General features: G+C 29.2%; 9 protein-coding genes across 15 annotated transcripts; 4 read left to right on the top strand and 5 right to left on the bottom strand.

Annotated features, from left to right (window-relative positions):
* The first annotated feature begins 24184 nt into the window (after window positions 1–24184).
* On the top strand, window positions 24185–50687 carry LOC132938512 (protein patched). 3 transcript variants are annotated; one of them, XM_061005391.1, is made up of 19 exons: window positions 24185–24474; window positions 41088–41280; window positions 41342–41549; window positions 41616–41685; window positions 41745–41842; window positions 41919–42036; window positions 42116–42208; window positions 44948–45069; window positions 45150–45297; window positions 45393–45530; window positions 45591–45749; window positions 45846–45941; window positions 46005–46412; window positions 46489–46930; window positions 47001–47737; window positions 47809–47948; window positions 48012–48111; window positions 48174–48476; window positions 48957–50687. In XM_061005391.1, exons 1-19 carry the CDS (start codon window positions 24400–24402, stop codon window positions 49236–49238), a joined length of 3930 nt encoding a protein of 1309 aa, XP_060861374.1. In that variant the 5' UTR covers window positions 24185–24399; the 3' UTR covers window positions 49239–50687. The 3 variants fall into 3 exon arrangements, with proteins under 3 accessions (XP_060861374.1, XP_060861373.1, XP_060861372.1); XM_061005390.1 differs by lacking the exon at window positions 24185–24474 and adding an exon at window positions 36221–36986 and having other exon boundaries at window positions 48960–50687; XM_061005389.1 differs by lacking the exon at window positions 24185–24474 and adding an exon at window positions 36225–36986 and having other exon boundaries at window positions 48957–50686.
* A 2103-nt stretch (window positions 50688–52790) lies between these two features.
* LOC132938754 (NADH dehydrogenase [ubiquinone] 1 beta subcomplex subunit 4) lies at window positions 52791–53626 on the bottom strand. The gene is made up of 3 exons (XM_061005774.1): window positions 53355–53626; window positions 53150–53293; window positions 52791–53074 (listed from the first exon to the last, which is right to left on the bottom strand). Exons 1-3 carry the CDS (start codon window positions 53496–53498, stop codon window positions 53006–53008), a joined length of 357 nt encoding a protein of 118 aa, XP_060861757.1. The 5' UTR covers window positions 53499–53626; the 3' UTR covers window positions 52791–53005.
* A 2348-nt stretch (window positions 53627–55974) lies between these two features.
* On the bottom strand, window positions 55975–57016 carry LOC132938694 (succinate dehydrogenase assembly factor 2-B, mitochondrial-like). The gene is made up of 2 exons (XM_061005680.1): window positions 56808–57016; window positions 55975–56708 (listed from the first exon to the last, which is right to left on the bottom strand). The coding sequence occupies exons 1-2, from the start codon at window positions 56847–56849 to the stop codon at window positions 56370–56372; spliced, it is 381 nt and encodes a 126-aa protein (XP_060861663.1). The 5' UTR covers window positions 56850–57016; the 3' UTR covers window positions 55975–56369.
* Window positions 57017–58487: 1471 nt separating this feature from the next.
* LOC132939200 (probable ribosome biogenesis protein RLP24) lies at window positions 58488–61917 on the bottom strand. 2 transcript variants are annotated; one of them, XM_061006258.1, is made up of 5 exons: window positions 61562–61917; window positions 61346–61505; window positions 61078–61264; window positions 60783–60932; window positions 58488–58662 (listed from the first exon to the last, which is right to left on the bottom strand). In XM_061006258.1, exons 2-5 carry the CDS (start codon window positions 61424–61426, stop codon window positions 58535–58537), a joined length of 546 nt encoding a protein of 181 aa, XP_060862241.1. In that variant the 5' UTR covers window positions 61427–61505; window positions 61562–61917; the 3' UTR covers window positions 58488–58534. The 2 variants fall into 2 exon arrangements, with proteins under 2 accessions (XP_060862241.1, XP_060862240.1); XM_061006257.1 differs by having other exon boundaries at window positions 61346–61910.
* Window positions 61918–62168: 251 nt separating this feature from the next.
* On the top strand, window positions 62169–66776 carry LOC132939199 (uncharacterized). Its single transcript, XM_061006256.1, has 4 exons — window positions 62169–62578; window positions 62657–63157; window positions 63754–63899; window positions 63998–66776. The coding sequence occupies exons 1-4, from the start codon at window positions 62471–62473 to the stop codon at window positions 64143–64145; spliced, it is 903 nt and encodes a 300-aa protein (XP_060862239.1). The 5' UTR covers window positions 62169–62470; the 3' UTR covers window positions 64146–66776.
* Window positions 66777–70278: 3502 nt separating this feature from the next.
* Window positions 70279–72947, bottom strand: LOC132939714 (putative methyltransferase C9orf114 homolog). Its single transcript, XM_061007044.1, has 3 exons — window positions 72450–72947; window positions 72152–72384; window positions 70279–70884 (listed from the first exon to the last, which is right to left on the bottom strand). Exons 1-3 carry the CDS (start codon window positions 72813–72815, stop codon window positions 70332–70334), a joined length of 1152 nt encoding a protein of 383 aa, XP_060863027.1. The 5' UTR covers window positions 72816–72947; the 3' UTR covers window positions 70279–70331.
* Window positions 72948–77088: 4141 nt separating this feature from the next.
* LOC132937848 (ubiquitin-conjugating enzyme E2 G2) lies at window positions 77089–79663 on the top strand. Of its 2 annotated transcripts, none has more exons than XM_061004415.1 (5): window positions 77089–77404; window positions 77487–77568; window positions 77918–78036; window positions 79026–79181; window positions 79253–79663. In XM_061004415.1, the coding sequence occupies exons 1-5, from the start codon at window positions 77362–77364 to the stop codon at window positions 79375–79377; spliced, it is 525 nt and encodes a 174-aa protein (XP_060860398.1). In that variant the 5' UTR covers window positions 77089–77361; the 3' UTR covers window positions 79378–79663. The 2 variants fall into 2 exon arrangements, with proteins under 2 accessions (XP_060860398.1, XP_060860400.1); XM_061004417.1 differs by having other exon boundaries at window positions 77108–77404; window positions 79041–79181.
* Window positions 79664–79786: 123 nt separating this feature from the next.
* LOC132937845 (uncharacterized) lies at window positions 79787–85363 on the bottom strand. Of its 2 annotated transcripts, none has more exons than XM_061004411.1 (8): window positions 85078–85363; window positions 84813–84979; window positions 83008–83348; window positions 82618–82920; window positions 81977–82556; window positions 81742–81910; window positions 81485–81683; window positions 79787–81380 (listed from the first exon to the last, which is right to left on the bottom strand). In XM_061004411.1, the coding sequence occupies exons 2-8, from the start codon at window positions 84933–84935 to the stop codon at window positions 81203–81205; spliced, it is 1893 nt and encodes a 630-aa protein (XP_060860394.1). In that variant the 5' UTR covers window positions 84936–84979; window positions 85078–85363; the 3' UTR covers window positions 79787–81202. The 2 variants fall into 2 exon arrangements, with proteins under 2 accessions (XP_060860394.1, XP_060860395.1); XM_061004412.1 differs by having other exon boundaries at window positions 84813–85000.
* Window positions 85364–85536: 173 nt separating this feature from the next.
* Window positions 85537–96614, top strand: LOC132937847 (GDP-mannose 4,6 dehydratase). 2 transcript variants are annotated; one of them, XM_061004413.1, is made up of 7 exons: window positions 85537–86080; window positions 86141–86383; window positions 86441–86633; window positions 86749–86981; window positions 87375–87590; window positions 95319–95387; window positions 95489–96614. In XM_061004413.1, exons 1-7 carry the CDS (start codon window positions 86012–86014, stop codon window positions 95549–95551), a joined length of 1086 nt encoding a protein of 361 aa, XP_060860396.1. In that variant the 5' UTR covers window positions 85537–86011; the 3' UTR covers window positions 95552–96614. The 2 variants fall into 2 exon arrangements, with proteins under 2 accessions (XP_060860396.1, XP_060860397.1); XM_061004414.1 differs by having other exon boundaries at window positions 85537–86075.
* The last annotated feature ends 47565 nt before the right edge of the window (window positions 96615–144179 follow it).

Raw genomic sequence — 144179 nt, forward strand, 5'->3', positions numbered from 1 at the left:
TTCAAATCTTGAAAAAATACGGAAAAATCACGAAATTTTGCAAATTATTTTGAGTTAGAAATTCATAAAAAATTTTCTTTTTAAATCTAAGATTTTAAAATGTAATATAAGATTACTCATAAGTTTGTCTACCTTTATCAAAAAAAAAATGTCTAGAAGAAACTTAAATTAAATTTTTATGAGCGTCTGAAATTTATATTTATACAACATTTGATATTTACTCGATTTCTCATGTAACAATTTTCTTATTTTATTGTAATTAAAAAACGAATGACTGTAGATATTTGAAAATTTCACTGAATGTTTATATTAGCATTTTCTATACACCATAAAATGTTGAAAATATTTTGACTCTTTTTGAGCTGTTTACGGACATTGTCAGTTTTCAATTTTTTTAGTTTTTTTTTCTATAAATATCAATAAATTTTTATTTGTTGGGTAAAAAAGCGTGAAAATTTGATATAAGGCTCCTGATATATCGTTCTAATAGCAGTTGAAAAATATTAAAAATACATAGGCACAATTTTTTTTTATAAGCATTTAAAGTTAAAATTTTGACAACATTTATCAAATTTATAATTTATTAATTATTTTGTGGTTAAAAATGTATAAAATGTTTAACTTTTATGGCTAAAGATTGAAAATTTAAAACAAGGCTCCGAGTAAATAGGTTATATATAAATTACTTTATTCACAATAATATCATCAAATATACTTGGTAAAATCATAGGCTGACTGACCGTTTTCGCTCAGAATCGTTTTTCTTATACAATGATATTATATCATTGAATTCAAATTTAACACCATCCATTACAGTGACCCACTTGTAACCTACTGTACAGCAGAGCGACATCCACTTATCCACCTTTTTTAATATTTATATATGTTAACATGCAGGCTGTTATATTTTAGATTCCAAGCAGAGCGACGAATGTATTGATTGTCCAATGATGTGTGTTTTTTTAGATTCTGAGCGTACAATGAATGTATTGATTTTACAATGATGTGTGTTTTTTTTAAAAATTTTTTTTTTTGTCTGTCATCACTTTTTATGTGAACTTTCTGCAACAGTATCTTTTCTGATAGGAAAGTAAATCTAATTAGGGGGGTCAAAAGACTCAAAAGTAAAAATTTTCCAGTAGTTTTCATAAACGCCTCAAAATATATTGTTTCAAAGACAGATGAAAAATATTAAAAATCCAGTCTCAATTTTTTTTTATAAGCAATCAAAGTTTAAATATTGACAAAATACGTAAAATTCACAAAAATGTGCAAATTATTTAGAAATTCATAAAAAATTTTATTTTTAAATCTAAGATTTTATCAAAAAAAAAATGTTTACAAGTAAATCAAATTAAATTTTTATGTGCGTTTGAAATTCATATTTTTCTAAGGTTGGATATTCACTCGATTTCTCATCATGTAGCCATTTTGTCATTTTATTGGAATTCAAAATCGAATAACTATAGATACATGAAAATTTCACTGAATGTTTATATTTTCATTTTATATAGGTATACACCATACAATTTTGAAAATATTTTGACTCTTTTTGAGCTGTTAACGGACATTGTCGGTTTTAAATTTTTTAGTTTTTTTTTCTATAAATGTCAATAAAATTTTATTTGTTGGGTAAAAATCGTGACAATTTTATACAAGGCTCCATACAATATCAGTTGAAAAATATTAAAAATACATAGAGCACAGTTTTTTTTTATAAGCATTTAAAGTTGACAATTTAAAATTTAATAATTATTTTGTAGTTAAAAATTTATAAAATGTTCAACTTTTATAGCTAAAGATTGAAAATTTAAAACAAGGCTCCACGTAAATAGGTTATATAATATAAATTACTTTATTCACAATTATATCATTAACTACGGGCTACGCGTATACTTAGTAATATCATTGCTGACTGACCGTATTCGCTCAAAATCGTTTTTCTTTTACAATATGATATTATATCATTGAATTAAAATTTAACACCATTCATTACAGTGACCCATTTGTAACCTACTGTACAGCAGAGCGACACCCTGTACTTGCCCACCTTTATTATTTTATTTATTTTTTCTTTTGTGTCTGTCATCACCGTTTGGGGCAGTAAAACTGTTTCGATTTTCTTCAACAGTATCTTATTTGATGGGAAAGTGAATCTAATTGGTGCATTCAGGAGGTCAAAATTTAAAATTCCCAATAGTTTTCAAAAACGTTGTAAAAAAACTACATAAAAATTAAGAAAAAACGGGAATTTTTACGCAAAATCGGTTTTTGACAAAATGTCAATGTGTTGTCACTGTGCCGTTACAATATTACGAAGCATTATTATTTTTAATTTTATTCAACGATATTGAAAACACAGACAACTATTATTAATTTACAATAAAAATGTATGTTTATGTATTAAAAAAAAAAAATTAGGAACACTGTTTAAACTTTAAACCGTAAGTACCTATAAGTATTATGACACTACCTAATTGTTCCAGGCTCGTCCAGAAATCGAAGTCTGAGCACAGCCGTGTCTAAAATATAGGTAACACACTCATATCGATCACCAGTATTGTAAAATAACTTTTTAAAAGTATCCAAGTACTGTACAGATACAGATACTTATTTTGAAAATAATTTAAAATACGTATTTGAATATAGTCAGCCAAAAAAGTATTTATAGATACTTTCAAATTTTAGATTCTGAGTGAAGCGATGAATGTATTGATTTTACAATGATGTGTGTTTTTTTTTATTTTTTTTATTTTTTATTGTTGTGTGTCTGTCATCACCTTTTAGAACAGTAAAAGTGCTTGGATTTTCTTCAATAGTAACTTTTCTGATAGGAAAGTGAATCTAGTTGGTACTTCGGGGGGTCAAAAGTAAAAATTTCGAGAGACAATCGACAAGCGACGTGAAAAACAAAAGAAAAATTAAGGAAAAACGGGAATTTTTACGCAAAATCTGTTTTCGAGAAAATCGATTTTGGTTTTTGGTGTAACTCTAAAACAAATGACCGTAGGGACATGAAATTTTGACTGAATGTTTATATTAGCATTTTCTATACACCATAAAATTTACAAAATATTTTGACTCTTTTTGAGCTGTTTACAGCCATTGTCAGTTTTCAATTTTTTTAGTTTTTTTTTCTATAAATATCAATAAAATTTTATCTGTTGAGTAAAAAAGCTTGAAAATTTAATAGAATGCTCCTAGGTTATTGTTTCAAAGGCAGATGAAAAAAATTAAAAATCCTTAGTCACAGTTTTTATTTATAAGCATTTAAAGTTCAAATTTTGACAAAATACGGAAAAATTACGAAAATTAGCAAATTATTTTGAGTTGAGAATTCATAAAAATTTTTCTTTTTAAATCTAAGATTTGAAAATGTAATACAAGATTATCTATATGTTTGTCTACCTTTATCAAAAAAATAATGTCTACAAGAAGCTTAAATTAAATTTTTATGAGCGTCTGAAATTTATATTTTTACAACATTTGATATTTACTTGATTTCTCATGTAACAATTTTCTTATTTTATTGTAATTAAAAAACGAATGACTGTAGATACTTGAAAATTTCACTGAATGTTTATATTAGCATTTTCTATACACCATAAAATGTTGAAAATATTTTGACTCTTTTTGAGCTGTTTACGGACATAAGGCTGCTGATATATCGTTCTAATAGCAGTTGAAAAATATTAAAAATACATAGGCACAATTTTTTTTTATAAGCATTTAAAGTTCAAATTTTGACAACATTTATCAAATTTATAATTTATTAATTATTATGTGGTTAAAAATTTATAAATTTTTTACGTTTATGGCTAAGGATTGAAAATTTAAAACAAAGCTCCACGTAAATAGGTTATATATAAATTACTTTATTCACAATAATATCATCAAATATACTTGGTAAAATCATAGGCTGACTGACCGTTTTCGCTCAGAATCGTTTTTCTTATACAATGATATTATATCATTGAATTCAAATTTAACACCATCCATTACAGTGACCCACTTGTAACCTACTGTACAGCAGAGCGACATCCACTTATCCACCTTTTTTACTTTATAAATCAACTGAACCGATTTTCAAGTATTACGTTAATTGTATATACTATATATAGCATATATTTTACACAGTGGAATTTTAAAATTATCAACCGTTTTCTTTGTTTACAGTACCTAATTGATTTTATAATTCACAGTAAAAATAATATATTATTGTATATATTTACAATTTTTATTTTTATTTTACGTAATAATAAAATTAAAATAGAAAATATATAGGTACTAAGTACCTTGAAGTACTATTAAAAGGATTTGAATACTTTTACTCAAGTACTTTACAACATTGTCTATCACGAATGGTAACCAATAATAAATAAATAGGTACTAATTTCTACTAATTAATTCTCCTATAACCAATAGCAACAATTTATAAACAAATATGTCCACCGTACATTTTAAAATCACCATTTAAGCACCTCCCCGGGTTTGACCAAGAAGGGTGAAAGATACTTTACGACCTATTCTTTACCTTCCAAATATATAAGAAGAATTTCATTATAATCGGTCAAGCCGTTTTGGAAGAGTTCGAACTTCGAACACTAACATCGTGAAACGAGATTTTTATATATTATTAAATTAGATAATACAAGCTGTATCTTTATGTAATATGTCTTAATTCTATTTTATTTTGTGCGATGTTACTTAAATCGCCTCGATGTTAAGTTAGGCATAGTCATTTGGACAAACTATTAAAAATAACCATTATACCTAGGTGTCCAAATTGTACCTACCTATGAACATCTCTTTTTTTTTATAAATATTGTTTACGATGACAGGATTTTTAGTATAGCTAGCTGCTAACATCGAAGTTTTAACCGCATGATATAATAGTAACTTACTGCTTTAGTGCCCTGTGGGCTCAGAATCAAAAAGTTCCATCTCAAAATATCAAATTGTCCTGCAGCGGCTGCAGGAGAACAACTTTATGCTTCAAACTGTTATGATATATTCTATTGTAATAAATGGTTTTTAATTAATGTCAAATTTAGAAAAAAATTAATAACAAAATTGTTCTACGTTAAGTTTTGTAATTTGCGTTACCGAAAAGTTCTATATAATATAGGTCACTACAAATTTGTAAATTATGTTGATTTAGAATCTTTATAGGCATACACATGAATACATGTATCGATGTACCTACCTATTTTATTATTTATATTATAGTTATTAGTTACCTATTTCGTTTTTTAATTTATAGTTAATTATAATTGCTTTTAAATTTATTATTATAGTGTTGACTCATAAATTATATGCACCCATAATATACGATAATACTTCACAGTACGGAGTGTCTACATCATAAGTTATATTATTTAATTATTATCATGTACCTACAATAGTTACTAACTACTACTAGCAACACATATAAATGTATAATAAAGATAGAATATATCTCAGTGAAACGGCCTTTATTGTAGTATTATTAAATGCAGTTTTATTTATAATAAAATTTAGTTATAGCCTATAGGTACTAATTACATACCTACTTTATATAACCTCATTTCAGACTGTACGTTATTTTATGGTATTATTCTTGCTTCATTCAAATAAAAATTAAATATTACGATTTAAATTTCCGTTCGCTCACAAATAAAATTCCATACACTCGTAAAATGTACAATGTCTTTTTAACGAGGTTATTTCAAACGTGGGTGGTCGTTCGTTTCACTTAGGCAGCGTTAAATCAAGTTCTACCAAATATTTCCATTGCACAGGTACCCATTTCCCTGAAATTCAATACCAAGACTGTCACTTTAACATTTCACACGATTTCATGTATATATAATATATTATATATCTACGATCTGCCATATGAACACAGATACACCGATGGTTTATACATGTAGGTACATATAATAACATAATATTTTACAGATTTCAATCTCATAATTTTTTTATTTTAGTTTTTAAAAGATAATTATTTAAGATATGGTATTATTTACACGTTATACATTTTATTTATATATTATATACTAGCTAATCCCGCGCACCTCGTGGCCCGTAAAAAATGACAACTCTTAAAAAAATTATGATTGTTCAACTCTTTTTGCATGGGTGTAACTCGCTGCAGTAAGTGCAACTCAGACACCCTGGTAGGCAATGTGCGAAAATTCGATTCAATGTAAGCTTGTACCTGATCTGTCCGGTTAACCAATGGCAACCAATAATAAATAAATACTATTTCTATTAATTATTTCTCCTATAACCAATATCAACCATTTATAAACAAAAATTTCCATCGAAAATTTCGAAATCCCTATTTGAGCACCTCCCCGGGCTTCTATTGGTCGTAGCGTGATGTTATATATAGCCTATACCTACAGCCTTCCTCGATAAATGGACTATTGACAATTCAAAACAAAAAATTTTCAATTCGAACCAGTAATTTATGAGATTAGCGCGTTCAAACAAACAAACAAACAAACTCTTTAGGTTCATCATATATTGTATAGATTTAGTCATTTAGATATAGATTATAGTTACTTGAAGTTTGGAATACATGATGTGTAATAATAAAATTAGATTACAATATTACATCACTAATAGTATTATTATTCATCGCTTCAAATCGTAAATCATTACCCATTATTCATTGTTCTCTATAATATTATACATATCATAATATAATATGTGTAATTAAAATTTATTATTTATTTTTACGACTTATCATATTATAATATACAACTGTATAATAACTAAATTATATAATTCCATCCAATATTTTCTTTTTTTTATTTTATTTTTTCTTTCATCTTTTATATTAATATATTATAGTAATAATATACTCTAACATTCCAATTGTAAAATTCCATACTATTATTTTTAATCTCATGATGAAAACTTATATGTACTATTTTCGATATTGTAAGCCAATAATCTTAGTAGTTGCGGCTCTCATAATAAAAAAAACAACTGTACCATCTATATACCTAGATATACCTATGGTAGGTACCAAAGTATACATAAATTGGTATATTACTAATTACTATGAAGTGTATTTACAAATTACCCTTGTATTGTAGTTATGTAGTTGTAGGTATAGGTATCTATACTACACACAATTTGTAATTAAGTATCGTATTTTATTATTATTATTTTCAGTTATCACACAGCAGCCGTAGAGTAGTGAGTAGTAGTGGTGGGTTTAGTTGTGATTTATGTGTTTTTTGTGATTTTCTCATTGAATTATATATTTATGTAATACAATTTGTGTCGTTTTGCCATTATTTTGTATATTTTGCATCTATAGTTTTAAATTTTTCGATTTAAATAGGATTTACCTACCTACTCTATTATTATTATTACATTGTATACTACATTGACGGCATTTAAAATATGATCAATAAAAGTGTAAAGGTTTATTACACTCACGCGTAGCATGATTATTTTTATAGTTTATTCTGAATTCTGACGAGTATAATGAACTATGATGATAATTAATAAATGATAAACAGTAAACACACATTGACCGTAGGTATTAGAAACAATTGGCAGATTACACGGAGATGGATCAGGATTTAATTGAAAAAGAGGTTCTTGATAATAATTGTTAAACATAATATAGCTCACAGGGAATTATTATATACCATATATATAGTGTACTATCACTAACCAGTCTTCACTTTCGAACCTGTTTATTTTGGTCTTCCCGAGGGGAGGGAAAGTCTACGGACAAAGCTATAATAGCTTATACACATTTAATATTTAAATAAAAATGATTGCTCATGAGGTATAATAATTGCAAGACATTAAAATATAATCACACATTTGCATTTTTTAATGTCATCGTAAATTCCATTCTGTCATAGACGGCACATATTATGTATAGTTAGAGTCCACTGCACACCCGCCGAAGTCCGTTTGGATAAATAATCATAATCTTAGAATTCATCGTGACACACGTACATCAGCATTTCATGTAACTTACGTGTACAGTTGGTTGTGTTCACGCGATGCATCGGGCGCTCAACTAAGATACTACTTTTTGTCAAAAAACATCTTGCATGAGTGGATATCAGCAATAAAAAAATGCGTGGATTTCTAGTTTGTAGGGGCGAATGGGCGTTATGACGTTGAATTTCCCAAGGTCACACATGTCAGTGTCAAATTTTAACGACATTTTCCAGGATATTAATATTTGTGTGCACCCTTCAATATATTAAGTAGTATTACCTAAAAGTTATTGTATTATTATACATTTATAACGATATAAACTAATAAACAACTGCGAAATCCGAAACCTAGTAGTCACGTCATAGTCAATAGTCAATACACCGTCGTGTGAAAATTCACCGGAAACGTAAATAACGATATTACCAGTGACTACTTTCTTTCATAATATTATTATAATATAGTCAGTGATATGAGCTAGTATATAATATTATTATGACCCATATTGTGTACTGCGAACCGACGGGAATATCGGCCGATTCGGGCGAACATGTCCCTGTCAGCCGCATATACCCATTATAATACATATATATATATTAATTAAAAAACGGAGAGTGGTGCTCGACGGCGTCCGTCGGTGGTGCCGCGTTACGGCGGCGGCAGTGGCGGCGGCGGCGGCGTTGTCGAGGAGGATAGCGTACCTATCGTGCGGCGGCAGTTGCGACGACGCGGAGTGCGGGCCGGAGGATCGGCGGCCGGGGCCACCCACGGTGGCACCGGTCCCGTGCCACACAAGTAGACGACACGGAGGACCACACACGCGCGCGCGAGAGCTGGTGGCGCGCGCGCGGGCCTTCGCTATCCAACGACGATGCGTAGTCCCGCGTGCGTGTGCGGCGGTACCCTACTCTTCCGTACGCCGCACAACCGACCCATCGCCGCCGCCGCCATCCCAACGGCTGACGAATAACGTAGTACGCACACACGCACACGTACAACTGACAACTGTTGTAGGATATCGTACACGTATTATATCTGTATAATAATAATTATTACGCTCGTGGTGTATAATAATAATATATATGTGTGTAACTCGACTAAACGTCGACGACGCCAACTTAATCGTCCATTATTAATATATGTTCAAATGTAAAATAATAATAATTGTTCGTTATGACTTATGAGCGTGGAATACTTTATTTTTTTTCCGTTCCACGTGATATTATAATATACGCGTGATAATATTAAAACGTACGCACGGGGCATAGACTCGTCGCCGACGACGGTCCATGTTCCGTGGTCTATGATGGTCTACCACCGTCGCGGTCGCGGTCGTCTCGTATTGTAATAATATGATATCGTATATTGTAATATATTACAATATTGTTTACATGGATGTGTGGTTGGCTGCGAGATGATCGGCCGTCATAAAAATGTGGCTGTACTCACGCTCGTCAAGACGTACGCGAGTTACGTACCCTCTACCTATATAATATTATTATTATTATCATGTTCAATACCGAGAACCGTGCTGCGCGTGAATACAGTAAATAACGATGGCGTGCGATTCGACGTGTGCGTGTGCGTATGCATGGCGCGTCATTAGTGGCCCATTATACGCCGCCGGACCTCGCGGGTGAATTAATCGAAGTCGCTGTCGCACACAACATAATAATAATAATATTATCATTATGCTCACACAGACGTGTCCGTCGCGCGGGTCGCTTTGCCGCGTGCGTCCAGTCCACACGGCGACGGGTTGCACATGCAACGCGCATAACTAATTCATAATTTTAATATAATGATGTGTAATAAACGCATGTGGAATATAATGTTGTCGATTGTAATTTGATTTTTTTCTCGTCGTAAGTATAATATTATAGTTGTTGTGAACCGTCGACGTTGTCGTATAGATCTTTCCGCCGAGTGTATATAATAATAATATACCATAATATGCACGTTTGATTTCGGGGTTTTATTTGCTATATTACAATATTATGTACAATATTGCGAACACACTGTTGTAATGTTAAACCAGTTGGGTCCCCGGAAAGCAAACATTTTCCTTACCGTTTAAACAGACTTAGGACGAAGGGGTTCGCGTACTTTTGTGATATTTGTATAGTACCTACCCAATAATCCGTAAACTTTTTCCATCGGTCGTCGTCTGGTTGAATACGTCTGATTACCTAACTTCGTCTGGTGGTAAGAATGGATGTCCAATAAATTGTTTTAGGTAATCCCCTATAACATTGAACTCTTTTTTTTTTATAACCATTGCTTAACCCTAAATTCAGTAAAAATCCGAAATCCATTCTTATATTCGGACATCATATTATATTACGATAAGATAAATAATTGTATACCGATTCAATTCGGACAAAATTTTTTATTCCCCCGGACGGCCAATTCGTACGCAATTTAGAACTGTAATTATTTTTGGATCCAGCCATATTATAACACCTGTTATGTAGGTATCATCTAAATGTATACAATATACTTGCAACTTGCCCGTATTATTTTAAAAGTATGTTATTATTTTGTATAAAATATAACACAACGCGGCAATTATGATTTTTGTAATCATCTACAACATGAGGTGTATGCTGCTTTAAATATATATTTTTTTTTTTAAATGAAAAAAGACATGTGAAAGACAATAGTTACGGGTAAGTGGTAACAACAATTAAACGGGGAAGGTAGCTGATTTGAGGTCTTAAAAGTTAAAACACTTTATTGTATTATAATTATTAATTTATAATATTTTCATTTACATAAACATTAGTTAGGTACCTAAATATTACTCTTGATAGTTGATATTATTTCCTTGCCAGTATAATAATATAAATAACATGACAAATAGATGGATGGCCTACGAGACGGAAGGTTGCCGAACAAGGTGGCTAGGTCAGATCAATATTTTAGGACTGACAAATAGAAAAACTGTATTAAATATACTTTCAGGTTCGGAACAGAGACTATACACAGGTATTTATAATGTATCCATTTAGGAATATTCAATGGCGGAAATAACATGGTATATTGTCGATTGTAAAAATATTCTAAGCGACAGCCGAGACTCGTGATGGTTTCATATAAACGGTCAACTATATTGAAATAGAAATTGTAAATAGTAATTTTACATTAAAGGATTTATCTGGATAAATAGTCCGTTCAAGTTAAGAAAAACAAGTATAATATTATGTCCTACTTATAGTCCATTCTCTATATGACTATATATATATATATATATATATGTAAGCCTACTGAAAAAATCGTTTTTTGCTTGAATTTTAAATTTAAGTTTCTATATTATTCTATAATATTATAACTAGAGTAAACACATACCAATATACCATACATGTATTGATATAATATAATATAATATAATACTATTAATCGTAATATGTATATTGTATGAATTATATATACCTATTACCTACACTATAAAAGTTTCAAGTTATGACCATCAAATTATCAAAAATGTATTTTTTCAAAAATATACATTTGAATATAAATTATAATATAGGTAGTTTATATCATGCAAAAATATTCTAAATAACTGTGGTGCTTGAGGAGTGCCGAGTGGATACTATTATAGAGTTCGATTAGTTAACGAGAATTTTAATTTAGTATAGGTATACTGCTATTTCCTTGTCGACAGTCGTTAATAATTAAACAAATTAGTCCAACTAAATGAGTATTTTTGGACTAATATACATTCTTGAAATATTTAGAACTGTTCGACTAAAAAACCATAATTTTTGAATCATTTTTCAACAGAATATGATATTCATCATAAGCCATTTATAACAAACCAGTATTTTAATATCCTAATTTAACATAAAAACAATTAATTACTCGAGAATAGTCGAGGAAAAAAACAGGTTATCTCTTCTATACGATTTAATTTCTTTTAATTATTAGTATTTACATTTACTATAAAACGCATTAAGGCAATAAGGCGTGTACCTATATTTTTTCTCAGCTACCTCGCATGTTTATAAGTATATATTTCAAATAAAATAAAGATAAAATTTCTAAATAAATCATAATAGGTATTTTGATTATCACGCAGTTTTTATAGGTGGCATCTTCAGTAAGATGGTATTGATATTTAATATCTATTATTTTCATTTTTCAACCATGTACAGACCATGACAAACGCATACCTCTACGTAAAATGTGTGAATGATAAATTGATAACTCTGTAACGCACGAGAAGTAATTTAACTGATATATAAAATTACTTGCTCGCTTTAAATAACTTTAAAATACTTTTGAACTGTATTATTAAATAACTATAACATAATCGGCTTTCTAAAGATAACCCCATTACTCAACACTCATATCACATTGGTATCTACTTATTGTATTTTTGAAATATTTAATCTTCGGTGTGACTTTTATTTCTTTATGTACCTAGGTATGCAAGATTTCGAACGAATGCATGCAACATAATATATGCTTATAGTAATATGGTTTATACTACTTTGTAGGTACTATTTATCGTACTCGTTCATCGTTGAGTGGGTTAGTGATTACACTATTATAATAGGTATATAAATATCCATGGACTATAGGAGCTAGAATTATTTGTTTAATTTTTTTAAACTATAAATTTACTAACTGCCATAATATGTCATTTTAATAATAAGTAATAGTTTGGAGTGTGTATATTTATTATTTTATATTGGTCAATCCTATAGTGTATGTTTAGTGTATAATATATAATATTTATTAATTATATATATAAGGTGTAACGAATGTTACAACCTATTAATTAATTAATCAAATTTATTTTTCTATCGCTTTTCTTAAATTGTTCGAATACGAACGGCTCAGGCTTCAGATAAAAAATAATTTAGACTTAAATAATTAAATAAAACAATACTGTTTCAGGTATTGGGTATTATGTTTCAGCTATTAGGTACAAATAAGTAGATTTTTATACAAACTTATAGAATGATAATGGCATTTTGCTTTAAGTCTTACTATATTAATATCGTATAATAAACCATTAGAGATCCAGCGTATATTCTACAATAGGTACCTATCCATCATCATTCTAAAATCAATTCATCATAATTTTCATAAATTACATATTTTAATACCCCGTGGCGTTCAGACCATACGTTCGGCACATGACATTATTCGGTATTGAAAAAAAAAGACAAATAAGAATAATAAAAAATAAAAACTAAAAAAAAATATAATAATACAAGAGTATATACTCACAATCAGTTTCATTTACGACGATTCGGTTGGATAGAAGAAACTAGTCTTAACGCCGTCTTTAAGTGAAATGATCGACCACCCACGTTCAAAAGTGTATGCGCATGGTATAAGGTTCAGGAGACATATTAAGGAAGTGAAATATGTTGAATACTTTCTCTCTCTCTCTCTCTCTATCTCTCTCTTTCTCCATCTTTCACTACGTAATAATTAGTGTGTACAGTGGAAATCCATAGTCATAGTCATCAATGTCGTATATTGTCCAACATCCCCAGAGTCTATTACATTTAGTATTTACTTGAGCGTATGGCGTATAATATATGATAAACACATGCGGCGTATAATATTAGTGACTTGGCGCGGCGCGTTGGCTGCTACCAGTCGCGCAATGCGACTGAGAGTAAGTAACGCCCGCTGCTACTAGTTCCCGGATGGGTGACCACCCAGATTCGTAGTAGTAAAAACCTTGTCCCTCATACACGTGTTTGCTTACCTACCGCAACAACAATAACAACACGTTACAGTACCAATCTTACCAACCACAGTTCATAACCCCTACAACAGCTAATGGCCATAGTCACTAGGGTTAAGTTCAAAATAAAAAAATAAAAATATTAAGATCACTCAGAAACATAGTTTTCTAATGGATGCGTACGAATATTGTATTCGTATATATATAATTTTTACCTTGTATGGTTTACCTATATGGTATTGGTAAATCAGTTCCTATATATGTAGTATGTACCTATACATACATACAGTGTGATTCACCAAGCATACTCACCCTAATTATTTCCTTTAATAATGAATTTATTCAAATTCTGATTTTTGGAATTTTTAAATATATTTATAGACAATTTTTCAATTTTCAACTTCTGTTTTTCAAATAAGAACCCCTCTATTTTACTGTAAATTATTTAGTGGATATTTATTTTTCAAATTTTTATGTACCTAGTTCAAAATTTGATTGAGTAGTTTCTTAGTTATTAAAATGTTAGTACTAAGGATAATACCTAATCCTTAAAAATGGTTTTACAAAAATATAAAATAGACGTAATATTGGAACTAGTATTTATTATACTTGGGCCATTTTTACAAATTGTTAATGTTGATTGTCGATAGATTAATATTAAAGACTAACATTTTCAAATTATCATAGCGCCCATAACTTATAAAGTATAAACCCATTACCATGGTCCATGGACCTTTTATCCTTGGAGCACAAAGTTAAATAACTCAAAACTAATCGTGCGTATTTTGATTCTGATACGTTAAATCTTTCAGAAAAATTATACACCAAACAATTTACAGTTGAAAGGGAGGGTCCTCATTTGAAAAAAAGAAGTTTGTATCACAGCACACTCCTTAAGCAGTTTCAAAAATCTCTAGAATTTAAAAATATAGTCTAAAAAAAGGGGTGAGCATGATTGGAGAATCACCTTGTATGTATATATTGTGTTATAGAAGACCGCGAGGTATTTACATATTATACCTAAATTTGTAAGAACTAAGAACTATAGTTTATAAGAACCCTTCGACATGAAGGTGTGGTACATAATATACTAAATTATTAGTTCTCTCTTTGTAGTTAACCATTGACTGATTCAAATGTTCATCCTTACTTGGGTATATCTTTTTTTAAATTTTCAAACTGATTACGTTTCATATTATTTTTAAAGCTTTTAGAATAAATTATTCGTGGCAATTCCGTGGTAGCTATACTTAGCCACTTAGGTGTGGTTATTCATTTTTAGGTGGTATATATATATATATATATATTTATATACATCATCACCATGGATGTGTGATGTAAAGTTTTTGTGAGCAGAGTAGACCAACATTTTGAAGGGTTACCCCAGTGTCATGCGTGCTCAGCTCATCAAAAGTATTAAATACTTATCAGCTTATAACTAATTAACTATTCGATATTCGATTATAACAAACGAAAATAATATTCTGTTAAATAATACGAAAGAAAAAATGTATGTTGTATTTAGTTAAAAAAAGTAATAAACTTTGTTAATTATAACGATAAAAAAATTTTAAAAACATATTATTTTCAACCATGTTGTTTTAACGTCATGACTTTAAATTATGTAAAAAAATAATTCAAAAATTTAAATGTTTTTTGAACAAATTTGGTTAAAAGACCAAGTAGATATATATAATACATTTTAAAACTAATTCAAAAAACTAAAAACTTGAAAAACGGTATAATACTTAATAGTTAATGCCTAGTAATATTATGGTATCTCTCTATATATAATAATATTTACTATATTATGTTAAACATATCGTAGGGGTATGGTATGCATTTTGAGACTTCTATAAATTGACTAAACTACCTAAAATATAATACATATAACTGTCTCATTTCATCATTAATGCCGCACACAAAAAAAAAACATTTAAAAACATAAATGGGTTGTATAATAGAGTTGATTTTAACGTGAACACTACAGTATTTATTTATGGCTTCATACATAATTATGGTTATACGCTTATATATTTTATGACATGTATAGCATAAAATGACTATTAATTACCAAACTTATTTCATGACTTGTATTAATATTAATTATTATGTCATATACTTTTAAACCGAAATAACATTTGTTAGAACGATACAATGGATATACAACTAAAAAAAATATATGCTATATATTATTACGGCATGTACGTAAAACGTACATAATTTATTTATATTATACCTAAATTCAACTTTATATTCTACAATATAAACCAATTTTACAATTTCAGAACCAGAAGAAAAACTTGTTTTTATATTGGAAAAATATTTTTTTACTGTTTAAATCATTTTATTTTTGGTAGTAAATAGTAATTCATTGAGTAAAAATATTTAGTGATTTTTGAATGTCAAAACTCGGGCCTTAATGCATAGTTTACTACTCAGTTATTCAAATCATATATTATCATGATTCATGAGTCATAACAACATAATATATAGGGTACAGACTATAGGTGTATATATTTATTGGTGTGAATGTGTAATTATTAGCTCTATTGATTGTTTATGATAAAAAATATAGATCATATTATAAAATATGTTATGTTGTTAAATAATAACAATGAATTGTACCTAATACCTACTGTTGTATTGAATAAATTGAATAAACTATAACTGTACACTGTACAGTCGTCACTCGTCATTCTGTACTTATACAATTTTGGAATTTCCACCAATAATCTAATATAGGTATTACATTACATTATAATATCAAGAATCGCAATTTTATCAATTTTGTCAATCTTGCAATTTATTTTCTTTTAGATTGATGTATAATGTATATAATAAAAATTATATTAATATAATTGAACACCTCACACCTGTTCATTTAGTAGATTATTCAACTGTTTTAAATTGAACTATTTTGATCTGTGTGTATATATAATGTATATTATACAGATACTATAAAGTGCGATTGGTATACCTACGCGTATACTAAACAGACAATGGTACATACACTTAAACAAATTGCTATTTCATCGATATAGAACAATACTCCGGGTGACCTTTACAGGAATCCTGGCCCGTCGTTCTGTTTGTTGTTATTATTATTATTATCATTATTTAATTGATTAATCACCATTGTATAACGGATCCATATATACCGTTTTTGAAAAGTATTGTTGTTGGGTGTGCATAATATATACAGCGAAGGCCAAGTATTTTAATAACGATTTAAAGTTGCAAATAAAGATACGTGGCACTGAAAGACAAAATGGTGGAAAAGAAGAATAAGAAAATAAACATGGATCGAACGTCAAAATTGTCTGGCTATTTGTACATAAAATACCATTGTGATAACTGATAGCATCGTTTTGTCCTCGAACTTTATTATGCTGTTTTCCATGCAGATGGCTCGGAACAATTGACATGTTTGTTTATGCAAAGCCATTCGGCATTCGATCGTCTTTTACGAGGGAATACCAACGGTCAACGAATATATTACTATTAAATGCTCGGTATTTGCCGGCGATTTCTAGAAAATGTACACAACCTGAAAGCTTGATTCGAGTTTATGTGTACACATAAGTACTATTTGTATATTATGCGTATTATTTTTACATTGGTTTCGTGTACAATGAAACCCAATATCCTTTCAAAAAAAAAAATATGTAAATAATTATTATAAAACTGTCTGACTTTTTTGTAGTCATCGAAACTTATAGTAGGTACATGTAGAGGACTACATAGATTTAACATTTAAAACTCCTCTACGTAATATTTATTTGTAATGTTTTCGTATGGACGTATCCACGTTATATCTATATACCAATCTAAATCCTAAAATATTCCATAAACACACGAAGCACCTCCCAAGTAGCAATACATTATTCAACAGATGTAATATCGAAGAAACAATATTTCTAAGTATTAAAATGCTATGATGCGCGTCGGTGAATAATGTTTTATCAAGTGTCAGCGGTCCTTGCGACATTCCGACAACCGTCATCGTCATGACAATTAATTGTTGACGGTAAAAACAGGGACTAAATCCGGCTAATTATGATTGCATCAATATCAATCGACCAAATACGTTCCATATGACGGAAAAAAGTTGAAATCAGGCAAACCTCAAAAATGCCTAGGAAAAACTTCTTGGGAAAAATGTCATAATATTTCGACTTTTTCTCGACTTTATTTCAACTTTATCTAGTTGGGATCAACGTGGCATTATTTGGGCAAACCCGAAGCAACGATACATGTAAATATTTTACAATAGGTAAGTACCAAGTTTTTTTTAATATTACATAAAAATAACTACTAAATAAATATTATTGTACAAATATAGGTACCTACATTGTATTATATTCGTGGAAGTATTATAATGTAAATTTTAAAAATTAAAAAAATAAATCATAAAGAAATTCCCAAATTAATTAATTTCGAATAAATGTATCAAATAATCATATACGATATAAAATACAACAAAAATATGTTTTTGAGGTAATCTATTATATCTTATATTACCATTATTATTTATTTATTTATCGGAAACATGGATATTTTATTTATTTGTAGGTTTCTATTTGCACATTAGATATTTGGATCCATGTCATTATGAACTACAAAAAAATATTTTAACGAACTTTGAATACTCGATGTTCTCAATGGTATTTCGTTGTTATAGGCACATTTTGCTGACTAATTAATGTCACTTCCGTGCATTAAAATACCTGGTTTCTGATATAAATAATGATAAATAACAATAATAAAATCGTACGATTTTAATAATAATTCTTCACTACGGTTTTCCCTAAGCGATGTTGGTCACAATCAGTGGCAGATTTTCAAATTTTTGCTGGGGAGGGGAGGTCCTAAAAAATAATATGTATTCTAAATGTATTATTTTTATTTTTATAAAATTAATTAATTAATTATATATGTATATATTAATGCCTGGGGGGTCTAGACCCCCTGGACCACCCCGTAAATCCGCCACTGGTCACAATTAGGTTTGTCTGGACAAAAGTCAAAATAGTATTTTATAACAATCATATTATTATTTGATTTTGATTTTTTTCCCCTAAGTTGTAACACATGTAACATAATATATTATATAGTTAAAATGTATTAAACAATGCAAAACAAATCATTAAACCTAATACAGTAGTCACTCGATAATTCAAAATTCAGGGAAACGAGTTTAAAAATTCGATTTATATAATATAACCTCTATAGATGTTTTCGATTTACCGAGTGTTCGAATAATCGAAGGAAAGCAAATTAATTTTAATTAAAGAGAGGTAAAAAATTGCATGTATATATTACATTTATTTTGGGACCCACGTTGTGACTAACTACGTTTTATTAGATTTCAACAACGGTTTACCCATTTCAGAGGTTTATTTTGGTAAAATAATACGATCAAAGTTTAGATTAGGTAGGTAAGGTACGATAACATTTATAAACTTCTATAATATTTAACCACTGTCGTTATTAGTTTCATTACGAGTACGTCAAATAGATTGTACACAATCTTTATATGTACATTGTACATACATAATATGAACTTACATATAATCGCGTTTAAGGAAATTCGAATTATAAAGGTTCGTGAATCGTGGAAAAAATTTCGAATCGTGGAGTGTGTCACGCCGCCAGACATTTCGAATTAAAGATGGGACCGGAATACATGTATTTTCTTCTAATTATAGAGGTTTTCTCAGGGGTGAGTCCCGAGACTCAGCATTTAGTTCGATTTATGGAGTTTTTCGAACTATCGAGGTTCGAATTATCGAGTGACTACTGTATTATTATAATTTACATATTTTCTAGTACTTATAGTAGTTATATAATATATAACATAGACACATAGTAGGTATATTAGTAGATTTATTAAAGTACTTATTTAATAACAACCAAGAAGAATAATTAAATAATTCAATTTTTTATTGTGTAGAAAACGAAGTTTGTTTTATGGATGACTTTTATATGCATTTACAAATATATTGCATTAGGGTATATTTGTCAAATTCATTTTATGAAGCTAATATTTTGCTCTTATAGCAGTTTAAGTAAACGTATTAGATGGCCAGATAGCCAATAGACTTTATTATTTATATACATTTTCCTTAACGTACAACCGTTAGGTTGGTTTGACTTTGAAAACAGCCTATTCATTTAACAGCTTTAGATTTTTGTGTACCAGCAACTATTGAGAACTATGAAAGCTATAATTTGCAGTGGTGCCCGTTGCATTTTGTACTGCTAGAGCGATATGATGATATCTTTATCTTTCTATCTTTGGACATTCGCTTACAGTGAGTGGGGACCGTCCATATCCAAGATCGAACCGGTAACTGTGTATGTCGGTGTATTTCACTCAGCCATCCCGTGTAATGATTATTAGTAGGTACTTTATATAAACATCTGAAATTCTAAAAAAAAGTAGTAATGATCTTAATGAAAAAGTTGAAAAATTAAATTTAAGTATTGAAATTATTATAATATAGGTTGTATTTTTACGTTTATTACTTATACAATCTAACAATCTATATTAACTTGTTTTGCATATTTTTCTTCTTATATATACAAAACCATGTTAAACACTTAGCTCATTACGTACAACTTTTATAGGTTTTAAAACAATATTATATTTTAACAAAGCATGTTTTTCATTTTGCCAAGACGACAAATTCGATATAATAATAAACCATGTTTGAGTTGGATATTCATACCTATACGCTATATCGTAAATGCCATTTTATAGGAATTCCGTTGATAGAAATCTGAATGGATCTTTTGACATTAATCGCAAAGATTTGTAAACGAATTTATGACGGTTTAGAATTCCCCGTCTATATATTGCAGTATCGTATTCCTTATATATTTTTAGTAATATAAACACGTGTACCTATTCAATACAATTAATATTCATTATTCATTTATATTAAGTGTAAGGATATATACGTATAATATTATAATGGTTGAATCATGATTGGATAATGGATTAAAAATAAATTTTTTTTTTTTGTATAAGTACCTATAAACTTTATTATAGGTACCTACCACCTACATACTATACGTTATACGTATGAAATTACCATAAATTGAAATATTTAAATCACAACTTCATAACTTACAATCATATTATCTATCTATAGATTTAAACTTCAAGGAAAATTTTAAAGTTAAAAATCTTGTATAAATTTATAATATTATTGAAATAATATATATCATATACATCAATATTTTGAATTGGGTACCTAAGGGTACTAAAAAATTATAAAACAATTTTTTTAATTAATTTAACCCATAGACAGTTGTTATACATTTCAAAAATACCATAAATTGTTTATATGCATCCCCAAAATAATTAACCCCCTATAAAATAGGTATGATTGAGGGTGATGAATTGCGGAATCTAAATTTATTTTTAAAACTCTAACATATCGTATAATTAAATGCGTATATCAACAATACAAAAAATAGTATGAATATATGATTATTTATTTAACGTAAGCCATTTATATTATGATATTTATGGATTGTATATTTGTATACAATGAGTATATCTTAAGTAGTTAGTGAGTGTGAGTTATATTAAATAAATCAATTATCATCCCTTATAATGTAAGTGTAAATGTGTAATCATGATAATTTCTCTAATTTATTTTTTCAACGAATTTCCATATTTTCTACATAAATATTTCCTGTGTAAAATGTATATATAGTTCGTTACACGAAATTATTCATAATTTTGTTGTAACCTTGCTATTAGCTACATACTTTTAAGAAATATTATTTTGATACACGAATACAATTTTTTTAATGGTGAAGGATTTATTGGTTTTATTGGTACCTATAGGATACAATTTTTGATTTTATATATTTTTGGATTGTTGTAATTTTTAACGGCTGGTATTTTACTGAGTCAGTACATACCGACCAAAAATTACTGATAAAGTAATAAGTTATCGCGTAAAAAAGTATCAAAAACAATTACCTGCAGAACAAATATTTTGTCCTCAACAAATCACAATGTAGGTACAGAATGGAAGTACAGACATAAAATTATAATGAATTTTTTTTTGCCAAAAACTTTGCATTTAAATAATAAATAATATTTATACAAGTTAATATTGGCGTACTATAAAACTATAAAACTAGAATAATGCAATGGTGTGAATATGTTCGTGATTTTCATAGTTAAAATTAGTCTAAATACTTTGAAAATTGCACTATGTATAGTGGATATTAATAATATACTCAATGCTGAACATTTTCATGTAATAATTTGGTTTATTTTTTTAATCAATTAATAATTGAAAAAACTGCGCGAAATATTTATACTATATAGTTTGCAATTGATTGCGGAAAAATCATTATTATCTTCGTCAACATTTGAACTCTTAAGAAAAGAATAATGATTATGCATTTTCGATATTTTTAATCTGACATTCTGACAGCTATATAAGTTTCTGAGTGGAGCAAGGAATGTAGTATAAGTAAAGTTTTACGATTGTGCGAGTTTGTTTTTGTGTCTTTATTCGCGTTTAGGAGCAGACAATTTAGTCTAATTTTTAACATATTAAGACCTGAGGGTGATCTAAAAGTCTTAATTTGATATAATTGGTACCTAAGGAGATTAAAAATAGGAACTTCAAATCATTAATTTTCTTTATAATTGAGAAAAACTGCGGGAAAAATATAATATTTACTCAATACTAGTTTTTGACAAAATTGATTTTATTTTTATATCTATAGGTAAAAAAAAAAACAAAATAGATTTTATAGGAAACTGATATACTTGCAGTATAAAATATATTCCCTTTTCGGCAAGTTTTTCTCAATTATTAATTACATAAAACTTTACACCATCACTTATTGATTCCTATACACAATAAAATTTTCAAAATATTTAGACTAATACATTTTAAGTTATTGTTTATTTATCCAATTATTCCACGAACATAACGACACCATTGCATTCTATATGGTACACCAGTATTGACTTACCTACCTTATAAGCTGAATACAATGTTTTTATCAACCTACGCATTGTTTCATAAGTATATCCTGCATAACGTTTTTCACTTAAAATTGGTACTTATTAATTATTACGATGTATTTAGTTACAAAATGTATACTCCTGCACAGTCCACAGTATATGGTGTACGTAGTACATGCTGTTTTAAAACTAAAAATATATCACTACAATTTATAATACTCTTAACACACGCTAAGCCTTAGCCCTTAGCTGTTCTATGTAATAATTATGATATATACCGATATATATATAGGTAGGTATATATGTAGGTATGTATCGTATATCTATATTATCTATTTATTTATCATCGACTATCGTATTGCATCTGTACACTACCGCTAACTAATCAGATTATAACGATAATTTTTAAGACCAATATCGTAACAGTTATTTTAAAAACTGACGTCATAATGCACCTGACCCACAGCATTTTGGGAAAAGTATAGAAGTCTGAAATAGCAGATCTGAAAGTTGAAACTTCCTAGTTTTTCCGTTTATAATATACCTATACACATTGGAATAAAGTAACACGCAAACAAATAAATTAAGAAAATGTCTTAATATTTAATCTTCCATTGCAAAATGAAAATGTCACCTTACTTTAAAAAGAAGGGACGAAATAATAATCATCCGAGTCAAAATAAGAGATACGATAGTACAGTCCACTCCTTCCTCATCACCAAAGAACCAGCCCCTACAAGCGACACATCGCACATGCAAGGAAAACCTTATCCAATTAATCACATTGTGACTAAATCCCAAAATAAACCGTAACACGGAGAAATATCTGTACTATCTCAGTCTCATCCCAACACGTACTTTACGAAGAAAACACGAGAGCAATATATTTATTTTTCCATAATATAAATTCTTTAGTCAAAAATTGTAAATAATTTAATAATTTAATTTCGTTTTATCTTTAACATAATATATATTTAATCTTAAAGTAGGCTAATAACCATCGCTTTTGAATCCCATATAATATATAAACGGATAATTTTTTTTTTTTTTTTTTTTTATTTATTTGAAGAAATCTACAATCTATACATGCTTTTTGTATAATAAGTAGGTTTGATATATGAAAGGTAAAATATGGTATGAGTGGTTAGATTAGGGAAGATACCCAGTGGTAACACCCTGTAAACGGATAATTAAAAATAAAAATAAATACCTATGTATCATTTATAGGTAGAGGTATGCCTATACTTAACGAAGTATATGAGTACTGACCAAATAATATAATTTCAACTAAAGCTTTGTCGTTGTATACGATATAATATACAAACTATAACTGTAACTTCTTGTATATTGTATAGGTAACCTGTACAGGCACAATCTCGTGTACGGTGTACCTATAAAATATATTACATTTGAAATATCCATAACGATAGGGTGTGTTGGCCGATACAGCCGGTTGGCGCGCTGCGAGTCCCGCGCAACCGGCCGGTGAACGCGGAGCGAACCGCGGCGCGCGCGTATACACGTATCATCGTCGTCGCGGACTCGCGTTTCCGCCCGCCGACCGCTGGACACTGGTGCAGTGGCGCGCCGGTACAGTACAAGTGTGACAATTGGCCATGGAGCATATTTTGCGCCAAACGTACGACTGTTGTCCGACCTATGCGCCACGTGACGTGTGTACATCCAATACATCTGTGCCGTCGTAGTAATAACCGCGTATACCGGAGACATGTTACCCGCCGAACACTACAAGCAACTACTGCAGCAGACCACGACGGGCTCCAAGAAGCACCCAACAGAACAGGTACACCTATATAATACCTATATGTGCATGCCGACTCACGAACCACGCTCGCCCCCCCCCCCCCCATGGGGCCCGTTTTTATCTCGAATTTTATTTCGAATTCTGATATTTGGATGAATTTTGAAATGCACATAGGTGGGCACCTACTCAAAGACGGCATGATTTCAATTTCGTACAACTCGAGGAACGCGACCTGTACAGCGATACAATCTTTTTTTATATTTAATTATTTAGTAGATGATTTTTTTGAAAATATTGATAAAATACCATAGCCCACAACCTATATGTTGTCCTCCGCCCGCTTGTCAGTGTATAATAGTAGTTAGCAATCTAGTTTATTATTTAAATCTGTATGTACCTACTTATTCAATCTTCAAACCGGTAGTTCCTCAGGTATTGCAATTTTTATACCAACGATAATCGTACAGTAGTCCTCAAAAATAGCTGTAAAAATATAAAATATAATATATTTTATTATACTATGACCATGCTTACAAATTGTAAATATTGATGGCTAAATATTAATTACTAAAATATGGTCTTTAGGTATATTTAAGTATTCCAAAATTTAGATATTTAATAACTGCATTATTGAAGGGAAAAAGGGAGTGAAGGTGCTGGTAAATCCCCCTGTATAATAATTTTACGAATTTTGAAATTCAACTTAGTCTTGTTGACTATTATATAAATCTGCTGAGCTTAAAGGTAATATTGTATGGATATAATATGTAAACGTAACCGACTTTCTTACGCTGTACCAGCCGCGTGACTGCGCGAGAACATACCTATTTATACACATAATGCTCAACAGACAGTAAGCTAAAAGTGTAGAAAATAAAACTAAATTTTAATATTCGAAAATTCACGAATTCGGCTCTTTTAGGTTGACGTTAGGTAGGCACCGTATGTATTTATAATTTTATTAACGTTGTCCAATATAAGAAATATACTAAAAAATATAAGAATGTACGATGTGATATTACTGTATGATGCTTATTACTGTATGATCTATGAACCTGCCTAAATAATGTATAAGCAACGTGTATTAATCTATATAGAGTTTAAACTATAGCTGCTACAGACTATATAGAATACACTTATTATAGCTATACAATGTATACCTATTATAGGTAGCTAGTAGCCAGTATAGGTACATAATATTTAAACCCATAATAATATTGACTAGGTACTGTAACGTCGTAACTGGGTGTACTTAATGCGAAGGTTAATGTATACAACATCGGTTGGTTTAAAATTGAAATATAATAATATACTATTTAATAAATAATAATAGTTTGTATATCATTCGCTATACGTCACTTTTATAATATGTCATAAATAACTTACTAAATATTTAAGTTCGACTCGTCTAATCTGCAGTAGAATGAAAATCATTATTTTTCTAAATCATTTGAATATTACCTACTTTCAGAAGTAATAATATTATCTAGTCAATGAAAGATTTTTTTTTAATATTTTAATATTTTAAAGCGATTTATGAGCATTTTAAAATAGTGAGTTAGATTGTAAGAATGGTTATACAAATATACTATAAGAATACCTATTTATGTTATTCGGTTGATATATATATATTATATATATATAGTTTACTATGTATGCTTGTTAACGTTATTTGTATTATAATATCTATAAAAGTATAAACTGCAGTTAATAATTTTTCAACGGATTCACGTAACCGTTGTGGAGGGCGGAGGTCACGTTACTATAATTAATAATAAAGATTACCTATATGTATTATGTAGTTATTTTTACAATTTCTCTATATTTCTCCAGGAAATTGCTAAATAACAATAAAAACCGTATGATAATATTGCTTAGCATAAAACATGTCAAAACAAATACATTTAAACTAGTGTCGTATGCAAAAATATAATAATTTGAGATCATTTTCATCATTTTTGAGACCTTTAAATAATTTTGTAAACTATTATGGTTTCTATTTTATTCTTGAATTTCTGTCTGTGTTTGTTCACCCGCCCTTTTATAAATAATTCGTCGTTATAGACTATATATATAGCTAGTTCTACCGTTGGATTTTAGTTGTATTTTAAAATCACTAAAAATCTAGTAGATATATAATATTAACTATAAATTCATAATAAATCATAGAAAAATGCGTATTTTTGATTGTAAAATGCATTGTTATTTCGACTATTTCGTGGATTTAATAATTTAAATATAATAAGGATACGAAGTCGTTAATAAGATCAACATACCTAAATAAATATTTTAAATTTCTACAGAAAAGTTGGGTTAGATCATTTTTTTTATCCAAGTGAAATTACTGTGATATTAGTAAATGTAATAAAAAAATAATATTACACTAATAAGTAATAAATCGTTTTTATTTCTTTTAAATAGACTTGAATATTGAATATTTTTCGTTGGTATTTTTATAATGTTTGTCCAAGATATACAAATTAAAAACTCATTGGACGTGAGTTGTGCTTTGCCACGCCCAACAGATATAGGTACCTATATAGCTACCGTGTACAGCCGATTAGTATAATACACTTTAGACGGGTTTTACACATAAAATATATTGAGCTACCGTGCGCAGTGTAGATAAATTATTGTGTAAAACAAATATCGGATGATAACCTATGATAATATACGTATAATACCGTGCGAGTATTGCGGCTAATATAACGTCGTGTGGTAAAAATACAACCCAACAAATTATATTTTATATTATAAGTGTGTAAAATACTATTAAAGCTACATGCGGTACCAATGTATACCACACACGAATTATTATAATATTATTATATTGATGTTATTGCCGCCGTCGTCACCAACATTACTTACACTGTATAAAAATATAATATATTATACCTACATATACGACGGCAAGTTGTCCTGTTTTTTATTAATTAAAAACGAATTGTTTATGTTTTCGTTTTATCAGTCCGCTTTTATATAATATAATTTTATGTCTTTTTGTGAAACCGAAAATCTACATAATACTGTAACATGATGCCCGTATGATATTATGTATTTTGTGTATATTATTGAAAAAGATTTAATAATATAATTATAATTTATAATTCATGTATATGTCGTTTATGCTGCGAGTTAGAGTGGTTCACGGCAGGAGGAGGGGCGTGGACGGGGACTCTCGTTCTTACAGAGAGGGGAGGAAATGTAAATAAACATCGGCGCCACTAGCTGTAATATATTGAGGATATAAGAACAGCAGCTACCAGAAGAAACCTATATACACGCGCTCGTTTATCGGACAGAGACCACACACGTGGAACACCCTCGTTTACATTATGTTATGTATATATATATGTATGTATGATGCGTGTATAGAGCTATCTCTATTGACCACCCATCCGCCACTTGTGGCGATCCACAACGCCTCTTTGCAATATCTTCTTTTGCCTGCATTATTACTAAATGTCTACATTCATTTGTACAAATGTTATAGGTACCTACATCTTTTATTTAGTATTTTTCAATAATAGGTATGATAGTTTGATCGTTGTGCAAAATTACCTGTATAGGTAGGTATCTATACCGGATAAATTTTCAGTTCCTATTCTTATAATCTTACAGAATTATTGCTTACGACCTGCACCTTGTATATATAGGAAGCCTAAATAATGCCAATTTATTATGGACTTAAACTGAACAAACAACTATAATATACAGTACTAGTAAAGATATTATGCTTTCAATTCCTGTATGTATATAGGATCGTATTATAATATTATTTATTATTATTTGTGTACCCATATAGAATTTGGATCTCTTCATGCGTATTGGAAGAAAATATATGAAATAGTATAATATTTAAATAACTATATATGACAACACGTCTTTACTCTGTACTTAATACGTAATACGTAAGTATCTAAGCGATGATAGAAAAAAATGTATAGAAGCTAGGTAATTAATAACCACTATAAGCATCAATCAAATATCAAATTATATGGCTATCATTTGATACCGCGGGATGTCCGTGTTTATTTAATCAATGGTATAAATTATAATATAATAATGTATACTATTTAAATCCATTGGACTATATTAATATAATGCATTATCATTATATTATATTATACTAATATATATATATATATATTATGACGTGTTTATTTATAATACATGTATAGTGCATACCTATTGCATACGAATACCTATTGTATATCGTTTTTCCACTTTACCGATTAATTTTATAATAATATCACAATCGTTCCCTAAAAAGTATTTTGCAAGAATACGTTATTTAAGTGATTTAGCTTCACTATGTTGTAGCATCAATGTTTTTCTAATTTTAGTCAGGACTCAGCCACTCGGAAGTGGGAAGTAGAGAAGAGGGGAGGTTACACATTGTATGTCAATGTAAATACCAATTTTTTGATGAGGCATTTATAAATAATTTTATTATTTTTCAATCACATTTCACCCGTAAATTAACGATTTCTCATCGAAAGATTATCTTATTTTGTTGAAATTCAAAAACAAATAACCGTAAATACTTGCCATTTTTACCAAATGTTTATAATATCATTTTTTATACACCATATAATTTTCAAAATATTTAGACTATTTTTGAGCAATTTATAGACGTAAGAAAATTTTGATTATTTTTTTCTATAAATATCGATAAAAACAATTACTGTGTTAAGCTGTTTAACAATTTAATACAAGATTCCTCATAAGCATTTAAAGTTCAAATTTCGACAAAACTCGTAAAAAGCGCGAATGCACATTTGCAAATTATATTATTGTAGTTGAAAATTTATAAAATGTTAAATTTTTATAGCTAAAGATTGGAAATGTATAAGAAGGTTTCTCATAAGTAGTTCGTACTGTAACCAAAATATATAAAACAGTATATAAACACTGTTTTTTTATAGACATATTTTAATTTAAAATGTGGAAGGAATTAGATATTTTAACAAAAAATAACGATTCTAGTAATTTTGTTGCAATTTAAAAATATTATTCGTGGGTTTAAACTTAGAATTTTTAAAGCACCTATATAAGTATTAAGTATATTATTATATTTTATACACATGCAATAACATTTTCGAATGCAATTTATTTGGCAAAAATGTATTCAACCTAAATATGTTACTAATGTCTAATAATAGAATTAATTACTTTAATAACAATAATATCATACAAATGTATAAAATATACTTTGTAATATAGGCTGATGACCGTCTTTATCCACACATTGATCACCGTTTTACTTATATATTTATTTAAAAAAAAATGTGAGTGAAGCCTAGTTCTACAGCCAGTATAATAGTACCTATATAAATATATAATAATATAATATACAATATACATACAAACCTATATAGGTAGTTTTAACTTATATAATAATATAATATATATTATAATTTATAATTTTAGGTCAAGGACGGATACAGGGGAGCTAGGGACCCAGCCCTCTCCAGACTTATTATTTCTCCAATTTTCATAGGGAAATTTACATAAACATATGTATAAATAATTGACCATTTGGGAACTATGATTGTTTTTTACGTATTTCAACGAATAAACAATAATTGTAATTTATCATTGCTAATAATTAGTAATCATATAAAATATAAAATGTCATCATTTTAAAAGGTCATTGTAGTTTTATATGGCTTATGTATTGAAGGGTTTTTCATATCATATTATATTGATATATCATGTGATCATCTATTATATTAAACATATTTTTAAAAACTGGCCTTAAAGAAGTAGGTATTCATATAAATTCTGAAAATGATGAGCCATAAATGTCTGAAACTCCCGTAGCTCTAATCCGTATGGCTGTATGAATCTTATTTCAATAAATTCTTTTTCTATTTAGGTACCTAATACTTCATAATTTTGCCAAAATATGGTGATAATCGGCAACCAAAATTTAAAAAATCTATATAACTTCACTGGTCCACATAATCACAATAAAGTTGTTTTTCTTATTTATTGTACTTTATCATGTACCAGTGGTAACACTAAGTTCAAACCTGCAAGACCTGAGTGATAAACGAATCACAAGAGAGAATATTATACAGATTCGTGAGAAATTAACTTCATGTCTTATAACTACATTTGATTACAATCATGCCACACTGAAGTAAGAAATATCTAAGAAATATGAGAAAACCCATAAACTTAATCTCTATTCTTTAATCTCGCATATTCAATTTCACGTTTAAAAAAGGTATATATTTCATAGGTACAATAATGTTTGTGATTTTTCAGTCTGCCGACTTTTAATCTAATAAGTAATAACTCATGTTTTCGTCGTTTAAAGGTTAAACAGTAAACACGTACCTATCTTAGTTTACAATGTTTTTAAATTATTTTTATGTTCTAATATTATATACCTACTTTAATTTTAGTTTAAATTTGAATAATATTCGAGACAATGAGTAATAAAAGAATGTTCATTTAATATTATTGAACATTATCGTTATTGGCATTATAAGTCATATTTTGGCCGACTACACGACGTTCTATGTAGTTATGTACAGCCCATGTATAGTGTATACTTACATAATTACTTAACTAATTGTATAATAGCCAAAAGGTACGTTATAATATCTATTATTTAAAAACGATTCTATTTCAATATTAATTCATTAGTTCATAGCAATTCAACTAATACAAGTTTCACAACCCACTAAAATGCATCAGTAGAAAACGAATTGCGTATTGAAGAAATATAATATATTATAATAGATTAACAAACTAGTTATATACGATCAAAATTAAAAACTAAATCAATTATATAAATATAAAATTATAACACGTTGTTTTAATTCCGGTAATAATTAATAGCTCATGATCCAATAAGCTACCAGGTAATAATGAAAGAAACACTAATAGTTTAATTATTCCTAAAGAAATTATTTTTTTTGCTGATGGGGTCTATCAACGGTACCTAATTTATTCAGATACATCCGCCGTGTTTGCCCACGGAATTTGTAGATACCTACCCATATAATCTGTAGAATATACATAGACATATTAGAATACGATATCATTATTTTTACTCCTACTGCATAGTTTATACCTCTATCTGTCCTGCCTATGAATTCTACCAAATATACCAATGGCTTTCAATTATAGCCATGGACGCATTGCGCACGTTTAATAATACGTAGGTAGGTAGATACTGTATTATTTTCCATTATTACAGTAAAAAACGTGTCCGCTTTCAGGTCACCGGTCAGCATATGTATACTGTATATAGATATTAAATGTAATATGATATTGTGGATATATGTATAATACATCAAACAGGACGCATACCCACAAATACAATTTGACGTTATTATACTTATTATAATATACTATGTTTATTATCGTAAACATAATATAATCGATGGTCGATGGTACCAATAGTTTAGCAATAATTTCTAATTATAAGTAGAAATATGACCATTGTCCACTGTTTTTATTATTTAATTTATTGAATGCGTTCAGTTGACAGTTGCACGTCTATTTTATAACTAAAGTAATTACTGACGTTTGAAACTTGGAAACAATTACCGCATCGAGTAAAAATAATGGTTAATGCGTACTAAAAGGCGCTATGGAACCAAGGGTTATCAATTTATCATCATGGATAACGATGACTGCTTCTCGCAGATGGTACATGTATAGCAAAAACAATGTTATACATAAGTTTGCTTTGCGTGGTGTAGGTGGTAGGTCACTGGCATGGAAACGAAACAATTTTATAAAATTCATCTGTTTTGCGTGTATTATACGTCTTTCGAACCCTTCTACTACGTATATTTATTGGAACGTTTTCTGCAGAAGGGTTCAAGGGAATAAACCCAAAGATTTCCATAGAATCCATTACATATCTACTATAATATATATTATGTCGTGTATTATACACGTTGTACGTCGTGTATATAGTTCCCATTCGCCGTCCACATAAACAACAAATTCTAAACGACGTCTGAGGGTGTGGGCCACCACGCTAGCTGACGCTGCAGCAGCAGTTGTGCGTGTATTATATGGGTGTACGACAGATGTGAAGTAGCGTTTATTATATTATATTATATTATATTTGGCGTCGCCGACGTTGATAATATTATATGGTCCGGTCGGGTAGTTCGATGACGACGGCGACACGGTTCCCGCCCCCGCTTCCCCGGGCAAACCCTCTCAAAGACAACCACTGCAGTATATAAAATAATATATATATTATATACGCACGCACAAACTCACACACATATACATTATATATATATATATAATATATAGGTACACATATTATACTTAGTACCAATATATTTTATAAAATATATAAGTCTGTTCGTGTACTATATATATATACGGCGGAGACCGCTGCCGTCGCAGCATCCGTGCGTCCGGTCCTAATGACTGGAAACGGACAATCACAAATTACCGTATATAATATACTATATATATATATATTATATGCACCGTATTTATATGCTGACAATGAATGACGGCGGCGACGAAGACACGACCATGTATATATATATATATATATAGTGTTGTATATTATACGCGTATGTATTTGTATGTGTAAGAGAGTGAAATTGTGTGTATGTGTGTGATGGTTGAGGCAAGGAAAATTCAAGAATTTATATCGGCGGCGGCGGCGGCGTCCGACGTCAAAAGCGGTACATTTGACACGGTCCGTTGGCCTCGCACACGTACGACCAAGGCGGCCGCGGTGACTGCACACACACACACACACACACACACACACACACACACACACACACACACACACACACAGACGTAGCCTACACGAGCGTTGATGCGATGCTCGGAGGATATTGGATAGAGTACAACATAATATATAATATAATAATATTTCATTAATGTCCGTGGGGAGTTTTCGAAATTTTGAGTATCGATCACGTGGTGTAAAATATTATTCCTTTTTGTCATCGTATTTATTTATTTGACACGATGCATATTATTTTATCGAAAAAAATGCGCCGTTTCCATAGTCCGGAGTGATAGTTCGACTGCATATAATATTAATATGTTTATGATTATTGAATATATATACATATTATGCAAATGCAAGACGCGAGTATATAACTAGTTAACATATATCATTATATAATATAAACCTAGTACACGATTACTTTGAGCATATACGTGCCATGCACCAATGATAGTAAAAGTGTAAAACATGTGTTTGTAATTTATGAAAATAAGCTCTAGACCTATATATATATAAAGGTACGTAAGAATTAAGGAAAATAGTGTTGTTCTATTAAACGCAAAGTGTCTAAGTAGATAATGTTATACCAACAATATCCTGTATATAGGATAATATATTTATATATTTAGCAATACAATAAAAATGGCTCAGTATATATTGGAGGAAGTTCGAGAGGATTATAATATTATAAGCTGGAATATAAGCTGGACTGTCAAAATATTGTAAGTGTATTACATGGAAATTTTATATAATAGCTGTTTGTGCTAATGTATATGGATATTATTGAGAAATTAGAATATAAAAACTCGTTTTGATAATATTTACATACAATATACTTGAATATATTATTAAACTGTCATACGGCACCACAACAGTCAACGTAGTACAAACTAAAGACACACCTAGTACGGTGTTTTAGACAACTTAAAATTACAACATGCCACAGCAGATACCTCGAACTGTTTGCATTTAATTTAATTTGTTTCGTATTATTATGTGGTATGTTTTTAGTTTCATCAAGCAATAATAAGCGCCATTTGGATGGTATGTATTTGGTGTTCGTGTTCCCCCTAAGGCAGATACCTAAACATTTTAATTGACGATATACATTTTTAGTGTCACGTACCATGGTACCAATTACACTCACTAACCATCGTATATATATATTATATTATACGTATAAAGATGTAAATTGTTTGTCTTATACTCTTACAGTTCAAATCATCACTGCGCATAGTTGTTTTGGTTATTAAAACTTAAAAACTTAAAAGTGTATTAGTTTTATATACATATCTTTTAATTATTAAAATTATTATTTAGGGTAATTATAGTTTTATACTATACTATATAGCCTATGATTATTAAAATATTTAATGAGCACAGTATATTACAATAATATACTGCAGTATAATATATTAATATAGCATTATAATTGAAGTAAATATGAACAAAAACACAATATATCGGTTAGAAATTCTCGTCTTGCTTCTTATTTTATAATTTATACTAGATATGGACAAATTAAATTTGTTTATATTTGGTTTTAATTTATCGTTGTACAGCGCTATATGTAAATGGTTTTTTGTTTTAAAATCCATTAATCTAATGGTGTAGCTGAACCTTAAGGTTTAGCCTTAAGCCTTAAGGTTTTATTGTTTTAAGCATCTTAAAGTAAATTAAAATATGCGCGCCCATTGGTGTTTGTTTTCGGGAGCCATGATCAAGTCGTCAGTTGAGGGGTTATACCTCTCTCCTTAAATTTATTCTGCACCTAGGGGCAGTTGACCTCCCTACGTCCCCTCGCCTACACAACTATTCCAATTTTATTACAAAAATCGTGCAGACAGATTGGTCGTTTCTGTATTTCAAAATTTCAAACAACGCAGATAAAATCAGCTATCCATAACAGTATCTTTAGCATAATATTACATAAATAGGTACATGTTGTTTATTGCAACAGTAATTGTTGGGTGGGAGAGACACTTGACGACTTGAGTGCATGTCATCATGACGTGCGCTCGACATATATTTGTTGGCGCTGTTTTGATAAAAATAAATACAAATTTATTTAGGTATACTACGTTTTTCTACACAACTGGTAGCTGCGCAGTGCGCATATAGTATTGTACTTTATAGTTTATAATATAAAGCCAGGTTCACCGCTACTCGCTAGGTACGTCGTCAGTCGTGTCGAGTCCCAAAGTTTGGTACGCAAACTCTGGACATTTCCCGTTAGAGTGTTAGACTAATGGTTAGCGAATGATACCATGGTTACAAGTTTACAACAGTCAATCGGGATACGATATAAAATATAAGGCACACGACTCGGCAGTAGACGACGCGTAGCTGCGTGAACCCGGCTTTAAGGACTAGTATGGGTAGCTGGAGGTACTTTTATGTTAGGTATGCTATTGTAACTCTAAAATAGCTGTACAACGATTTAGGACAGACAAAAAATTCGTATTTATTTATTCTGTAATACCATGCATGAAGCGCACGTTCGTATAATATTATAATTTTAATTATTTAATAATAATAATGATTATTATTATTATAACATCGCTTGACCGGAGACTGCAGGAGAGCCGTTTATCATTCGGGCGGCCGCGCGCGCGGAAGTCGTGTTTTCGTACGCACGGCGGCATTGGTCGACTAAAATTGCCGGAGGTGACTAAAATTGCGTTTGGCGGCAGATGAGGCTGCGGCGGTCCACAGAGGAAAAGCGAGGGCGCGCGCCTTCGATTGTATTCATTATCGCCGTGTGTGCAGCAGCAGCGGCAGCTTGCTATGCAGCTGCCACTTGCGACGTTGTGTCGTCGTCACACCAGCACGGTAATGTCCGCCGCGTACCGTGCCGGCACTGTTACGACGGCCCCGACCGCCACTACAACCGAGACTACGGGCTACAATATTCCGTATTATTCTATACGTACGTTATAATATTGTGCGCACGATGCCGCCAACCATGAGTTATAACCACGGCCACAATATTGCCGGGTAGTGGGAGAAATTCGGCCATCTGCCGCCGGCCCACCGCGCCGCCGTCGCCGCAGACCCGAGACCGAGACCACCGTGCCGGGCCCACTCGTCGGCGGCGCTGTAGAAACGGTCTCAAGAAACCTTCTCCCATTCCGATCCGACCGCCGCGCCGAACGCAGCTCTCCACATTCCGCCGCGCGCCTACGGCCGCTGTTCGCCGTTCTTTCGCCGTAGTCTGTGTGCGTGTGTTATGCCTAACGTGTGCGTGGTGCTCGTCCGCGTAAAATGTAATATACCGTCGAAAATGTTATAAATATATAATACAATATAATATAATATAATATGTTATAGGTGGTAGGCACGTGTAAATATTGCATGCACCGAGTTCCGCCACGGTTTATTCAGTAATTTAATTTTTTTATTCGACTCTCGGTACATCGGATTGCGTTTTAAAATCGAGTATTATATCGCGTAGTGTTATTTTCACTCGAAATGAAACACCGTGATCGTCCGGCCAGTAATACGACATAATATACCTATTGTTTATACATATAGATACATATTATACCGCACAATACACGACGTTACCTAGGTAGGTACAACTAGGTATCTAGGTACCTACCCCATAGTTACTACTCGTCGCTTCCCGGCCTCAAAATCGTTTACCCCGAAACGGTTTTTCATGACGAACAAACGCGAATCGTTATTATTTCCCAATGAGGATACATTCGATTAGAAGTGATGCAGTGGAGATATGTCCGACAAAGTTTCAGTGGACTTGTACGTGAGGCCCACGTTTCAAGATGCACAGGTCGCACGTAGAGAAATCGAAAAGGTACGTTCGAATCTTTGTGGTTTTCTTATTTTTTAATCAACGGTTGCGATGAACACCTCAAAGTAATAAAACTACCGATGCAGGCGCACTTACAAACTATATATTGATATATTATATACAACCGTAAACGGATTCTGATATCGAGACAGGTCCCGCTGAAATGTCGGTACAAAGATTATTTTTGAAGATTCTGTAATTTAATAATATTGTTATCAGCGTTAAGTTCGCCCGCGGGCACCGGGCTCGCTCGATCCGACCGACCTTGTTGCCGGGCCAATGATCTCCAAGTCTCGACTTGGTGGCTTCAATAATATTCTTGTTATCAGTACCTGGCACGGAATCGCCGTTCGTTCATGTCGTGGGTACGCTCGTGAAATGTGAAAATCGCATAAAACTTAATATTATACTCAGTGTCAGTAGGTATACGTAAAATCGTCAGCCGTGTCGAATTTCCACGGCCAATGTTTGTGAACAAAGCAGTATTTCCGACGTCGCATGATTACGCTGCAGTCGTTGATGTTATTTTCATTACCTTGTCATTCGATGTTATTTTAGACGTAAAAAATAATTGTAATGGTGAAAAAAAACACGTAAACGCCCGAATTTGATCGTCGAGTTACGCACGTACGTAAAACTATGACGTGAACCATTAGTAATAATAAATAATAATTAATAACCAAATTCGGAAATAATTCCGTATCGTTTAATTTCTCGGAATTCCCTCGGTTTAATGCCCTGTTAAATTCTTTCTAAAGCTCTAAAGGGCAAAGGCCATGTGGTGTATAGTAGGTATACCGCTAAACACAATTCGAGATCCAATCTATACGAGTTACAGACCTCCCAAAGTGTACCTACTGCCTACAATTATATTCGACTACTAATCCCGCTGGGTTTTGTGTGAGGTTTCGTGTGTCTACCCTTTTGAAATTGAATAAAAAATTTTAAAATTGCCCGGAACCATCTATTATGTCGACTATTTGTATCCTTTTGTGTTGGAAATGTGCCGGTACATTAAACATATTTAATACCATATTACACATTTATACCTTATAATATATCTTTTGAAACGTTCAAATACTTCGACATATGTTTACCGCAGGTTTACCGGTAGGTATACCGAATCGCTGAAGAGGCCTACAATAAACCGTCTCTATAGAAAGATAAAATATATTATTATCCATAGGGACTGTTAAATTGTTTCATATTTATTCGGCCCTTTGTTTGGCCTACCCACGGCAAAGGCAGTGTCGTCTCACCTACTACTACGACTACCCACATCTGTTATAAATTTGAAATAATGATAAATCATCAGTCATCACGTTCGACAACGATTCTAAGTAGATACACTAAGTAATGTTTAATTGGGCGTTGTAAAATCTTAGAAATATCTTAAATATATTGTGAATAGATAATAGTTAGAGTCACCTACTTAATACGGTATTCTTCTTCATTAATAAATAATAAGCCAAGTCTTTAAACAAAATACAAAAAGTTAGGTACACGTTTTATTACGAATAAAACACCATTTAAATAATATCGTTAATAATAATAATAATTATGTATAAAAACCGGTGTTTCGTAAAAATATTAAAGATTTTTAGATTTGTATTGCTAGAATATCCTCATAGGTACCTATAATTATCATCTGCCGGTATTCAATTGTTTTTTTTTTTTTATAGAGGCAAATACTACAGTAAATATCTACATTATACGTACTTAAAATGAACATTACAATGTCACATATAGGCTAGGCGTGAGACAGGGTGGGCAGCGGCTTCCCCGCCTAGATTTGCGACGTGCAGTGTGTCAAATTTTAATAACTCTCGTGGACTAAGATTCCAGAAATTATCTATCCTAAAAATGTATTATTCGCCTCTCCAGCCACGAAGGTCTGCATCATGACGTCATAATACAACTTATATAGAGTCATATACACTTATATTTGGTGGTGAACGGTGATGGTATATTGGTATTACACTATTGGATATTAACGTCGGGTTGCATAAACTATCACTAAACATTTAAAAAATAAATAGAGTGAGCTATAGCTATAGTGGTCTCTTAAACATGATTTAGTGACCTATACGATTGGTCCGTTAAATTTAAGTGTGGCATTAAATTAATTGTTTTTTTTATGCAACCCTGTAAAAAAGTGTTTATACATGTTAAGGACTGATTTATAAATTTTAGCTTTTTTGATAAATCTTGATATTGGATCCAACCGGCGACCTAACTATCTAAGCGGGCGGCGACGCTGTAGCATAATATATATTATTGTCGTCAGGTGGAGAAAGCGATGATGTAAAAAATGACAATATGACCCGTACATAAGAGCGAATGGGGCGTTGTTTAGGGGAGATTTTTATTCTTCTGTTCTGCGATTCCTTATGCGTGGAAATTATCATATTTTTGTATACACATCGCACGGTACATCTTTTGTAGGAGACTGTACGGGCCCCTGAACATAACGCGTAAATAGCAGGGGTGGTAGAGGTGGTTTTGTGCATTCGTCGGATAAATGTTATTCGTGACATTTTTATTCGTATCTCAGTGACAGCGTGTGCCGTGTGTTATTAATAGTAAAAATGTTGGTATGAAAGTATAGTCCTGACAGTTATAGCATTAGGGAGGTCCTTTTGCATGGCAATTTTTTCACTATAGGTATTTGGAATCAAAGATGCTAATTATACCTATAGGTATAGGCAGGAAATAACCTTACTTTATATTATTTTAATTCTACAATTATGTTTATAAAATACTAAAATAATAACTTTAAGGTTATCAAAAAATTGTCCCAAATATAATACAAAATATTTTACTTTCAGGCGCTTTCAGCGCAATGAAACTAAATGATCCTCCACCGAGTCCACCGTGGTTGTTTTCCATATGGTTGCTGTTTTTTGTCGTGTTTCTGGTAAAACATATTGCTCATTAGAAAAAAAATACCATATCTATTAGGTACTTACGTTTTTTTATTATCGTTATACTTTTTTAATTCCTTATAGTTTCAAGTTTCCATATAGATAAGAAAAGGACAGTAAACATACAAAATTTGAATCCATGCTATTTTAATTATAGGATAATACATAATATAATTAATAAATAATAAATAATAATATAATTTTTATGTCGCTTAGTATAATTTGACATTGGAATGTTGTAATATATACTTTTAAACTCGTTTGTTAATATAAGTAGTACATAATGGTATAGGTAATACCAGTACGACAAACTAAACTATATAGGGCATAGGTTACAGAATTAATTATTATCATATCGAAAAAAATATTACTACAATTAGGTGATCGTCGCTGTTAGAAATATTTCAAAATGTATTGTACTCTATTAATCAAAATTATATTATTTCAATTTTTTTTAATAACCCATTAAATGTGGATTACAAACGTGCCTATATACTATACAGGTAATAACCGCTTTAAAAATAGTTATATGCGCTCAAATTGTAATGATATAAGTATAGTTGTAATAATGTATAAGTATCTAGCCTTTAAAACAATAAGGTTAATGTAGTTACTATTTTTTGACCCAAATCCTAAGTGTTCGGCATATGTTTTTAAAACAGTCATTATATTACACACAATACACTGTACTGGGGCGGCCTATTGCTACCAGGAAGATTATATGTTGCAACCAGTCTCCTTTTCCCTCTGATTGAGGTGTCTGGGTGGTCCTCATGATTTCACACAACACAATGTTGTCCCTATGTATATGGATATATTCCGTGTGTGCATGGTGTGTGTGTGTGTGTATGTGTGCGTATACACGAGCGTTGAGGAAGTAACATCCAGCTGGCACATTGCTCCCACTGATCTTGAAACAGGGGTTCTCATATTTTACTTAAACGCTAATATTATGTAGGTACTATAATATCGTATGTTTTTCTCTTACCTAATATACCTGTTTAAATGTTGTTTTATCTTATATGCGACTACCACTGACAAGCGTTAATGATTTTATATATTATATCCAATACAGTTTTGAATTTTGATAGCTATTATTAACATTAAAATCGGAAATTTAAACACTTTAAACATTTAAATATATATATATATATACATAACACTAGATGTGTGGTTTCAGGGCAAAGCTTCGGGACGTTTGTGCGCTGTGCGATTTAGAGCTTGGGAGCAAAAGTGCCTGGAGCGATTGGGTAGGTCAATCCATCGCAAGACTCATGTATTCTTTCTCCCACTGTTGTTGGGCCTCGGAGTTCTGTTGGCTGGATTCAAAGCCTTCGACAGGAACTCTCAATTTGATCAGCTATGGGTTGAGTGTAAGTTATTTTAGTTATTTGTTACGTAGGGTGTACTCAAAATAATTGTGAATTTATACAGCGGGAGGCCGTCTGGAAACGGAATTGCGTTACTCAGAATCGGCGCTTGGCGAAACGGAAAGCGTCGTACATTTGTTGGTCACACAGACAGCCAAAGAGGCTACTTCTCCGGAAGTGCCTCAACAGCGGCTTCTTCATAGAAAAGCGTTACTCGCTCACCTGCAGCTCCTTAAAGCCGCTTCTCATGTCACGGTCAACCTTTTTGACGTGTAAGTCACCTGATCTTATTTCTATTGATTTTTTTACAAATAATAATTGTCTTTCTTGTTAAACAGGACATGGAGTCTCAAAGACATTTGCTTGTCACCGAGCCCACCAGATTTTGAAGTCCACTATATAGATACTGTAATTTTTTTTGTCCATTATTAAAAAATGAATTTACTAACAAGTTTTAATTTTTCTAGATATTTGAAAATATGATGCCTTGTGAAATAATTACTCCTTTAGATTGTTTTTGGGAAGGTTCCAAACTTTTGGGTCCAGAAAATCCTATAACAGTCCCGTAAGTAGCAAGTTTGAATTTACTTCTAACAATCAATGTATTATTATACTTAACTTATGATTTTTATTTTAATTAGTGGTATTGGAAATGGTATTAAATGGACTAATTTAAATCCTCAAAGTTTAATGAAATCTATTAGAGCCATGGGAGACACAAATTTTCCATTTGATATGTTAGAAACGTACATGAAACGAGTAAGTAAAAGAAGAGATAGAATTAGAATATTTATGGTGTAAAATATTTTTTGTATCGACGTTAATAATTTAACTTTAGGCAGGAATCAATTCGGGTTACCAAGATAAACCATGCTTAGATCCGGAAGATCCCGACTGTCCAGAAACAGCACCGAACAAGAAATCAAAAAAAGTGAGTTTTTCAATTATTTAATAGCAAATACCTCTCGAAGTAAATGTAGTAAAATATTAGTCAAAAAATTACCTTGGTACCCAACCTTGTAACTATTAATATATAATTGTATCGTTAAATCAACCTGTTGGACTGGTACAAGTGTTAGGTGTACCTATTGGCATGTAATCTGCATTTCACGTGCAAATAATTTTAAATTAAAGGCTAAAAATTGTCATTTAAGTATATTATGTATTATTTACAAATACTTTTGTACTTACAAGCAATGTTACGTAAATATCATGATAAATTAATTAAATAAAAAAAAAAATAAATGCATTTAAATTACAGCCTACAAATATTTATAGCCGTAAATAGGAAATAAGCGTGGTATAATAAAGTATAAACACTAATAACAAAAAGTGTTTGGGGCTCATCGCTTATTTTTATATTGTATTTATATATTTATCTATTTGTATCGTGAAAAAATAAACGGGAGTTTTTTCTTATCAGATTTAATTTTCTGGGTCAAACACATTTTTAAAAGGAAAAGTTAGTGAACTTCACTTGCTCGAAACATCTATAGATTTGTTAATTGCGTGTTATTTGTCTTCTTTCTTCTTGTTAATCGTTAGTCGTATATTAGGTAGGGAATCTAGCCAATATGTAACATTTAGGCCCCCCGGACAACATATATAACTTATTTGCATAACAAAGACCTCTTGGGAGGCATTGTGTTCGCCGGAGCCTATTCATGTCTTGTCATAGCCAAACACACACACACACACACACACACAACCAGACTCACTCGCTCACTCGTTCTCCCCCTCCACTTTCTTTTTCATCGGTGCTCGGGGTAATTGAAGTCGGTATACCAGTGAACTCGAGGACCACACACGCAACTCTGGAGCTATCATTCTTGGTCGGTGATGCCTTCATTATGGTTATAAGGTAATAGGCCTTGGGCTATACACAATACACACTGCACAGCACCCAAGCATTCCTTCGCATAAAAAAACACCGATATCACCTTACTTTTGATTTTTATTACAGCATTCTTTTCACATGTCTTACCTGCATAATAAATTAAAATACTCTGTGCTAAAATCGAAGAAAATAGTTGGTAAATTTCAAAGAGTACTCGATGGCGTATTCTAACACGTACAAGCATACAATTACTACAATACTATACCTAGTAACTGCATATAATTATTTGTCGATTAAAAAAACTAAAAAAAAAATAGAATATTAACATCGGAATTTGGTAATTAAATGATTTAATGTGCTAAGTAGTATTATATGGATGGATTTTGGACGTATAGCCTACACGCTGTTTGAGGTGGTCTCAATGTTGGTGGGCTAATTTGTTAAAAACACAATTTTTTTCTCCACGACACATTCACATTGCACGCGGAATCGCAATAATAAATCTCAATAATATTTTGTATTTTATTTTTGGCATTTGTGTGCTGTGTAAATGGCAACTCAGCGCCGGTTTACTTCATGGGAGGTCCCCATCTCTTTCAGAGAGTGTATCGTGTATCTGTGTGTGTGTGTTAGTGCATTGAAACCCGAACACTGAACAGCTTCATCCTTGCGTCTTTATATTTTTTGATAATATGTTCTTAGAATGCCGATCCCCATCCGTAACACTAGCTCATGACTTTACCTGATCATAATTTAACGGCTTCGCCCCCTCCCGATCATTGCGTGCAGAAAAAAATCAAAAATCGTCCTCGCGTTCACCTGCTGCTTAAGTCACATTCTTGGAGAGCCTATATTACACCATATTATATTCTTGGATAAGACCTCATGTGAATGGGGAATATCACAAAGCAATATTTCACATTGTAAGTTAGAAGATTGAGTTACACGCCAATGTCCAATTTCAATAATAATGCATCGTTGGATACACGCATTCAAATATTGCAATCACTATAGGTACTACCGTGGTTAACCATAATATGATACATTTTGCAATTGTTACTATTTGAAAAAATGTCGGTAGTCTTTTTGTTCGCCTTTTTGGTTTCGTCTGTTATTTAAGTCTTTTATCATTTCAAATTCTCGGTAAATAATTTTACACTCACCCTACTCTATATTATAATTTAATATTTATTTATACCATACATGTTAAAAAAAGATTCCCATCAAGTTGTATTTTATAATACAATTATCATTCAATAACAAATATTACGGAAGTACGTAACTTTTCACTGTAAGATTTATTATTTTTTTTTTAGAACATTGGTTTGAAATTAAAATTATAACTATAATCATCAAGATTCAATTTTAATCTTAAACAAAGTATATTCTCCTTATTTCAAGGTGCACCGTCATGGCGTCATACTGTGTATTATATAATATTATACTTAGCTTAGGCATATTGTGTTACTGAGATACTGTTAATTTATCCAACCGCATTAGATAAGTGTACTAGAGAGTATCTAGTTAGTCTACACGTACCAGCATCTCAAAAAAAAAATTTAATCGGTACTCATATTCATCAAGCATGTAATATAATTAGTACAGTATTATTCTAACAAGGCGTGTATTACGAAAGGGGACAAGATCAACGCCCACATTTCCTGTACCCACATCCTTGTTGTAAATGATAACTATATTATTTTCCCAAGTAGGTAACAAAAGTCCTAAACAGTGTTGTATTATTGTAGGGGTAAAATATTAAAAAATATTATAATTATATTTTTAATTTAATAGATTGTGTTTTAAAATCAAAACAAATTTACACTTTTACAGATCCCTGACATTGGAGCAGAATTGGCCAATGGTTGTCATGGATTTGCTAGTAAATATATGCACTGGCCTAAAGAGTTACTGTTGGGTGGTATTACTCAAAATAAAACAGGATACATCCAAAAGTAATTTTTATTGTGCTTGGCATATTTATTTTATTGTTTTAATATTTACGTTTTTTTTTATATTAAATAAAATATTTTAGTGCCGAAGCATTGCAGTCAGTGTTCCAACTAATGGGTGAAAAGGAGTTGTATGAATTTTGGTTACAAAGCTACAAAGTATTGCATTTTTCATGGGATCAAGAGAAGGCTGCTTTGGTCCTCAAAATGTGGCAAAAGAAATTTAATGAGGTTAGCATATTATATTGTAACTATTAACTATTAACTAATATTATATAATTTTTGTTACATTTTTAACCGATTGTAAATATGTTTTATGATTGTAGGAAGTTAAAAGAGCGCTTAAAACCGCGGCAATGGTTCCATACGATTTTCATACATTTTCAACAATGTTACTAAAAGACTTACTTAACCAATTCAATTTTTTGGACCCTAAATTTATTTATATTGGATGCGCATTAATGGTAATTTTCTAATAATTTTAAAGAAACCAGAACAATTTTAACGAGATGTATTTTTTTTAGCTACTATATGTTTCGTTTATGCAAATAAATTTATTCGACCCTGTCAGGTCTCAAGCTATCATTGGACTGTTTAGTCTCCTGCTAATACTGTTATCGATTGCATCTGGTATTGCTTTTTGTTGTCTTATTGGAATTCAAATACATTCTGCTACTATAGCTGTAAGTCTAAGATTTTTTTTTTTATTTTCAGTATTTATGTATAGTATGTACATTTTAAAGAATTATACATAATATATATTAACTTATAACTTATAGGTTGTTATTTCAATTTCAACGGCATTGGGAGTAAACAATATGTTTTTGTTGATGTTCAGTTATGAGCGAGTGTCAAGTCATGGATTTGATCCAGCTGTAAGTTATTTACTTTTAAAAGTAAATAAAAAATATTTTTCTAATATGTTTGATTTTATTTAGACTCAAAAATACAGTTGTCACTTGGGTAAAAAACAAGTAGGAATGGTGTTGAAATCTACAGGAACAAATATACTTATGACATCTTTCATCACCATAGCAATTTTTATTACTGCTGCTGTTGTGCCAATTCCTGCATTGCGAGCATTTTGCTTGCAGGTTGCTATATTGGCAATGTTTATTTTGATTACTACACTTTTTGGTGTTACATCTCTTATTAGCTTTGATGTGCGCAGAAGAAGAAGTGCAAGAATTGATATATTTTGTTGTTTTCCATCTGAAGACTTACGATGGCCATGTTTCAACAATAATAATAACTCTCTTGGAACAGCAAGTACAATTGATGGACAAATGCGTCAATTTACTGAAAAATCAGATTCGTCAACTCCAGCATCTTCAAATTTATTACTGGTTAGTTACTAAAGTACTTAATTGTGTTTATATTTATTAATTATTATTCTGTGATTTTTTTTCTATTTTACATCAGAAAGAATTTAAAGACCCAAATTCAGATTGTGAAGACACTCCAATGAGAAAACCAACATATTTTTATAACTGGAAGCCTAAAGACATTGCTCAAAAATATGTCCAGTATTTGACAACTGGGGCATGTCGTATACGTGTCATCTTGTTATTTATTGCGGTGTTGGGAATTAGTGTATGGGGAATCACCAGAATTCAAGCAGGACTGACATTGCCCGAAATGGTTCCCAATGGTACTAATGAGCAAAAGTTTCTTGGAACATATGGTCAGATGTTCGGATTTTATAACATGCATGCAGTGACACGAGGTGATTTTGAGTATCCAACTAATCAAAGATTATTGTATGAATATCACGATGCATTCATGCGGGTTCCTAACATATTAAAAAATGATAATGGTGGCTTACCTCAGATGTGGCTTACATTATTCAAAGAGTGGCTGTTAGGTAATTTATACTATTAGTAATTTTATCTCAAGGTGTAAGAATGTTGTATTTAATATAATTTATTCTATAGGATTACAAAAAGCATTTGATAAAGACTGGGCAAAGAAATGCATTGGTCAAGAAGGATGGGAAACATGTGCATCTGAAAATGGTATTCTCGGTTATAAGTTACTTGTGCAAACTGGCAACAGTGATAATCCAATTGATAAATCATTGGCAATGAATGCCAGGCTGGTCAATGAGAATGGCATCATTAATGAAGAAACATTTTATAACCTATTGACTGCATGGGTATCTAATGATATACTAGCATATGGTGCATCTCAAGCCAACATCCGACCAGAACCTCGTCGTTGGACGCACGTAGCCAACGATTATGATTTACAGATTGTAAAATCATCGCCAATAATTTATGCTCAAATGCCATTCTACGCTAGTTATTTGTACGAAACATCTATAATAACAAAATTCATATCTACAGTACGTGGCATATGCAAACATTTTGACGAGCGTGGACTGCCCAACTATCCATCAGGCATCCCTTTTGTTTACTGGGAACAATATCAAGAACTCAATCAGTATTTATGCTTATCCATGTCATTTGCATTTTTTTTTTTGTTTTTAATCTGCGGTTTGTTCCTATGCAATATCCGAGCCGCCCTTATAACATTATTTATGTCTGCAACACAAGTCATTCAAGTTTTGGGTTTTATGGGTTTTGCTTACATAAAATTTAGTGCCATACCTGTTGTGTTAGTAATTGGTACTGTAGGTACTGGAGCAACGTTCACTATACACCTTTGCTTGGTAAGTTCAACAAAATAAGTTTAGTAAAAATAAGTTTTATTATTAATCACATGTTTTTTTTTATCCAACAGAGTTTTGTCACATGTATAGGTGATAAAAATAGACGAATACATCTATCTGTAGATCATATGTCTAAAATAATCCTTCAATCTGGAGTTACATTAGTTATCGCTGTCATAATGCTTGTTTTCCAAAATAACTATGTATCAAGGTAAAATGTGAATTATATTTATTGCGAATGAATAATATTTAATGTTTTAATATTTAATTGCAGGTCATACTTTCTCATACTAATTTCTAATACAGTATTTGGGTTGTTTAATGGCCTCGTATGTTTACCAGTATTCTTGTCTATATATGGACCACCACCAGAGGTTTGTTTACTTAAATAATAAGACATTTTAATAATTATTAATTATTCAAACATTTTACACAGATAAAGCCGTTGAAGTATACTGACCGCATAAGCACACCATCACCAGAACCAATTAAAAAGCGTGCTCGTTATACCAGCATTAGGCAATCGGTACCTCCACCACCATCCAATCGAACTCATCATCATCAACAGCAGAATCGTCACAGACATCATCACCAACAACACCAGGGAAATAATAGTTTGTCTCGACCACATGGTGGTCTACACTATATTCCTAGAGATGGATCATTGTCCACCATTGCTGAAGAATCTGGTTCCTATCATTCCGCATCTATACCTCATGTGGAAACAACCAAGTCACAAGTAAGTTCAGAAGATTCACAAATTTTAAATCCTACATATAAAAATATTCCCTAGTGATCTGTGATATTATATGTAATATTATGTATTGACAAACAATATTTTACATTTACCGGGAAAAATATAATTTTGGCATTGCTTATAATATTAGATGCTGTTGCAACCAGGTTGCAAGTCATTAAACCCTAAAGAGTATATACATCGCGTTAAATTTTTTTAAATTTACTATCTATACTCGAGTTCAATCCCCCCTATAAATGTTAAACAAAAAAATGTTTTCACTTTTATACTATAACTTTTAATTTGTAATTTATATTGGTTACAATTTATGAATTATAATTTATAACTCTCAAAATAATTTTCTGTATTTGTGCCTGTCTATACTTTATATATTTTGTGGAAATAAAGACAATATTTTCTTAAATAAAATCATCAAACATTAATTGAGAATTAATACAATATTTATTTCATACTTTTGTTTAGCAGTCATTATCAATATCACCATCCCTATCAAGCCAATCAGACTATAGTACAGACAGTGGGTCCGAAATTGATGCACCACAACGAACTCAATCTGTACCTACAGGATCGACTCAGACTTCTGCGCCAACCAGGTGCATAGTAACAGCCAAATTTGAACTTGAGCTCGATGGTAATATGATGAGCGCAGCTGCACAACCATGTGTGCATACATCGTCATCCAAACATCATCACAACAATCGTCAACCAAAAAGGCATAAACGCCATCATAATACTCGGTACTGATATAATAGTGCAATTTGTATTGTTTTTTATTTTAATTTTAACAAATTGATTAATTATTTTTGTTAGTTAAAACGCTCAATTCATTGTATATTTTAGATATTTTTATAATGACAATTATAATTTGACTTCCAAAGTTAGTTATGTGATTGGGTAGCTCTCTTTGTAAGCTTAAAAGACTGATGAATAATGAGTTTAGTCTTAATTAAGACTTATTGTTGAATAACTTGACTTTTTACGTTTTTTTAACTAAAATTGTTTTGTATGGTTTAATTATTATATAATGTGTAGTTGTTAAGTTAAGTGAATGAAGAAAATCCTTCACCATCCCTACACCTTAGAAAAAATACTGATCCGATTTAATTGTGTACCCCCTAGTACATTGTAATTGCAACACGATGCTCGGTTCAAATTGTATTTTGTTAAGATTTAAATAATTCTAGTCAACTTAATAAAAATTGCATTATTTATTTTGTTTTAAAAAATAAGTTAATGATACTATCAACAAAAACAACAATTTACAATTTATTATTATGACTACAAAAAATATACTATTTACACTATTTTTTTCTGTTTTCAATATATATATATATATAAAATATATTATATTATATATGTACAAATTGTTCCTAATCGTTTTTATTGCATCATCTGTTGATTAAGAATACATATAGATTACTAATATTTGTATACATTCCTCGCATGATATTTTATACAATTAATTTAAATGTACAATAACAATAATTGTGTTATGATTTGTAAAACGATATTGATCAGTTGACTGATGTACATTAATAATTAATCCTAGATAATACATAAAAATATCATTCTTAATGAAATGATTATTTTGAAATCACACAATTCATATAGGTATACGTTACTTTTATGTATAATAATAATATGAATAGTGCATGATTATATTATGCATATGTAATTCAATTTACAGTACAAAATGCTTGTAGACAATATTCTAAAATAATTTTTGTACCTTATTTTTGGATTTTATTTATTTATTTATTTAATTTTTTTTTTGTATAATATGTATAGTATGAAATTAATTTATTTTTGTATTTATTTTAAATGTAAAAATATTGTAAAAATGAAATTAGTTTATAAAATATAACCAAAGGTTTATTTATAATGCGTTTTAATTTAATAATATATTTTAAATGTATAATAATCACATCGTGTATGCCATTCACTTATGAGTGACAATAACTGACAACTAACTAGGTATACACAAATCTGTGAATGTTTTCAACTCAACATTTCCTTAAAACCGTACAGGTGGCTTCGATAATTCACAACCATTGGTCTGTTTTTCCGGTTAGGTTAGTTTATAAGTACATTTGAAAATGTTGTACATTTTTTTTTTAAATCAAATAATTATTTACTATTAATAATGTAAAAAATTATTTATGCGTGGTTTGTAATTATTGATTATTATTAATCATCATTATAATCTGTTTCAGCAATAATTTCCAGTTTAATAATTCTATTAAATACTTGATTGTCACATATAATACGTGGCACTGTCCACTCTCTAGAACTGGGTCATATATTATCATCCCTAAAAAAAATTGCAAAAAATTTATTATTTATTATTAGGTAGATAACAAGGCAACCACTGTTTTATAAAATGAGTACTATGTACGATTACATGAATGATAAAAACACCTAATTTTAGAAAGCAAAATTCTTTCAAAATGTAAGTTTAAATTACATTTAGTAATGTTACATTACTATTGTATTTACTCGTTTGGATTGCATTGCGGAATTATGAATAGTTGTTCTTAACTGTTAACTTGTTCTTAACTTGTTCCATACTGAATTACCTATGTCCTTTTTGTGTTTTTCAATTACTATGAACAAGAACATACAATATGCAATCTTCTTTAAACTCTAATCCTAAACTATTTTAGAATTTTTTTAGTCAAAAAAAAATCAAACTCATCCTTTCCAAACACAATATCTTATAACAATAGTTTAATAAGTGGTGGTAAAGGTATTGTCAATTGTTTTGCTAGTTATTTTTCAAGTGTATATGTAGATAATTTAATCACGCCAACATCTACAAATCAATTATCGTCCACTATCTCAAATAGTTTATAGTTGATATTAACCTACATTCATATACACTGAGCATTACCGACGTTCTGAATGAATTTGATATCATTAATAATAAAACAAGTCCAAGTCCAGATATGATATCTAATTGTTTCTTTATAGAATGCAAATTTGTTTTGGCTGTTCCGTTATTACTTTTATTTAATTTATCTCTTTCTTAAGGTTACTTTCCTTCAGACTGGAAAATTAGCCATGTTATACCAATCAAAAAAGGAAATGAATTGTCTAATATATTTAATTATCGGCCAATTTCCTTGATTTCTATTAATCCTAAAATATTTGAATCCTAAGTATCAAAAAAAAATTTATCCAATACTTGCACCAGTAGTAAATGATGATCAACATGGATTTATAAAGTGAAAATCAACAACGACTAATTTATTAATTATTCAAACATTTATTCTTGTTGCTTTTGCCAGGTTGACGTAATATATATATTGATTTTTCTAAAGCTTTCGATAAAGTAAATCATTCCCTTCTCTTTGAAAAACTTCAGTCTATTGGAATTTGTGATCCAATTTTATCATGGCTTATTTCATATGTCACTGATAGAAAACAGATTGTTACTTGTTCAAAACTTCATTTCGGAACCATACAATATTCCATCTGGCGTTCCACAAGGTTCTCATTTAGCTCCATTGTTTTTTATATTATTTATTAATGATTTACATTTTAATGACTCTGAAAAACTACTATTTGCTTATGATTTGAAATTATTTCGAGGAATAAAGTCATCCACAGATTCTGCATTGTTACAGAACGACTTAAATCGCTTATCAATTTGGTGTAAAAAAAACAAATTAAGTAACGCTAAATGTCGATAAATGTAAAGTAATGACTTTATCCAGGTCTCGTAATTCAGTTATTCATAATTATTATTTAGATAGTGTTAAAAACCTATATATTTTAATGACAGGTATTTGTAATTAAGTGTACCTATTTCAGAGTTTAGGTAATATTCATATAACTTTCATGTTAATAACAGCTAGGAAGTAATATAATATTTATATTATTTGTTTAATATGTGCTATTTGTTTTTGACAAAAATTAATTCTACCAATTATATTACTAATAGACGAATAAATTAGCTACTAATATCAATAAAAATAAATATATCAAAAAATATCCTTAAAAATATAGGGCGACAGACAGCCTCTGCTAGAATTGTTTTTTATATACAGTTGTACATACGTGCTTTATCATTGAAATTAAATTATACACATCATCTATTATAGTGACCTACTCAACTATAGAGTACCGAGGTATACTCAAAACCAGCTATTCAGTAGAAGGAAGTTCCTCATCCTTATTTTTACAACTAATTGTCATACTTGTTGTTAAACAAAGAACTGCTAAGAGAGTCATTTAATTGTATTCATAATACATGCATATTTAATAAATAATTTATTAAAATAATTATTACTATAGTTATTTTTCTATATATTATTTTATTGAACTCAATTTGAAGAACTATTTCTAACATTATTATCATAACAGACATTAAAAAAGAATATATAATAGAAGTTGAAATCCAATTTTTGTGTTAATTATTTATTACAGGCATTTCTATTTTAATAAATCTATACAACAATGGTAATGTGACCAAAATAACACTAAAAATGTTCATATAAATGTAAATCTTGTTAGGCGAATTTGAATCCTCTGTCCTTGTAAGATACTTCTCCAGTACGAATTAAATTTTCTCGACGGTCCTTTTATGGAAAATAATTTTTTTTAAATATTTTTATTAAAACTAATAATAACTAAAAATCTAAATTAATACATACACGTTCTTTCTTTATGAAATAAGTCAGACTAAAATATGGTATTACTATCATTAGTACACCTAAAAGTGAAGTCTTGGGTGTAGGCCTGAAAAATTCATGTTGCGTTGCTTTCAGAGACATATATCTTTGAATACCGACATCAAACTAGAAACAAATAATTATACTATATTAATAATAATTTAAGAAGTATTGTATGGATACATACCAGGGTTCCACCTTCCATTTTTATGTTTCGGTATGGATTCGATGTATGTTTTATATATTCTAGAGAGATAGCCTTTCGTAATTCATTTTTTTTCCGAATTAATTCGGGATCGGTTATAGTTTTGTAAGGAGCCCCGTGGGCCATTTCAAATTTCCTAACTTTACGTCCAAAAAATATCAATTGTTTTTATAGAAACTATAAAAAAGGCAAAAATTGAATATACTAAAGTTGATGAAAAAATAAAATTCTATTCTTTAATCAGTTGTAGACTTTTTTTTTTTATCAAATCACCTTTAAAATTGGAACACTGTGACCAACATTGTGAATAGAACATTTCTAAACGTTGAAATTGTAATGAGATTATGTAAACATTTTGAAATTTAAACTATTTAAGCGGGAAATTATATTTAATATGTATTGATATATAATTTATTAATATATTTATATATTATGTTCATAATCATTTCATACGCTTTTCAAGTTACTACGTAAAATAAAGAAATACAGTATACGCTCTACTTTTTTTTAATTTCCACTCACAAAAACTTATGATGAGGACCGATATATTACATATTCAAGTTTTTTGACAGAATGAAAAATTTTTTATCGACAACAATTTAAAACAACTATTAAAACTTGATATTGTTTTATGCCTATAATTTATAAATAGCTCAAAAAGAATCACAATATTTCGGAAATTTTATAGTGCATAAGAATTTCTATTACAAATATTCTGTGAAACTGATGCATCTATAACATAATAAATTATACTATAGGTACTGTAGGTACTTTCATATTACAACTTGAATTTATTATTTGCTTGGATAATAAAAACATTTTAGCAACCTAATGATGAAATTACTTGCGTTGTGACAGCCATTAATATCGTGCAAATTTTAATTTTAGCCATGCAAAGTCATACTAAACATTGGTGCAAACATTTTCCAATATTTCGAAATGGGCCGTGCTGTCGCAACGTAAGTCAATAGATAATTCATGCTGGAACCCAGCGCCGGATTTGGAAGAAATTACTTACCGGGCTATCCGCCTAGACCGGCCCAAATCACTGATTCAAAATTTCTTCAAGCCGGCCCAACTCTTTCGAATTTTCAACGGCCCACCGGGTTTTGTCCGGTAGCCCGCCCGGCTCAATCCGGGCCTGCTGGGACCAAATAATAGTTCATATTACTAACAGCATAGACCTAAAGGTTAAGTAATTTTTCTTAATATTTTGATACATGAAAATCGAATTTGGGGCGAGTAGTTTATAAGTTATAAGTATTTAAAGTTAGGATGAGCGGAGTGGAGTGGTACGGGGTTGCCCCGCGAAATGTTTGTCCACTTCTCCGCTCATTAAATCAAGCCGATCAAACTTAAAAAATTATAAGGATTAAATATTTAAATATTTTAAAAATATCATTTATTAATAAAAACGTTGTTTTATAAGCGACTTGAAACTATGTAAAAAAATCTACTTTTTGAAATAATAAGTGTTGTTTGATAAAAGAATCACCCGGTATAGGTTATTTATAGGTCTATGATTAATTGTATAATAAATGTATTTTTTTGGCAAAAATTAATTCAACTTATGATATTTCTTAATACTAATATTTAAATTAATTTATTATTATAATTGAAATAGAAATATTTCATAGGATATTCTTAGTAATATAAGCTGACTATCTTAGCTCAAAATTCCTTTTCACATTATAATGATATATCAATTAATTCAAATTTAACACATAAATAAATGTGACGAAATACACTCTACACCTACTGTACAGCAGAGCAATGCCCTACTTTAGTCTTTACTTTTTGATCATGGCTCTAAAACCAAAATTGATTGACTGAATTAAAACCATGGATTGGTAATCCAGCAACTTTAATTTTATAATACTTATTACTACAAAATAAAATACATAATTTTGCTTGCATAAATTGGCTCATGGTTACCTATAAATGTATTTAAGTTTTATATTTTGGAACTAGCCATCTGGGAACAAATCATATGAATTCAAACTTTAGTGAATTACCCAAAACTAAAGCATTTTTGAGGTATGGATGAGCATGCACAGACCGGGATTTCGGGAAGCTAGCCTACAATATTTTTGGGCCCTCTAACAAGACATGAACATATTTAATCAGCGGTATATAATAACCATAATAGTACCAAGTTCTATATTCCCTTGGATCCAATATCTATTCTAAGATAATTGCAATGTTTATTTATTATTTGTACTTTTGTAGTCAATAACATCTATATAGCTGTTAATTACATAATAAGTATTTCCACACAAATTAAAAATCTTTTATGTTTTATTATTTTTTTTATCACGAAACATGATATATTATTTATTTACCACATATAAAAAAAAATACATTTTATTTTAGTAACACAACATGTTGAAATACAAGACTCCTAAGCTCTGGGACTTAAATTTTATGGCCGTAATTAAAAAATGCCAGGGGTGTCAGGCACACCAGGAACCGAGGTGTGCACGCCTATGGATGCCAAGTACTATAATAGTATTTATGAAGTTACTACATCCACAGTAATTAGCAGTTCAGTACACAGGATTACAGGAAAAATGTGTCAATTAAGAAAAAATAAGTAACAAGATTTTAAGATCTAAAACACATTGTACTGAAACAATTATTTGGTTAACAAAATAAATTATAATAACAAATTTTAAAGAATAGTCTAGGTATATAATAAAAAAATATACATTTTTGTTGATTGCATCGTCAACCTTCAAGACAAATTATTAATACTCGTAGTAAATAATAAGTATACGTTACAATATTACATTATATAGTTTTTTTTGATATAGTTATCTGGTAATCGCTCAAGGAAAAACCAATGTAATTTATAATTGAATTACAAGATATTAGTCAAAAGCATAGGCAAAACTTATTATTTACTTGTTTCTAATTCAACAAAATATCCTATCACAATTGGAATACTATCAAATGAATAGGTAATAATATTAATATATAATATTTATACTACTTAAATTATGATCTTTTTTGTACGTGGTTTTTCAAAAGCTTCAATATGTCATTGTCGAATTCTTGTGGCGCTGGTTTAGATCCAATAGACCAAGCATATAAGTCCCATTCGTCAAATTTACTGTTAATCAATGCATCATACTTTTGTAACTGTTCACAGTTGAATGTTTTTAAATATTTGTCTGCAAATGTAGTAAAGATTATACAATTTTCTAATATTCCCCTTTTTCTAGATTGATATATGAGGCGGCTTCTCATCAAATCTAGTTCAGAATCTGAAGATATTTTAGTATCACCAGTTTGGGCATAACAGCGGTTCTTGATACCCATTAAAGGAGAATTTCTCTGTAAATATAAAATAAATAATTGTTTTTATTCTAAACATTTAGTTTAATGTTTTTGTATTCATAAAATGTGAATTATCAATTGAATCAGTATACTAACCATCAAGGAATATCTATAAAAATAAACAGTTCTTTTTAGCATGTTGATTGATATTTGAGTTTTTTAAATTAATCTCAATCGTTTAATTGTTCGTCGATTTTTCTAATAATTTAGTTTATTTTTGGTGTATATTTTGTAGTAGCGACGCAGCTTACAGCCTTACGCAATAAACTGAAATTATTGTTTTCCGTCTATGATATGCTTATCTGAACTCTGAAGGTGGCATAATCACAGAATAACTTTTTAATTCTGTGGCAAATTATATGATATCGCTTATCAATATGAATTATGATTATCACGGGCCACGGCCGTCTAACCCATAATTGAGTTACTCTATGATCTAACCACTTAAAATATGGAGTACAAGTATGGAAATATGGAATAGTTCTATTCTGATCCAAGAATATTAGGTAGCTGTCGCGGTGACGTATCACCTAGATCCCCAGTGGTTACCTTGTTGTTAAAATTTAAAATATACGTGTCGACGTATCGTACAGTATTCATAGCATTGGTATTGCCATTGAGGCAAATAGAGGGGGTTTGGGGGAACTTAGTCCCCCCAGTTAAAGATCTAGTAATTAGTATAAATTTTTACATTCTGTGGTACTAAGCAATATGGCCTATGGGGAGGGGAGCTTGAGTTCCCCCCCCAAAAAAAAAAATTTGCGCCTATGGGTATTGCATTTTGATATACAAAATACAGATAATGAAAACGCACAATGCAAGAAGGCACACGATCATTAAAAACAGGACACAACCTTCCATCTTCTCGATTTGTTATTTAAAACCATAGACCTCTATTAACTTAAGTATTATTTTAGTTGATAGGTCTATGCGTAATGTGTAAAATCACGATTTCCTATGGTTACCCTATATGGTAACCTTATAATATCTAGGCTATCTACCACGATGTAGAGAATCTTGGTGAATAAAAATGTAGGATTATATCTTAATCTGTGCTTGGTATATTGCCCTAGTATTATCACTGAACAATTATAGATATCCGTTCACCATCACCGCTATCACCACAGAACAAGTTTACAAGAAAATGCCTTTCCCAGTATTTTGAATTTTGAAACAACTCTTCAAAATTTGTTTTTGAATATTAAGAATTTAAAAATGTCAATAATATTGAAAAATGTAAGAACAAAGATTTTATAAATTACATGATGAATTCAAATGTTTTCATCATTAATTAGATAAATAGGTTAGTAGCTAATACAATTGGCAAAATATTGATACTTTTGACTCTGTCTTTGCCAACTATCAATCAAAAAACAATAATTAGTAATTTATCATTGCAAATAATATTCATTGTGTTTATTTTTGAAACACAGAACAGCCATGTGTTATTATATCAAAAATAAAAAAAATACGTGTATGGAGTGCCCCTTGTCTAGTTTGCCTATACCATGGGATATAGTATGGAACTGAGAATATCCTTCTTGCTTGTGATTGTTCTTGATAGTACATAACAGGCATAAACACTAGATCCAACTAACCAAGAATCTTTTGGGACACTGTGGCTGTTTCGTTAGATGGATTTAGAATGTACTGTTTTATGTCAGACTTGAAAAAAGCTACTCTGATCAGGTTTAAGCTGATTAGTAGTTAGTGGTAAAAAAAACACTCCTGAAAAGTGCCTCTTAGCCATCAGATACAAAACACATATTAAAAGAATATTATAAAGATTCATATTATATTACAATTAAACAGTTATAAATATTTTAAATTTTTATGTAAGATAGTTTACTATGATCAATATTATTCTCGTCTTCTGCACTAATCATTTCTACATCATTTTCTTGTTCTTCTTCGAGTAGTTTTTCTTCAGTTAACAAACGTTGTTTCAGTCCTGAAATAAACAAATCATTTTTAATATTACATTATTATTGTTCAATTACACATCTACATTAGAAAGATTATTATAGTTCCTCCAACACATTGAACTAAATGTACAATAATACATATTATCATTGATTATAAATACAATAGATTGCTCACTGGCCGGTTTTTTGGTGACACAAAATATTTACTTCCGGTAGATGGCGAGGCTATGTGACTACTAGCGATTACAATGTTAACCCAAGATTCCTAATACAGGCAGCCGTGTTAATGTGTTATTGGGGGCGGGCTTGTGGTTAGTAATGTCGGGTAACGTTGTAATCGCTAGTAGTTACGTCGCCTCACCATCTACCGGGAGTAAATAATTTGTCCCACCAAAAAACCGGCCAGTGAGCTACTATAGTAGTTATAATCAATGTTATTATATTATTATGCTAATTTTTTAGTTATCTAAAATTAAATAAAAATGATAAGTTAGAAGTAAAAATTTAATGTTTTTTGAGTGATCCAAACAATTTTCTTATAGTAAATACTCTAATCCAAATATAATAAAAAATAAATAGAACATAAAAGAATAAAAATATTTTTTATTTTTGGCAAAACTACCTTTGTTTAGATAAGATTCTTATGCTTCAAATATTTAACTGGTGATTAATACTAAATAAAATAGAAATAAATCAGAAGATTATGGCATCTTTTATCCTGCTTATTTATATGATATGCAGTAAAGCTTATTGAGTTTAGGGTTTTATAAGAAGAAATTGTCTCAAATTCACAGTAATTATATAATAATTATCATTTTTTAGGGGTCATAACAATATAATACGCATCATAGGTGTTAAATAACATGCATTGATGAATCCATTAGTTGTTGCTATTGGTAATAATACAGTTTGATATTTAATCACTGCCATTGGTAACCTAATCCATTATTTATAAATGACAGTGATGCAAAACAATAGTCAACTCCCTAGAATAGACAAATCTAGGAAAAAAAACCCTAAAGCTATAACTACCTAACTGTTGAATATAGCTATCAAAAAAACAATAATTAATAATAATTAGAAAATATAAAATTTGAATGATAATAAATTATTATATTATTATATAATATCGATAAATAAAAGGTAGGCACATATTATATTATATGATATTGCTGTATAAATATTTATTTGTAAGTACCCTTTAGTAATAATAATTAATAGTACAGTAAGTAGAATCTCAATTTGGCAAATATATCAGAGAAGTTTATTAAACTAATATAATGTTTTAAATGAGTTAATATTTTCAAAATTAAACATATTCCTGTTTATAAATTCTAACATATGTGATTTTTTAACATAAGCATTTAATGTAAAATACTACAGTTATCAATTTTATAATTATAAGAAATAACATTGCAATTATTTATATTTAGTGGAATGTAATTTTGACGACTCTAAGTAACAAATTCGTCTAGATTTTACTGTAAAATTAAAGTATCAGTTGAATACTTTTAATAGTCAAACATATTTAAATATATAATATTTATTTATTATAATATAATTTTGATGTCTGATCGAAAATTATATAACATCATAGGCGCAAATAGGGGGGACTTTAGGTGCTAAGCCCCCCAAACATTTCTTATATTTTGTTTTAAGCTTATTCAATATTATCAAAGTAAGGTCCCCCTCCCAAATCCTATTTGCGCTTATTCTAATCATATACAAAATCGATCTATTCATGAAAAATTGTCTATTTCATGAAGTGGAAACGGTAAATAATTTACTGTATCCACAAAAACTCTTACACAGTAATTTAATACATAAATATATAAGTTATGTTAAATTTAAAAAATAAAATAAGAAAGATTGTACGCTCAGCAAATCATGTTAGTTTAAAAATTGACGTGAATTGACCTCTTATAAAATTTAAAGGTAAGATTATTATCTAGGTAATATCGTGGGCTTTTTATTATATTTTGATTTTAAAGTGAGTTATGAGTATTTTATGATGTACAATTTTATATAAGTATTTGGTTTGGGGATTTTTATTCCATTTACCGAATAGACATATTGTGCATGTCAATATACATAATATCCGAGAGTGAAATTTATTTTAAACGATTGTTATTTGTTTTTATATTACCTGCAGCAGGTGATCTAATCAGTGACATATCTCTTTGGACTTCTCTGATATCTCTATGCTGTTCAACTTCACGTCCTTTACGTAATCGTTGCATTACATAGGTAGATTGGCGCTTCTTTTGAATTTCAGTGACTTTTTTAATTGCTTCCACTACACAAACAAATATTATTATATTAAATTATACACAAAATTTGTTCATTGTACAACAAACACAATTTAATAAATATATATATCTGTTATTTATAAACTATAGTTAGGGAATTCATAACTCTGTATAATATTGTAGTTTACATACTCGACATTTGCCAAAACTCTCTGTCATATTTCATAGGTATGTTACGTCTTTTTTCAATTTCAAATGATGGATCAACAGCTAATTCTTTACCAACAGCCTTGCGATATGCTTTAGTCCATCGTACACGCCTTGGGTTCTTCTTCTTTTGGAATGCTCTGTGACATTTCGAGCGACAAAATTTAAATACCTAAATCATAATCAAGACGTGAATAATTGTGTTTTAATAGAGTACGAAATTAAAATTATATATTTTATAAATCCGACGTACTTTACAATCATTTCTTACGAAATGCATTCCATGTCCTGGGTATATTTTGGACGAACAAAAATAGCAAGTGTCAATACGCATTATATCGTTATATGAAGTTGATTTAAATTATTAATATGTCCGACGTGAATCTATGAATTACACACTACACAGGACAGAACTACAGAAGGTAGTTTAGTTAGAGAACTTAATGTTTATTAATTGTTTAATACCTACTTCAATGTTAGTGCAAAATTGAAAATATAATGCGTGAATGCCGACAGTCGACATCGACATGTGCATGAAGCTTGATTGCTTGAAGAGTGATAACTGATAAGTGATAACCACTAACCAATTATTAACCACTCGTCAGTCGTCACATGACCACAATGTGTCATGACAAATAGGTATGTCAGCAACTCGTGAATACTGAATCGTGATACGCTGCGTATCATACGCATGTATGTGACGTAGCATTTCTCCAACTTGTTGAGCGTTACAGTGGTGGTAGATATATTTTCTATGAACATGATCTATATCACCGTGGGCATGATCACCAAAACACCAATTTTCCCCAGACTTTGCAGAAATAGTAAAGTAACAGTAAAGTTCAGTTAAAGTTAACCGACTGATAATAGATTTTATTACCGGCAGAATTCAAAAAGTGTCGAATAACTTTTATTAACCGAACATTGTAACTTGTAAGAACTTTACTGCCCTATAATAATAAATAGTAGTGGAAATAACATTTTTATCCATGATATTATTTTTTCTTTTAAGTCTGGAGAAATAAATGCATGCAGTAATCTAGCGTCATGGCATCATCCGATCATGTCTGTTTAGTGTTTTTTACTTTTTTATGAACGTGAAGCACTCGTTGTTTACCTAGTCATGGTTTCCCTTTCCCGGTCCCTACGACCCTAACATAGATAAGTATATTGTATAATATAACAGACCCTAGTGCCCCACCTCATCATCTAAGACTGTGCTTCAAATTGCAATGCTTATTGCTTTGTGACTAGTTTGTGCTTATTTTTTTTTTCATAATTTTGCTTTGAGTAATTGAGTATTAAAATAAAAAAATATAATATATAATATATTGCTAGTTACTAGTACGAGATGCCTTTCATATAATACATTATAAAAATGGTTAAGTATTGTTTTGTACCAAAGTGTACTACTGGTAACACTCAGTATGTCAAACAACAAAAAGCAAGTGGGTTAAGAAATAAAAGTTTATTTAAACCACCCAAAGTAAGAAATAAAAATAATTTTATGTTATTTATGAAAAAACATTTTCCTATTTAAATGTTTGTTACACATTTTATCTAGAATTCAGAGCTTTTTGCAAAATGGGCTAAAGCTATACCCCGAAAAGATAAGGTTCTCTCAGAAAATTCTTATGTATGTGAATTGCATTTTGAAGAGAATGATGTTCTAATATATGACGAGACTACTTTATTGGATGGAACAGTCAATATAATAAAAAGAATTAGACCTTTATTAAGAACAGGAGCAGTTCCATGTATATTTCCTAACCAACCATTAAATTCAACAAAACATAACAATAAGAGAAAACCTCCTACAGAAAGGTTATTCATTGAAAAAAATAAATCTAAACTAATTCCAGCACGTTCTGATACGAGTGAAATGCAATGCTCTGAAAAAACCAACCAACAATTTTCTTTTCAGTATTTAAAAGAAAACCTTAATCAATTAGAAAAACCTGATAGTCAATGGATGTTTGAATTAAAAGATGATGAAGTAGAGCTTGTGAGATGGAATCGTGGATCTTCAAAAAGAATAACAATTTCAAATGACTTAATAGTAAAAGTAATCAATTATTTAGTCAAAAATAAAGTTAAAAAAACTTTTATGCACATATCTGCAGGGGTGTATTGGAGCGTATATGGCTTATATTCATAACAATATTTTTAAAAAAAATTTGTACACATGAAAAAAATATTAATTTTATAAGTATATGGCAATGAATATATTATTTTATTATTTGTATTTTTTCTTTGTAAATTCTATTTGGTTACTCTGTAGTCTGTACCATCCCTACACCGCTCGAGTACCATATAATGTAATCATACATATAGAGGTCTTTGAAATACTTCGACTGCTGAAAATATTTTCAGTGGATAGTGGATACAGTTATATTTATATTATAAGACAAGTTACGATAAGTATGGATAATTTGTAAATTATTCGTGTTTTTTTATATTGTTAGAGAACTAAAGAGTAAGTTACAAAAGTATGTTTTTTAATTGATTTTCTAGCACAAGGGAAAACATTTTTGATATATATTTTAGGAAAATATAGCTTTTACTCAAAATATTATTTACCAATACATCCCTGCAAATCTAAAATGTTATTCCATATTAAATTCATATTATTCTAATTCTATATTCATTAAATGTTGACAGATTTTTTTTAGTGGTATTGAAATTTTATTTGATCACATTATTAATACAATTTTATTGAGCATGAATGAAACAAATAAGTTATTGAAATATATACATTCTTTAATAGAATGTAAAGGAATAATGACAACAGAAAATAACATTACCAGGTAAAAAATGTGATGTATAAAATTTATTGTTTTTCTAATTTACATATAGAAATAATATTAGTTGTTAAATAACGTATCTTACCTATATATGTTTCTAGACGGTCTATTACATGCAAGGGTTATGTTGAAATACGTCTAGGGCAACGTGGACCCAAGAGTAATTATTGTTTTGACTGCAGGGTAGCTCGAAAACAAATGGCTGATAGTTTGAGGAAAAAAGTATTCAAACTTGAAAATAATATTTAAGAAAAATTTTCCGACCTTAGAAATAAGGTCAGTTATACTCCATTCAGTTCATCTTGGCCATTGACGACCGTTACGATTACTATCTTATAATGTAAAGTAATACCAACTGTGTTGGTAACTGTGACGTCAGTCGATGGCCAAGATGAACTGGATGGGTTATATAATATAATTTAATATTATTAACACTACTTAAAATAATCTAATATGAGTTTTTAAATACAAATTAAAAGGTTTATATTATAATTAGGGCTAGGAATATAATACTCAAAGAAAAATTTTATGCCCAACAATTTAAAATAATGTACCTATAAAATGCATTTAATTTTTTTTTATTTTAAACTAGTTTTTAACTAAAATATTTTTAAATTAAATTATTTAAAAATTTGCAAAGATTGAACAATTTCTAACCTTGTATATTGAGTATGGTTAATTTTTAAAAAGGACTTATTACCATTTAATTTTCCATCGCCACTCGTAATCTCGATTTTTACTAATATTCGATCGGGTAAAACCCTTGTAAGCCAGTTACAAAGGTACTTTTTTAAAAAATCTGATTTTAGTATTATATGCCATAAAATGCTTTTAAAACAAAAAAAAATAAACAATGCACAGTGCAATGAAATCCCAGTCCTAATTATAATATACAATATAAGAACCAAATTCAACAAATAATACAAGTATAATGAAGAATACATTTTTAATTTTCAAATAATTATAAACTCTTCTATTATTATTAAAAATATGTTTTTGCCATACACCATTATGTTACTTAGCTACTAATTACTACATAGCACATACTTAGATAATTATATATTAGATTCATATTAATTGTAACATTTAATTTTAAAATTGTAATTTCAGAATTATTTTTATACATTGTTTCAATCATTACAGAATATTTTTATAATATCAAAAACCTTTTAGATTTTAATTGTGTATACTATTTTGTCAATTTGTTATAATAAATGTTTAGAATATATCTAATAATATAATTTATATATTATACTTATAGTAATAAATATTAATTGTATTAATTATAAATTATAGTCAATATCTACTTAGGTCCACGGCTGTTAGTCAAAAATATTAACTCTGCAAACTTGGGAAAATAATTTGAATAACCAAAATTAGCATAGGTAAATAATCTTTATTAGGCATATTACACTATACAGGATGATTTTTTAAGCATGCTCATCCTATTGTTATGCTTAAGTTATACATATTCTGAATTTTGGAATTTTTAAATACATGTAGAGACCATATTTTTGAATACTTGAATTTTTTTGTACCACTTAAAGATGATCCTGTGACAATACAAACTTCTTTTTTCAAATAGGAACCCCCCTTTTCACTTTTAATTATTCAGCAGATATTTTTTTGAGAATTTTGGTATATCTAAATTAAAACGGGAAAAATCTTCTTGAAAACTGACAATGTCCGTAAACAGCTCAAAGTGTCAACATTTTATGGTAAATAGTAAATGAAAATATAAACATTCAGTCAAATTGTCATGCATCTACAATGGTTTGTTTTTGATTTACAACAAAATAAGAAAACCGCTACATGGGAAATCGGGTAAATATCCAATGTTGTAAAAATATATAATTTCAAACGCTCATAAAAATTTAATTTGATTTTCTTGTAGATATTATTTTTTTGATAAAGATAGACATACTTATTAAGAATTTTGTATTACATTTTAAAATCTTAGATTTAAAAAGAAAAATTTTTATGAATTTCTAACCCACAATAATTTGCTAATTTTCGTGTTTTTCCCCGTATTTTGTCAATATTTGAACTTTAAATGCTTATAAAAAAAAACTGCGACTAAGGCAAGACCGGCTCAAGGGAAAATAGTGGACTAGGCAAAATCAAATTTTGCCGCCTTTAACAATAGAATATTATCAGTATTTTAAAAATGCCGCCCTCTTACTAATGTGCAGCTTAAGTGCCGCCCTATGACGCATGGGCCTATGTCGCCTACTCCTTGAGCCGGGCCTGGACTAAGGATTATTAATATTTTTCAAACGTCATTGTAACAATATAGTAGGAGTTTTGTATGAAATTTTCAAACTTTTTCATCCAACAATTAAAGTTTTATTGACATTCATTGAAAAAAAAATGGAAACTGAGTTTATTCGTAAACAGCTCAAAACATAATCAAAATATTTTAAAAATTTTTTCATGTATAGAAAAGGCTAACTTAAACATTCAGTGAAAATGTCATGTATTTACGATCATTTGTTTTAGAGTTACACCAAAAGCCAAAAACCGATTTTGCGTAAAAAAACATTTTTCCTTCATTTTTATTATGTTTTTCCGGGTGCTTTTGAAAGCTATTGGGAATTTAAAATTTTGACCTCCCATAAGTACTAAAACTAGATTCACTTTCCCATCGAACAAGATACTGAAGTTGAAAATCGAAGCATTATTTCGACTACTAATCGTTGACACAGACACAAAAATAAAAAATAAAAAAACACATCATTGTAAAATCAATATATTCATCATTCAACTCAGAATATCAAATTTCAAAAAAAAAATGTAATGTTTTTAATTTAAATACTATTTTTAATACTAATTACTATTATTGTTTAACCCTTTCAGTCCCAAATTAAATTTTTTTCATTTAAAATTAAAATAATTATTTTAACAATTATAATAATAAAATAATAAACACATAAGTGCTTTAATAATATTTTAATAGTTTCATCAATTTTGAGATCAAACAAAAAAATTCAATACGTTTTAGATTCTGAACGGAGTGATGAATTGTATTGATTTTACATCGATGTGCAGGGGCGGACTGGCAGGGCGGGTAAGTGGCCATACTCACCCAGGCCCTCTAAAAATTTTATGTTCGGGCCTCGAGTTATATATTTGTTATTTTTAAAAAATTTTCAATTCCACACCGTAATTATTACCGTGAAAACAAAGAATACAATATTACAATACTATTTACAAAAATAAAACAACTGGAACAGTCCAACTGCGAAGGCTATAAAAGTTATTTTAGATTCATTTTTGGAATTTGGGTTAGGATTAGGGTTAAACCCCTTTCAGTCCCAAATTAATTTTTTTGCTTTTTTCTTGAATAAGTGTTCCGGAACTTCTACCAATACTATCTAACGTGTATCATAATAAATAAATTGAAAAATTATTAAAAATCACTCTGTTCAGAATTTAAAATGTATTGAATTTTTTTGTTTGATCTCATAATTGATTAAAATATTATTAAAGCACTTTTGTGTTTATTATTTTATTATTATTATTGTAGTTGAAATAATTATTTTAATTTGAAATATATAAACTATTATGTATAAATGGTACGATTAGAACATCAAAAATAGGAGAGATAAGTGGCAGCAGTGGCGCACACTCAAAAATAAACAGAGGTAGCATATTGAATGGAAAAATACCACCCACCCACCAAGTCACTTTCAAAAACAGACCCGCGAGGACTTCGCCCCCACACCCCCTTAAGTAGAATTGTATATACGGAACCTTGTTATATTTCGTTTACCTTTCGTTTTATTTAAGTTCAACTTTTTTTTACCACATGAACACAACAAGTCTAAACCAATATTTGAAATTTGAATTCGACATTTTGTAGGAAATCAAAAATATTATAATTGTGCACTATGCCACTATAATAATTAATAATGAAAAACAATAGCTCACAACACTATAACACAGTGAATTGTGATTTGTAATGACTAATAACGTAGCTGTGCTAGCTGTGTGAATGGCAAATTGTACGTTCTGTGTATGGCATAATATGTCATCGTCCCATCGATATACGAAATACAAAATTATTATTGTGAATTACATATAAATCCAGTTTAAATCCAAATTTCATAGCCAGGGCTGTCTGTATACCTGTATATTCTATAGTATACACTATCCGTGTATTTTTAGAATAATAGGTCGATCGTCGCTACACGATGATTCGGACTTACAGAGCTTATGGTGCTTAAGGCGGCGGAAGGCCTATAATATACGCCGCACGTCATTATCGTTTATAATCAGAAGTCAGAACGGTGATGGAAGATGCTCGTATTATGAATTTACAATGTATTATGTTGTTCGTCGAAAATAGAAATATAATCCAGACATTTACACGATTACACGAATCATTGATTTAATAATTAATTTATATATTATAAAATTAATATTTAAAATATTTTATAACATAATTTTGATAAATCGTTCATCTTTATACATTAGCACAAAGCCTCAAACAAATTATTTTATTATTAAATATTCCGACGTATTCGCACTGTATAATAGGAATGCCTATCCCGAATACCGATTTGATTGTATTCTGTAACACCGTGAAGGCGTGAAAACATGCGCAGGACCGGCTCAAACAAAAATAGTGAACCAGGCAAAATTAAATGTTGCCGCCCCTAACAATATAATATTATCAGTGTTTTGAAAATGCCGCCCTAGCTATGTCGCCTACCCCTTGAGCCGGGGCTGAACACGCGAATCTATTCTGTGATGTTATAGATAATAAAATACTCATTAGTATTTAGTCAGTTATACCTACTTACCTCTTATTAGCTTTTAGTTTGATGGCTATAGCATATATATTATATAATAGTTTATTTTCAATATTTTTATACATAGAAGAATTGTTACTTTGTGGATATTTTGGGGGCATGGGGACACCCACCCACCCACAATAAAAATCAGGGGTATCAGCTGCTACCCTTGAACCCTCCAGTGTGCGCCACTGAACTGGCAGATTTCAACTTAACCTAAGTGGCGGGAGAATACTTTTTTAGCGGGCGTCAACTAAACCTGTACTGTAATAACTATTGATCACAATATAAATAATTTGTAAAAATGATCCAAGTATAATGAATACTACATCTAATTTTACATATACCTTATATTTTTGAAATCCATGTTTTATAATTATTATCCTTAGTACAAACATTTTAATACCCAGAAACTACTTATTAGAATGTTAATTTAGTATTTAGTAGTGAATAAGTAAGCCTGTTATGATGGCCAAAGTGTCAGACTAACAAATAACATAAATGTGTCAAAAAAATTGATACAGTTTATCTGTTATAATAATAATAATTATGACATCCTTATTTTGCCATTATAAAAATATTCAAAATTACTATATCACACATTATCTTAAGATTTTAACGCACTGTTGATGTTACGTGGTTCCATGACCAACCCCTGAAGACAAAACTAAAGTATATAGTGGCTTCATATGCTAATAAGTTATACTATATTTAGCTACAAGATAAGAAAAATTGTTGGTTGTTGTTAAATTTGACATCTTTTCTTGAGAAAGAAGTAGCTAATTAGTGATCTTATACCCTTTATTCCGTGACATTTTACCATGATATCGTAGCAGTGGTGTACACAGATATTTTCAATGGGAGGGGTTGTATTAAAAATATTTTATTTATACAGGTGTAACAGGAAGACCAGATAAATTAAATAACTTTTGTACTGATCAATATTTTTAAATTTACTTTTTATATAATATGTAATTTATTGACGTTAAAGCTACATAATACATAATATACAATTTTTTATTTTTTAATACTGAAAATAAAAATATTAAAATATGAATCAATTTTTTTTAAATTTCAAAAATAGCCAATTTGTCAATCTGGTTTTTAGAAAACTTTTGATTGTAAAAACATTTATCTAAGTCAAGTAGTTAAAAAATGGTTATAAAATATTTTAAAAAAGTTTTTACATTTTGAATTCAAAATGATTTTTTTACAACTGGATTAACTTAGTTTAACAAAAATAGTAAGATTTAAAAAAAATTGTTTGAATTTTTCAAAAAAATTTACAACAGATTTTAAATTTTAAATTTTCAGTATTAAAAAATAAAAATGTTATATTATACAAGTAGCGTAAGTGTAAATAAATTATATATATAAAAAAAACTAAAAATATTGATTAAAACGAAAGTTATTTCATTTTTCAGGTCTTCCTGTTATAATCTGTATATATGAAAATGTTTTTTAAATTTTATTTATTTTTATAAATCTATACATATAATAAAAAAATACCAATGGAGTAACCCCCCCTATGTTGTAGCACTGTATTATTAAACATTACAATTAGTTATAAGTACTTTAAAAGAATGTAAAGAAAACCATACATTTATTAAAAGTTTATAAAATCAAATTAAATAAACATTTATGAAAGTTTCATTTTTGAACGTAATTCTGCTAATGTAATAAAAACAGCTTCTTCAGTTCTAATAGTTCTAGAACCTTGGTTTGGACATGTATTTAAATAAACGTTGAATAAAGTAGATGGATTTTCTTCATCAATGCTTTGATCAGCTTCTAATGCAGCTTCAAGTCCATGAACTCCTCCAAAACATATCAATGCATGCTTAAAACTACCAAGTTGAGTATGATCTGTTTGATCAATATCAACACCTTTATCAGATGTACCAATTTTTAAATCATATCCTCCAGGATACGGGCACTTGGTAAATACTTCATTTATTGATTCAGCATTCCTTACTGTGTAACCCCAGTAAATACCAGATTCATTTTTGGGTGTACTTGGGGCTACAACAATACCTTTTTGACGTTTAGAATCATCTGAATTTGGAATTAGTTTAACAGTAACTCGTACATACGGTTGAAGACATTTATCAACTAGCACATGTTTTCTAAGACCAACATCGACATTACAGCCTTTACCTTTTTTTGGTGGAAGTGTTGACACCACACCTTCTCTGAAAATTAAAATAACAATACTTTTAATATTCCTTTTAAAATATATAATAATTATTTACAGAAATATGTAGGAAGTAAAAGTTTGTCTAGTAAAAATTTCAGATTAAATAAAATTGAACTTATGATTTTTTAAGAAAATATCAACAAATTAACTTATTCTAAAATAACGTAGGTAAACTATTTATAAAATGATATGACTGATTATGATTGTATTTTAGCTATTGTGCTTTTTAGCTACATTTTAGCACTCATTAGTTAAATTAATATCGAAAAATGTCTGTAAAAAATAAATCTGTTTATACATTTTTAGTTATTTTGGTTACAGTATGAATTATTTATGAGAATTCTTATTTTAAATATTCAATCCTTAGCTATACAAATTGACCATTTTATAATTTTTTAATTACAATAAATTTGAAAATTGTTGGTATTTTGATGAATGTTGTCAAAATTTGAACTTAAAATACTTATAACAAAAATTTGTGCCTATGGATCTTGAATATTTATCAACTGCCATTATAACAACTAATAAGGAACCTTGTATTAAATAGTCAAGCTTTTTGGCCCAATGAATACAATTTTATTGACATTATTATAGAGTAAAAATCTAAAAAAATGAAAATGTCTATTAATAACTTAAAACGAATCAAAATATTTTGAAAGTTTTATCATGTATAGAAAATGGTAAAATAAACATTTGATGAATATTTCAAATATCTACGTTATTGAACAACGACAATCGTTGAATTGTTAATTTATGGGTAAATATCCAATGTCTAACTTCAAAAGTTCATAAAAAATTAATTTGACTTTCCGGTAAACTTTTTTTGTTTAAAACCTAAGGGGAATCTTGTATTATATTTTTAAAACTTAGTTATAAATATAACATTTTTTTATTAATTTTTAACTCGAAATAATTTGCCAATTTTCGTGAACTTATGAATTTTGTCAACTTCAGACTTAACTTTAACTTTTTAACACAATAATGCTCAGCCTCGCATTTTAGCACTGTTATTTTTCTAAATATTCAAATATTGAATTGGCATTAAAATTATCTTATTTAATAGTCTACTAAGTTGGCCGATAGTTATCTATGATTTGGAGTGTAATTCATAATAATTGATGAAATGAAATCTACACAAATTGGTGGATTTGGTTTATTTTTAACATTTGATAGCTTTAATTTTTAAATTTACTAACAGAACTATATACCTAGGCTTACATTATTTATAGAATACCTATTAATTATTATTAAACAAAACATACCGAAATGGGACATTGTCTTCTTGTCTAAAATGATGTGGTGCATCTAGCGGATTCAATACTCCAGTGTATTTTAAAAAGTTGTGAATTGGAAATAATATTCTTCTCAAATATTGAGGGCATTCCAAGTATTGTAAGATTATTGCCAATTGTTTACAAGTTTTTGAACCACCTTCGGTTTTCTTGTTGGATATCATCACATTAGTCTGTTCGCCCACATCATCAAAAACTACGATCTAATAAAAAATAACAAGTAAGAAAATGTTTAACGATAAATTAATAAAAATTCAATGAAACAAACCTCATCAATTTTGTAAATACACGCAGCTCTTGCAATTTGTCCAGCCAGGTATGTTCTGAATTCTGGAGACTGCGCATTATCTAAAATGGACCCTGGCACGGCTATGGTGACAGTAGGCAACTGTCTTACTTTTGAAGGTTTAACTTTGTCACTGATTTCAATGGTTTTAGAAGTATCAATACTATCGTCTATTTTTACCTTTACTTTTTCCGGATCTGTTTTTTTAATTTTAATTTCATGCTCAGTTTCTAAACCTTCATTTATTTCGACAACTTCTGGAAGTTTTTTTTTTTTTTTACTCTTTTCCACATTTTTGGTTTTACGCTTTTTATTATTATCATTGTTTTCAATTTCAAACGATGCCATTTCAAGTCTTCAAAATTTCTTCAACCAAACTTGGTATAAACATTAAGCAAATTAATTTTATGTATTTGGATTTTGGAGACTCGGGAGTTGTTTCAAATGATTGACGATCGTCACGTGTTATTCTTATCAATACAACATACCGTGGAGCTGCTCATGGTATCACACACGGTCTTATATAAGACCGTGGTATCACAGAATATTCTGTGATATCATCAGCTATTTATCTATTCTGTGATATCATGGTGGAGACTGGAGACTATTATACCACAGAATATATGAAATATATTCTGTGATTATACAGTGTATCTTATGTCATTGCACGCGGGGTTTTTTTTAACGATTATAGATCGGTTAGTAATTTCGGAAAAAATTAAAAGACACGTTTCTTTATTTTTAACATGCAATTTTTTTATACTAATATCAAAATGTTGTATACACACAGGTGTACCAATAGCAAAATCAACTTTATTTTTTCAAATGGTTATCACTATATTTTTTAATGGATTCTGGCAAGGTGTATTTATTAAATAAATTTATTTTATATAATAATTTTAATATTATTATTTATTAAATAAATACACCATGGGATTCTGGTAAAGCTTTTTTTTCTGAAAATTTTTGTACTCATATCATTAATTTCGGTAAGCTAGTTTCTAGACTATGGTCCTCTAAACTTAAGTAAAATATGCATTAATACTTTTAATCGAAATATTTGGTATAGGTTTAATTTACAAGAACTAAATATTTTTTTCTTATAACTATCTTTTATACACTTAAATTAATAATCTAACTATGGTATGCTCCAAAAAAAGGCTGTTGGCAAACATTAAAATCATTAAAATCACCAAAATCAGTACAAATTATTAATTAATTAAATTAATTTATTAATTATAATTACTTTAAATTTTTTTCTTCACAGCTCAATATTTTACTATACCATAAATGTGGATTCATAAATGTGTAGTTGACATTATTACATTAATATGTCTTATGTATGGGGGTTAAAAAAAATGTTGTAAAGAAAAAAATGCAATGTTTTTTTGGTGCTCCTCTCGTAGTGGTATAAACTTGAAATTTGAACCAAACTATCTGTGTGTCCGACTTTATTATTCTTGATAATATTGGTCAGGTTGGTTTAATTAGTATTTAGTTACAACAATTTTCTCTTGTTGCGCCAGTAAGGTATACCTTGGGAACAAAATAAATTATATTTATCCACGATTTAGATTCTCTCCAAAATTGAAAAAAATTATTAGTTGTATTTGATATCATATTTTATTATTTAATTTGACGATTATTAATATTAGGAAATTAGCATACTTGCCAATTTGCCATATTTATAATGTTATATATTACATCAATGAGCTTGGTCATTGTAGGTATGTAATTTTATTTTGTATAGTCCCTAGTCCCGTTGAAATTAAAATTAGTAGATACTTAATGCCTAATGGTTCAATTATCGATTCCTGCAGCATACAATTTTCAATAAGCCTTCCGATAAATAAATGTATTGTATGAAATTGGTAACTGGTTGAAATGTTCGCAAATATTATTTTCTAAAAAATGATTTGGATTTTTTTAAATAGGTTAAAAGGCTAATAACCGCCTCCCACGAAAGCCACGTCACAGCCAGTGAAATGATCCAAAACCATTTAATTATGATCAGCTTGTGGGCAAACAGATGGAAAATCAAATTAAACGAAACTAAATCTGTTCAAGTAACTTTTTCACTACGTAATCTCGATTCTCCACCTGTTACGTTAAACAATATAACAATTTCTAAGGCAAACGATGTTAAATACCTTGGGCTAACTCTCGACAAACGCTTAACCTGGAGCCCACACATAAAATTTAAACGTAAAACTGTTAACTCTAGACTTCATATCCTCAGACCACTCTTAAAATCCAAACTTTCCCTTTCCAATAAACTTACTATATACAAATCAATAATTCGACCAGCTTGGACATATGGTATCCAGTTATGGGGCTTTGCAAAGCCCTCTAACACCAACACGCTTCAAGCTTTTCAATCTATCTGCCCACGATTAAAAATATCTTCTCCTTGGTATTTCACAAACAATAATCTTCACAAAGACCTAAAAATTCCTTCACTCAATCAATTAGCAAAAGCCCATTACTCTAAATTTCACTCCAACTTAAACTCTCACAGTAATCCATTAATAAAGAAACTTTCTTCCCCCTCACTTCCTGGCAATGTAATTAAAAGACTCAAAAAACAGTGGCCTAGAGACCTACTAAAATAAAAAAAAAAAAAACTACGACATCTAAAATGTACTCGGTCGGGTGGCGCTGCTGAGTGCCTGCCCACAAATGTTAAATTCTGCTACTTTATATTATATTAAATATCCTATTTGCTCATTGTACATAATGTTGTATAGATTGTAAATTACTTAAATGAATAAATAAAAAAAAAAAGGTTAAAAGGACAAAATCATTCATCATTCTAAAGAAGAGATTATTAAAAAATATGCTATTATATAACCTTCATTTTCAATAGTCGTGTAGGAACTTTTAATCGCGCGACTCATTTCGGTACCTACGTTCTTTTCATGCAGGCGGCCGTAGGAGTTTGATCTCCTTATTCTTGGTCTATATGCTGTATACATATTTTATGTTAATTTTATTTTCAATATGAAAACAATTCTGGGACGTAAATGTTCAGTTATTTTGTTTTCTATAGTTTTATTTTGCGTCATTGCTTATTTTATTTTTCTGTAAAATTCAATTTATGGATTACTAACGTTCGGTTTATTTATTTTCTGGAAAATTATGTTTTCCCAAATATACCATCATAAACCATGCAGTCTAACTGAATCCCGGAAAAAAATAAAAAAATATTAATTAATTAAGAAATTCAAAAAAATATTAAGAGGAAGGTATCAAATATTAATAGTACCAAAAATTGCAAATTAATTTTTGTATTTCCAATAATATGGTTTATTGGTTTATTGGCTTGAGAGTAAAAATACCTATATTATCAATATTGTAGAAGAGGAGTTAATCTGTGCCTGTTTAAAAGTAAATTTTCGAATTTTAATTGCCTACTTAACTTAATAATTCAAATTCGAAAATTAAAATATCACAAGTTGTAGAGGTAATTATCGGACATTGAAAATAAAATATCAACTCATACATTTCATACTTCGATTCAACTTCGACTATCATTAATTAATTTTTTTTAGACTATTATAACTAAATGCACGTCAAATGATTTATAAAATATTTTTTATAGGAATGGGAACGAAGCATTAATGTTAATGTATCACGGACTGTGGAATGTATGAATTGACAATATTGTCAATTTGACTTATTAGCTTTTTTGTATAGGTTTGCAGTGTTACTGGTGATTTAACTACATAGGTGATTGTTCGGCTGTATGCATAGATAATACATATTATCTATGGGTATATGACATAAGCGCCAAAGGTACAAAAATGGCATATCATTTGCGCTAAAATGTTTAGGTCATAACTCATAAGCGCCAATCTAAAATTATATAATAATAATAAGATTAATATTTTATATAAGTATAGAGGTAGTTAATTAAAAATGTCGATCTTATAAAAATTTGCCAATAAATATAATAGATATTAATAAATTATAATTTTAATAAATTATAATTTTAATAAATAGGTTGATTTTTTTGATATAAATTGTTAAAATATAATAGGTATCCATAAAATACTCGTAAATATAGTTTGAATAATCAGTTGATTTTTTCGATCTTATAAAAAATTCTCAATAATAAATTGTTCTGATAGACTTAAACCGTGGATACAACTCTTTCTTTTCTTATCTCATTTTGGCGCTTATGTCTTCCACCGGATTGTTCTATGGATTAAATGCTCTGTCAAAGAGAACACGTTAAAGCGGTAAATGGCTCGTCGGCGTCGTGTTTTCACGTGCCTTTTGGTAATAATAATTTGATTTGGATTTCTGGTTTTCAGTGATAATTAATTAATAGCCAACAGGCATATTTAAAATTTTTAAAATAGTTCTTTTTTTCTGTTCTGTTTTTTTCGTTGGTCTTTTTTACCGATTACCAGTCTAACCTGAACGTAATCGCAACGTAAATATTTGATTTCATGGTAGTCATGGTATCGATGTATAATTGTGTTGGTTGACGTATACTTCGTGACGTAAACAATATTTAAAACTCATATTTTGGTAAGCCAATCAAAGAGTATTTTACACTAAACGACATGAACACGACACGACGAGTAGCAAAGTTGTTGAACTCCCGTGAACTCCTCTAAAGAACTATCACTGAAAATAATATGATTATATGACTCGTTCTAAGGTTATATTGGTTATATCATCAACATTTAACCATCAATACGCACTATCAATTTTACTGTTATCAAAATTGGCCCAAGTGGCAAATAATACTGTGTTATAAAATTATTTATTATTTTACATTTATACCCATTCACTTCATTGCTACCCAATTCTTCTGTATTTGTTTTCTGATTATTAAGACGTTTCTATTTTATACATCCAATTACAGTTTATCAAATTGTTTGCAATGGCTGGGTCTGCTCTAAGACGACTTATGGCTGAATACAAACGTATGTAAATACTTTATTTGTGTAATAAAAATATAGATTACACAAATTTCAATCAAAACTTGTAATATGATTTATTCTGTAGAGCTGACATTAAATCCTCCGGAAGGAATCATTGCCGGGCCAACCACTGAAGAAAATTACTTTGAGTGGGAAGCTTTAATCACGTAAGTTATAATAATGTCATAGTGTATTAAACAGTACATTCGCAATGTATAAATACCTTAGATCATATACTATGGATGGAGCCACACCGTATTAAATCAATACAAAAAAATGTTGCTGATATCAGCGAATTAGGTGGTTGATTAGCGCATGCGTAACATGACTTCTCACATATTTATCCACAGATACCTATTGTACCTATGAATAATTATGCGAGGAGAGTTGCATTGCGCTTGTGCACATCGATCACCCAATTTGGTGACTCGTTGCTATATCGGCAACAAAATCATACGCTGTGGCTCCATCCATAGTATATGATCTAAGATAAATACTATTTTTTTTTATGAGTAGAGGACCAGAAGGGACATGTTTTGAAGGTGGTGTTTTTCCAGCAAAACTTATATTTCCATCTGATTACCCATTGAGTCCACCAAAAATGAGTTTTACTTGTGATATGTTTCATCCTAACAGTGAGTACAATTTGTGGTGTATGATAATTGTTAATATTGGTCCATTACAAAATTGTGATCCATTTTAAAACATTTCAGTGAATATTTTTAAATATAGTCGGTACTAGTCTAGTATATTATTCATAATATTTTGTTCAGAAATAAAAACAATTTATGGGTAGTTCATGTAAACATTGTTTTGTTCAATTTTAATTCATCTTTTAAAAATATAATTTATATTCCGGGTACTGTTATGTAATATGTTATTGAAATTACTTATCTTCGTAGTTGTAGTCTATAATATATTATATATTGTGCCTGTTATTGAAATCATATTATTATTACATAATATTATACAGCTTACTCAATCATGTTTACATAATAATACATATTATTTAACAAGCTCTACTACTTTTTTATTATGTTTTGGTACCTACCTGTTGCAATAATGATATTTTTATAACAATTTGAAGGATATATTTTTGATTTGTAAAATAAAGTAGAACCTGTTCAGTGGGGCCCATTATTTTTTCGAAGAAATAAACAACTATAAATAAAAAAAAAAACAATAATACTATTAGAAATTTAAGTTTTTAAATTCCGGTTCGAAATACGACAGTGCAGAAATAAAATTGCTTGTAATTCTTCCAAATAAAAAAAAAGTACCATGGTTGAGATGATTAATGCCAGTATAATATTAATTGAAGTTTTTATTAATTGTTTTCTGTATGTTAGAATTATTAATAATTATTTTATTCAAGTGTTTTAACAGTCTTTATTCTTTATTGCTCTCCTTAATGCTTCATTCTACAAATACTTAAATATGCCATAACTTTTTATTAAATAATACCAGCCAGTTAACTAGATAAAAAAATTAATGAATGTAAAAACTCAAATATTTTCAAAAAGAATAATGCTTACAAATAGATTAGCTCTTTACATTGTAATCTGTTAATAGGATACTACTAATAAAATTATAATTATTACTTTGTAATAGTAATACCATGTAGATTTTAAATTTTCAGTTTATTCAGATGGGCGTGTATGTATTTCAATTCTCCATGCACCTGGGGATGACCCTATGGGTTACGAATCCAGTAATGAAAGATGGAGCCCTGTACAGAGTGTTGAAAAAATTCTTTTGTCTGTTATTAGTATGCTTGCCGGTAATTACGAATAAATTGTTAGTATTCAACTGTTATTTAATTAAGTATTAATTTAAATTTTTCTTGTTCAGAGCCAAATGACGAGAGTGGCGCAAATGTTGATGCCGCTAAAATGTGGCGCGAAGATCGTGAAGGATTTAATAAAGTAGCTGAAACATTGGTCAGGAAAACTTTAGGGATACCAACAAGTAAATAAGTTCAGGTAGGTAAAATAATTTAATCGAAATATTTGGCTAGCAAAGAGCAATGATATTTGAATAACCACATGTATCTGTCATACTATATTACTAAAAGCTAATAAAAAAAAAAAAACATGTACATACACTATTAAGTTAAATTTTGAAATATAAGTTATGTATTTTATATTTTATACATATTTATGTGTTAATTAATACTGGATTTTTATTTTAAATTTGGTTCAGTCTTTGAATGTTTACGTAGGGTGGCAACAGAATAAATAAAAGCATTTGTAGTTTATGAAATGGGTTATTGTTTTGTTACAAATCCTCTAGACTTCTTATATCCTTTACCTTGTCACAGTTTCTACAAGTAAAAATTTTGTTTGTAACAAAATAAAAAAAAACAAACAAATAATTTAACTGGCTAATACATATTTAGTTTTTATTTTTCTTATTTTATTAAAATCATCAAACAAAATTCAATATTATATATAATATTATCTACAAGTCGTGTATTTCACACAATGAGTCTTTGACTTATGCTTAATGCTGAGCTAAAAAAGATTTACGTAGTCAAACATTTATACATTAATTATTAAAATAGAGTTAACTCTAAAATCACAATTAGTTACTTAAAAATAGGTAACAAAAAAAAAAAAAATAATAAAAAAATACAACACTAAATAGATAATAGAAATGATAATATTAATTGTTTTCTGTTTTACATTTATTCTTAAATATTAAAAATATCATTTAAAATGTGAAGAAATAGTTATAATTTTTATGGTATTTGAAATAAACTTTTCAGTTTTGTTTTTGTACTGAAAGCGATGCATGTATCATAGTATTTTAATGATTTTGTAAGAACTAGTTAAGAATAAACAAACTCATTAAAAATTATTAAATATTATATGTGAATTAAAATTAAAATGTTATAAACTGTTAACTATTTTTATTCTCATTTTGGTTTTTTAAATGTTTGTTAAAATTTAATATTAATTCATCCACTGTCAACAAATAAAAGTTATAATTAAATAAACCAAGATTTTTACAATGCATCAACTTTTGTATGTTATAATTGTTTTTTCACACAATGTATTGAATCATTTATTCTGAGTATGATGTGTACACAAACATTTATCAATACAATTACAGTTAAAGAAAGATATAAATGTTATATTGTTCAATGACTTAACTATTTTTATTGCTAAATATATAATGAGTGAATACAATAATTGATACACATTTTTATATTTTTTAACAATATACAATTTTTCCTCATCATTTTAGATAGTAATTATTCAATTTAAATGTTTAATCTTCAAATTAAATTGATTAACTAGTAAATAAATGACAAAGTTAATACTACATTAAGTACAGGATATCATTACAAAATCAATACAATGTTAGTGGCCCTAAGTATAAAAATAAATAATCATACATTATAAACTCAACTAAAAGTCTCTATAACAGGATCAAACTAATCTGGTGTAAAGAATTCCAGATTAAAAAATAAATAAATCACGGTTGAACATTAATTTAAGCTCTTAATTATGCTTTCACATTATTAAATATTATATAATAATAGTTATTTTATTTGTATAATAAAAATGTAGTTATTATATATTGTTTCATGACATAATTATATAATAATTTGTAACTCTAAATAGTTGAATTGTCAAATTACTTAACAACAGTTACTGTATATGAAATAATATGAATACACATAGTTATGATTGTTTTAATAGTTTAATTTTTAAATATGTCTTGCTAAAAGTTAATGTATTTGAAGAAAATATTTATTTATTAATAACATAAATTTCTAATGAGGAATCAGTAAATTTAAGGTGGTGTAAATGATATTAGATGTACAGCTGGAGTAGGAGTCGTTGATTGGCTACTATCAGAGCTGCCCAGTTGTTCACAATAATAATGTGGCGTATTTAAATAATCAATCAGTCGTCTGGGTAATGGCAATTTGTGGATCAAATCTCGACGCACTGTCTTCAAAATGACAAACCTGATGACATAAAAATATTTTTTTAACATTAATAACTCCTTATACAAAGTAAACTTATATTTTTTGTTTATGTATTGCTCGAATAACATTAATTAATAATTTACCTGGCCATGTGTTGTAAGCTTTGGACTTGTTTGAATCGAGAGACAGGATGAAGTAACTGTACTCTCATTGGTCCAAGAATTGGACGTCTATGCAAAAAGAACAGATACCTCCCGCTACGAGAATGTTCTACGGCATTTTCAACAAATTCAACAATAGTGTGACTTTTAAATTTTGTACAGCTACCAAAACTAAAATTTCCTAAATCAAAAATTAAATGTGAAAATTGTTTTATTTTTGATTTTATTTTTATTTTTACCTTGATCGTGCTCGATTCTGACATGTCGAACAAAACCATTCAACTTAAATGTCAAAGAAAATATATAATGATCATCACTACTGTCACGTACAATAAACGATCCATCGGGTTCATTTGACAGTATTTTTTCAGCAGCTTCTCCTGATGTTGGACCCCAATACCATCCATACTAAAATTATTTCAATATACATAAAATACAATTCATGATTTATATTATAATTTTAGAAAATCTTACGTCTTTCACTTTTTCAATGCTAGTGGCAAAATCCATACTGGTCTCACGTTCGTATGTATCTCTGGGCCCATCATCAGGCACTGGTGGAAGTGCACGCTTTTCAAATGTTGTCTCTTTAGTTACATCTACAAGAACAACAGTGTCTGTTGGGTTCAATCCAGGATCCAAGTCTGTTGATGTACTTTTACGTGATCGAAAAATATTACAAAAAGTTTGCTTTAAACTAAAAGAAAAGTTGGATTTTGTTGATGAAATAAATGGAGAAGAACAAAAAATTTTTCTCGTTGAATGACTAGAACTATGACCACCAATATCTTCTGGAGTACTACTCTCCTTGGCTTTCTTATGTTTGATATTCACCATAAATGATTTTTTTCTGATTTTGCATTTAGATGATGATACTTTGCTAACACAGTTTTCTTTGTTGTGATCATTTTGAACATCATTGCATTTTGATACATTTGCAACTTCAGGTTTGCTACACTCACCTGTATTGCTATAAATATTGTGAAGAATTGTTCGTACATCTTTTACAGTCATGTGTATGGGCTCTTGAACATTGATACATTTTTCCCCTGGTCTGAGTTAGAAAACAATTATTAAAATAAAATAATATAAAATGTTAGCATTGTAATGCTTACTTTTTACTAAGTGGTACGGAATGGCACTGATCACGAAATTTTCTCTTTTTTCTCAACGGTCGTCGAAAAGCGACATTAAACGGGGAACTATCGATTGGTAATGTATACGTATCACTATTAAGAGCATCATGTGAAACCGCAGAAGATATAAAATTAGAATCATCAGAAGAAACTACATTAAATAAGGAGTTATGAGATGATGAAATAGTTGATAACAAAGAATTGTTTGATCCATTTGGTAAGCGATAATTAGTCTTCCAATAAATGCCTAAATTATGATACAGTTTTTGTTGTTTAAAGTGCCTAAAACATAAAAAAATATAAATTATTATCTCAAATAATATTATGCATTATGCATGTAATTTACGACACACATATACTTATTATTACCTAGTATCATGCAATGGATCTAAGTGTTTCAGAGAGTCATTAATCAACGACTTTATAAAACCATCAGCATATTGTTCAACACGAATCATACATTCATTAGTGTAGACAGGAGAACAGATGTGCCTACATTGATTGTCTTTAAATTCAAACGGAGGAGAGTAAACATTAAAAGAATTGCACGGAGAGTCTTGAAACTCAACAGGAGGCTGAATTGGATTCTCTGATTTTTGAACAATAGGACATTTCTTCAATGTGTTGAACTGTTGTGTGTATGATGTATCAGAATCGTCGATTAGAGAATCCTCTTGACTTAATGATAATTCATCATCACATTCTTTAAACTATAAATTTAAAAAAAAAATCAAATTCAAGATAGTAAAAATAATATAAGTAATTGTACACTAAATATTGAACATAAATATTTAGATATTTGATAATTCCATTGAAAATACTAAAATTCTGTTTGTAGTTAAAAAAAATATAAACAGTATAAACTAACCTTAATGTTACCAATTAATTATAGGTACACATTTATTTAAAAGTTGTGAAATTCATTCAAATATTTTCTACTGTTGATGATTTAAAAAAGATTAATTAATAATTTAATCATATATAATACCTGCTATAGTTAGAATATGTACAATAATTCCATAAAAGCAAATAATAAGTCAACTTAAAAATTAGAAATTATTTAAAATAAATAATGCATAGTATTTTTTGAACACAAAATTGTTACATACCTATATTTTATCAATCACAATATTTAAAAATCACTAAAAGTCTAATTACTAATAACAAAAACTTCAAGTTTAATAATATTATACATTAACAATAATTTTTTTTTTTTTACATTATTAATTTAATTATACAAACTGTAAATTGTTTTTTTTACAATAAGTACAAGCGCTGTGGGAGTTGATGGGTTGGAGGCTTGAAAGAAGAATCCATCCAGTGATGGAACTTCTTGACAGATTTGTACATTACCAATAATAGGTATATTGTTATTATTACTAATAATAAATATACTAATATTAATTTTGGATATTATTCAAAGTATTTACTATATATTAAGGGATATTGAGAAAATATACTAGAATCATAACTTATAGGATTGATGATCATGCAAAATATGGTAAGAAAACAGCAAACTTAGTAGAATTTTAAATAATGTAATAAAACTACGTAAAAATATGAAGTAGGTGATATATGATACAAAATACAAATATCAAAACATATTAATGTCAATGAATATCATCTAGCAGATATAGTTTTAATCAATTTTTGAATTAAATTTGTTATAAGTTGTTGTGCAAAAATAATATAGAAATCTCTATAGAAATCACTTAAATTTATTTATAGGTCATATCTTAGATACATGTTATCAAATCACCAAAGATTAATTTATATTTAATCATTTAAATGTTAGCTGTTGCTTTAATACCAAGATGGTTATATTAAGGGTTATATTTATATCTTTGTTTGTGTATCCCTTAATTATATAACTACTGTAGTAAAATACTAAAATTATCATAATGATTATATGTTTCAAAATAATTTGAAGTGTTTTGTGTTAATGTAAATAATAGTTTAAACAATATTGAACATAATATAAATTACACTAACTATTATAATGAAAGTAACAAATTTAATTTGATGATAATATTTTACAAAAGAAAAAAGAACAATTTCACTTACGGTGGTTGACAAGTAATGAAACGAAACGTTAATAGTTGTATACAATGAATAAGTGTATCTACACAACATTACTTAATGACTATATTATAAATAGGCATGTAAAAACTTACTTTGAATTGTGGTGAATGCTTGTTAGAACTACTACTGGCGGAACTGTTTGAAAACGAACCGTTGACCAAAAGACCGCTGTCGTCTTCACTGAGCAAGAGCACATCAGATGTTGGCGAATCCATCCCATATTAAAATTCAGCAGGAAATCAGTCATGCCGCTAACAACCTAACGAAAGACAAGACGCATCTTAAAGAGTAGGTTCAACTTGATAAATGGATCGATTATTGTTTGCAAACAATTAATCAATAACGTTTAATAATTACATTTGGCGGTGGAGCCAAACTGTTGTCCACATATTGGTACCGATTTCTCTAGCACGCTAATATTGAATAAGGCAGCGAAGAGTTTCACAGTGTTCTGAATTTCGACTACTATTTAAACACAACTGCAATTTAAATATTTAAAAGTATTGTGATTAAAAGCTAAATTTCAAGACTCGAAGAAAGGAAATATTTTCTATTATTATTTATTCCGAAATAAAAGCTTATCAAAATAACACGGGACTTTGGAGTTGTAGTTAAACAACACAACTGAACTGAACAGTGGTTCTCATTTTTCAAAATTTTTATTTCCAGCGGCCTTATCAGTGTCCTTTGTAAATTATGTATCTTTAGATATAGATAAGTATCCTCATGATGACTATAAAAAAAATGATGAAACGACGATCTCTGTAGTTGTATTCGGCATTCGTCATGAATCATGATAGTATCCATATTATAAATAATCATCGCGATCACAAATCACAATTATTCACGACATCAGTACATTTCCTAATATTTAATAAGAATAATAATTTATAATATTAATATTTAATTCTGTATTAACTATTAATTATTATTATTTATTGTTATTTGTTTGTATTTTGCTATCTGTTACTAAATATGATACTAAATAACATGTTAATCGACTATACAATTTAAACAACGTGTACCAATCATAAATTATTTTAATTGCCGCAAACTTACATTAAATTAACCTATTACAGGATGTCTGGGTTATAAATTACTAACTGTAGTTGAGAGTTTTTATCCATTTTAAATTACTATGGTAGAGAGTATTCAGACAAATTGAAACGTTCCTTGATTAACAATAATTTAAAAAAAAAAAGATATTTTCCTATTTTAAATTAGCTTAAAGAAATTAGTGTACTTATTGGTTTGTTTAAGTTGAATTTAAGCTTGACAATATTTAGTTGATATGGAAGGCCTTAACAATGGTTTAAATAGTTGTAGAAAAGTAGCATTAATCACAGGAATCACTGGTCAGGTACATTAATTAAACATACCTACATCTAATGTTCATATTAAATTATAAATTTAATTGTAGGATGGATCATACCTAGCTGAGTTGTTGCTAGATAAAGGATATGAAGTTCATGGTATTATTCGGCGTTCGAGCACATTCAACACGGGTCGCATTGAACATCTCTACTTAGATCCTAAATCACATATGGAAGGTAAAATGAAACTTCATTATGGTGACATGACCGACAGTAGTTGTCTAGTGAGAATTATAGGAATAGTGAAACCTACTGAAGTGTATAATTTAGCAGCTCAAAGTCATGTTAAGGTAGGCTGTTTTAAGAATTATCTTGTGATTTTCATTGCATAAATAATTTTGTCTTAGGTTTCATTTGAACTAAGTGAATATACAGCTGAAGTAGATGGAGTTGGAACTCTCAGGTTACTAGACGCCATTAGAGCATGTCAACTAGAAAACAGTGTACGTTTTTATCAAGCTTCTACATCAGAGTTGTATGGAAAAGTTGTTGAAATACCTCAAAAAGAAACTACTCCATTTTACCCTAGATCTCCTTATGGTATTATTTTATATTAATGGCAATGTTTTCATACTAAAATTATATTTGGGTTTATTTACTTGCAAAATTTGATTTCTGGTTTTTAACTATAGTTAATTGTATTTAAAATGTTTAGCATGTGCCAAATTATATGCTTATTGGATTGTGACAAACTATCGAGAAGCATATAATATGTATGCTTGCAATGGAATTCTGTTCAACCATGAGAGTCCAAGGAGAGGGGAAAACTTTGTTACTAGAAAAATTACCAGATCGGTAGCAAAAATAGCACTTGGTTCATTGGATTGTATACAACTAGGAAACTTAGACTCTAAACGTGACTGGGGTCATGCCAAAGATTATGTTGAAGTAAGATATTTATCTTTTTTAATGAAACTACACTCTATTTCAAAGAAGTTGACCTACTCATACAATGAATACTGGTTGGCGGCGTGCAGCCTTTTCCATATACATGGCAGCAGCCGTTGAAAACGAGGAGTTACGTCAGTTGCCGACCACCGGTGACCAATCACAGAGTGCCTGGCATTGCTCGAGGGGGTTCAACTGTTCCAATAGCTCAGTATACATGCGTGGAAGTGGGTCAACTTATTTGGAACAGAGTATTGTCATCAGCGGTCTACAGCCACTAGGTGTAGATTCAAAAAATGTGTTTTACATATTAGTTGTTTTAAAAATTAATTTTATATTTTCATAGTGTAAAAAAGGTAACTAATATCTGATAAATTAATTTTTATTTTTAAGGCAATGTGGTTAATGTTACAACAGAATGTACCTCAAGATTTTGTGATTGCTACTGGTGAAATGCACAGTATTAGAGAGTTTGTAGAAAAATCATTCAAGCACATTGGTAAAACAATTATTTGGGAAGGAACAGGGTTGAACGAAGTGGGAAAAGAAGAATCTACCAATGTCATACGTGTGAAAGTGAATGCTAAATATTTTCGTCCGACCGAAGTTGTAAGTAGACTATTTTAATATTTTTATCTTATTTTAGTATGACATATCATAAATTACATTTAATTTAAATAAGGGATTAAAAAGGCTTAAAATTAATTAGTATCATCAGGAATTACCATAAAATGATCTTGCATCATACATCAGTAGAAGTCAAACATGGAACCTATTATATATCAGTAGTTTTGATCACTTATTTATTATTATTATTATATTTTTAAACTTATTTCTTGGAATTCTTCAATTATAGAATAAGTTTAAAATTAATGAAAGTTATACTAACTATAGTAAAGAGATATGAGGCCAAAACATTTGTATAAATATTTTTTACTACATAAAATTTAAAATGTTCACATATAACTGACAAAAGTGATACTGACTTAAAATGTACTGTTTAGAAATGTATACTTTTGATCATAAAAAGTAATAATAATTTTTAATAATATATTTGTGGGGGACAGAGTGGCTGATCAGATTAAGGCGTCGGTTGTGACGCACACCGGCGCCGGTTCAAACCTCAGTTCACGGGTGGCATTTTTCTTTGGGTAAGTCACGGTGTCAGGAGAGAAGTGCCACTCGGGCATGGCATATACCCACGGATGCCCACTAAAAAATCTGCCAAAACTACACACACGTGTTTACACCTACAGCTCCCTCTCCCACAGTTTAAAACCACCCAATGGCCTAAGTTGTCGCGGGTTAACTAAGAAAAAAAAAAATATATTTGTATATCATAGCTGATATTATGGTCTCAATTTAATACAACTATGATGATGGGGTGGATTGATAGAGATTTGATTATATTTGGTTTTTATAAAAATGATGATTTAATGGTTTTATTGTAATGTAGTATCAATCTCATAATTTACTTTAATAGGTAGGTTGGTACCTATTTATTTATTTTGGTATTTCATATGCCTCATACTATTTTTTATGATAGTTATATATCCAGGGGCACCTGCAAAAAATCAGCTAAGTGGGTGCCAAATTAAATGCATGTTATATATTTACATAGTCGCATATTTACATTATTATATCCATGTAATTGACATAACTCCAAATGTAATGCAAAAAAAATGTATAATACTATAAATTATAATACAATTTTAAACATATGTATTATTAATAATATTGTATGAATTATGAATCAAATAGTAATGATAAATATCTGATATTTAGTCCAAAATAATTTATAACATCGGTTTTTTATTTTTCAAAAATTATTGAATCGTCAAATTTATTTTTATGAATGCGAATTACCCATGTTTTGTGTATTTGGATCATATGATTTTCTTAGCCATATTTAATACCAAGTTATTGCTTCTTCTTCAAAATTATCAAGAAGAGGTCCATATAAGTTATTGTTAGATTTAACTACTTCACTGAAATCTTCAATATTCATTTTTATTATTTTTTTTTGGTGTAAATTAAATAATGAAAATGATTTTAAATTGTTATCAGAGAATCTATCACTAATTGACATTATTATGGAATCTAAGTAGGGAATAAATAAAGATTGTCTAAAAAAGTCATTAATATTATTACTTGGATAATTATCTTTGTTGTGTTTGTCTGATAGCTCTCCGTGGTATTTGTAACTCTAGACCAAATTTAATTGCATTTTTTTCTGCTTTTTTGAATATTAAGTTAAATTGATACTCACTGTTACATTTATAATTTTTTACAATATGTAAAAGCTCTTGCATGCGTTTTGTGACTTCTTGTAAATCGATATTCACACCCTGAAGAATTGTAGATATAAATTCAAATTTGGTTGAATACCTTGCTATAATTGATAATAAAATAACAAAATTTGGAGTAGTAATTGTCTTTAGAATTTAAAGGCTTCGTTGCTTAGTTTTACTGTTAAAATGTATCGGGGAGGAGGGTGTTATTGAATATTCTCGATTATCGATCGTGTTAATTCCTGTATATTTTGTACAGACATCTAAATATAAGTAATAATAATAGCCTAATTCATAGATAAAATATTATTTGTGCAGTAAGTAATTCACTAATGTGGGCTTTTATGAACACCGTAATTTAATAGAATAAAGTCGAATCCAATGAACATGAATCCCATGTGCACAATGAGCACCCACTGGCCACTCTTTGCGGGCGCCTCTGCTATATTATGTACATTTATAAATGCATTGATTATATTATAAAAACTAAATAAAATATTTGATTCTCTCATCTCACTCATGAAACAAGGATCAGTTTCTTTTAGTGGTGTCAAAATAACAGATTTTAAAACAAACTTTCTTTAAAAGTTCAAAGCAATCAATTTGATTGTATAGTAATTCAAACAAAAAACTTAAGTCAACAATAGTTTTCTTTAAAATAACTTTAATGTTTGTCTGTTTTTTGCAAAGAAAAGTAACAAGTTCTAAATAGATTTAATTTAGAAGTTTGTGTACAGGGATGAAATGCGATAACAATAGTATTATGCATGTGTCTGGAAGGTTGTTGAATACTCTAGAACTATTTTTTTTTGATATTCACAATTATATAGCTTATTAAATATTAGTTACACTTATTAAGTAAACAAGTATTATGTATGTTAAATAATGTAGGTACTGTCAATGTGTATTTTAAAATATAATAGTAAAAATTATAATATATCTTTTATATCCTTGGTATGGGAGTAGTCTTACTAATAATTACTAATGTTAGTAATATATTATCCCGACTACTTGTATCAATTAAGAATTTATTGGACTATTATATTATATTAAACCATATGCCTACTACCATACTATAATATTTATGTATTATTAGCTGACCCAGCAATGCTTCACTGTTGCTGGATTTGAGTGTACATTTATTATATTAAATAAATGAAATGAACGCCATTTAAGTCAGATTTCAATTAATGTACTTAGTTAAAATTAAATATTTAATTTAAAGGAAACTCGTAACAATATTTAATATGTTTTTGATAGTTATCTTGTGTTTTTTTGTTAATTTTTGTTCGAAAAAATTCTAGAAATGTAATGTTTTGTTTTAATTCTATTTATTGGAGTACTTTTAAATACACTACATATGGTTTCTCATCTGATGCGTACACAAATAAATCAGAAGGTTTTCCGACGAGTTAGCATGTCACATATAGCTGATCATGTGAGAAGCATGGATTTCCAAATTGAGTCCACACACTTGTATGAGATTGTCCCTGTGCTTTATTTATGGTCATTAAAAATGTGATTCACACCAGAAACTGCTATCATTTGAATTCAAATGGCATGTCTATCTGAATCATTGGGATGTATGGCAATAATCCATATTTTCTATTTCTTTTGAAATTTTCATTTGATATTCTAGCATCAATAATATTAATAATGTTAATAATCTATTTCATTGAAAGCCTGATACCGTTGTCCGTTGCAAAGTCGTGGTAGATTGATGTTTCGTAGAAGAATGTTAGGCAGGCTAATTTTCAATGTTAAATGTGCGGTGATATCCCTGGAAAATCAAATGAATTCAAGAATCCTGTTGGGTATTTGACATCTTTACCCTGAGTTATTGAACTATTCAATTCTGTCAACATTGTCGTTTCACCTGTTAATTCTTTTTGATTGCTAAAATTTATGGCATTGACTTCATTGTCCCCAGCTCTTTTTAATATAGCATTGGAATCAGTCGTAATAGAAACCCTAGTAACAGCGAGTGGAGTTAAAATTGGAATTGACAAGCAACTAATACTGGCTGCCTATGCAGACGATTTAGTTATAATGGCAGAAAATGAAGCACGTCTAAAGGATACTACACAACATTTACTGGAAAATGGAAAGTAAATTGGGTCAACAATAAACGAGAGTAAGACAAAATACATGGTCGTAACTAGGAATAACCATAGTGTGGGACACTTGGATGTTGGGGACCATAAATTCGAAAGAGTAGATAATTTCAAATACCTAGGAGTGGACATCAACAAGGGTGCAAATAGCCACGAGGAAATAAACCTTAGATTAGCAGCGGCAAAAAGATGTTATTTTGGATTGGTACCTCTATTTAAATCAAAAATTTTATCACGGAAGACAAAAATAACTCTTTACAAAGTGCTAGTGCATAGGTTCTCAAACTTATTTCATCCACCGCCCACTTTGAGAATCAAAAATTTAGCAGCTAGTGAGACCTGTAGTCTTGTATGCTTGTGGGGCGTGGTCCACAACAAAATCGGATGAACTTAAACTGGCCACCTTCGAACGAAAGATATTTAAGGGAACCTATGGACTAAAAATTAACAGCGAAGCAGAGTACGAAAAAAGGACAAACCAGGAGATTTAAGACGACCTATACGGAGAAGCGAATATCAACGGAATATTCAAAAGTAGTAGACTGAGCTGGGCCGGACACGTGTGGTGATCGGAGGAGCCAATTGGACAATGGACAGGTTAAAAAATGGAATCCAAACACAAAAAGGCCTAGAGGACGTCCTAGACAAAGATGGAAGAATAGAGTGGTCAAGGACCTGAAAGAACTTGGAATAGAGAATGGGGAAGAACTGGCAAAAGAGACCGGTGGAGGCAAGTGGTTGGTGCGGCAATGGGCCTAAATGGATTGTAAACGTCATGAAGAAGAAGGAGTCATCATTTTTTTGGGCTGCTAATATAGCTCATGTACTGATCTACTGATTATTTTTGTAATTCTGTGAGATATTCGGGAAAACGTTGTGAATCAATTTATCTGTGATTGCTTTGATTTTACATAAGTTTGTCGGCAATGTGATTCATTGTGGATTCATCGATTGCCATTTTTCCATTTCCAATTTCTAACAATTGTTTGCAAAACGTTCAGTGGTTGCATCATGTTACAGTTGTACACGCATATCGGTTTGTGAAATTTCACCTGATAATTATTTTTGGTATTCAAATTGGCTTGGATATGAACGAGGTGATAAGTGAGATAAATATTTCAGATTTTATTCCAAGCACCACAAACATCTAAAAAGATCGAGGATTTTGTAAGCTGCTGGATTAGTAAGACCCTCTTATACCCGCATATCTATTGTATCTTTATTGTACATATAATTTGTTTTAATAGTTGTAATCATTATATTTTTTTTATTATAATTTCGTTCAGAAAAAGGATAAACCAATTATATTTAACCTATGTCTTGAATCGAAAGAAATGCCTCATTTTACTTATTTGGTGTGAATTGAATGTCCGGATTTTGATTCGTTGCACGCAAATTATATAGGGTGTCTTCACTCATGTACCTAATCTTTTGTATTTTTTCCCAAAGATTTTTGGATTGCATGGGAATAACGTTGTCAATATTATTGTGATTAACTTGTGTATTTGATAATTTAATCGAATTTATAACTGGTAGTTAATTAGTTATATGCATTCAAAGTTTATATAAGCAGAGTAATATGGACAAACACTTTATGAAAAACTTAACTCCGCTCAAACAAACCTTAATATTCATAACTTAATTAATTCGATGTTATACAAAGAAATTTTCAGAAAAAATTGTTTGGATTCCAAAGAGATTTGCAATAAAAATAAAAATCTAATGGCGTTAAAATATAAAGTCCCTGGAGCGACATCCAAACTTTATATATTTTCTTATATTATGAAAATAAATACCCAATAACAAAAAAAGTGGGTAAGTGGATGTCGCTCTGCTGTACAGTAGATTACAAGTGGGTCACTGTACAATAAATTATATTAAATTTGAATTCAATGATATCATATCATTAACGCCATGGGAAAAATTACCAACAAATTACGAAAAACCAATAAAATTGGGATTTTAATTTCTAACGCTTCGTTTATCACCATAACAACGAATAAAAAATAATAATATTATAATATTAATTCAACTTACTGGCTATAATAAATAATAACAATATAAAATATCCAGAAGACAGAAAACTGTCTCCGCTCAGAATCGTTTTTCGTATACAATGATATTATATAATTGAATTCAAATTTAATACAATCCATTACATAGTGATCCACTTGTAACCTACTGTACAGCAGTGCAACATTCACTTACCCGCTTTTTTTATAGCTTAAGTTTTCTTATACTATATATTGTTGGCATTTTACCGGTGCTTATATATATTGTTTATTGGAGGTAATTGGTAAATACAGGTAATAAGAGCACATACCCCCTCTTATTGCGCCAGTGCAGAAAGATAATTAAATTAAAAATGTGGTTGACGTTCAAAAAATTTAAAAGTTAAAAACTGTCTTTTTAAGAAAGATAACAAAATTAGACTGAACATACTGTTTTGTTGTATTTTAAAAAAAAATAAAATATATTCAAAAACATTAATACTTGTTAAGGTAATAAATGAGCGTTTTTTGTTAAAACCCTCTATATTACATATATATATATATATAAAATATATAAATAAGTGTATGGTTTATAATGTTTGATTTTTTTTAGTTTTATTAATTATACAATATCAAAAATTTCGTAAACATTATGTCATCGAATACCCCAGATAAGATTTATGCTGAGAGATTATGTATTTATGTATAACAAAATTACTTATACTATGAAATTTAGTTTATTTCAATTTTAAATCAAATATTATTTGATTTCTCATATAATATGTAGGTAGATAGGTAATTTTATATAGCTTTTAACATTCCAATAACTTTTAATTTATTGAGAATATTTTATTTATTATTTCATTAATTATAATTATAAATAATCGATAGTAGTAGGTACTTAAATTTATGATAATATTGATTGCTTGGAAAACATTGTTAACATTTTAAATGTTAGTATCGTAGAAACTCTTAATAGTAAATACAAACAAATAACTTAAAAATAACAAGCGAGTGTGATGTACCGCGCTAAATTAATTTTAGACCATAAATCATGTTTTGACCCACCCGAATTAGCGTGGTATGTCCATTTTTTTTTTTTGTTGAAAAATTGTTATTCCACTATCTATGTAAATAGTATTAGTTTGACATTTTGAAGTCTAGTTAGATCTTTATTTAAGTATTTAAAATTACGTACCTAATTAATTTAAATTACTTAGGTAAAACACTGCACAGATTTTGATTTGAAACGTTTGACGTTTCAAATTTAAATGTCAAATTTTAATATTAACCAATTTTATTAAATAATATCAATGAATAGTTGTTTGAATAACTAATGGCATTTTATATGAAGGGTAGCGACCTTTACAGGAGAGGGTAGGGGTGCAGTTGGATAAAACTGCACGAAACTATACTGTTATTATCCACGATTATATTCTGTATTATTTTTTTTTTTACAGTATAGTAGATTTTTTTTATATTACATGTTTCAATTTATATAATTGAACAAGAAAAAATGCATTGTTTGCAAAGGTGTTCATCTCGTTCATTGTCTGTCTGGCGTATATATAGGTAGTGTAGAATGTTTGTGTTTGGCATGTGTTTATTCAAATAACATAATCGTTCGGTTTTTCAACAGCACAACAAATGAATATAATGTATACTTGTTTATTATTCCCCGGCAATATAAAAGAACATTAGCTTTGTTTACAATTTCTGCAATGTGGGGTCCCGCTTGTCATTGTAGATATATATTATTAAAAAAAATAAAAAAAAATACATCCGCCGGGCATAAAATAACAAAGGCAATCGTCGTCGTATACAAACACACGTTATACAACGTATAATATTATAATATAATATTTATATTATCGATTTTGATAAAACCTTTGGCCTAATACTATTTAAAAATCAAAAACAAAAAAACTTATACGATTTCAGGAACTCCTGTTGGGCGACGCCACCAAAGCCAAAACTGTACTCGGATGGGTCCCCAAAGTGAATTTCGAGGTAATAAACGCCGACCGTACTTCGTAAATCCATTTTTATATGGCGATGTAATAATGTATTTTAACACTCGCGTCATGCGAATATTGATTGTATTTTTCCAGCAACTGGTCTACGATATGATGGAAGCCGATTTGGCGCTCATGAAGAAAAACCCGTCGGCTTAAACTTCCTCGCCCGTGCAATACCTATTTTATATTGTGTTAAACTGTTTATAGACTATAGTCTATAACCCTTGACTTAATGTGTGTATTTGATTCATTGGTGGTTTATTATTATTGGATATATCATATGTATATATATTTTTTTTTGGGAACCACAACAGTCTATTATTTTGCACATGATAATTATTCGTACGTATATATTATATAATTTTTATAGTCTGGACTGAGTTTGTCTTTGAATGCTCCAGGGTGGGCGGCACACGTTCTATTATATACAGAGGCCTTCAGCGTGTAATACACGGGTATAGCATATACCTACGAAACCTCGAGTTATATAAATATTGTGAACAGATTTTATGTGTTAACTTCCTGTGGTGTTTGACTCTACGCCGCCTTTTGTTGATTATATTTATTTATTTATTTTTATTATTTTTTAAGATAAATTTTTACACATACTAAACGTGTGTCGATTGTAAAAAACTAAAAAAACACGCCTAGTTATTGCATTTTGTGCGTTGGTGGTTGGTGCATTTATTTTGTATTTAATTGTACGCCAACGGTTTGATAATTTTGTATTTTATAATTATTTTAAAGTTTAAACAATCCAGTATCAATTTATGGATATACAAGCCAGTAACTGGTAGTTTTCCAGAACTTTTTTAAAAATTAGAAAATTTTTAGCAGTAAATATTGACTGTATTTTAGGTATGGTCTTGTATTTATATAGATAGGCAATAAGTACCTATTTATTGCGATTTTTAGTTTAAAGTACTTGAAAATTAATAATTAATTAAGTACCTACTGCAGTAGTTTTTATATTATAATAATATAATTATACTATAATATTATGTGTGGCACGAACCCAAAGATATACCTAGTATGTGCCGTATAATAATATATTATCAGAAAGATTTTTTTTTTATCACTTATATTTTATCTTTTATTATTATTTTTAATTAATGTTTTTTTTTGTTTTTTTCAGTTACCATTTTATTTTATTATATTATAAGAAAATTAATATCTACTGTAAAAAAAAAATGTAGAAAATATAGTGCATTCCATAACATGTTTGTGTCTATATTACACAATGCATATATATATTATATATATATATGTATATATATACAATAAATATTATATACATATAATATACCTATGGGCTATTATATTTGATAACACATTGATAGCTAATAATTAATAACCATGTTTAATTAAACAACAGCATAAACATGATACATAATATTTTATATCCTTGTCAGAATAATGATATAGGTTACACTCACGTTTATTGTTATTTTCGATTTATGTTTTTGCACTTATTGTGTTACAAAAATACAAAAATAATAATTATTATTTCAAACAAGTTGTTATTGTGTTTTTAATGTATAATATGCGGGTGGACATATTAAAACAAATCTGGCCAGATTTTTGAAGTAATACATATTTTTTTTATTTTGTTATGTCAACATTTGCAATTTTTAAATAAAGCAAATTATGACTTGAAATATTGAACTTATTAAAGTCACAAAATCACAATGCAACAATAAATTGTATAATTATAAATTATAATAAATTCATTACATATACACTATTATGATTCATATTATTCATTATAATATGAAAACTAGGTATATTTTAAATTTTACAAATTTAATCTTCATATTACAATATTATATGATCAAAAATTACAACTTATAAATTTCCATAGTATTTGATTTAATAGATGTAAGGGTATAATATGTGTGAATGTGTGATTCATTAATTTAAATGATTTTTTTTTACTAGATTCTAAAAGAGTTATAAGAGTTAATTTCCATAAACACTGAAGCTTTATTAGTGGTCCAAATGTTTCACATTATAGACCAACTGCAAAACAAATACAAATGGTACTTTAGTCAGGTAGTTTTTTCGAATCTCTTAAAAGTTGTATGGCAGAAATTTCGAAAAAACGTAATTTTCATTATAAAACCATTAAAATGTTCGTATAATACAATATATAATATGACAGAAGATCAACTACAATAAAATGTTTTAATTAAAAAATAATACTTAACAAAAACTCAAGTAATATATTATACGTTTCATATTTACTCTGTGGAGTTTGGGGTATCTACCTGGTGGCTACTAACTCTATTAAGGTCAGACTGTTGCCACAGGTGTCCTTTTATGGAGAGCAGAAAGGGTGTTTCTCCGATTTTTGTCCCCCTTTACAGTTTATGTATTTTATGCGCTGCCAGAGGTATACTAGTGTAATACACCTATTATCTCCGGGTCACACCATCTCACCACGTCGTCTTAATATGAATTTGTTCGATTTCCCTAATTATAATTTATTAAATCGAAGAAAATAGTTTTTTTACATGAATACATTTCGTATACATTTTTATTTTAAATTATTTGTTGTTGTTTGTAGTATCCGATTGTATCATAAACCGGTAGGATTAAAAACAAAACGTGAGACTGATAAAATACCGGAAAACTAAAAAGTAAAATATTGTACAACCTTGCACGTCCAATTGATAATTAAATAAAAAAAAAAAAATCGCATAGTTTAGTTTCCATCGTTGACCTTATTTGCTGATTAAAATTTATAAGTGACAACAACGAAGCGTTCGTATATATTATATTATAATATACCTACATGAACAAAATATTGTTATATAATACTTCAAAGTGAATCGTAAGATTACGTATGTATATCAAATATTTGAATATTTGAGTTGTGGTATGTAATATTTGTATAGGTACTCTATACACTCTACAGGTAGGTAATATAAATGGATAGATAGATATAGATACAAGTATTTGTAATTATTTAGAACATTTTTATAAAACGGTATTAGATTTTGTAATTTACTATTTACTTATTCACAGCTATATACATAATACATATAAACACAAATATTAATACAAATCACTGTAGACTAAGTGATATAAAAAACAATCTTTTACTGATTTTTTTCCTCAGTAGACGTCTACTTATAAATTATAATAATGAGTTATAAACGTTGACTGATAATGAAAAGCACACAGAGAATATTGAAGAAAAAATCTCAATCCAGCGTTATCTAAGTGGATATGTGCAATAGGCTTATATATTATTATGTACTCGTAGAATATGATGGTCAGTCAATTTTATTCTATCTATGTCTAGGTATACATGGTATTACCATAGACCTATAAACTAATGAGCAGCGCATTCCGCTCTGCCCTCCCCTCAATGCACGGGAGTCATTATAAGAGAAATAGAAGAAAGAACGAAGAGAGAAAGAACATAAAGTGGGGGTAATCATAGACCTATGAAACTAATACTGTATTTTCCCCACGTTCTCTTTTACTCTATATCGTACCCCCGACCTTTCTCTCTAAGCGCTGTCCATTAGTTTATAGGTCTATGGATATTACTTACTATAGTCATTAGTCCGCTTCACGAAAACTGGCGGCTGATTTTAGCGCCCCCCAGTGGTGTGTTTTTGTTAGGGTTATCTACTAACTAATGGCACAGAATAAATGCTAATAAGCAACGGACTAAGATAGAGAGGACTGGAAACAATATGAGAGCGGGTGACGGGGATCCGGACCGCAATTGCCTCAGTACCTTCTACCCTTCCCTGCCCAAATTGGTACATAACTGCTTGGTAACTACTTGGATTTTGATTTTTATCACTTTCATTCTTATCATCATTAAATTTTCCATCCAGCCACTATGTAGCGTTAAAACCAGCTATCGTACTACGGAAATCAGCAGAGGTACTTCTGACCCGTTAAAAACTTGCTCGTTTCCAGTCCTCTATCGTAGTCCATGTAATAGGCCTAACAAAAAAACACCACTGGGGGTGCTAAAATCAGCCACCAGTTTTCGTAAAGCGGACTATAACTACTAGTCCTGGTCAAGAGGGTCGAGGGTGGCTAGCTGAACTGTAGTCCTGGACTCTTTAAGTTCAAGGGCCCACTTTTATTTTCATATTATTTAATATTTGTATTTATGATATATTTATAATATATAATATAACAGAATAATGTAGAACAAGTATTTGTCAAGCTATTGCTTCCAAACCAGCGTACCATTCTGATAGCTATAGTGTTTATTTACCACCGACTGCTAATGCAGAATTATACGAAAGTCATGCACATGAAATTGACAATATATATGTCAGTCCTGTAAATACTATATATGAATTGTGTATGGGGATTTCAATATATCATGTGTATCACGGATAAGAAATAATGAGACTACAACTTTCAGTGGTACGATTAATGACGAGGGAAGAATAGTTAGCATCAATATGCGTTCTTCAATAATGATGTTAGAAATGAAAACTTCACCATACTTGACCTTGTGTTCTCCAATCGTATTCTAAGCATTGAACCGGCCTCTGATTATCTTAGTTTATCAGTTAGTTGTCCATTTCCTGATGATATGCTTATGCTTATAGTAACGAACATACTTATAGGGATTTAAACAGGCAAATTTTAAATCTATCGAATCTAATTTAAATAAAATTGATTAGAAGATAACTTTTAATGAAATGTTAACCAACCAAGCGGCAGATTACCTGCGAAATGTCCTCTTAGGTTTAATAGACCAGTTTATACCTACTAGGGTTTTTTTTAAAAAAATTATCCTTCAGTGGGAGCCTAGAGAACTTTAAGCACTCACAATAAAAATTGCTCACAGCATAATTTATAAAACAGTAGGATCACAAGCTGACTCTCAAAACTTTTTGAATTTTCGGCCACAATGTAAAATAGTTTCTAAGAGATCTCTTAGGGCCTAATTTATAACACTTAAATTAATCTTCAGTTTAACACAAAAATACTTTGGGAATAGGTACATACAGAACAAAAGGAAAGACTCGGGCTTTCCTGAAGTAATGTATCTGTGTACAAAACGAGTACCTAACTGAGCCACAGATTTCATTGGTCATTTTATATTATTTCCAATATTTAGTCAAATATTCAGCATATTAGCCTAACCCAAGAAACACCATGAGGAGGTTGGCTGACAAGTTTCTCAAAAATTTTGTTATTTTTAGTTTTTTCATATTTTGAAGATCATTAAATTTTTTGTTAAAAAATTATTAAAAAATTTAGTAATTAGGTAAAAAATTATTATTAAAAAAATTTAGTAATTTGGTAAAAATGTATAACGCATTGTTTTTAAAAATTGGTATCTGGTAATGAGATTACCAGTACCTATACCGTGACATATAATGACCTGGGAATCAACTCGTACATACCTAATAGTGACCTGGGAATCAACTAATACATAAAGTAGGTCTCGGGAATCAACTCACCTATTGCGTTCCCACTTACCCTCCGTTGTCACATTCTACGATATAACTAATGAACTAAATGGATTATCTACACCCCATAGTAAAGGTCTGGATAATATATAGATGCTATTCTGCTCTTTAAATTTCGTTAAGTCTTAATTACTTCTCTAACGTTATTATTTAAAAAATCTCTTCTACAAGGAATTTTCCGAGCAGCTTGGAAAAATAAATAAGCCGGATCACAGTATCTCACACCAATCTTCAAGTCAAGGAATCTCACTGATATTACAAATTATCGACCTATCTAAAGGCGATCTCTTATTGGAAAGCTCTGAACTCTTGGTTATTAAGTAAATTGAAAAACAGTTTATATTAATGTTATCCATTGATCAACATGGTTTCATCCCTAGACGATCAACCGCAACTAATATATTAGATGTCACCTCTTTCTTTTTTACATTTGAATCTCATCATCAAGTAGACGTTATATACACAGACTTCTCAAAGGCATTCGATACGGTAAACCATAATGCATTAATCCATATTTTGCACCAATTGGGCGTGGGATATCCGTTATTGTCATGGTTTCAGTCATACCTTACAGACAGATTTCAATTCTTTAATCTATATCAAAATAAATCAGACTACGTAAAAGTTACATCAGGTGTACCACAAGGTGTACATTTGTCACCGCTCCTATTTAATATTTTTATAAATGGTATATCAAATATCGTTTCACAATGTAGAATACTCCTATTCGCTGATGATGCGAACATTTTCCATAAAATTAATACCCCAAAGACTGCGTTACCCGGCAAAATACCATATTTAAATATTGGTCAATTGGTGTGAAACGTTAGGGCTCTCTTTAAACATGAATAAATGTTAAGTCACGTATTTTTAAAGATCACGTAATAGGATACATTTTTATTATCTAATCCGTAACTGAAGTTTGCTTCGTGTAGAGCCGATGGAAGATTTAGGTTTCAATTTAATGTCATCTTTATCTTTTAATAATCATATTGAAATTATTACCTGTAAATAGTATTACATACCTTAGGTTTTATTTCTCGATATACATCAGATTTCGACCAAGCTAATTGCTTTAAATTGTTATACACCTCACTTGTACGATCAATCTTAGAATACAGATCTGTGATATGGTCCCCATATAGTCAGATTGATTCCCAAAAAATCGAGAGGGTTCAAAAACGTTTTCTTTCATTCGCAAGTTATGTTCTAAAAATAACTCACCTTCCACATGATTACACACTGGTTTCTAAATGTTTTAACTTATCTAACCTAGGTATTAGACGAAAGATTTTAGACAATGTCTATCTAATTAACCTAGTTCACGGTAATATCGATGCGACCCGCCTACTATTTAATAGGGTCTCATTTCATGTACCAAGGCTTGAATATATCAAACGAAATAATCAAATATTCAAAATCAGCACTAGGAAAACCAACTATTTATGTAACGACCTGATTCAAAGTTCAATGCGTCTAATAATTTTAGATACATTAGTCTACTAGACTTCTTGTCTTAGTAACTCACATACAGTTTCTGTGTTTATTTTGTGTAAAAATATTTTTTCTTTTAACATCTTATAATGCGTTATATTACTTATATGTACTTAGTCTACTACTCCTACATAACTTAAGTATTGTTAATCTTTGTAAAATTGCCGTTAGCCGTTGAAGTTATAAATAAATAAAATATATATTGTCAATATGAGTACTTTTATAATTTCATAGCTGAGCTAGCTTACACGATTATTTTTATGATTTATCTACACTTTTCATCCGTAAAACCTTTAGAAATAATTGACGACCGATGTCTTAAATAGTATAGTGTTGGTTTTTATATGATACCAATAATCAGAGTAGCGCACTCGGGCCAATTGAGTTTTCAATCTGTACATATAGGTAAACACGAACTACGAAAATCAAGTATTGATATTATATTTACGCTTTACCCACTCGTACCAATCTCAAGTTTTCATGTATTTAAAAATTATAACTTAAAAACTTATGATTAGAAAACAATTACTTAGGTATTTGTTATAAATGATCCAACATTATTATAACAATACATTGCAATCAATATTTATTTTTTTGTTACGTGCAGTATTATAATATCGTTCGTTTTTCTTTTTAGAATTATTGTTATTAACCAAATATTGTATTGTATATTATTTAAAACTATACACCATACAGGGACCGGCTTATATGTATAATATCTATTATAATCTATTATTACAATTTAATGCTTTAGGTACCTGTATACATATCAACATATGTTAATATGATATATTGCAATCATTGTATGCCTGGTTACTGAAACTGTTTATTTTTGGGTGCTAATTTGTATAAATATGAGGTATCTAAAATGGAAAATGTTTGATTTGGTTCTACTATTAAATGTATCCTATCAGTTATTATTAATAGTATATTTTTATTTATATAATGGAACAGTTAAAAACATTAAATAAATAACCTAACTCAGCAGACAGCTGTATTCTATAGGTAGTATAATTTGAATGAGTTTTCCTACAACCGTTATTTTGTAAAACCTCAAAAAGTTTTTTGTTTCACCTCTATATTACATAGGTACATTAGGTACTATATGTATATGGGGTAATTCTTTTAAGCTTTTTGACTAAGCTAACATTTTTTTTGTTGATATTTATAAAAAAAAAGTGCCAAATAGCTTAAAAAGAGTCAATATATTTTGAACATTTTATCATTTAGGTATAGAAAATTCTAATATAGTTAATTGATGAAAAATTCAAGTATCCACTGCAGTTATTAATTTTTAAGTTAGGTAAAAAAAAAAAACAAAATCGATTTCTGGTTTAGCGTAAAAATTCCGTTTTTACCAATTTACTAAAAAAAGTATCAACTAGATTCAATTTACTACATTTTTTTTTTGTATTGTGTATAGGTACACCTAAAAAAAAAACATCATTGCTCCACTCACAATCTAAAATCTAACATTTTTTTTTTTTAAATGTTGTTTTGTAATGACTTAAAATTAAGGTAAAAAAACATTAATACTTTTTGAGGTAATACATAGTTGTGTATTGATTAAAATAATCATTTAGTATTTATACATATTATGTAAATACATAAGGGTATAGGTATAGGCAATTTAACACAAATTATGAGATGTCAATGTGTCATACAAATTTTCAGTAATTTCAAAATAATAAAATAGATTTTTGTAGTGGCCTAGTAGGAATTGGGAAACATAGGCTTGCCACAATTATATGACACACTTTTCAATTTTCAAACAGATTGTAATAGTGCCCCTAGGCCCTAAATGAACCATTTAAAATTTTTAAAAATCTATTATTTATGAGTTTTAATATTTTTTTTTATAATGAATTGCTTTACTATGTTCATTGTTTACTTTTTAAGAAATTTAAAATGTGATTAATCGTCTTTTAATGTGTCGGTACAACTGGTACAAGGATTGTAAGCAACATATTTAGAATTATGAATGATTTAATTTTTATTTAAGAATACAAATAATTTATAAGATTAGATGTTATAAGTTTTATCGTAATTTTTTTTAAATTTTCAAGCTATTTTAATGTGCTAGGTATATCAACTAATGTAGACAATGAAACTAGAGTTTTTAAATTACTTTTTTTGAAAGTACTTAACAAAGTAATAAAAAAATAAAAGAGTTTTTTTTCATAACTTAAGGTATACCTACTACCTATATCATATGACGGCGGCTAGGCACTTATAAATAATTAAATAGGTAGGTCGTAGGTACCTAATATTATAATTGTTAAAATTTTGATATTATTTAATATTTTCATAAAACTACGCTTATATAAATAATGGACGATCCTACATTTGTTGGTTCTAAAAAACTCATTAATTAATAGGAATCAAATATGATAAAAAATCAAATATTAAAATATAGTTCAACTGGTACCTAGTTGTTATTTAAAATTTTAAACTATGATCATAATTTAAAATAATTAAATATTGGTTTTTTAATAATACCTAGCCGTCATACTTAATTACCAATAGGCAAATTTTATTAAAATTACATATTTATAATTATACATTTTGTTACTTTGACATGAAATTCAAATACCTAATTAATACATAATTAACTCGAAAGATTATTTGTCTTACATTTAACTATACATAGAAATATAGAATGGGGTTACAACTCTTGAAGTGAAATTAATTGGTAATCAATGGATTTAGAGCTAGGATTTACTTAAATATATTTGGCACATATTATTACTATAACACGTTTATAATTAATATTGCAACATATTTCGAACATTATACCATATTATAAAAACAATGCTAACATAAATATTTCGTGATAATTTAAAGTATTTACGGTTATTTGTTTTTGTTTAATTACAAAATTAAAAAAACGATATTTTCAAAAACCCACTGGTCAATTATTTTTCTTTTTTACCAATTATTGAGAAAAATACTGGAACTTTTGAATGTTGACCTCTCAAAAGTATTAACTATAGATTCACTTTCCTAGCATAAAATATATTGAAATTGAAAATCAAAGCATAATTGTACACTGTAAAAAAAAAAAAACCTCATTGTAAAATTAATACATTCGTTGTAAACCTATATAATAGACATTTATGATTTGTTTTAGTATTTTAGATTCTGAGCAGAGCGATGAATGTCTTGATTTTACAATGATGTGTGTTTTTTATGACAAGAAAGTCAAATTAAATTGTTGTGAGGTTTTTAAAGATTATTTTGAAGTTCATATTTTAGAACATTGGAGATTCACTCGATTTCTCATGTAGCGATTTTCTTTTTTTGTTGTAATTTAAAAACGAATAACTGCAGATACATAAAAATTTCACTGAATGTTTGTATTATCATTTTCTATATACCATACAATTTTCAAAATATTTTAAGCTGTTTGTAGTTAAAAATTTATAAAATGTTTAACTTTAAGATAGAATTATTAGCTAAAGATTGAAAATTTATAACAAGGGGTTCCACGTAAATAGATAAATATGTATAAATAAATATATATAAATTACTTTATTCACAATAATATCATCAAATATACTTAGTAATATCATAGGCTGACTGACCGTTTTCGCTCAGAATCGTTTTTCTTATACAATGATATAATATCATTGTATTCAAATTTAACACCATCCATTACAGTGACCCACTTGTAACCTAATGTACAGCAGAGCGACATCCACTTACCCACTTTTTATTTTAAATTTGATAAATTTTGTCAAAAATCGAATTATTATAATGAATGCTTGTAAAAAAAATTTGTGCCTATATAATTTTAATATTTTCAACTGATATTTTAACAAATAAATTTGTATTGACATTTATAGAAGAAAAAACTAAAATTATTTAAAATGTTCGTAAACAGCTCAAAACGAGTAAAAATATTTTTAAACTATTATCAAGTATAGGAATTGATAAAATAAACATATGCCATAAGTTTCAAGTATCTATACAGTTATTTGGTTTTGAATTACAGCAAAATAAGAAAATCGCTTCATCACAAATCGAGTAAATATCCAATGTTGTAAAAATTTGAACTTCAAACACTCATAAAAATTTGATTTGACTTTCCGGTTGATATTTTTTATTTGATAAAGATAGACAAACGTATGAGAAATCTTGTATTCAATTTTCAAATCTTAGATTCAAAAGTAAACATTTTTATGAATTTCTAACACAAAATACACATGCTGATTATTACGTATTTTGTCAAAATTTGAACTTACAAAGCTTATAAAAATAGTTGTTACTATGTATTTTTAATATTTTCAACTGTCATTGTAACAATATATTAGGACCATTGTATTAATGTTTCAGGCTTTTTGACTAAACAAATACAATTTTATTGACATTCATACAAAAAAATTAAAAAAATTGGAAACTAAAAATGTCCGTAAACAACTTAAAAATATTTTATCGCGTATAGAAAATGCTAATATAAACATTCAGTGAAAATGTGATGTATCTATGGTCACTTGTTTTAAAGTTACACCAAAAACCACAATCGATTTTGTCGAAAACCAATTTTGCGTGAAAATGACTGTTTTTACTTAATTTTTTCTTGTTTTTCCTGGTGCTTTTAAAAACTATTGAGAACTTTAGAATGCACCAACTAGATTAATTTTCCCATCTAACAAGATACTGTTGAAGAAAATCGAAGAATTTTCTGCCCCAAAATATGATGACAGACACATAAAAAAAAAAAATAAACACACATTATTGTAAAATCAATACTTTCATTGATCCGCTCAGAATCTAAAAGTGGAATTTACTTTTTTTAATTAGTATGTGAATCACAACTTTTATCACGATGTACAGTGTATACCTATACTTATTTTGCTTTACATGATTAAAACTAATCTACTAAAATATATTTATATAAATAGGTACAAAATTATTTTATCAAGAAAAATAACTTGGGAAAAATAAGAAATGTTTGTGTTATTTTAGCATTGGGTTGTTTTTATTTGCATGGCCCAGGGGCGTAATTAGGAGGAGGAATTAGGGGGATGGATCCCCCCCTAAAACTTTTTTTTACCGTTAACATTTTGAACAAAAAATTGATAATGACCATTCATGTTTGCTAAAAACGTATATCCCCCCCCCCAACCAAATTTCTAATTACGCCATTGACATGGTCATATTTATAGGTACGCATAAACCAATAAAACGAACAATTTCAAAAATTGTTTAACTCGATGGATTGTAAAATTTAACTTTTTAACTAGTTATAATGCCCACCTTTGAAGTTATCCTACCCCGCTTTACCACTCCTAGCTGTTGGTTAGGTATTGGAGCCGTGAGCATCATAGCTAGAGTAATATGGAATTGGTTCCTGATTAAAATTACTTATCATTTAGCAACTGGTCAAATATTTTCCCATATATGAACAAATCGGTATTCTTATGATATTTTATTAAGTTTTACAATGTCTGGGAATTATAAATATATAATATTATATCTAATAGATTGCAGAAAAGGAAGTTTATTTGTAAAAATATTAAAAAATTGAATGACTGCCAAATTTTGAACTTACAATTCATCAAAAATGTATGTTGTAAATTCGTACCAAATTATTTGTTTTTAATATTCTTTATTATAATCAACAGACTGGTTATGATTTATGGCACCATATTATTGATATTATTATTCTGTTACTATTAGCATTGTGTATTGACAAATACATACGGGTATATATTATATAGCGTATATAATTATAATGTATATAGACTGACTACATATGGCAACATTTTTAACCACACCCCGGGTATTCTAGACGGCTCTTAGTCTGTGTAAAACGAAAAGGAAATTGTTTGTTAAACACATCGTAATAATTAGAAAAGTTAATTTAACGTAGTTGTATTATTATTATATAAAAGCACATGGGAACCAATTCGTATGTCAGCTGTAAAGAACAAGAGAACCAATTCGTATGTTACCTGTAGACAACCCGGAAACCATTTCGATAATCATTGGAACCAACTCGTAGTCGTCAAATAGGTCTAATAGGTAGTAGGTACTAACCAGTAATCACATTTCAAGAAATCTATATTGTCTGTAGTATGTTATGTGTACATTAGCGAAATAAAATATCGACAATATAAATATTATGTTTCGTAAGGTATTTGCATATAGGGAATCGCTTTAATAATTTAGGCCATTCTTGACGAACCCTATGTATCCAAACTTCATGTCGATGGACAAGATTTTTTAAAAACGATTATTCGCGAGCACTTATATAAAATACATTTAATGCATTTTTTTCAATGGAATAAATATATCGGTATGATATACATTGTTTTATTTTATCAGTATTTGGCTATTAATGTTTGTTATAAAAGTGTATACATGCTACAATAAAACCAACGGGAACATTGAAACATAGGTAGGTAGTCAAGTGTATTTAGGCACCTATTCATGCATATTGGAATATTGCTTGACACGTCATGTTATAATACAACGAAATCAATTAAAAAAGTTATACTTTTATTGTGTTTCTAGGTGGTATGTATAAAATAATAATAATATATGTTCTCGTGTTGCGTTACAAATACTTTGTCGCTTATAATATTATTAGGTGCTTATGTGCTATTAACTATAATATTATATTTTCTTTAAATAATGATTGTGTGTTCTACCTGTAGGCTTTTATACACGTCTATACTTTTTTAAATATAAATTTAAACGTATTATGTTTAAAATATTATAGATAATAATTAATAAGCATGCCTCAATCGTGTTTCTATTATCGAAAATACTTATTTTTTAAGGAATTTAGTTCTCAATTTGTTCATATACCTATACAGTAACAAAAACTCGAGTCTAGTATAGATACTAAATAATGTGTTTATTGTAAATAAGTAACGTTATCATACGATCTGTTTCAGCTCAATGGTTGTGCAGTTTTAATTTTTAATTTACCTATTCATTTCTGATATAACTGCAGTCTGCAGATGATGATTGTATAAAGGAAGATAATTAAAATTAAAATCAAACTATTTGATCACCTATTTTTTTACACGTTAGGCATAAAAAATATTGTACACGAGGTCTTATACCGACAAGAAAAATTGTGTACGACGTAGATAATGGATATGTTGATGTATGAAAAGGTAACAATATATAATATAACATTTATAATTTGTATTAATACGATGGATATTATTCTGCTTAGAAAAAAAACTTCAAAACTATTTAGGTAGGTATGTCATTAATGATTATTCGAATGATTAAACATGTATATAGCCTTAACCCATATAAACTATCATAAAGATAATGTGCATATTTGAGACACGTAGGTACTTGATAAAATTAATTTGAAGTTGTAGTTTGTAGTATTTTCTTAATTGTTTGTTTATACTTTTTATAAGTTGAATACTAAATCTAAGCAAACTATCATAATATGTATTATGGGTAGAAATTATAGAGATGTATATTATACCTAATAATACAATGCTTAAACTAATTTTACATACACTGCAGTACAGTTATTTGTTTAAGTTTTAAAAGGGGAATGGAACTATGTAAGATACAATTATATATGTAGGTATATGGTGTTATAATTTATAGTATGACAAAATTGATAAAACTCCACTTTACTTCCGAAATTTTAATTAAATTTTATTTGAGGAAATAATATCATTATTACTATTTTTACTAATATATTCTACATTTCTACAGATGCATTAAACATATTAAAAAGGTGGATAAGTGGATGTCGCTCTGCTGTACAGTAGGTTACAAGTGGGTCACTGTAATGGATGGTGTTAAATTTGAATTTAATGATATAATATCATCGTAATATAAGAAAAACGATTCTGAGCGAAAACGGTCAGTCAGTTATGATATTACCAAGTATATTTGATGATATTATTGTGAATAAAGTAATTTATATATAACCTATTTACGTGGAGCCTTGTTTTAAATTTTCAATCCTTAGCCATAAAAGTTAAAACACTTTATACATTTTTAACTACAAAATAATTAATAAATTATAAATTTGATAAATGTTGTCAAAATTTGAACTTTATATGCTTATAAAAAAAAATCGTGCCTATGTATTTTTAATATTTTTCAACTGCAACTGTAACATTATATCAGGAGCCTTACATTAAATTTTCACGCTTTTTTACATAACAAATACAATTTTATTGATATTTATAGAAAAAAAAACTAAAAAAATTGAAAACTGACTATGTCCGTAAACAGTTCAAAAAGAGTCAAATTATTTTCAAAATTTTATAGTGTTTTATAGTGTATAGAAAATGGTAATATAAACATTCAGTGAAATTTTCAAGTATCTATTCGTTTTTTAATTACAACAAAATAAGAAAATCGTTACATGAGATATCGAGTGAATATCAAATGTTGTAAAAATATAAATTTCAGACGCTCATAAAAATTTAATTTAAGTTTCTTGTAGACTTTTTTTTTTTGATAAAGGTAGAAAAACTTATGATTAATCTTATATTACATTTTCAAATCTTAGATTTAAAAAGAAAAATTTTTATGAATTCTCAAATCAAAATAATTTGCTAATTTTCGTGATTTTTCCGTATTTTTTAAAAATTTGAACTTAAAATGCTTATAAATAAAAACTGCGACTAAGGATTTTTAATTTTTTTCATCTGCCTTTGAAACAATAACCTAGGAGCCTTCTATTAAATTTTCAAGCTTTTTTACTCAACAGGTAAAATTTAATTGATATTTATAGAAAAAAAACCTAAAAAAAATGAAAATTGAAAAGCGTAAAAAGCTCAAAAGAAGTCAAAATATTTGGAAAATGTTATGGTGTATAGGAAATGCAATTATAAACATTCAGTCAAAATGTCATGTCCCTACGGTCATTTGTTTTAGAGTTACACCAAAAACTAAAATTGATTTTCTCGAAAACAGATTTTGCGTAAAATTTCCCGTTTTTCCATAATTTTTCTTTTGTTTTTCATGTCGCTTTTGAAAACTACTGGGAAATTTTTACTATTGACCCCCCAAAGTACCTAAAATCTAAAAGGTGATGACAGACACAAAAATAAAAAAAAACACACATCATTGTAAAATCAATACGTTCAACGCTTCGCTCAGAATCTAAAATCCAAAATATGATTTTAATAACAAACTTAAATATTTTATTTTATTGAAAATTATATAGTGATCCCTTAATAAAACTTCAACAAAATTGTATACTTTTACAGAATTGTCAACAGTTTTTTCTCGTTTTAAATATTATAAACGGTTATTTTGTGAATTAATTTATGCTGTGAAAGGTGAAAAATAATAATGCCTGATGATTGATTGTACCGAAACCATTAGCAATCATTTTTATACAAAATCAACTATGTAAATTATCAATTTTAGTCCTGAAATAAATAACCGTTATTGCAGCTAGCTCTAAATTAACGGTACCAATATTTTACTACCAACGTCAGCACCTAACTAATTTGCTATAATATATATATTATGTCAAATACTGAATATACTAAATATTATAAAATTATTAACAATAGTTCGAAAAAAAAGGTAACCGCTTGCTGTTCAGTAGATTTCAAGTGTACCTACTGAGTCATTGAAAAGCGAGTCGCTGTAATGCATACGTTAAATTTGAATTTCATGTTATACTTATGAAAAACAGTTCTGAAATATTACTAAGTATATTTTATGACTTTGATACATTTATATTGTTATTAAAGCAATTAATTTTATTATTAGTATAATATACGATAGGTTAAATTCATTTTTCCCGAAAACATATGAAAATATCTTTGTGTCTATAACATACGTTTTATAACATACGTTGAAAGTATACCCACGTATAATATTTTTATATTCCAACAAATTAACTAAAAATGTATTATTCTTTGTTTAATAGGTATCTAATTTTGTCCAAAAGTTAACTTAAAATGCTTATACAAAAAAATCAGTCAAGATTTTTTGGTTATAGTGTGAATATTTTATGAGGAACCTAGGTTACAGGCTTGTACTAAATTTTAAAGTCTTAGGTATAAAAATTAAACATTTTAAAAATATTTAACTTTAAAATAATTTACGTTAATCATCTTAAATCCAAATGCTTATAAAAAAAAAAAACTCGTGCATATATCATATATATCTTTCATATTAGTTTTTAAAGGGCTATAATAAAAACTTATAAGGAACCTTGAAATTGTATTACGTTTTTAAACTGTTTTACCGAACGAAATGTTTTTTATCGATATTTATAACTTACCTATAGAAAAATCGATAAAAAAGTAAAAAATGTCAAATGTCTATAAACATCTCAAAAAAAAAAAATAAAAATATTTTTAAAATTACACCTTGTGTAGAAAATTGAAATACAAGCATTTGGAAAAAATGTCATGTACTTACGGTTGTTTGTTTTTGAGTTAAACCAACTAAATTAAATCAATTTTGTCAAAAACTGGTTTTACGTAAAAATTTCTGTTTTCCTTAATCTTTTATTTTTCCCAGACACTTAGAAAAGTACTAAGAATTTTTACTTTTGATCAATATACCAACTAGATCCAATTTTCTGCCAGAAACCACCCTCAAAGTTTAAAATCGAATCATTTTTACTACCCTAAATGGTGACAACAGATAAAAAAAAGAACACATTGTATTATATATTTGTAAAAACATTACAATACTCATCGCTCTGCCCAGAATCTAAAATAAAATATATATAACAGATTAGATAATCGAATGCGCTGTCTACGTTAAAAAATATGTAATACAATTTTTGAAGTAAAACTTCTTTCTTGAGGTGTGGGTGGAAAAAAATTCGTAACGAAAAATGAAACGACACTTTTGTTTATTTATTTATATAGTTCCATAGCAACCATTAATAAACATAAAATGTTTATCGTAAATAACATAATATTTTTTTATTGTATTGATTTTTCTCACTCTCTCCTTAATTCACTTATAATTTCACGGGCCCAATTACTTATGAAAGAAGTTAAACTTCCCCAGAGCGTATTGGTGGGCTCACACACTCTCTCACTTTTTTTTAATCTGTATTTTTAACTTTTTTTTTATCGAATGTATAACGATAATATAATATTATAATAATATATTCACATTATTAATAATTATTATGTTTATATATTTCAACTGTAATCTAAACATGTGAATACTTGATTTAATAGTTTGAATTTATCATTTTTTATTCTGTTTAATTTTGAAAGAGCCAATTCTCCGTATACCTACATTTTAGCGATACAATAGGTTCATGTTCATATTATGCAAAATGTATTTTGCATATCTTTCTTAAACACAAATTGCATTATTTAATACGTGCACAGCACGAATCATATTGTAAATTACGACGCGCGTAAAATTGAAAGCGAAAATCGTATTATTCGAGAGATTTTCTATATGGGTTTAATGAACAAAAAAAATCTAATACATTTTTAATCGATTCAAAGTAGCAATACATACGTAAATAAATAACTCTAACTTGCATTCATGTAGGTATAATATTGTATTATAGTATGTACGCAAAGCTGGTAATTTCAAATTAAATTTTGAAGATTTAGTATGGTTATATTATTTAGTATACACAAGTACCTAGTATTTGAACGCGTACCTTTATTATTACTATTATTTTTTTTATCTCTCCGAACACACGCATAATAATTTGAATGTATGTATAATAGGTATTTAATATATATAGGTATTTTAGTTTAAAACTGATTATTTGGATAAAGATATGTACAATACATCGCTGTGTTGAATAAGTATAATATATATTTGGAATAATTTTACACTTGTGTCTTAGCATATTATTATCACATGCTACATGTGGCAAAGAAAATATTTGGCTAATTACTCGTAGGTACCGATATACAATGTGACCGGCCGGCGTCATATGATAGTATACTTTAAAGCTTAAGTTATGAAAACCCTTTAGCTGGTGACTATTTTATTTTTTTATTACTTTTATTACTTTTAAAAATGCTGATTTTGACATTTTTAATTTTATAAAAATCATTTGTATATTGTTGATGGCACAGTAAAATAGCTGTAAAATTAGAAAAAAATACGATAAAAACTTAAAAATTACGTCGGCCGATCACTTGTGGGACACATTGTATAACATATATATACATACTTCCTTCACCTATATCTATTTATAACAGAGATGGCAAATAGGATTTAGTCAACGTGTCAATTTATGACACATTTCATCAAAAAATTTCAGCTGTGCGACAAATTAATTTTGTTAACAGAGAATTTTTCCAAAATATAAATGAAAAAATAATGATAATAATGTGGAAAAAAACTATTAAAAAAATCAACTATTAATTGTTTAATTATTGATTGTTAGAAACATTTTACTTCATATTGCTTGAAAGGTTTTTTATGTCTGGTTAATATGCTGTTACTTGCGACTTGCAAGGTGTATAAACATATAGACACGTGAAAGTGCCACACATTTGCCATCCCTGATCTATAATATAATATTATAGTGTATGTTTTTGAATTTTGATTATTTGATTACGAGTTATTAAAAAGCGTAACACATGAACTATATCACACGATGATATTTTATATTAGATACAAAGGGTACCTCCTAACTTATCGAGCTAAACTCACAGTGTTAAAAATTGTTATTAAAAAATAACTTCAGAGACCTCACAGTGCTGTATAGTAGGTTTCAAATGTACCTCGTCTTTGATTAGGTTTCACACTGGTAAAATAATTTATTTTTACACATACGTTTTACCCATTTTTTTCACAATAAATTCCGAACCTGAAGGAATATCATTGATTGATAACATTGATATAACAAAATGCCATATAAAATTATACAGAGTGATACACCAGGCATGCTCACCTCTTTTTTCTCCTTCAATAAAGTTATTAAAATTCTTGGGATAGTGTCCTGTGTAGATATACAAACTGCTGTTTTTCAAATGATAACCCCCTTTTTATTGTACATTTTTAGTGGACAATTGTTCTTAAATAAATCTGGATCCAATAACTACGTCTATTTTATATTATTGCAAATACATTTTTAAGGACTAGTCCTTAGTAGAAAATTATGTTATTGATAACTATAAGAAATAACTCTTTCGAATTTTGAATTAGTTGCATCAAATAATGATCGACTAAATCATTTATTGAATAAAACCACCATTCTCATTTGAAAAATATAAGTTTGTAACGCCATAAATAGACCACTCTTTATAAGTGGACAAAAAAACTACAAGAATTTTAACACATAAAATTTGAGTATATTAAAAAAAAATCCAAAAATCAGAATTGGAATAAATTCACTATTAAATGAAAAATGGATGTAAGCATGCTTGGTGAACCCTGGATATAGAATGGTATGTTACCTCTAATTGTATATCTTTATTAATATTGACTATTGACAGGTGTTTTTTATATTTAGGCGTAGTTAGTTTATGGACCTAGGTGGCTATAGGTACCTAAGTTATATACAAACCTCTAATTTTTTTTTACATAAATATGTTTTTGGGCTAAAGGGTATGGATATTTTTTTCTAATTGATTTTGCTTAACGATTTGTCTATCGCCATAGAAACGAATAAAATGTAAAAATCATATAATTCCCACTAGGTTATATATACAATAAATAGTTACTTATTAATACATATTATATTTATGATTCATAAATTTTCTTCGAAGTGGAAAATATCGAGTTAGCGTGCTACGTTTATATCACACGATCACCACTTTATAAATATATTTACCTACCTAATTGATTTTGTTAGCATACCCACTTAGGTACTTACTTAACATCATTTCTAACCAGGGCTTGAAACCGGTTACCGGTTTTTAACGGAAACCGGTTACCATGACCAATTTTGGGTCTGGTAACCGCTCACCGGTTAGTAAGTTTAAATTTTGAGAAGCGGTTAACAATTACCGGTAACCATCAAGTTCAATTAACGTGTAACGGTAACCTTTTTTTTAAAAAACCGGTCAAATCAACAAAAGCGGAAATATCAAAAAAAAAAATAACGTTATATTTGATTTTATATTTTTATATTTTTTTTTGGCAAATTGTATTCTATTTTTTTGGTTAATAATTGTATTTACAAGATAATAAATTGAATGTAATAATAAGTACGATTAAAGATGGCATACTGTCTGTAGCCGTAATAATAAGTATTAAGCACCAATAGTAGATACTAAGTATGATTCATTGGTTCATATAGACATACTATAGAACATATAAGAATATAAGATGATTATAATTTATTTTATTCTATTGTTATTTTGCGCCGTTGATTAACACTTTTCCATGAACTATTTTTCAATCGATGGTTATGGGTAATTTACTAATTTAATTTAAATTTATATTCATCCATAGCTTCAAATGATAAAATATAGCCATATAGGTATTTATTTTTAAATTTAGCTTGTCCCTGAATCGTTTTATAAAGTGGATAATTGTTTTGAGTAAATTAAAGTAAAACTAAAAATTTTCCGAAAAAAACATAAATGCAAAAAACCGTTTCTGAAGTGGTTACCGGTAATCTTGAAGAATTAAAACCGCTTCCAAACCGATAACCGGTAATCACATTTTTAGGGATAATTTTAGTAACCGGTAATCAATTATCACCAATTCTAAAAAACCCTAAAACCGGTAACCACCTACGAAAATTTTTTGTATCCTACAGGACCCGGTAACCGAATTTTTCATAAGCGGTTTCATGCCCTATTTCTAACAAAACAACTGCCACTAACAAAAAAAAAAAATAACGTCGTTATAGTCGTTACACAACTTACACTACGCACTAACTCGTTATACTTTCGTTACGTTACTTCCCAACACTGCCTCATACAGTCATAGGTAGGTACCAATTTGTTTATAGTGCTGATACATTTCTTAAATAATGTAATATATAATATAGTATCATACTAATAGATATACTTTAAACCTCTAATATGACTTATTAATTATTATGTTTGATACATATTTTCTATCAGGCAGCAGATCTGTTGGTGACTTAGGAGTCGTCATTTTCAAGATGAAAATTCAGAAAATAGTAACTACCTTGATATGGAATAAGGGTGATTGGTAATGCAAGGAACGAGGTTCATTATAATATATAGGTTCAGATTATTTTACCTGAAACGATTTTCAATGCATGCCCTTAAGCTCTTACGATCCGTCTGTCAACGAAAAAAAATGGCATTTTCTGCGTTGAACCGAGTATAGGTAAGTGAAAGGTAAAAAATTGTAAATATAAAGAGGAATATATAGTGCACGGTGGTTTTGTCTGGTGATAATAATAATAGTTAATACTATATACTAATAATAATAATAATAATAATAATAACAACAACAATAACAAAGTTTTCCGGCACTTTTTGTCGAGTGCCCCCTCCACGCCCCTCCACATAAGAAGAGGACTTTTCATGCGCGCCATATAATATTATAGTGGCTCGCTCATGGTCGCTACGTCGCGGTCGTCGTCGTCGTCGTCGTCGTTACCGCCACTGCCACCGACGCCGCCGCTGCTGCACGAGTGTTGGAAATACTCGCTCTTGTTTGTTTAGGGTCTATGGCCCCATCCATCAGCCGAACGTAGGCGCGGCCCTGCCTGTTATGTTTACATTCTGTTTAATATTTGTTTTATAAACAAACATTTTTATTTACTTTTCCAGCGACAAATAATTGCTGGTACTGGTCGGCGGCGGCCACGGTTTTTATAGGTGGCTCTCTCGCTCCATCTCTCTTTCTCCTTGTCTCCCTGTCTGTCTCTCTCTCATACACACACACACACACACACACCCGCCCACCCTTATCCCCGTTGCTCCACACTCCCGCAACCACCTCCCCTCTTCCTACCGCCAACGACCGTCCCTCGTCCGCGCATCCTAGCGCACAAGCGGCAAGCGTATAATATAATATATACTCGTATATGTATATAATTCTTCTACGTGGCAAGCTAAACATTTACACGTATATACGAACACGCACACACGTTGAAAACACCCGGTCCTTTGGCCTAAACCAAACACACGGAGGGCAACGAACCCGCGAGGAGCATTTTTGAGAGAGAAAGAGATCGTATAAAATATCATAATTGCCCGCCAAACACTATATTACGATATGAAGGATAGAGCTGCGCAGGTACTATTATATATAGTTATTTAATACATTTATTAAAAATGGGTGGGACACTGAGATAATATTATATTATAGTGTATTCATGGATTTTTCTCTTTTTACGGATGCGATGTGTGACGATTAGTCCACGTGGCGGTATTTACCAGTGACGTTTGTTGTACTATTTGTACCTATACCTAATATATATATATACATTGTTATGACTTGGTTATCGGTATAGCCGTGATAAATTTTTGGGGAGGACGGGTGAGGCGCATTAGAATATGCGTGGGATCTTTCAAAATGGTTCGCTCACCCCTGAACCCCCCCTCTTCCTGTAATTATTCGCTACTGGCGCGAACACTTGCACTCGATAACGTTATCGAGATTATGAAATATAAATTAGTATTAATTCTGTCAATGCTTGAAATGTTTTGCACTCCAGTGAACGCAACCATAGGGGCGAATGCAACCCTGAGTCTGGCCACTCCGCCTGCGGGTTGTAATTTAAATATTAAGTTAGACTATTGGCATACATATAATTTATCATTATTTAATTATGTATTCATATATTTTAATACTTTAAAATGTAGATCTAAGAAAATTCAGATCCGCATATAGGTAGGGACCACGGGCGTTCTCATAGAAGAGAGTAGACCCACCATGGCCTTTTTTCTAACCGTTATTCTCTGGTTAATCAATAATCATCTCATTGTGACTTGTTGATTAATCGTATGGATATTTAAAATTTCATACCCTTTCAACAATTAAGTTCTCAACTATCAGAACATTTACCAGCTACCTTATACAACCCCTATTTGGTATTTTGCTGTTTAAGAGGATGCCACACAGACATTTGTTGTCTCCCTCTCACAAGTGCGTGGCATAGCAAATTGTATGCTCAGCAGATCACGTTTAGGTTTAGCTCTGTTAGTTTAAAAATTATAGTGCATTGTCCTCTAATAAAATTTAAAGGTAAGATTATTAGGTATCTAGAGCATCTCATAGGTTTTTTTGTTATATTTTAGTTTTAAAGTGAGTTATGAGTATTTTAATATGTATAAATAATTGAGAGTTTTAAAATACTCATAACTCGATTGAAAATTAAAATATAATAAAAAACCTATGAGATGCCCTAGATCTTACCTTTAAATTGTATAAAAGGTCAATTCACTCTAATTTTTAAACTAACGGAACTAACGTGGTTTGCTGAGCGTAAAAATTGGTATGTTATGCACTTGTAAGACGGAGACAACAAATGTCTGTGTAGCGTCGTCTTAACTCCCCAAAGTTGCATTTGGTTACAATACTCACCCCTCCTCTCTTTCATATTTATACGTATTATAATGTATACACATCATAATATAATTGTATATCTAAATAGTAAATATATCTATTGTGAATAAGTACCTACCTATATACTCGGCTTCTGCAGCTCGTTTATTCTTAAATAAAATAATATCGAGGGCCCCATCCTCTAAAAATAGGCACGCGGACCCACCCGGCATCCGACTTTATAGCATCAATATAATAATTATTTTCACATTTGTATGAATAGGTATCTACATATTATTAAATTATTATAGGAAGGTGGTATTTGGCCGCAGACTGCAATCAATTAGATATAATTTTACAATTGTGCGTTTATATGATTAAAACGTGTAACGTTGATTATGCAGTTATCCGTATATTTAAAAATTTTTACTCTCATGTGCGCACCACCTTTTATTCATTCCGATATACGGTATTCTACGTTCTGCGAAGGCTTAAAAAACTATTGCAACAATATTAAGTATTTCGTATGAACGGAGAACGAATTACTGCAGATTCTGATCTGCACACATATCTATTAACGATATATGACGATCTTTTTATCATTAGTCAAATAAAATCGCAATACATTTTAGAAAATTTAATTTTGATTTTTTTCAGTCGTTATAATATTATGACGTATGAAATAATTACAATTTTTTTTTTAAACATTTAAAAACTGCTTACTTTCTATTGTTTATCGTATAGTAGTTCTTATGGTTTTTAAAAACGACAATAAATATTTTTTTAATTTTTTATTCTAGGCAAAAAAGGTTAAGTTTAAATTTTTGATGAGTAGGGTGTAGAATATTGTGGGGACCCGGTATTACACCATTACCCCACTTATAACCAAACTTTAAATGCTCATAAATTATTATATCCTATATGTTTACGTGTCAAAACTTTTAGAATATGAAATTTAGAATATAGGTTACAAAATAAAAAGTAAAAACCTAAAAAACATTACGATAAAATAAGTTTAGTCTGCTCACTGTGTAGATAATTTGTAAATAACATAAAATACAAATTGGATTTTTTGAAATCCTAATGACTTTTGATTCAAGTCTTCTTTTAATCTGTGTACCTACATTATCGCGCTGGACGCTGGTCAATGATAAACTGATGAAAAGTGCCATTTTCTTTTCGTTCCGTTATTATTACACTTTTCCCCGAATATCTAACGGCGTGAATAGGTACCCAATATGTGCTACGTGATAGCTTCAAACAGTTTAAACTCAAATATACAAGTGTGATATCACCGACAAAAATAAAACGAGAATTTATTACCGTTATCTTTATGCTGTATTTACTCGTTTGTTAGAATCGGTTATTACTTATTATTCACACGTAGTCGTGTTTAATGTAAACCTATGTGCGTACGGTTTACCTAAAATTGTTCGATAAACAATGATTAAAAATAAAAAAAAAAATAAATAAAAAAATGTTTTTAAACGTATTTTTTTGTAGACAAAAATATAAATAAAGTGGTATTATGTATGGTGTGGACCATTGCTTCATATGCCATGGTTAAAAAGTATACAGCTTTTAATAGTTAGTATACAAATAATTACCATGAACAATCAATAATGCAGTGCCCGCAGTGCCATAATGTATACCTATACACAGGGACAGGATATTTATTAGTCTGTACAGTGTCTCACATTAGGTAGGTACCTTTTAGTTAGAGAAATCACAACTAGCTATTATCGTATATTATACGTTTAATTTATTGAAACGACGCATATGACTGTAGGGACTATTATTTTAATTGATGTGTTCCGAAAATAATAATTTTAAATAAAGCAATGAAAGTAATGAAATTATATCAACAGTAGGTATTTTTAAAATTTTTTTTATTGATTAACCCGCAGACACTTAGGCCATTGGATGATAAACAGTATTATAGTATGTCATATCGTCAGATATGATAGATCATAGATCGCCAACCTACAGCCCGCCAAACTTTTCGAAATGGGACCATCTAGCTAATTAATGTTTTGAAAATATATTTTATATATTAATTACTAAAAATAATTCTTACAAATCTTTAATTTACAGAAATTTGGTCCGTAAGGTCGAAACGTATCACGCCTATTTAGCCCGCCGTAAAAAAAGATTGGAGACCCCTGTGATAGATAATAATTGAAAATATATTAATATATTAGATGTATCATGTATATATTAGATTTATACATCTATATATTATAAAGAACTGATTGGCATAAATACAATTGTCCAATGCAAAGAATATAAACCATTAAATCCAATGGTTAATTAAATGTTTTGTTTTAGTAGGAAGAAACTATTGAAATATTATTGTACATTTATATGAGTTAAGTAGCTAAATGATTAATGTTCTAGAATGAAATAAAATGTTATACTCATGTGGATATTGGCATAAGTTATACATAAAATATTCCGTAAAAAAGTTACTATAAATTACTTAAATTGATTTGGTTTGCATAGGACATTTTCTAACTAATAGAAGATTTTCTTCCGATAAATCACTTTTCAAAAATATTGTACTGTATTATTTTAGTTTGGTAGATTAGGTAGAGTTATTATGTTTAATACTTTTATGAAATCCAGATAGTTTTTTTTTTTCAAGATTTATTATAAGAACTTTACTTATACTTCATTAGAAAAAAATACTATTGAATATAAGTCTATATGGTTCAAAATTTGAGGTAACATAAATGATTTTTAAAAAAAGCACCAGAGATTGTTTCTTGTCGGATCTAAAATCGGATGTTGTTGGTACATCAGGGAAAAAAATTGTCCAATACTTTACAATCAGAAAATATAAAAATAAAAAATGAGGAAAAAATAGGAATTATAACGCATAACCAGTTATTAATGGGGACTTGAAATTTGTACAGTTGTACTAAATGCACGTATGTTATATCTTACAATACAATACACAATGACGTTATCAAAATATTTAGGTTGACATTAGTTATATCCTTTTTAAACCTTGAAGCTATATTCACACCATTCTATATGTAGGCATTTACTCAACAATTAATAATAATATTTAATAATATATTATTATACATTTATAACAAATACAATGTTTTAGGTAGAAATTATTTCAACCTTCCGCGTTCTAAAATAAATTACCTATAGCAATATAAATAATAAGAAAATAAAATATACTTGGTCATATTATACAGACTATAACAGACTGATAGACTGTTTACGATCAGAATCGTTTTTTGTACGCATATTGATTTATCATAGAATTAAAATTTAACACATTCATTAAAGTAACCCACTCAATAGTGAGCCCGATCTTTTCAAATGAAAGTCATATTTTTTTTTGTAAATTGATAAGCGAATGATTTGTTTCTGAAAGTATTAATGTATTTAAATAACAATCTTTACATGTAATTTTTGAGTTATACATTAAAATATACTATTAAGTAATTATATACGCACAAACTACAGTTAACCTAACGTATTCGTTATTAGGAGGTATACTATATTATACTGCTTCCTTTGTGATCTTGTTAGGCAGTATTTTACATAAAAGATAAGACATTTATCAAAATTATTCTCTTCTTAAAATTTGACGATAAGTGTTTAAATTATATTACTGATCTAGACGATTTCGATTTTGCATAGCGTAATTTTGCATCTGTTGCATAATAAAGGTATTCAATAGTAAGAAGTATTATTACGTTTTCAACAATTTGTTTCATATATGCATTTGTGCAAGCTTTATGTGGGACTATGGGAGATAAATATAAAACGTACTTATCTAGTTAGTCTAAAGATATTACTAGCTTTTTAATAATGACTGTTAATACATCGACTGTTAGTTTAAAATAAAACAACTAATAATATTTATGCATATTTATGTAATATAAACTATACACTCTAATACTCAATGGTAATAGTAATATTATAAATTATAATTGAAAAAATGACATGCTTATATATTTTTAATCTCGTCAATAACTGAATGATTGCTATCTGTTGACAATTTCCTCATTCCATTTTATGTTAATTAATCATTGTACTTATTTACTTATGCAGACTGCTGCAGTAGATATAAGAAACATTTTTACACTTTGATAAACCTACTGGTTTATATATTATCATTATTGTTATACATCTATTTAGCAATTAGGTATAAAATATTCATTCATTGGATCAAAAATTGTTAACTATTATAATACGGTAGTATAGATTTAATTATAGAGTATAATTGAAGGAAAAATTAACAATTTCCAGGTCGTACAAGTTTTATGCAGAACGATTTTAGATTGCAAATTATACACAATTAATTGTGCTTGAAGAGGTTATTTTTAAAATTTCCTTGTAGTTTTTAAAGAAATTTCGATAAATAACAAATACAACTGTATTATTGTCTCGAAAATTTTTGTTTGAGCTGGATGATATCTAATGATTAATGCGTCCAAATCAAAAATAATATTACATGGTGTAATATTGAGGTGTTTGTAAATTAATGTCATTACTTTTTACGTATAATACATTAATACGGCTTTATATTTTATTGAATTCCTAATAACTAACGTCATAGGTACGAACATTTTTATTTAAATCATTACCTATCCGTAGCTGTTGACTAGCCGGTAAGACAAATTTATATAATATTATGTCTTATGTTAGTATATTACATAAACATGCGTCCGCGCTGTACATAATAATTAATAACTATAGCACGTACCTAAATATTCTGATATTTGAATATAATATAATTCCAACGTGCAAATTGAATTATTTAATTTTGGTTTTTCCATAAAAAGTTTGTTTACGTTTTAAAATATTAATTATTAATACGTGGGGGTGGGGGGTGCGTGTTTAGTATTTTTTACGATGACTCAGTTGAGTATCAAACTATCTATAATATATCTATAATGCAATATAATATCTTAATAATAGGCAGTATAGATAGTAAAAATAATATTATTTTAAATTTTCGAAGATTGAGTTAGGTTAGACCACGCACAAGATGAAATCATAATACGTTGTCTGATTCCTATACCAACGGAATGTCTTTTATATTTCCATCCACCAAAGTCTAAGTACCTCAAGAGTAGAGACAAATTATTGCACCGTATTTAAATTGTCAGGAATCTGGTGAAACTCGAACGTGCTGAATTATTCTGATTACTGTGTCCACTGTTGTGATGCCCCACAATTATCGCCAGACTACTCTAGTACGGCAGTAGTCCAAGTCTCAGACAAATGTGCCATGTACTCTGCGGTCTCTGTGGATGTAATCTTTACAAAGGACTTAAACATCGTAAAAACCCACTATTATAGAAAGAACTTTTTATAATATAATATTAATTGTAATACTACTACAACTATAACCTATAGGTATTAATAATAATAATGTTAACGTGTAAAAGCAAGTACCCCACTACTAACAAAACATTATAATTCTGCTTCTAATCATCAGCCAACATAATATGCCCAAGTCTACTCTAAGGAGACTAATTGTCATACCATCTATAATTATTCTCCCCTCACGATTAGCTAATATAAGCATGCTTATTTGAGGAATTTAATTCACTAATTAACCCCCTTATTTCTCTTTCAACACAAGTCTCTTAAATGATTAAAATTTAAAAGTACCTATACACACCTATTATACTAAAAAACAGATTTAATAACCCTCGGATTAAGAACTCGGACGTTATCCATGCATGGTCTGCTGTAATCTTTCGACGTCATGACACATAGGTACACTTATACTGTGCTAATTCGTACAGATTGTGTGTACAAATAAAGGGTTCCTTGCGGCCAAGGGATAGGCAGCTGTGTTATTTATTCGCTTCTATATGATCGTTATTATGCAGTTGTTATTTAGATTTGATTGTATTTATATGATATTCAGCGCGGCGGCAGTGGCACAAGGCTAAGTAAAAAAAAAAAAAAAAGCGAGAAGCCACCAACGTATATTAATAGGAGCCAGAGTTGTGTGTTAACTGGAAAACCGTGCTAATTTGTGCTAATCCATCGGCCCGCTCTACCAGGTAAACGGACTATATAAGGCATCAATCGATCAGAAATATTATGCAGATGGGAACGGCGGAAATCGCAAGCATATTAGTTGAACGGCGTAAAAGTTACAACCAAACATTTTCAAGTATTTTTAAGTCCGATTATTCGTATGTGATGAAAATATCGTAAAATGTATTATTGTCTCCCCGATCCGGCGGCTTATCCATCCCACTACTCTCGTTGGTGCGGAAACGTGTACAGTTGAAATATAATTATTATAGTGGATACCTAGTGACATATTAATACAAATAACACACTAAAGTAAATATTAAAGTAAAGTATATAATCCAAAGCTATGTACAAAAAAGAACTCGTGACGACGACGGCAGTGTATTACACGAGACAACCAAGTGCCAACTCGTATTTATAATCTCTGTAATTTTACAAAAAATGGTCCGACCACTCTGTAGCCTAAACTAATGAACTGATTAACTTGAAATTTACACGGGTTGATGAGTGTGCTATGTAAATGATACTTTTATAAATTTCAAGTTAATCGGAGTATTACAGTTTGAGTAACAAACTAATAAATGGGTTTGATGCAATGATACAAAAATGTATTATGAACGATGGCCTTGTGGAGCTAACTATGTTTACGTTATCGTTTTCCAGCAACGTTCATAGCTAAGTATTATATTCAATTACTCAACCCATAAAACAAAAAAGATATATTGTCCCAACAGATTGTCACTAAAAATAAAACATGGGTTAACTATATCTAAAATTGTAGTAAAAAAAATTAATGATATCCCAACAAAAACACTCCGTCAACTACGTATAAAAACCTCGCTAAGAAAATAAAATCTCAAGTTAGAAAAGTCGCGATATCAAAAAGAGCCTTAGTAATTTCTTAAATGTATTAGTATAGAAATAGTTTATAATTATTTGTATTTGATGAAGTGCGATAATTTAATACAAATAATTTAACTCAGCTTGGCGGCTACTAATATTTACGACTACAACTAAAATATAATGCTAATATAAATATTTACATCCCCATCTTATACTTGTATAATATTACCATAACACTATTTCAGTACATCATATAAGTAATCGTCAAGCTAAGTTAAATTATTTGTGTTAAAGTATCGCACTTCATCAAATTCAAACAATTGTAAACAATTTCTATACTAATGAATTTAAGAAATTACTTAGCCCCTTTTTGATATCACAACTTTTCTAACTTGAGTACTTTTTTTTTCTTGGCAAGGTTTTTACACGTAGTTGGCTAAGTGTTTTTGTTGAGATCAATATTACATTACATATTTATAACATTTTACAATATTCAACAGTCAATACACTGTACATAGTACATATACCTAGATAAATTTGTAAAATCCAAGTTATGTCCTCCTATAAATAATCCTTGTATAAAAAATCTAATTTAATAATTTAAAAAAATTAATAAAAACGAAAAATATCTTATAGGCCATGGCTATAAATGGCGTAACTTTCCAGATAACTTTTTTTTTTATAAAGGTAGAGAAATTTGTTGGGAATCTTCTATTAAATTTCTAATATTAGGTATGGAAAGAAAATGGGATTTTGATGAATTTTATCAAAATTTGAACTTTAACAGCATATAAAAATAAACGTGCGTACTGCGTATGTATCTTTAAAATGTTAAAAATTTGAATTTCTATTCAAGTATTTTATGAGGACCCTTCAACCATTGCATTACATTTTGAAGCTATTTTACTAAGTGAAAATCAAAATATTTCGAAAATGTTACCGTATTTGGAAAATACTACTATAAATATTTGGTAAAAATGTCTAGTGTCTACGATTATTAGTTTTTGAGTTGTACTAAAAAAATAAAATCAATTTTGTCAAAAATTGGTTTTGCGTAAAAATTCCAATTATTATTTATTTATTTTGCGTTTTCCAGACAATTTCAAAAACCACTAGGAATTTTTAATTTTTACCTCCGAATGCACCAATTACATTCACTTTTCTTACAGATAAAAATATAATGCTGATGTCAAAAATCAGAGTATTTTTTACTACCCCAAATTTTGATGTTAGAAAAAAAACAGACATCATTGTAAATACAATACATTCATTCGCTACGCTCTGAATTTAATATTAAGTATTATCGTTGCTTCTTTTATACTTGGTTGTATTTACATAATATTATAATGTGTATCGTCACGATATATAAGGTTTGTTTCCATGGACAAAGATATACTAATACTGTAGTACTATATAATATTATATACTATATATTACTATATACTATGGGCTATTGTTAATTTAAGTACAACAAGTGGTTGAGTGTCAATAAAAATCACCCTGCTTATGTATACAAAAAAATACTATAGTTGAAAACCTTAAAGATACGATAGAATACTTTAAAAAAAGGCATTTACCTGCAGTAACATCTATCGTGGCCGTATAAAAGAACCACAATCATTACTCATTAGTAGGTACTAATTACCAAAGTTAAATATACCTGATCATTTTATCAAAGAATTCACAGTATTATTGTCAAATTTGGTGTATTTTTTGTCTTAAACAGTATATTTAAAATAACTTGATTTTAATTTAATATGTAATTTACTTATATGCCAATATGCCGTGTACTAGTATATGTTTCACTGTTTATTTATTACTAATTTTAAATCTTAAAAGTATTTGAAATGTATTTTAAATATTTTTTGAATGGATGTTTTATGTGGAAATTACATTGTGTATATATTAACTATTAAGAGGACGTTATACCCGCATGTGTGTTGTCTCCGTCTTACAAGTGCGTAACATAGCAAATTTTACGCTCAGCAAAACACGTGTAGCTTTTTAGTATAAAAATTAGAGCGAATTGACTTCTTATGAAATCTAAAGGAAGATTATTATCTAGGCAACCTCATGGGCTTTTTATTGTATTTTAATTTTAACGCGAGTTATGAGTATTTTAAAATTGTAAATTTTTTATACATCTTAAAATACTCATAACGTGCTTCCTCTCCTCTGCTTGTCTCCTCGACTTAGCTGATATACTCAAAAACTACTAGAGACCGATTTTAACGAAATCTTCAGATGTTGTTTTTTGGCAGATATCAACAAAGTTTAGAGAGTTTGAACCACGCTCGAAAATATACCAAGTGATCTATGCCTATATAGTATCTTGAATCCATCACAGGTGGATTGCCTACTTCAGTCGAATTAGTTCACAAAGTGAGGTACACCGACGCCGATTTTCCTGTGAACTGAGGTACTTGCACTTAAACCGAGATACACCGTATTTTATGCTCGTTCGCATGTTTTGCCGCAAATTATGAGTGTGGTGTATGGCTGTCGTGTGGGGTGCATTATTACCTTTTATACTTTATTACTTTATAGTTACGAATATTAAATTCGTATTATTAAATTATTTTAAATGGTTTTTCATGGATCTTTGCTCGCAGCGTGCTATTTTATTATTCAATAGGTATCTATAATTTATTATATTAGCGAGTTTTCAATTTAAACTTTTAAAACATATAGCTTATAATGATTATATTAACTTAACAAAAAATGAAGACGACAAATATTAAGATATCCAAGGATCTTAGTTAATGTAAGTAACATATTATTTAAACAACGATATTGATGATATATTAAAGTTTAACTGTAATAATAAAAAGGTGGGCAAGTGGATGTCGCTCTGCTGTACTGTAGGTTACAAGTGGGTCACTGTATAATGGATGGTATTAAATTTGAATTCAATGATATATCATTGTATAAGAAAAACGATTCTGAGTGGAGACGATATGTCAGTCTAGGTATAAGACATATTATACACTTATCTATGGTATTAAAAAAAAAATTGACCTATAATAAATTCCAAATTAATCATATCACAATATCCATTAGGTACATATAACGCGTTATACATCAACAACAAACCGTGATACTATCATCATAATATATCGATGAAAATATTACAAATTAGAAGTTTCAAGTGCCCACGAATAATATTATACAATCACAACAAAATAACTAAAATAGTTATTCTAGGTTTTTATGTAATTTCGTCCAAATTTGAACTTAAAATGACTATACAAATAAACTGTGCTTGTGTATTTTTTAGATTTTTTGGTAACCGAATTATCTATTTACATGGAATCTTGTTTTAAATTTTCAATCCTTAGCTATAAAAACTGAACATTTTATAATTTATTAATTACAATGGTTGATAATTTTCGAGATTTTGATAAATTCTGTCCAAATTTGATCTTTAAATGCTTATAAAAAAAAACTGTGCCTATGTATTTTCAATATTTTTCAACTGCTATTGTAAAAATATATCAGGAGTCTTGTATTAAATTTTTACACTTTTTGGCCCAACAGATAAAACTTTATTGATATTTATAGAAAAAAAAACTAAAAAAATTGAAAACTGAAAATGCCCGTAAACAGCTCAAAAAGTGTCAAAATATTTTCAAAATTGTATGGTGTATAGGAAATGCAAATATAAACATTCAGTGAAATTTTCATGTATCTACAGTTATTCGTTTTTGAATTACAAGAAAATAAGGAAATCGGTACATGAGAAATCGAGTGAATATCTAATGTTGTAAAAATATGAATTTAAAACGCTCATAAAAATTTAATTTGACTTTCTTGTAGAAATTTTTTTTTTGATAAAGTTAGACAAACTTATGAGGAATCTTGTATTAGATTTTAAAATCTTAGATTTAAAAAGAAAATTTTTTATGAATTTCTAACTCAAAATAATTTGCAAATTTTCGTGATTTTTCCGTATTTTTTCAAGATTTGAACTTTAAACGTGTATAAAAAAAACTGGGACTAAGGATTTTTAATTTTTTTCATCTGCCTTTGAAACAATAACCTAGGAGCCTTCTATTAAATTTTCAAGCTTTTTTACCCAACAAATAAAATTTTATTGATATTTATAGAAAAAAAATTTAAAAAAACTGAAAACTGACAATGTCCGTAAACAGTTCAAAAAGAGTCAAAATATCATGCATCTACGGTCATTTGTTTTAGAGTTACACCAATAACCAAAATCGATTTTGTTAAAAATCGATTTTGCGTAAAAATTCCCGTTTTTCCTTAATTTTTCTTTTGTTTTTCACATCGCTTTTGAAAACTACTGGGAAATTAAAATTTTGACCTCCCCAATGCACCAACGATATTCACTTTCCCATCGAACAAGATACTGAAGTCGAAAATCGAAGCATTATTTCGACTACTTATCGTGTACACAGACACAAAAATAAAAAAATAAAAAAAAAATAAAAAAAAAAACACACATCATTGTAAAATCAATACATTCATCGTTTCACTCAGAATCTAAAAATATATTATTTTATAATGTTTTAAAAATGCATCATACGGTTATATATATATTTTTTAAATATAGTGACATTGTAAATGATCAAAATAATATTATATAAGCACCATTTGGAAATTTAATTTGACCTAATTATTGATTTTTTTTGCAGCATATTTTTATAAATATTAAATTATATGTACCTATAAATGTATAGTAACTGTAAATACAGTTTACACCACATTACATATTATAACATAGAGATACCCACGAGGATTTATTAATTTAAATTAGTATAAGTAATGGGTAATGCAGATTACATTTTACCCGTCCGTATTAAATTAGTAAATCTTCACTCTTAATGCGACCTGCATGTTTATACATTCATACAAAAAATATCCAACTCTGCATACGATTTTAGTGACTTAATTCATAGGGATTATTAATTCGGAAGATTGATCATGGATAAAAAAATATTGGTTAAAATAGTTATTTTGCGCGAAATACCTTTTTATCATAGGTATCTACCTATAATGAACAATAATAATGGACATTTAGCGGTTGTAATTTAATTTCTTTTGAACATAATATGTCTATTAGGTACTTACCCACTTGTAATTTATAAATTTGTCGGTGTCCAATTGATAAGTCTGTGGTAATTTTAGATAACATACAATGTATAAGTAGTAGACTAAGATGGTACCTATAGTATAGGTAGGTAGTGTAAATGTGTAATTGAACAAAAGCAAATGCGCGTGATACGGTCAGTTGGCGTTGCAGGGTGCGGGAGGGATCCAGTATCATACGTCCACATGGCCTCCTCAGCGGGCTCAACGTAATAATATAATATAATATATGCAACACTTTAATTTCTCTATAGTTGGTGGTAGGGACGAATTGACTAAAACAAAAATTAATTTTAAATATGATTGTATTATTAACTACTATTTGATAATTGGAGTTAACGACGCAATTAAACAGTCGCATTTGTATCATGATATTATATATAGGTACAATTTTAAAAGTATAGGTATATTATGTATCTTAAAAATTGAAATGACCTATGCAAAATTAACCTTATTATTTTACACAGTAAGATTTTGAATATTTAACTTTTAATTTGTGCTGATAGCAGTCATTTTTAAACTTCCCACGATTACCTAAGGTATTTTACTACGGTGCGATATTTTTCTATAGCCATTCACAAAATTTGCTGAATTATATTCCACATCTTCACCTATAATAAATGTACTGTAAGTTAAAGTTAAAATTTATTTTACTATTTAAGTATATTTTTTTTATATAATATTACTCGTATGTCACAGGTCATTGATAAATAATGAAACTAATAAGTGAAACACTAACAATTATGGATATTATTTAATTATCATCCACATTTTAGATTATGCATAGTTGTTTTTTTCTTTTGTTAGAATAAATACAATATAAATATCACCTTAGTAGTTTCAACTCACATACTAACATTCGTCTTGATTACTATGTTCAAAATATAGTAAATGTAATACTGTATTAGTGTATTGGAAAAGGTAGGTTACCCATACTAAATGTTAATATTTGTAATATTTGTTTAAATGCACTTATTGATATAGAATTTTTTTCAAAAGGCTTTTTAATTTAATATTTTCACTCTGTACAAGGATAAACAAAATAGACGAAATAATGAAATATTATTTTATTTTGTTAAAAAAATACAAATACTGTAAGATTTAGTTAAAAATAGTAGATGTTTTTTGAATATAATGCTGAATAAAAGAAATCATGCTTTATTTTTAATTTTAACAACAATTTAATTAATTAATTCTTTCGTTTAATATTCATTGTTGAGACTATTGAACGATATTGTTAAAATTAATGGTATTACAATTGATGATTGTTAGTTATTTTAAATTTTTAAAATAAATATCAAATGTGATCCAGAGAGACGAGAGTTATAGTTTAAAATAACGATTTCCTTTCCATTTCTTACATCATCATTTAATTCATTTAAATATATACGAGTGTATCTGTTCGCATTGTTTATTATTTTATTGTTCAGCTTTAGTCGTGATGGCATTGTTTATACTAAACTGTTTACTTGTTATAATTAAAAGAACAAAATAAAAAATACATAGAGGCGTATTGACATAATAATATTTTTAAAATAGATTTTTATTTAGGAACGATAATAAACTATTCTGGATTTAGTATGAGTATAAACATGTTATTTACTACTTTGGTTGGCAATTTTGTTCAATATGTACTTTATTCTTCGTTGGATTTTGACTTTTAAGTAGATCTGTGGTTCTTGCCTTTGATTTAATAAGCCTTCTAGAAACACAATTGAACACTTGATTCATAATGAGTGTCACATAATATAGGTATCACGCAAAGGACTGTTTAAAACACAGTTTAATTTCCTCGTTTGATCTTCTTTCTTTAAAGTATAAGTGTCATCAACTAATCCCTATCGTTGTTTTCCACTGCTCGTTGCATAAAAGAAAATTACATGTTATGCAAATGGGCATTTTATATTATCTCTAAAGAATAAAAAAATGCTAGAAACCACGTATGCATTTAATTCCCCTAACGGTGAAGTGGTAAATTAAAACATATAATTTTAAGTAAACTTAATACACACCTACATAAAAATTGTAATATACCTACGTCAAAAATAAACATTTGGTAGTAAAGAGGGAGGCAAAATACTGAAAAAGACTACGTTTTTTGTAACAATAAAACCCGTGCATTTATTCTACACTAGCTGAACTACCAGGAAAAATTATTGTGATTGTTCAACTCCTTTTGGGTGTAACTCGCTGTAGAAACAATGTCTCTTAGATTATATTATATATAGATCGCGGACCCAACGTCTTGCGTACGTAAGTGTATAATTTAATTCCAAAGTATCAAAGTTATACTAAGTTTATCGTTTTTAATTAATTCAACCTACGGCGGATTAATACAATCAATTGATACAAAATCCTAACATTCGTATGTATAGATAAAGAAGAAAAATAAAAAAGGTAAAAATAATAAGAAGAAAATGGTGGGTAAGTGGATGTCGCTCTGCTGTACAGTAGGTTACAAGTTGATCACTGTGTAATAGATGGTATTAAATTTGAATTCAATGATATAATATAATCATTGTATATGAAAAACGATTCTGAGCGGTGACGGTTTGTCAGTGTGGATATTATATATGATATTTATATTGTTATTACTTATTATTAATACGGTAACCAGTAAGTTGAATTAATATTATAAAATTACAAAAAAATAACTAAAATCATTATACTTGGTTGTTTAATATGTAATTGTCTCGAAATTTGAACATAAAATAACTATATAAAAAACTGTGTTTTTATATTTTTGAGATTTTTTGGTTACTGAATAACCTACTAACGTGGAACCTTGTTGTAAGTTTTCAATTCTTTGCTATAAAAATTGAACATTTTATAAATTTGAAATGTCATTGCAACAATCTATTAAGGGCCTGGTATTACATTTTCAAGCTTTTTGACTCAACGGATAACATTTTATTGACATTCATAGAAATAAAAACTAAACAAATTTGAAACTAAAAATGTCCGTAAATAATTCAAAACAAATCAAAATTGTTTGAAAATTGTATTGTGTATAGAAAATGCTAATATAAACAACCAGTGAAAATGTCATGTATCTACGGTAATTTGTACGCCACCCCTTCCCCCCAAAGTACCAACTAGATTAACTTTCCTATCTGCAGAAAAGATACTGTAGAAGAAAATCTAAGCATTATTACTGTCCTAAAAGGCGATGACAGATACACAACAAAAAAACACACATCATTGTATGATCAATACATTCATGATTCATCCCTCCACTCAGAATCTAAAACAATGTAAAAAAATTTAAAAAAAATTGGTTCACTGAAACCGTGGTTGGAACTCCGAGATATTCTGTACTAAAATACAGGCTTATTGCAATAAATATTATTATTACCTATAGCAACCATTTATAAACAAAAATGCCCATCGTAAATCTCAAAATCCCTGTTTGAGAACCTCTCCGGGTTGGGACTCTTATTTGTCTTTTTCGTGACAAAATATAAATCATAAATGACAGACGGACAAAAATTCATTTTTACATTATATACGAGTATATAATGAGTATATTTTTCAGATAAATTGATTATTGTCCTATATTTTAGAATTTTTAGATGATCCATAGCCCATAGGTACCTAAAGGTTATACACATTTATTGTTTTATTCATAACATGTATATATTTATATAATACGCATCTGAGCACATCTACATTACACAATATTATATTAAACTTAAAATCATTGATAGTATAAATTATAATAACGTAAAGGTTAATAACATTTATAGGATTGAAAACACTGTCAACCGAATGCACATCCAATTGAATGGTTCAAGGGTCCGATAGTGATTGGCCATTCATAAATTAAATTAAATTGGTACTATGTTTAATGTGTAATCAAATAGTTTAAACAATCAATTATTTCATATTCGTTTTATAAATTTCAATAGTTATTATAAGTATGTATAGGTAATATATAATTTAGAAATATCATCTCTTGATTAATAATTTACAACATTTCCATATTTTGGTCTTTGTAGTTTGTAGACTAAAACACCGACTGATACCATATTATTCGCACAATATAAGTACCTGTATACCTATAATAATATACTGCGTAAACTACATATTTGTCACATATCGACTATCTCAAATATTTTATAATGATATAAAAATAAATAACAACATACCATTGCGTATTATTTACCAATATCATTATGTCAAACGGCATACACGATTACGAAATATAGTTAACCAAGTTTTTATAAGGTTTATTTAGGTTTTTAATAAAAAACGTAATTTATTAAGTAGTCATTTTTCAAATCTTCGGTAGAACTATTTTGTTTAATGCTATTCCTATTTTAATAATTTTCAAATTAAATATGACGAAATATTAACATATTTTTATTTGTATGTAACGACTCGATTATTCAAATCAATAACTAATCATCCTAACTGTATTTAAACTTTTTTCCAAACATTTAATTTTTATTAAACATTTTGATGACTTTACCGGTGTCGACCGCAATGCTCAAAAGGACATTTTCATCATTAAAAAAAATCAAAAACTATTAGCGGAACGCTACTGCAGAAGATAGACTAACCAGGTTAGCACTACTATTAGTGTGCATATAGAAATATTTTTTATATATATAAGTTATCTACATTTTTTGAATGAAAAAAATTGAAATTTACAATTTGTACTATAAAATTGATTTGAATTGAATATTATATATTATACTAGCTGATCCCGCGCACTTCGTCACTATGATATTATTCAGAACCCCCTCCCTGAAAATTTGTTCTGAGTACGGTCTTGCAGGTATTGATTATCTGTGATAATACTATTTAGTAAGTACCTATACTAATTTAATTTAAATAAATCACAGTTCCTTCGTAAGTTTAAATATAAATAATAAATTAATATAACTAACTTATAAATATTATATTATATTATGTAACATAAAAATGTGTTAATTATGTTTTTTTTTTAAACCTATTTACTTCGAAGTTTACCCATACGTATTATCTATATTTTATCCCGTCTGGCAAAGTAACGTCTGTATGACTATTAATGTTCAAGCGATATTTTTTTATATTTTATAGTATCTACCTATAATATATATGCGATGTGTCATCAATTCCTTGAGAAATCTCAAAATAAAATAATAGCTATTCTGAAATCTCGATTATTTTTGGGCAAACCGAGCTGAAAAACGTTTTTCAATTGCTAGATAATATAATATTGAGATTCGTTGAATATTGCGTTCGCGGACTTATAAAAACATCCTCTCCTCCCCCCCCCCTCCCACTACATCACCACCGATACCACCCAATTCCCGTATTTAATTTTATTTACATAGAGACTCTTCACCATATCGTTTCATCGTACCCTCGATTAAAAGATGGATTAAAAGTGTATGATATGTTTACGTTTTAATTATGCCATCCCTGAACACAAGCTCAGTTTTTAGAGGATGTTTGTTCAATATTTGTTAACGAGTATATTGTATACCTGCCGTTTGAATTTCGACAAAAAATAAATAAATAACGTAATAATATTATCGTCGCTATTATTATACGCGTAAGTATTTTATAGCATGTACGTAATATTCATTCTGTGTGCACAAGAAAGTTAATGAAAACTCGTTTTGAGTTTGGATTATTTAGTTTTCGCGGAGTTATGAGTTCACGCAGTTGTTCGTTGTCTACACGCGAGCATTTTATAAAATATACACTCGGTTAACGAAAAATGACGCATTCACTCTCGGCCGCCCAACGTTCATATTATTGTATAATATCCGAGTATCTGATGTCTCGTATAATGTTCGCGCCGTGGCCATGCGCCAAAAACCTTCTTCACAAGCGCAGTATAGCTGTTACGAGCTTCGGCGAAACGACGCCAAACGTGCGGGACGGCATGAGACATGCATATAATATTGTAATGTAAAATGTATATTATCATATTATATTGTTTACATAAAAGGGTCGCAACAATAACAAAACCGAATGTGGACCCGCACAGGTACAGAAATAATGAAATATATTACACGACCGTACGACGCCGTCGCAATATATTATATAAATTATTATAAGTTCATGTAGCACTGCAGGTTATAACGTTACGCGATTAGGATATAATGGTTTTATTATTTAATACGACAGCGCCGCGGATAACGGTAATCAATAATTATTATGACGTGACGTAATATTGTATTAATTTAAGATGAGTGATCACAGCGATGTATAACGGGTTTGACTTAACTCTAAAAAAAAAAGACCTGCGGAAATCGTATGATAATTTTTATGTTTTCAAAGATATTTTGTAGATAATGTTTGCTTTTTAGATGAGATCATGAGATGAGTTGGACTGCAGGGTGACGACGTTCGTGCACGGGTTCATAGTCTCACCGTGCAATACGCCAATGCGTCTAGCATGTTTATCACCATAGGTAACAATTACAATTTCTTGTCGAAACTAAACGCTGAACAACTGTGGTTTATGACTATTCTAACTTTGGTTTCTGTAATTCAATTTAAAACTGTAAAAACATTGTTTTATATAGGTATTCGTTGCATGTACCTACATGTTTTTTCTTTTACTCGCATATAATTATAATACGGAGATAATTAAGCTATCTTCAAACAATTCAAGTCCGGTCCTATTAGGTTTGTCGGTTACAAGGATGATAAAAAAAAGAGACATCCCGGTTTAAACGCACGTATGCGGTAAGCATATAATATTATATAGGTATAGCGCCGTATAGGTACGTTGCAAGGCGGTGTACTAGTCAGTGAAGATCGTGTAATATCTAATTATATGATTGGATGAGTAAACTATCATAACTGTTTTTTGCCTTTTGGGCACCGCGATGATCCACGTTACCATTTGTTACCAAAAAGTTGAAAATATTTAACTTTTCACCGTGTGGTTATTTTTGGTACATAAATTTAATTAGTTATCACTTATCAATATAAAGCCACGACTTCACTACGCGTCGTCTGTCGAGTCGTGTGAGCCGTGTGGCTTTTGTCGCGTGTTCTGAGTGGCCGTTATGTAATCATTGTATCGTCCACTAACCATACGATCTACCAGGAAGTTGTCAGAGTTGGGCTGAGCTCAACTTTTGGACACGACACAACGCGACAGACGACGTAGCCGAAGTGAACCCGTTTTGAGATATCATTTTTTTCTCATCAAATGTACACAATTTGGTCAGTTAGGCACTCAAGTTGTGGTAACTTTATTGTATTAATAACATACACTGCGTGCATTACGTTGGGTATACATATATAGATAGTAGGTAGTGAGGTAGTGTAGTAAGTTATACCTATATACCGCGTTTATATTTGCCGTTATCGTTGAAGACGAGACCGTTGAAATTGTCACGACTAAGGGACAAGACAAACGTGTGGACAAATTTGTGTAACACCCCATGCAACCGCGGCGGCGGCGGGTGACGCGGCGCAGCATTACAATATACTGCTGCACCGACGCAAAGAGCCAGAGGAGGGCGGTGGCGGCGGCGGCTTAGATAAACATACGCGCGTGGACGGATGGCCGCCGAGAGGAACCCGACGGAGACTCGAGAGTATGGGACTATAGACAGAGTAATATATAGAAGAGGGAATAGACGAGGAAAAGGACGACAACGTATAGTGATGGTAGTACAGTTGTAGTGGTAGTAGTAGCTGTACCGCTGTAGTAGTGTAGCGGCTGTACGACGACGACGACGACGACGACGACGGCGGCGGCGGCGGCGGTGGCGGTGGCGCGGCGGAGAACACGAAAAGGAGGACGAAGCGGCATAAACAAATAAGACGAACGAATAATTCATAATTCCTAAATAAACACGTAAAAACGAAAACAATATGGCCGCCCCTTTGGATCGCTTGATGACGGTTCTCCGTTATTTTGTTTTAATATTTGAGCTGCAGACGTATACACAAACATAAATATAACACGCACGCACGCCGCACAAGCTGCGGTGCATATATTGTAACGACCGGCGGAGGTGGTCGTACACATGTATATTATGCGCGGTGGCGTACAGACACAGTCTTACAAACTTTTATTTAGCTTTTTATTATGTCATTCGAACTATCGCGTGGCCGTATATAGCGCGACTAGAAATTTCCTGAGGGGATGATGTGTATTTTTTATTTGTCGCACCCCAACTCTCAAACGACATAATATATAATATAATATAATATGTTTGACATGACGTTATATTGCTGTTAAATATAATTATTACTATAATCACACAATATTTACACATGTTCAAACCGAAAACGATTTATCGCTTGTGCCACTAATATATTGTAATAATAGGTAAGGTACTCTGCAAATACGGTTCGGACCCGGCAGAGGGACCTCTTCTATCATAGTCGTGTTACCCATTACAGCGTAGTAGGTATTTGCTCAGTCGAGGGACGAGGCAATATATAATATCTTAATTCATTAACAGTTTCATATTATATACTGCACATTGGCTTGAATGAATCTAAACGAATGAAAAATGAGATAAAAAGAAAATAATTATAAAATTCCGGTCGTGCAGATGAAAATGCCGTAAGTCTGAAATATTGACTATCGAAAATTATATGGGTATAATATTTAAATAGCTAAAACGCCGTGAATCGTCAAAAAATGCATGGATACTAGAACTCGGAAATAATACGCCGTAAAATCACTAGGCCGAGCAAAAACGTCGTAAGTATTGTTAAAGATACGGCATTTTATCTCAGTCTGTGAATTACAAATTATAATGTTTGTCTTAGTAACGCTTAGACTGGTTTTGCCTCCGATATGGTTGGTATTTTTTGAAAGAATTTATAAATTTGTTTTTTGAATTCACCTAATTAGAAAAAATAATAATATGCTTTTAAATATAATATTGTATCAAATGATTGTGTATTGTATAATTTATAAATAATTGTATTACATCAGAAATTGTTATATTTACGAGTTATGGCATTCTTGCTTATGAACCAAGTATATATCTACTAATTATAGATTATACCATTACTAAGAGTCTAAATATCTACGTAAGAAATAAGACGTGTTGTTAAAAATCAATTTAGCCATATTTAATATTATTTTATTGCATTCGACACGTCATAATATTACATGAAAAAACATAATACTTGAATAATTTAAATGTACAAAGTAGTGTTAAGATTTAAAAAAAAATGCAAAATGCATAAATATATACGTGTTTTTTTTGAAAAAAACGTTCTTCGGTCCCTTGCGAATTACGGCATTTTCACTTATAATGACAGCAGTATGGGTAATAGGTTAGAAGGTTACTGGTTAGTATATTAGAATATTCAATATATTATACAATAAGAGATGATCAGTGTGTGTCATGTATATGATATTACAAGCCATGTAAAAAAATAATGCCATAAAATGTCGACGTTATCGAGTTGATTTTATAATATTATAATATACTATGCGCAGTTATCGTTAATAGGTACGTATAATATTTCTCTCTATTCGACTCGGTCTTCGGCAAATCACTGAAGTCCCTCAGAAATACTTTCTTTCCGTCCAACAACATGTCTAATGTCTAATGTTTTCCATTGAGCTACAATTTAGGAGACTATTGTCTTATACGCTGACGCGTCTATATATTATTAGCATCGTCCGTTAGTACTCGTACCGTAATATAAGTCGTCGTCGTCGTGTATTGCGTGAATGGTTAGACTTAAAAATCGTCTCCGATGTAGTTGTCGAGCCTGCAATTATTATAAAATTCTGTTCGTTTATATACGTTTTGAAGTCGCTGCAGTTCTTATATGCCCAATAATTTACCAAAGTCTCGATTTTTGTTTGTTTATTATTATTATTATTATTTTTACACAAACTTTTTACGCTGACTGTGTTTCAGAGTATATATAGTTAACTCTACAATCTATAATCAAATTCACAAAGACAATACTTGTATGATCGTGTGAATACAAAAAAAAATGATCGAATCGTTCAAATTTATAATTCGAGCATATGATTTTACCAATCTACAAACAAAATGTAAAACATAAAAGGTATTAATATAGACGAGGATTATAAACTGGTATGAATAACTATTATTCTTTGCATTTCAATAGTACCTATAAATCAATTATATATAAATCAAAGAAAATAGCAATAGAAACCCTTTAGTGTTATTTGGTAGTAATAATCAATGCATCTATTATTGATAAATTAGTATTAAATATTATTTGTAATAAAATAAAGTTCCAACTACAAAAATGTTACAATAAATCGGTACATTGAAATAAATACCTACATAATATTTACAATACATATGTTACATTGTTACAACACGGGTTATTTGAATAAAAAATGTAAAACACAAGTCGCACCCATATGTATAAGTATACAACCTTCAACAATCTTCTTATCTGCCTCATGTTTACTCCTCGAAATTAAATGTATTATAATTTTTTATATACAGTGTGTAGTACCGTGATATTCTAATTTTTATTTTTTCAAAATAGTGGGGAACTAAGATACTCATAATAATCTGATAGGTATTGGTACTTAAAAAATCTAGTACCTACGTTGAGAAACCCCTTGTGCTTAAACCACAACTTGAGTATAATTTATAAAGTGTACCTGCATCAAAATAGAAAATGAAGATAGAAGAAGCATTAAATAATTGGTATTCATAAAAAGTTGTTTTATTAAAAACAACTTAAATTTTTACGCGTCCAAACTAAATTTAAATTAATGAATGATAAAATAATCATTTTTATCATTTTATTATCATATTAGTGTATTATATAAATGATTACAAGTTATAATAGTGTATTATATTGCATATAGTATAAGTATATACATTAAATCAACAATAAACAGTAACATGCACAATTGTACATTAATGTACCTGCCATCTAGATATTTAAATACTACGCTTCTACAAGTTTTAGAAAAAAAAAACAAATTTTATTTAATTTTGCTTTTCTCGTTTTAAACCTACGTGTTTTTCTGTACGTAAATGTTATTTAAACTAATGCACACAACAATTGGGTTTATACTTAATAATATAACCAAATACTGATATAAAACCTTTGCCCATTTAAATTGATTTTAATTTAAAATATTTTTATAGAATTAGTTTGATTAATCTATGCTGAATTTGTTTTTCTCATCAAAATAATAATAACAATATAAATTAAAATAACTTCAAGTGGTAGATTTTTTTCGATGACAGGAAGAATCCAAATCAATTATTAAATAAGATTTGAAATCAGTACCGTTAATGCAAATAATAAACTGATTGATTCTGTTCATTGAAATATTGTTGACCAGAGTTGTTGAATTTTAAGACATTTTAATCCCTGGTGATTTTGTCATATTAAAGATGCATTTTTAGGTTTGAAATATATTTAAACATTATTTAATTAAAAAAAACTATATTTTCTTGCTAAGATATTATTGTTTAACATTCATAATTTCAATCATGCGTATTTATTGTTAAGACGGAACATTTTAAGTGTATTTTTTTCCTATTTCAGTATCAAATTAAAAATACACAATAGCAAAATTAAATTTGAAAATGTATTTGTATAGTTCGTATAGACTTTCGTACTATTGAATTTAATTTTGGCAAAAATTATATCGTAAATAATATTTTGTAAGAAAATTAAATTAATTTACTTTGTTTTTGTTATAATAAAGTTTTATTGCCATACGGTTACCTAAAGTTTATTTGTACAAAATAACATAAGTATAGCTAAAATCAAGAAACATAACATTTATAACAAAGTTAAACTTACAATTTAAAATTCTGGGTATATGGTGAGATGGATAATATTGATTTTATAATTATGTTTTATTTCTCGAAACGCCATTTTTTTAAGAGTTTAAAGTGTTCTTCAAGTTTATTATAGGCCTACTAATCACTATCGACTGTATATTGTACACAATTAGTTCTTAAAGATTTAATGTTTATTAGTGTTCTAAGTTAATTGTCTGTAAAATGCTATAATTATTGCATATTCAATATTATCGATCCAAACACATTATAAAATCCTTAGTTGTTGATAGAATTAAGAATGTTTAATAGTTAAAAGGACGTTACAACCGCATGCCTTCTACAACATAGAAAAATTGTTTTTCGCGGTACCTATAACTGTGCTCTTTCTGTATTTATAGTAGAATTACCGAAATTCCACACCGTATAACGAAGAACTTTATCTGTGTCGTGGCGTTTTTATTTTTTTGATGCCACTTACCAATAGTTTTTAATAATTAAATGAAAAAACTTAATGTTTTCAAACTGATAACTTTAATCGTATTTATGTTATCCAAATAATAGCGTCCTCTTAATAGTTATACCTAATAATATCCATAATTGTCCATTAAAATTATATTTCTTGAATTTTGACTGAAATTGTTATTTCTAATTAAGTCTTACTTTTTATCACGTTTTATATAATTGTATTTCTATATTAATATTGATTTATTAAATTACGTTAAATATTTGTATTTTTTGCTATTGAGGTTTAGTATAAGA

Source organism: Metopolophium dirhodum, chromosome 2 (assembly GCF_019925205.1).
Source record: "Metopolophium dirhodum isolate CAU chromosome 2, ASM1992520v1, whole genome shotgun sequence".
Classification (NCBI taxonomy): Eukaryota; Metazoa; Arthropoda; class Insecta; order Hemiptera; family Aphididae; genus Metopolophium; species Metopolophium dirhodum.

Excerpts from the sequence above, each read along its gene's own strand:
- LOC132938512 (XM_061005389.1), top strand. The coding sequence starts at position 36,906 with ATGTCCGACAAAGTTTCAGTGGACTTGTACGTGAGGCCCACGTTTCAA. Across the intron at positions 41,686-41,744 it reads AAGTCCACTATATAGATACT|ATATTTGAAAATATGATGCC; the intron begins GTAATTTTTTTT and ends TAATTTTTCTAG. Across the intron at positions 42,209-44,947 it reads CGAACAAGAAATCAAAAAAA|ATCCCTGACATTGGAGCAGA; the intron begins GTGAGTTTTTCA and ends ACACTTTTACAG.
- LOC132938754 (XM_061005774.1), bottom strand. The coding sequence starts at position 53,498 with ATGGCCCACGGGGCTCCTTACAAAACTATAACCGATCCCGAATTAATT. Across the intron at positions 53,294-53,354 it reads AAATGGAAGGTGGAACCCTG|TTTGATGTCGGTATTCAAAG; the intron begins GTATGTATCCAT and ends ATTTGTTTCTAG. Across the intron at positions 53,075-53,149 it reads ATTTCATAAAGAAAGAACGT|GACCGTCGAGAAAATTTAAT; the intron begins GTATGTATTAAT and ends TTTCCATAAAAG.
- LOC132938694 (XM_061005680.1), bottom strand. The coding sequence starts at position 56,849 with ATGCTAAAAAGAACTGTTTATTTTTATAGATATTCCTTGATG. Across the intron at positions 56,709-56,807 it reads TTTATAGATATTCCTTGATG|AGAAATTCTCCTTTAATGGG; the intron begins GTTAGTATACTG and ends TTATATTTACAG.
- LOC132939200 (XM_061006258.1), bottom strand. The coding sequence starts at position 61,426 with ATGCGTATTGACACTTGCTATTTTTGTTCGTCCAAAATATACCCAGGA. Across the intron at positions 61,265-61,345 it reads TCGTAAGAAATGATTGTAAA|GTATTTAAATTTTGTCGCTC; the intron begins GTACGTCGGATT and ends ATTATGATTTAG. Across the intron at positions 60,933-61,077 it reads AGAGTTTTGGCAAATGTCGA|TGGAAGCAATTAAAAAAGTC; the intron begins GTATGTAAACTA and ends TTGTTTGTGTAG.
- LOC132939199 (XM_061006256.1), top strand. The coding sequence starts at position 62,471 with ATGGTTAAGTATTGTTTTGTACCAAAGTGTACTACTGGTAACACTCAG. Across the intron at positions 63,158-63,753 it reads CAAATGACTTAATAGTAAAA|ATTTTTTTTAGTGGTATTGA; the intron begins GTAATCAATTAT and ends AAATGTTGACAG. Across the intron at positions 63,900-63,997 it reads ACAGAAAATAACATTACCAG|ACGGTCTATTACATGCAAGG; the intron begins GTAAAAAATGTG and ends ATATGTTTCTAG.
- LOC132939714 (XM_061007044.1), bottom strand. The coding sequence starts at position 72,815 with ATGGCATCGTTTGAAATTGAAAACAATGATAATAATAAAAAGCGTAAA. Across the intron at positions 72,385-72,449 it reads GTATTTACAAAATTGATGAG|ATCGTAGTTTTTGATGATGT; the intron begins GTTTGTTTCATT and ends ATTTTTTATTAG. Across the intron at positions 70,885-72,151 it reads GAAGACAATGTCCCATTTCG|AGAAGGTGTGGTGTCAACAC; the intron begins GTATGTTTTGTT and ends TTTAATTTTCAG.
- LOC132937848 (XM_061004415.1), top strand. The coding sequence starts at position 77,362 with ATGGCTGGGTCTGCTCTAAGACGACTTATGGCTGAATACAAAC. Across the intron at positions 78,037-79,025 it reads TGATATGTTTCATCCTAACA|ATTTTAAATTTTCAGTTTAT; the intron begins GTGAGTACAATT and ends AATACCATGTAG. Across the intron at positions 79,182-79,252 it reads TGTTATTAGTATGCTTGCCG|AGCCAAATGACGAGAGTGGC; the intron begins GTAATTACGAAT and ends TTTCTTGTTCAG.
- LOC132937845 (XM_061004411.1), bottom strand. The coding sequence starts at position 84,935 with ATGGATTCGCCAACATCTGATGTGCTCTTGCTCAGTGAAGACGACAGC. Across the intron at positions 82,557-82,617 it reads TCCGTACCACTTAGTAAAAA|ACCAGGGGAAAAATGTATCA; the intron begins GTAAGCATTACA and ends TTTCTAACTCAG. Across the intron at positions 81,911-81,976 it reads GCATTGAAAAAGTGAAAGAC|TATGGATGGTATTGGGGTCC; the intron begins GTAAGATTTTCT and ends AAATAATTTTAG.
- LOC132937847 (XM_061004413.1), top strand. The coding sequence starts at position 86,012 with ATGGAAGGCCTTAACAATGGTTTAAATAGTTGTAGAAAAGTAGCATTA. Across the intron at positions 86,081-86,140 it reads TCACAGGAATCACTGGTCAG|GATGGATCATACCTAGCTGA; the intron begins GTACATTAATTA and ends ATTTAATTGTAG. Across the intron at positions 86,384-86,440 it reads CAGCTCAAAGTCATGTTAAG|GTTTCATTTGAACTAAGTGA; the intron begins GTAGGCTGTTTT and ends ATTTTGTCTTAG.